Source organism: Indicator indicator, chromosome 21 (genome assembly GCF_027791375.1).
Source record: "Indicator indicator isolate 239-I01 chromosome 21, UM_Iind_1.1, whole genome shotgun sequence".
In the NCBI taxonomy this organism is placed as follows: domain Eukaryota; kingdom Metazoa; phylum Chordata; class Aves; order Piciformes; family Indicatoridae; genus Indicator; species Indicator indicator.
Window position 1 is genome coordinate 18,837,815 of NC_072030.1, and position 110,157 is coordinate 18,947,971.

A 110,157-nucleotide genomic window follows, 5' to 3' on the forward strand; every position below is an offset into this window, starting at 1 on the left:
GGAAGGAGAATCAGAAAGGCAAAGTGAGAAGGCTCAGGGCTGAGATAAAGGCAGCTGAACAGGTCAGGCAGGTGCTGTACATTGCAGGCAAAGCAAAGCAGGAGGCTCATTGTCCTCCTTCCCATCACAGGCAGCTGCTTGGCCCTCTGCAGAGAGCCAGGCTCCATCCCATGCAACAGTGACCTGGAAAGACAAACACCACCACCCCAAACCCTCCCCCTTCTTCCTCCAGCTTTATATGCTCAGGCATGATGTCACATGCTCTGGAATGCTGCTGTGGACCACTGGCCTCAGCTGTCCCAGATGTGTCTCTTCCCAGTTCGTGGTGAGCCCCCAGCCCCCTCACTGGTGGGGAGAGCAGCAGAAGCCCTTGACTCTGGGTAAACATCGCTCAGCAGTGACAAAACCATCCCAGTCACCCAGCTGTTCCCAGCACAAACCCCAGATCACCCCACACCAGCTGTGCTCTCTCCCAGCTCAAACCAGCACAGCACTGAAAAGCTTTGGAGGAGAGAAGGAGGGGATCTCCGTCCTGCTTCACCCCAGAAGCAGCCCTGCCTGGCTGGTGTCCCCACTGCCTGCTGGTCCCAGCTCTGTCCTACCTCTCTGGTGAGCTGTGAGGCTCTTTCCTGCAGCAAGGGGATTTGGGATGCAGCCACACTCCCTCATTCCCTGCTCCCTCTTCCCTCTGGACACCTCTCATCTTCTACTGCCCCAAGTGTTCCAGCTCATCCTACTCAAGCCCTTTGCACAGCTCCCCATCCAAACTTGCTCTCAGCTCTGCTTGCTTCTACTCCCTCCTGAGGGTCGGTGAGGATGGGGTGCTCCTGGCGTCACCCCAGTAAAGGTGAGGTGCTCCCTGCATCTTTGGAGCGAGCCTTACAAGCACTTTGAATCCCATATGGATGTCTCTTCCCCGTGAGTACCCAAGTTCACTGAGCCTGGTGCATCCCTGAGCACCATCCCTGTGGCACCCTGTGCACAATGTCCCTCTCCAGGCACTTCCCAAGGGCAGATGTCATTTTTCAACCAGCCAAGCTGGGGAGGGGAACCCCAAATGAAAACCAGCCAGGGGAAAAAAAAGTGAAAGAAGCCTTTATTTGAACCAGGTTTTCTCTGAACGTTTTCTCTGATCATCCTTTTCTCCTCAGGGTTACACTCAAAGGCACTTGGGGCTACCGGATCAGCGTGAAGCAGCAAGCAGAAAAGCACAGAGGTTCCTCTGCCACAGCCAGTGCTGGGGTGCTCATCTCCTGCCGGGGAGAGGTGTCTCCAGGGGGGACGTCGGAGAGGGCTCTGCGAGGACGTCAAGCAGCGAGGAAAGTGGGACAGGACCCCAGCAGGCTCTGGTGGGTGGCACGGAGGACATACCCCCTGCCCTGAGGCAGGAGGGGGCTCCCGGCAGGCGGAGGGGGGAAGGGCTAAGTGGGGCCATCGAAGAGGCGCTGCTCCTGGTTGACGAGATTGGCCACGACGATGGTGCCGCTGGCCAGCAGGGCGATGATGAGGATGACGAAGAAGATGTTGAGTAGCAGGGCAGTGATGTTCAGGTACTTAGAGGTGGTGCCGTAGCTGAGGGCTCCGCTGTAGTCTCTGAGGACTTTGCGGTCCCTGGACTGGGAGAGGCAGAGGGGAGAGTCGGTGGGGCTGGGGGGAGCCAGTGGAAGGGGATGTCCTGAGGGACTGCAGGTTGCAGCCAGGTAAGGAGAGGTGCTGGAGGGGCTATGCAATCCAGAGCTCCCCAAAACACCTGGGGGTGCCCTGGGGTGGCAAGCTGCCCCCACTGCCTTCTCCACAGCTTCCAGACAGGGTCAGCGCTCCCTGGGGCCAGGTGTCCAAGGTGTGGGGACTTTGTAGTGTTTGTTGGGACTTTGTGAGGTCCATGGTACTGGGGGCTATGGGGTCTGTGATGCTACTGGCTTGGGGGCTCTGTGGGGCTACAGGCTCTGTGGGGTCTGTGACGCTGCCGGCTTGGGGGGCGTCCAAGGGTCTCCGTGGGGTTGATGGCTCTATGGGGTCCACAGGTCTCTGTGGGCTCCATGGGACCTCTGTGGGGGTCATGAGGCACCCCAAGGTTGGACGCTCTGTGGGGTCCATGTGTCTCCCTGAGTTTGAGGGTTCTGTGGGCTCCATGGAGCACCCCAAGGTGGGGGCGCTGTAGGGCCCATGGAACTACCTGATGGCTCTATGGGGTCCATGGGTCTCCCTGGGGTGGGAGGCTCAGTGGGCCCCCCCAGACCAACCCCCACCCCACTGCCCGGGCTCCTCCCTCCCTCCTGCGATCTCCCGGCCCCCTCCCCTGTGCCCCCCTCCACCTTCACGGAGAAGATGAGGGCCATGAAGCCCAGGCAGCAGATGTTCCCGTAGAGCATCGTGCAGAGGGACCAGGCGAAGTGGTCGCGGGGCGGGGGCACCGGCGAGGGCTCCACCATCACCACCGTGCTCCGCGGCAGTCCCTCCATGTCCAGCCCTTCGGACAGTGGCTCGTAGGGTGGCAGCGGCGCTCCGGGCGCCCGGCTCCGCTCCATCATATTGGGTGTGCGGCGCAGGACGGGCAGGGGCTTCGCAGTGGGAGGCGGCCGCACACCGACAGTTTCGATTCTCCGACGGCGAGGATGGGGCGGGACGGGGACGGCCCCGGCAGCTCCCGCCTCCCCACCTTTCCCTTGTGCCCCTGCTCTTTGCCCTTTGCTTTCTCTGCCCCTTTCGTTCCCCTCTTTGAGCCTTCCCCGCTTCATTCCCTACCCCTCTCTTTCCTTGTCCTTTTCTTTATCTCATTCTTTCTTTTTCTTTCTTTTTCCTTCTTTCTCTGTATTCCCTCCTTTGCCCCTTCCCCACCGCTCTTCCTTCCTTGTTCCTCTCTTTCCTCGCTGTTTTCTTTAACCCTTCCTCACCCCTTCTTTGAGTCCTTTCACTTTATTCCCTTTCTTTCCCCTTCTCCCTTTCTTTCTTTACCTCGTTCTTTCCCTTTCTTTCTCTTGCCCCTTTCCTTGTCCCCATCTTCATTCCTTGTTTGTGTCTTTGCTCCCTTCTTTGCTTTCCTTTTCTTTGTTCCCTTCTTTGCTCCCTTTCCCCATCTCTCTTTACCTCATTATTTTCTTTAACCCCTTCTTTGCCACCCTCTTTGTCTGTGTGGTTCTTCACCCCCTTCTCTGTCCCCTTTTTTTTTTTTTTTTTTTGTCCTCTCCCCTTTTTCTTTGCTATTCTCTTGACTTCTCCCTTTTTTTGCCCCTTTCTTCATCCTCTTCTTTGCCTTTTCTTTGTTCTCTTTTGCTCCCCCTGTGTTCTCTAACCCCTTCCTTCCTCCTTCTGTCTTTGCCCCTTTCTTTCCTTGTTTACCTCTTTACCTCCTTTTTTTTCCTGCTTCCTCCTTTACCCCCTGATTTTTGCTCGCCTTCTTTCTCTGTCCCTTGTTTTGCCTTCCTTTATTTTTCCTCTCCTGGGGACATCCAGGGTCAACTGTATTTCAGGGTGACTGGGGAAGAAACCCTGAATGAGGCCTCTCTGCAAAACGGTACTGGGACTCCTCCTTCCCTCCCACTCCCAGCCCCAGTCCCCAGCTTCCTGCTGCCAGGATTTTCGGGTTGAAGGGGTTTATGGACACAACTTCCTGGTCTGTGGAGTTCCTGCTCCACCGAGGAGCAGGGTTTGGCCAGAGGAGCCTGGCTGGGACCAACCCTTGGCACGGCATAGGCCCTCACTCCCTTTTTTTGGAGAGATTCTTTCCAGAAACCTTGTGGAGGCTGGGGTGGGGCCTCCTGGCTTTCCAGGCAGGATGGCGTGCAAAAAGCTTGGGCTTGTGCCTGCCTCTGAATCCCTAAATCCCACTGCTGGGGGACTGGAGAGCGGCTTGGGCAGCTGCCAGCTCAACCCCTTGCCCTGGCAGCACTTTACAGAGTCTGAGCAGGCAAGGACAGAGCCTGCTTTTGTGGAGCAAACTGTCCCTCACAACTATGGGGTAAGGCTGGAAGGTTGGGGACATCTTTTGGGACCCACAGACAGCCCTGTGCTGGCTCCTTGCAGCTCCAAGGGCACCATCCCTTTCAGAGAGATGCCCATCCATGGCTGCCCCACCAACCAGCTCTCCCATGGACTGGTACTGTTAAATGCAGCACAATTGCTATTGCACTCTGGAACATAAGGAGGAAAGAAACTTCCCTGGCAGCTCTGTTCGTGCTTAGAGAAAACAAGCTCAAGGACAACCTGGCCCTGGAAATGTGGACTTGACTTCTGGGAAGTTTCAAGCTGTCCATGATGGATACCCCAGGACAATGCCAGCATCCTAAACCCTTCTGACACATCCTGGAGACCTGCTCAGCACCATTCGGTGTCACAGATCAGTGACTCCAGCAAGATGGACTCTGGGGACATCTGGATCAACACAAATACTGCAGAACTAGAGCTGCTTTGCAGGGGTTGACCATGACCAGTAACAGGTGGTGTGGTGCTGGTGACAAGTCATACAGAGTTACAGACTGGGTTTATTTGGAAGGGACCTTAAAGATCATCCAGTTCCAAACCCTGTGCCATAGGCAGGGACACCTCCCACCAGCCCAGGTTGCTCAAGGCCTCATCCAACCTGGCCTTGGACACCTTGAGGGAGGGGAACATCCATGACCTCCCTGGGCAACCTGTTCCAGTGTCTCCCCACCCTCACTGGGAAGAATTTCTTCTTAGTGTCTGATCTGGCCAAGCTGTGTTGTACCTGAGTGACTGAATGGTGCAAAACCCCTCCATGAAGGCACACTGGAGGTGCCCCAGCTGGGCTGGGACTCCTCACCCACACCAGTACTTGCTCCAGTACTTGCTCCTGCAGTTCTGTCCTTTGTGCTCCAGCCTCTCTCCTCCATCAGCATGGACCTGTCATGATTTTTTTTGTACATTCCCAAACCTCCCAGAGCTGCTGGTGGGGTGGAAGGAGGCTGAGGTTTGGTACTCTGGCAGGAGCCTCTGCAGTCAGCCCTGTCCTAGCCTGTCACCTCCTGCTTCCTTTGCTGAATTGGGGTGAAAATGGGGCAAAACCGATGGGATTTCCCCAGATCTTCAGCATCTGTGGGGCGAGCCTTTTCCAGAGACCCCTCCCCTCATCTTGACCTCCCCTCGGCTGGGGCAGCCCTTGGAAGCCTCCGGCCCACTGAAGAGTTCGAGTCCTAAGGAGGAGCTTCCCGCTGAACTGCATTTAATTTATGAGGAGCTAATTAACCTTCCACAGCTTGACGGTGCCAGGATGGGGAGGCGCCGAGCAGAGCACTGGTGCCCTCTAGTTCACCCGGCTGGGAATGTCGCTTTTTCCCTAATTGCCGATTTCTGCCGTGGTTTTGTGCCGGCCCCAGCCGCAGCTTGTGGAGCTGCCGGGGGACAACCGACGCCAGCAGCCTTGCAGTGAGCTGTGCCCGGTCTCAGCCGCTGAGCGTCGGCGGAGCGCAAGCCCCGAGGAGCAGCCCAAGGGCCTTGGTGTCCCTCGCTCTAATTAAGCCTTATTATTAATTGCGGTCGGGATTTGCACAGGGCGAGCTATAGCCCTTGGGCTTCCCAATGGCCCTGCCGGCAGAAGCGGCCTCAGCCCTGGCGTCCCTGCACCCGGCGAGGGGGGATCGAGGGCATATCGCCCACCCCACTGCAGCCTGGCGGCAACGAACCACCCCCGCCGGGGAGGAAGCAAGGGCCGGGGGGCGGCCCCGCAGCACGGAGAGCGCTTCCCCTCCCGCCCCGCCACCGCCGCCCTCCCGCCGCGCGGGTCTGGGAACGGGTTGGGAATGGGGCCGGGAACGGGACTAGGAACGGGTCTGGGAAAGGGGCTGGAATTGGTTAGGTGCGGGTCCGAGAACGTATTTGGAACGGTTCTGGGAACGGGTTTGAAACAGGTCCGGGAACGGGGCCGAGACGGGGTTTGGAACGGGACTGGAAACAGTAACAGCTTCGGAACGGGCCGGGAACTGGCCGGGATCGGGGAGGTACTGGAAACGGGAACGGGTTTGTATCGGGTTTGGAACTGGTCTGGAGCGGGTCCGAGCCTCCCCCGCCGCTCTCCGCTTGGTCTCGCCCGCGGCGCTCGCGGTGCCTGGAGACGCGCAGCCCCTCCCCAAGCCCCGCCCCTGAGAGGCAGCTATTGGCGGCGCGGCCGCGCGGCGCGTGCCGTGATTGGCGCGCGGTGCCGTCGCTCGGGCCGGGGCCGGGCGCGGCCGCGCTCATTCATTGCCTAGCCGCGGAACCGGCGCCGGGGCGGCGGCCATGCACCGGGCGGGCGGGGGGCTCCGCGCCGAGCCGCCGCCCCGCTGCCCTCGCAGCCGGCCCGTAGCGACCGGGCTGGGCAGGGCTGGACAAGCCCGGGCCGGGAGCCCGATGGGCCGGGGCTAGGCCGGTACGGGCGGCGGGGGCGATGCGGGCGGCAGGATGCCGCGGCTCCCGGTGAAGAAGCTCCGGAAGCAGCTGAAGCTGCTGCTGCTGCTGGTGCTGCTCACCTTCGCCGTCTGGTTCACCTACCTCCACATCAGCCTGGTGCGCCAGGGCCGCTCCCTGCGCCTCCCTTTCGCCTACGGCAGAGGTAACGGGGACACCCCCGCGAACCGGCGGCAGAACCGGGGGGCTCCTCCTGACCCCGATTATCTCTCGGTGGGAGGCTTTGCTGGGGTTTGGGGGTCCTTCTCCCCCTCAGTCTGTTGGGTGTTCCCTACCCCACCAAGATGCTTTCAGAGCATCCCCCCACCGTCAGCACCCCCAGGGGTGGGACCCCCTCTTTCCTGCTCCGCTGTCACCCAGCACGCTCCCGGTGGCGCCTCCTCCCCACCCGCTCAACGGCGTCCTGCAGCACCCTGGTGGGTTTGGGGAGAGCAGGACCCCACCATCGGCACCTTGGCACCGCACCCCAGCATTGTACCTTCAGGGACCGAGGTCCCCAGAAGGGGCCCCAAACTGGTCGGGGGTTTCTTGCTCCCCCCCGCCGCGAGCTGCTCCGTCCTCGTTTTTCCATCCGCTGCTCTGGCTGCGATGACAAAGAAGGCCATTTATAGCTGCTCGTCGCTGCCTGGAAGGGGCAAACCCAACCCTCCCAAGCCTTTCCCAGTGCTTCCTCAGCCTCTGCTTGGATAAAATCCATCCTCCCCCAGCCCGGGATGCTCCGGCGGGGCAGGTGCCAGCACCTTCAGCTTCACCCTTGCAGACCTCGTTGGGCTGCTCCAGGGCATAAAACTGCACGAAATATTGATGGATGAAACTTGAGCTGGAACCTTTCTGGTCGGGGCTGGACTCCCCTAGCGGTTTTTGTCAAAAAAAAAAACCAAAAACCAAACCACCAAACATCCAATCAGGCAGAGATGGGAGTCGGTGCTTATTTAGGCTTGGTGGGAGCGGTGGGGTGGCCGGCAAAGCCTGGCAGCTGGCAAAGGCAAAGTTTCCGACCCAGCAGCAGCATGAGCCTGCACATTTTGGGGCCTTACGGTGCAATCGGTCTGATGCTAATGAGGGAAGCAGGAAATGAGCTGCTGTGCATCCCCCGAAGGAGGGGAGACGGGAGGCGGGAGTCCGCTCGCTGCAGGATTACTTGCGATGCAAAAGCCACAAGTTGGAGAAGTCGGCCCACGAGCAGCTGCCCCGTGTCTCCGTGATGCCCCCGGTGCTGAGGAGGGCCCAGTTTCCTCTTTCGGGGGCGGGGGGATATGCTGTGGGATCAGCGGCCCTACGGCTGGCTGGGATATACCCGATTGGGGCCCTCCGCGTGTCGGGATGCAGCGGTGCGAGCTGGACAAGGCTTTCCCCGGGGCTTAATTCTGGGAGGATACCCAGAGCGATGCTCCTGTGCTGGTGCCTTCCCTGGTTACGCTGTTGGGTGCTGAACCCCGCGGGTGCCTCTTCTTGCCCTCTCTGACGTGCCCTGAATTGGGATTGTCTCCCGGGGTGCTCCGTGGTGCGAGTTTGCTGCAGCAGTGAGGGGGTGCCCGGCCCTGCTCTGGCTGTGGGCTGGGGGTGGTCGGTGTGTGGCTTTTGGGGAAAGAGGGTCCATGGGAGGTGGGGAAAGAAAGAGGGACATGTAGTGAGTGGGGACAGCGTGGGGGCATTGTGGCTTCAAAGGTGCTGGGTGAGACCATACTCCAGTGGTGTCTTCTTCTGGTCCAGTGATGAGGTTTGGATTCGTCCAGTGCCATGGGGACCATGGGCACCTTCTCTGGGTGGGGTGCAGTGAGGTGGGTGCTCCCCAGAGGAGGCTGCACCTGACCCAGGCTGGATCATGCTCTTTGCTCGCCAGGACCAGGCTCTGGGGAGGTGCTGCTCCCACGCGTGCCTAAAGCCTGTGGGAAAGATGGAGTTTAGGTCCTGCTGATTTTTTTTTTTTTTTTTCCCCTCCTGGAAGCATGGTGATGGAAAAGGGTTGGGTGGGAACTGGGAAAGGGATTCACATGTAGATGGATCCCAGGCCTGCTGCTGCAACCCAGCAAAGAGCTGGAGTGGGAGAGCCAGGGAGCTGCTTTAGCTGGCAAAAATGTTGAATGGAGTCAAAAAACAAAGGAGAAAAAAAAAGAAAGAAAGGAGAGGAAAAAGAGGAATAAAAATATCTATATTTGAGGAGAAAAAAGTCTCCAAGAAAAAGCTGGTGCCAGAGTTTAGGGGGAGAGGGAAGGCTTTGGGACTGAGCTGTGCTGGAGGGAGGGCTCCAGGGTAGCCCCCTCTGCCCAGGGAGGTTTTTCTTCTCACTTGGCTCACACTGAAGTCACCCTCACATGATGCTGAAGGAAGAGCTTACTTCCTCTGGCTGTGGTGGGGATGGAGGTTGCTCCTCTCTGTCCCCCAGCTCTTGCAAGGGACATGGCCCAGGCTGTGGTGGAGCACAGCCATCGGTGTGCAGATGGCTCCCAATACTCCTTGGGGCTTAGTAGGTGTCCCTGGGCTGGAGTGAACCTGGGGCTGTGTGGGGTCACCTGGCTTGTGTCTTCTTCCTCCTCCTCCTCCTGATCTGTGAGTCAATGGCATCTCCTGCCATCTGGGACTGTGTTGTGGGGAGCTTTGGTGTGTCCTGCTCCCAAGTCCCTTTGGAATGGGGGTACACTTGTCTCCAAAGGGGTAGAGGTGGGTGGGGGTGATGCAGGGCTCACAGCAGTGCTGCACAAGTCTGTGCACCAAGAGAGGTCTGAGGTTTGGAGATGACTCTGTGTTTTTTGGCCATCACGGGTGAGAATGTCTCTGCCTGAAGATCAGGATCCTGCTGTTGGCTGGCAGAGGATGTATAAAAAAGGTTAATTAACCCTTACCAAGTGAAGTGTCACCCAGCAGAGGGACCTTCTGCAGGCTGAAGGTGCAGGGCATGAGCCTTGAGGAACTTGGTGGGGAGGCCCAGGCCAAGTGGGGGTCTGCAGATGTCAAGGAGCATAGTAGATTATTTGGGGGGGGGGGGAAGGGAGGGTGAGAGAGAGTACCTGTATCCCCTTGGCCCAGCCAATGGTCACATGTGGAGCTGGAGCATCCAGGGACTTGGCTGCCCCCTGATAAAATGTACCTCCCCCTCCTTGTCCCTACAAGGAGATAATTACCCTTCTCTGCCTAATTGAACACACAGATTCCTCATCTGAAATAATGAAGCCTCCCAGCTGGAAACTGCTCAGAGGCAGTGGGGTGGAAATGCTGGTGCCAGGTGGGAAGAGAAAAAGGGGGGGAAAAAAGAAGAAAGGGGGAAAAATGACAGTGGAAATCTGAACTGGCTCTTGGCAAGGGCTGCTCCTCCTGCCTGGCAGCTGCCTTGCCAAGGGCATTGAGTCGTGGGGGTATGGCTGGCACTGAACGCAACTGCTCTGGGGGCAGGGACTTTGGAGGGTTTGTGACTGGGGAGAGCAGGACCCATGCTGGGAGAGGCCAAAGCCAGTTGATGGCTGAGGGGGGACCATCTGGGGAGGAAAGCCCAACCAGGCTCCTTACCTCCACGGGGACACAGTGAGTCTGGCTGCAGCCCTGAGAACTTCATCTTAGAAGGAGATCTGCTGGTGCCTGGCCCTGGGGCACCCCTCTGCTGTGCCCAGATGGTCCCCAAGGGCTCCAAGCAGGGGACAGTGATGGGTTTGGGTGCTCTTTGTTTGGCTCAGTCCCCTGCTGCGGGCAGAGCCTTGTCCTTGACTGTCCCTCCCTGGGGACCTGCCCTTGGGGGTCTCCCAGGTCGGGAGGGGGCTTGGGCTGAGGTGCAGGGACCCACAGGCACTCTTGGGACAGGATGGTTGTGACAGTGCTGTGGAGGGCTTCATTCCTTCTGTCAGGAATGCTGGGAGCAGGTAGGGAAGAGGATGATAAAGAACTCTGTGAAGAGCAAGGGCAGCAGGTTTGTGAGGAGGCTGGGTGCTGCTTTTCTTCCTCTTGGTATCACCACACTCCTATCTCTGGTGTGCCCTGGCACTGGGTGCCTGGACCAGGGGAAGCTGGTCCCATCCCTGCTGCTGCAAAGGGAGGTTTGGAGTAGGAACCCAGGCTCCTTCTGGGGGGCAGCCCCACAGTCCTTGTGGGTTGTGGCCCCCTTTGCCCTGGGCTCCTTGCCCTGATGCTCTCGGGTGCCCTGCTCCCCTCAATCGGTTCTTTGTCACCATGCTGGAGCTGCCAAGAGCCAGCTGGATGGAAAGGAGGAGGATGGATGGATGGACAGACAAGAGAGCCCTGTGCTTTGGTTGGGAGGAGCTGGGGGCATCTCAGGGCTTTTTGGAAGGTGATGGGGGGGGGGGAGTACAGGGGAAAAATTGGTGTGTGCCTAATTTGGGTTATTTGAAGGCAAAAATGGGGCTCTTCAAGTGCACAGCTGGCTTGGCAGCTGTCCCCAGCCTAGCCATGACCCTTGGTGTTTGGGACATCCCCAGAGGAGTCCCCTGAAGCTCGGGGGGGGTGGGGGGGGAAGGGGGGGACGGAATTGTGGGGCTGGAAAGCAAACGAATTACAGCAGGGTGATTTAATTTATCCTTAGCTCTGCCCTCCCACTGCTGGCCTGCCAGGGCTAAGGGAGGGCTGTGGTCCATCCCAGCGCTGGCACGGGGCAGGGTGCCCGGGCATGGTCCTGTCTCTGCTCTGGGCATCCATCCCCGGGGCACAGGGGGCTGCAGGGACAGTGTGGGGACCCCATGCCAGAGCCATGACCAGTAAGGCAGGAGGTGGGGGGGAGCTTGGCCCCACAGGCAGGGATAAGGACTTCACAGCCCTGGCTCCGGGTCCTGCTCTCTCTGCCCGAAATATTCGGGTGTGGGATGGGTGAGGATGCGGGCAGCTCGCTGGGGATTCGCCCTGCACACGCCGGCATTCCCAGCACAGCAGGGGTGCAGCTGCTCCCGGGGATGCTTTGTCCTGGGGGCTGCCTGGCCCCTTCCCAGGGAAGGAGGCTGTGGCTTTGTCTGTGGCTCCAGTGCCCTGCAGAGACCCCGGGGCGGGGGGTGGCCATCAGGATATGTCAGCGGGTGCTCAGCCGTGGGCTGTGCAGTGTTCCGGCGGCTTGGCTCCTTTTGAAAACAGGAGAAGGGACACAAAAGGCCCCCCGGGAGGTTCCCGGTCCCCTCCAGCGTGGCCGTTTGCTGTCAGCTTATTTCCTGTGCTGTTCTCCTCCCCTCGGGGCTCCGTTTGGAGCCTCCTGTAGCTGCGGAGCTGTTGATGTTCTGCCTCGAGGTGGGAGTCACTGGTTCCCTCCTCTGTGTAGGGAAAAGAGTGGATCCCTATGGAAGGGGCCTCTGGAAAGCCTCTCTGTCCAGGCACAGGGGTGGCAGGACCCTGGGCTCCATGGTATTTCCCTTCCAGCCTCACCGTGATGGAGCTGAGCAGCTTCAGAGCATCCTGTTGAGGGCATTGGAGGCCCCAGAGTCTGCTCCATGGGGGGCTTGGGGGAGGACACCTTTGTAGTGGGCTGGGAGGGGTTCAGGGAGCTGAGAACATCCCCAGCTGGGCACCAGCTACGTGCCTCTGCTCACAGCCCCCCTGTGCCCAGCATCAAAGAGGCAATTGAGGGAGCCTGGGGGTGAGGAGCAGGAGGGTCCTAGTCTGAGGGACTGGTCCTGGTGGCATGGTGCTGAGCAGCCATGTGCCACAGCCAGCTGGTTTGGTGCCCTCTGAACCTGTAGTGGCACCAGCCATGGTGTGTGGGGTGGCTGTGGCTGTGCCAGGAGGTGCTGTGGGGTCACCCAAAGGGACACATCCCAGCTGCTGACGTGGTGCTTGGCATCACCTGGCCCAGAGGGCTGGGGCTGGTCTGTTGGCTTCTGATTAGGAGCAGGCTCTGCTCCAGAGGCAAAGCTGCTGCACCTCTGCAGATGCTTGTCAAGGTTCAGGTTGGACAAGAGGAACAATTTCTTGAGGGCTGTCAAGACCTGGCCCAGGCTGCCCAGGCCAGTCCCCATCCCTGGAGGGGTTTCAAAGCTGTGGAGGTGCTGAGGGCCATGTTTTGGTGGTGCCCTGGCACGATGGTGCTGGACTTTTTGTGAATCCCAGCCCTGATCCTTTTGAGGGTGCTCCCAGGAACTTCCCCCAATCCGTGCCAAGCAAGCTGGGCTTGCAGAGCTGTGTCTGAGGTTATCCCTAGGTCTGGGGAGGTGGTGGGGGAGAGCAGGATGAGCTTGCAGCAAGTGACAGTGGAGGAGAGACTTGTGGGGAGCAATCAGGAGCTGCAGGAGGAAGCAGAAGTGAGAAGTGCTGGAGGGCTTGGAAGGGCTCCAGAAAGCTGGAGGAGAAATCCTGACTCCAAAAGCCTGCTGAAGAAAGGGGCTGTGTTCAGGGTGAGTGAGTTACATGCCCTCAGCCTGCTGGAGAGGAGGAGGAGGGAGGTGGGGAGGCAGCAGCCTGTGCCTGAAAGGCTCTCTGTGCTCCTCAGAGCAGGGGGCAGCCCGGGATGGGCTCCATGGCTGTGGTGGTAACAGGGAAAATTTGTGCCCTGCATGGGGTCAGGGCTTGGCCCTTCCATCCATGCTCTCATCCCCAGGGGCACTGCTGGCCCTGGCTGGTTGTCTGCAGGCTGCTGTGGCTAGGACCTGGGTGATGGTTTCTGCATCTGCTGGCTCCAAACACATCCCTTTGCACCCCTGGGGCAAGAGCTCTCAGTGCCTCCTGCCAGCACCCCAGGTCCCTGTCCTCTAGACCTCCTCCTCCTCCTCTCAGCCTTGCTGCCCACCCCTGCATGGCTCCTCTGGCCCCTGGGGAGGGAAGCAGGCAGGTGATTGGGATGGGCATTAACTGGTGCAGTGATGCTGTCCTCAGCCAGGGAGGTGCTGCAGGGCTGGGCATGGCTCCTGAGGCTGGAGGATGCTGAGGAGATGTGCAGGAGGAAGCCAAGAGGGGAACCAAACTTCTTCCTCCCAGCACTGCTTTCCCCTCTTCTCATCTGTCCTGATTCTCTCCTCCCTTGCAGGGATGAGGTTCAGACCAAAGGGGATGATGGTTTTGGGGGAGCAAAGTGATGCTGATTGGTGCAAGGCTCTGGCATTTCCCTCTCTGATCAAGGGCTGCTGATCTCGGGGCTGGTTGGCACCTGGGGGTTTGGCCAAAGGCTGCCCTTGGCTTTCCCACCCAATATGCAAACTGCAAGGGAAAAACCTGCAGGAAGGATCTGGAAGCCTTTCTCTGGGACTTTGCTGGTGCCTTCACCCCTCCTGGGATGTGGGTGCCCCTTGGAGTGAGCAGTGGCCTCCTTCCCAAGCAGAGAGAGGGTCTGCAGAAGGCACACAGGTTCTGAGCCTTGGGGGTACCCAGAGAGTGGGTATTTAATTGTGGTGCAGAGCAGGGGGCACAGGCCCTGCCCTGCTCCTTCATGTTGCTTGAGCTTGGGAGGGTCCCTGATGGGACTGCAGCCAGGTGTTGGGACAAGAGCAGAGGGCTCATGGCTCAGGGTCTTTGAGAGCCTTCAAAGGGAGGGCACATGTGGGTTGGTTGGTTTGGGTTTTTTTTCCCCACTTTGCTCCAAATTATGTAAAATCTCTCTCCAGTTTACCCATGCCTTGGTGCAGGGCCCAAAGCAGGTGTGGTGCCCAGAAGTGAGCAAAAAGGGGGTGGCCACATCCAGCCATGCCTGAGGATGAAGCCTGGCATGCTGCTGGCTGGGGTTTGTTCACAGGGACCAGGGCCTTGGCAGCAGAGGGTTGAGGGGGGGTCAGTGTGTGCTGGGGGCAGCCTGGCACTCCCAGCCTGCAGCCCACGTGTGTGCCTATGGCACTGTGGGATCCCTGGATCAGCACTACTTTGGCATGCTGAGGGGTGGCAGGAGCAGCCCTAGGAGGGCTGGGGGGGTCTCAAGGGTGAAGGAGTTGGGGGTGTTGGATCCAGTCCCACTCCTCCCTGCCATGTCCCCAGCAGGCTCCCTGGGGTGCTGTGAGGATGAAGAAGGATGAGGGGAGGAGGGAGGCAGGGAGCTGCCAGGAGAGGGCTGGAGCTGCCAGGGCTGAAGAATGACTGGGAGCAGAAGAGGCTTTAGAGCTTAATTTCCTGTCCCCGTGGTGGGGATGGGATTTGTGCTGCCATCTCCAAGGAGACGCTGGCTGCAGGGCCACTGGAATACCAATGGCATGGGGGATGTGTGGCAGGGGGCTCAGGGGGCACCTGAAGCCCCTCCTTGCCTGGGTTATGGGCTCTGAAGCCACCCCAGCAGCTCCCACTGAGGCTGTTTCTGGTATTTTTGGGGGGTAGTAGCTCCCAGGAGTTGCTGCTGGGGTCATGTGGAGGGACCAGTGGCATCTTGCTGTACCCTTGGCAGTGTGGTGGTGCCCTCCTTGCTGCCATGGCCTCAGCTTGGGGCCAGAGCTGTGCTGCTGCTCACCACATCTGGGGCTCCCCCTTATTGTGATATGGGGGTGGGGTTGTTTTTGGGAGGGCTTGTGATGTCTGTGGTGGTGGCTCTTGGACACCCTTCTCCCTGAGCATCGTGTGGAGATTCTCTCAGTGCTGCTGCTCTGTGCCTGTGCCAGGAGCCTCCCTCCATCCCACCAGGTTTTGGGGGGCCTGAAATGTCCAGAGGCAGCCCTGTGCCCCCCCCTCCCACCCACTCCCCAGAACCTGGTACCTTTTCCAGGCCTGCACTGTTATTTCAGAGCCATTTGGTTATTGTAGTACTGGGGAGCAAAGGCTGTTGGAATTCCCCCTCCCCTGATCCCCCCAGGTGTGAGCTGTGAGGGGGACCCCCAGGTGTCTCTGCCTGGGCTGACAGCAAGGTCTTCATCTTCACCCTCACCATGGTGCCTTTAGGCTGAGGCTTGGGGGTGCTCAGAGCCAGTGTGCTCAAGGCAGGGCAGTGAGATGCTCCAGGAGAGCTGGGGGGCAGGGGTGCCCCTGAGGATGGCTAGGGAGGGAGATCGCCCAGCAGCTTATCCCAGCTGCCCCTTACCTCAAGGGCCCCGGGGGTGTAATTAAAGCTGCTGCTGCTGAGCTGCCACCAGCTGCTTAGTGCAGCTGTGAGGAGGGGAGTCAGACCCCCCCCAGTCACTGCTCCCCCTTCTGCCAGCCCCCCCCCATGCCCCTCCTGCCCGGGAGCAGCAGTGGGGGCAGCACCTGCCCTTCCCTGGGCTGGCACAGGGCATATGCCCAGAGCAGGAGCCTTGCCGGGGTGGGCAGGATGTGGGCGGTGGCTCTGGGCTCAGCCCTTCTGCTCCCCTCGCAGATGGTGACAGGCTGGGGGAGGTGACAGACCCTGGCAGGCGGCCGGGGGCGGCCCAGACCTCGGCACAGCAGAGGAAGGCTGAGGACTCCAGTGAGAGCCATGAGGAGGAGCTGATGGTAAGGGAGAGCTGGAGGGGGGTCCTGTGGGGTGGTGGTTGGCCAAGTGCCCTGCCCAGCACACAGCCAGGTAGAGCAGGGTGCTCTGAGCCTTGTCCAGCCGAGCAGGTCCAAGGATTGTGCCAGGGGAGGGTCAGGTTGGATTTAGGAACAATTTCTTTGCTGCAAGAGTGGTCAGGGACTGGCAGAGGCTGCCCAGGGACGTGGTGGAGTTCCCATCCCTGGAGGTGTTCCAGAACCCTGTGGCCATGGCACTTGGGGACAGGGTCTGATGGGCGTGGTGGGGTTGGGTTTGCAGTTGGCCTCACTGATCTCAGAGGTCTTTTCCAACCCAAACAATTTTCTGATTCTGTGATTTTTTCCATTCCCAGTAGCCCATCAGAGCAGCACAACCTCTCAGCTGAACAGAAACCTCCCTGTTTGGGAGAAGTTTCTCTCCTCAGCAGAGGGAGGAGCCAGGTTTAGGTGGAGCATTTGGAATCTCTGCTCCCTGGGGCATCTTGCCAGTGTTGCTGTTCTCCTCCTGCTTGCTTTGCCATTAGCCTTGAAAGCTCTCACCTTTATCTGGCAGGGCTGAACACCCAAAAGGGAGGGGGTTAGCTCTAGGGAGACCTTCTGCAAGCACAGCTGGGCTGCCCTGGCCCCCCATGTCTCACCTCTCCCTTCTGCTCCCCTGGCAGAGCGATGGGCAGGACCTGGGCAGCTGGTTCCCCAGAGGCCACCGCTCCGACCGAGCCACCCTGCACCCCAAACTCAACCTGACCAAGCAGGCTCTGCCCTGGCACGAGCAGGTGGGTGGGCAGGGAGCAGCTGAGCAGCAAGGGGGGGGTGGTGGTGGAAGAGGTCCCAGGAGGAGGTCTGCCTAGCCCCTCCTTGGGCAGCCTGCAGCCCCTGTCCCTTCAGCCCCCACAGCCATCTCTCAGCCCTCCTCTTCCCTGCTCTCCATCGCCTGTCCTGGTGGCTCTGCCTGCTCCTGGGGTCGGTGTGGAGCCCATGAGGAAGAATTCTTGGGGTGCCTCAGCCCCATTGGGCTGTGTGGGTGTGCCAGGGGACATCTGGCTGCATGTCTTCTCCAGATGGGTCCTTGCTGTGCCCATCTCCTGGTGCTGGCTGAGGGCTGGGGGGGGTTGTGGAGCAGAAGGCTGAGGGGGGCAGCTGAGGGCTGGGGAGGCTTTTGATGCTGTGTGCAGAACACCCTTTGCCCGAATGCCCTTGGGACCACAGGAGCAGCAGCAGGACTGTTATCTCCTGGGTGTTGGTGTTGTGACCCTGGGGCTGGCTCAAGGATGGAGCTCAGCCCAGACTCAGTGTCACAGCAGAAGAGCTGAGGCTGGGCAGGTGACATCCCTGGTGTGTGACAGGGCTGTGACAGTGTCCTGGGGGGCTGTGAGGAGGACACTGCTAACCTCCCCATCCTGTCCTGCAGTACAAAGGGAAAGCAAACCTGCATGTCTTTGAAGACTGGTGTGGAGGGGCCGTGAGGCACCTGAGGAAGAACCTCCATTTTCCACTCTATCCCCACGTGAGTCCCAGCCCTGGTGGTGTGGGGGGTCAGGGGAGGGTCCTCTTGTCCTTCTCTGGCTGCTGCTGGATAGCCACCGGCTGGGGGCTTGGTCCTCCAGACCTTTGCTCGCAGGCTTCTTGGTTTGGTTCAAGGCAGGTAATTCCCAGCAGAGCAGGGATGGAGGGAGTGGTGGGTGGTGGTGGGACCTCCATAGGGATCTCCATGTCCCCTCTAGTGCCAGAGGCATGGGGTGCCAGGATAACAAGGAGAGATGGGCACTGAGGTGCAAGGCATGAGCCTGGGCATGAAGTGTGCTGCTTGCCTGCCCTGCAGAGCCGCACCACGGTGAGGAAGTTGGCTGTGTCACCCAAGTGGAAGAACTATGGCCTGAGGATTTTTGGCTACATCCACCCCTTCAAGGATGGTGAGTGATGAAGCTTAGCCTCTTCTCCCTCCTTGGGCCATATGAGGACAGAAAGCTCTTGAGATCCCTGGCAGGAGGATGCTTTGGTGGGAGGCAAAGCCCCAGTCCCATAGAGGACAGAGCCATGACGTGGGGTCCAAGGTGACCCCTCCCCTCCCACCGTCCCCCCCTCCCCTCCCACCGTCCCCCCCTCCCCTCCCACCGTCCCCCCCTCCCCTCCCACCGTCCCCCCCTCCCCTCCCTCTGTCCCCTCCCCTCCCTCTGTCCCCTCCCCTCCCTCTGTCCCCTCCCCTCCCTCTGTCCCCTCCCCTCCCTCTGTTCTCTCCCCTCCTGCCGTCCCTCCCCTCTCGTTTCTCCTCTCAGCCTGCCTCTGGAGCTGTGCTGTGCCTCTCTGGTGAGCTCCTGCTCATCTCTCCCCAGGGGATTTCCAGTTCTCTGTGGCTTCAGATGACAACTCGGAGTTCTGGCTCAGCTCTGATGAGAGTCCCTCCAACTGCAGGCTGGCTGCCTTTGTGGGCAAGGTGTGTGCCACCCTCCCTGACCTCCTGCCTGTCTCCACACCAGGGCTGCTCCAGCTCCTTCTGAGAGTCTCCTCCCTCGGGTGCCTCACTCCCTGCTCCCAGCCTGCTGATTCCATCCTGAGTGCCTCCTGGGGATCCCCAGGACTCTCCAGATGGTTCAAACCCCTGGGTGCTCTTCAGCCACCACAAATTGTCCCTCAGCTGCAGCAGCTCTTAAATGGAGCATGCAGGGTTCCTTCCCTGAGCAGCTCTCCTGCTGCTTTGTCCCCTAGGGAATGGTGGGATGTGCCAGCCTGGTCCCATCTTTGTCCCTGGCTGTGCCTGATCTGACTTCTGAAGGACCATCTTGGTCCTATCCTAGCTGTAGCTGCCAAAGAGCAGCTTCTGTCCCAGAACAGGAGATTTAAGACTTGCTCCTGGATTTTCTTGATGTTAACTCCTGGAGCTGCAAGCCTCATGGGCTGTCACCACCCCCATGCCTTCCTGGGATCTTGGTGTCATTGTCCAGTGACAAGGTCATTTGGCAGAAGTGCCACCAGCTGGGGACGGGCAGACCCTGGGCTAGAGCTCCTGGGATGTCACCCAGCCTGGAGAGCCTGGCAGAGCCCAGTGGGGGTGGAGGAGAGATTCCTACATGCTAGTGGGGCTTGGGCCTCAGAGCCACCTGGCCCATGGTGTTCCTGGGGGTTTCACCTGCTCCTTCCTCCTCACCCAGCTGGGCACCGAGTGGACAGCACCAGGAGAGTTCACCAAGTTCAGCTCTCAGGTCTCCAGACCTCTGCGGTGAGTGTGCCCTGCCCCAGCCCCAGCCCCTGCCCCTGTCCTGGGGGGGTGGGGAGGTGGAGCTGCTTGCTCCACACTGCCTGACCAGTGCCTCCTTCCTGAGAGGAGACCTTGGCTGTCCCTAAAGGCATGTGATGACTGGGCTGGACAGGGGCTCAGCCACCTGTGCCCCCAAGTCCATGTCTTGAAGGTGGCCTCAGCCACCTCTGCAGGTGATGGGATGGGGATGGAGCATCCCTGATCTCCTGAAGCTTCTCAGCCAGGTGCCCACATCCTGCTGCCTGTCTCCTTGCCCCAGGAAGGCTCAGCTCCACCTGAGCAGAGCAGGGAGGAGTCCCTGTGCTGGCTGCTGCGGCAGGGGAGCTGGCACCACCCTGACACTGGCTGCAGCTGGCTGGGCCATGGTTTGTGACTAGCTCCTTCCCCCTGCACAGCCTCCTGTCCTCCCGGCGCTACTACTTCGAGCTGCTGCACAAGCAAGACGACCGAGGCTCCGACCACGTGGAAGTTGGTGTGAGTAACGTCCCCCTGCTGTCCCCCTTGCTGTCCCCTCCTGTGCTGCTCTCCGTCCTGTCCAGAGCCAGCAGCAGGGCTCACCTGGCCATGCTGAGCTGCCTCCTCCTGGAGCAAAGCCCAGGGCTGGCAGTGGCTCTGCACACAGAGGGCAGAGCCGGTGGCACTGGAGCAGCTGGGGCTCAGCTCCACCTCTCCCTGGGCTGCTTTTCTCTGTGCCTGACCCCAGCCTCTATGCTGATGGCCCTTTGGGAGCTAAGGACCTGGCTGTGCCTCCCTGGTGCTCCTGTGCTGATGGAGTGTGCTCCTCTGCTCCATTCTCCTGTGGTGCTGGGAACCTCAGCTCCACATGGCCAGGCCCATCTCTTCCCCCTTCTCCTTCACCTGCTGCAGAAGGGCTGCTGGAGGGGGAAAGGTCCCCACTGTGGGCTCCTTCTCTGGGGAGCCCATTGCCATGGGCAAGGAGAGCCCAGGCCAGGTATGGTCAGAGGAGGCAGGTGCCAGGACACCCTCTGCCAGTGCAGCTCACCCTGCTGGCTTCACCCCAGCTTCAGTGGGAGGAGAGGTGGCCAGGGTGATGGGCTGGGTCCTTTTTTCTTGCCCCCCTCTAGACACACCATAAGTTTCAGATCTGGACTTGTCTGCCTTGGCTGCACAGCCCTGGCAAAGCCTGCAGTGGGTGTCAGGAGCTGGAGCTGGGAGGGGAGGGGCAGATCCTCACCAAAGGTGTCCTTTCTCCCAAGCCATTAATCACTGGAGTCAAACCTGTGCCAGCAAAGCGTGGGGCAGGCTGCTGCCACCCCTTCTTCCCCAGCACCCTCCTCCTCCAGCCCAGCCTTGCTCTCCCTTCCTCCTCCACCCTGATAAGATCTGTGTGGCTGCTGTGAACAACAAGCAGAGGGGCAGAGGGGTTTGCTGGAGGCAGGGAAGCCTTTCAGATCTTCAGAGAGAAAGGAGAGCAGAGAAGCAGGACCGCAGCATGCTCCTGTGAGCACCAAAGGTTGTCTGGACAAAGGCTCATCTGGACAAAGGCTCCAGATGCTTTTAAAGCTCAGGCTCAGTGGTGCAGCTCTAAAGACCCTCTCTAGTTGGTGCAAATGTAGCTGCTGATGTGCCTCCAGGCAGTGCTGAAGAAAGGAGAGGAGGTGGAGCAGGACTTGGTGCAGGTCATCTTTGGTTCAGGACCTGGTTCAGGCTGTGGTCTCCCCATCCATCCCCAAGGTCAGAGAGGGGCATGTGGAGAACCTGTCCCTACCCCAGCACCATCCCTCCCTGTGAGGCAGGATGGTGACTGCTGCCTCCCTTGCTGTCAGTGGTGCTGGGGCTGGATCAGGCCTGCCTGGCCTGGAACCATGGCATGGGCTGGGTTGGAAGGGACCTTAAAGATGATCCAGTTCTACCCCTCCTGCCATGGGCAGGGACACCTCCCTCTAGAACAGGTTGCTCCAAGCCCCATCCAGCCTGGCCAGGAATGGGCAAGGACCATGGGTGGCCAGGTGGCATCTGAGGGGCAAGCTTCATGAGCTTGTGTCCCACCTCCAGGAGCCTTCCCCTCTCCACTCACCTGGGGGACACCTGCTGATACCAGATCACTTGGGTGGGGGCAGAAGATGTGCCTGGGTCTGTGCTGGGGCAGGATCAGTCCTCTCCCTTGTTCCTGTCCTGCAGGGTTGAAGCTGGAATCAGTGCAGGAAAGCCTCTGGGAGCTGAGGACAGGAGAGGACCCATCCTGGGGTGCCCAGGGTTGGGCAGCTGCCTCCTGAGCCACCCTTCCTCTCATTCTCCATCTCCCTTTGTCTTTCCCAGTGGAGAGTTTTCCTGCCCAGCCTGAAGTTTGAGGTGATTGACTCCTCCTACATCTCCCTCTACACAGGTGAGGGCCACTGCATGTGAGGGCTCCAGGGGCTTTGTGCTGTTGCAGCCAGGGAAGGAGATGAGATCCTGGGAAAACAGATCCTGGGGGAAGGTCTCAGCCTCCTGACCCCGCTATGGTCCTCTGGTCACAGTGGGGACCCTAATCCTGTGCCATGGGGCACACCAGCATGTGCAATGCATCCTCCTTCCTTCCTTCCCTCTCTGGGCTTTTCCAGGGGTGCCCAAACTGCAGGGAGGTGTTTGGAGCCTTTCCCCATATTGAGCAGAGCCACCTGAGGTTCAGGAGTGGGTTTCAGGACCTGCCTGCTCCCAACAGCTCCCCTGCAAAGGGAGCACCCAAGTGTGCAGGCAGCTCTGACCATGGCCAAGGTGACCTCCCATGGGGGGTTCTGGGGGCTGGCTGGCAGCTGCAGGTGCCATGCCTCCCTCATCCCTCAGCAGCAGCAAATCCAGCTCATGTGGCAGGGTCCTGCACCTCTCTGGGCAGAAGGTTTTCCTTCCTGCGTCCTTGGCAGGTAAAGCCCTGGAGCGTTCCCACCCCTTGGAGCATGGAGCCGGGGCTGCCTGGCTGAGCCCAGCTGTACCCTGGTCCTCTCCATGGCCATTAACTGACATCAATAATCATTAGGCTGATTAGTCATGGGATCTTCAGCAGGGGAGAGGGCTGGAGGAGCTGGGTTTGCCCTGCTGCTCCCTTTGCTCCCCTGGTTGCTGGAGGAATCCACAACGCTCAGAGCTCTCTTAGTGGGAAGGATGGGAGGTGCCACCTTGGAGGATGCTCCTGGGACAATAGGAGCATGGAAGGGCCTGCTTAAGGCAACAGGAGCAGGAGGGGCATGCCTGAGGGCTTCAGCCTCTGTCCTCACCTTCAGATGAGTCCTCCTTGAAGATGAACCACGTGGAGCACATCCCACAGACCCTGGCCAGCCACAGTGGGAGCTACCTCTGGGAGACTCATCAAGATGAGCATGGGGCTGACATGCTGAAGGCTGACCCCAGGGACACCTTCTTCCTCAGTAAGTGGGGGTGGGACTGCAGCCTCACAGAGTCTCCATGAAGCTTTGGTGGGGGCAAAAGGCAGAGTCTGGCTGCTACAGGCACCCAGAGCATCTCCCCTGCCCCTTGCACATGTTTGGGTGGGTGGTGTCCCTGCTGAGCTCTGCCTGGGGGGCGAGCTGGGAGGGTTGGGGCTAGAGGGCATCAGAGGGGGTGAGTTGCAGGGGTGGGGGCACACAGCCTGAGGCTGAGCTGTGCCTGCTTCTCCTCAGCCCCTGCCATCGAGGCCTCCCGCCTGGAGAACGTGCTGGTGCCCTGTGCCTACAGACCGACCTACGTGGTCAAGGACTTCCCCATCGCCCGCTACCAGGGCCTGCAGTTTGTGAGTCTGCTGCTGGCACAGCCCTGGGGCAAGCTCCCACGTGGGGCAAGCTGCTGTGCAGGCACAGCAGAGCCCCCAGCCCCGGGCAGGGATGCTCCCACCTGGTGAATCCCGGGGGAAAATGCCCCTCATGAGGGTTCAGGCTGAGCTTCCTCATCTCCACCTGGGAGGGTTTGGGTTACAGGCCCTGCATGGTGTTTGAGATGCAGGGGAGGGTCACCTTGGTGTGGGGGGGCCATGCTGGTGGCCTCAGGTCTCCTGCTGCTAGCCCTGCTGGCCCTTCTTTGCCTGGGAGAAGCCCACCCTGCTTCTGGGTGATGGCAGTGTGCTCACCTCCCCAGGTCTACCTCTCGTTCGTGTACCCCAACGACTTCACTCGCCTCACTCACATGGAGATGGAGAACAAATGCTTCTACAGGGAGTCCCCCCTCTACCTGGAGAAGTGAGTGCTGGGGGTGGCACAGGCAGGGGCAGGAAGGGGCTGATGCCAGCAGGGAGCTGAGAGCTGGAGGAACAGTGCTGAGATGATGCCTCCTGAGCTGTGTCTCCAGGCCCTGTCCTCCATGGAAGGGCCACCTCCAGGCTGGCTCCTTCCCCAGCTCTCAGGCATGTAGCAGCCTGAGACCTGGCAGTGCTCCTGGGTTTTAGGGATCCCAGCTCCCTCCAGAGCCAGGCTGTGCCCAGATGCTGTGCCACAACTGAGGATGTTCCTCCCTGTGTGTGCCAGCAAGTGCCAGCCTGTCTCTGTGCCCCTCCCTTACCTCCAGCACCTCATCTTTCCTCTCCATCCCCAGGTTTGGTTTTTACAAGTACATGAAGATGGATGAGGAAGAGGAGGACCCTCACCAGAGAGCCTTTCTCTTCCTCAATGCAGACAGTGAGTCACCACTGGCAGCTCCTTGGGCATCTCAGCAGCTTGGTGCCTGGCTGAGCACTCAACACCTTCACCCTCCAGCCTGGCCACTTGGAGGGGAGGCTCACTGGGATGGCCCCAGTGATGCCAGGTCCTTGAGGGAGAGCAGGGCTGTGTGGAGCACTCCATGGTCACATCTCAGGCTTGGCTCTGCTGCAAAGCCCTGCTCAGGCTCCAGGTTGTGGAGTCTCCTTCTCTGGAGAGCTTCCAATCCCCCCTGGGCATTGTGCTCCTGGGAAAGCTGCTGTGGGTGCCCTGCTGGAGCAGGGGGTTGGACTGGAGGATCTGCAGAGGTCTCTTCCAACCCCACCACACTGGTATTCTGGGATATGGAGAGTGGGGTAGTAGGGTTGGGATTTGCCCTCCCTGCTTCCTGAAGCCATGTGCCCACATCTTCTGGGTTGGCCTGGCCAGAGGGCAGCAGGATAGGACCAGACGTGGGGTGGAGTCTGGGGATGCCCACGGCAGGGGTTGTTCTAAGCCTGCCTTGCCCTTGGTTTGCAGCCTGGCAAAGCCCTGTCAGGCTTGGCCTGCTCCTGGCTGCCAGCCCTGGTGCCCATCAGTCAGTGCCCACCTGCTCCACCTCCCTCACCCAGAGGCTGCTCAAGGGTTCATCTCTTGCTGGATACAATCTTTGCCTCCTCATCTTGGGCAGGTGCTGAGCAGCACCCTGGACACTCAGGGTATTTGTCTTTGCCTTTATTCCCCAGATTTCCTGGAGGATGATGATGAGGAGGAGGAAGGAGTGGACAGCCCTGAGCCCACAGCCCCACCTCCTGAAGCCAAGGAGAAGAGCCTGGGACCAGTCCCTGGAGGGAAGGGGCAAGAGGCAACTCCAGTCCCTGGGGACTATGGGGATGACCTGGACTATTACAGCTTCCACCGAAAGCAGAGCCAGGCCCAGCAGAAGGGGGGCACAGCTGGGCAGCTGGGAGGATGGGACACAGCCCACCAGGCCAGTACCAGCCCAGCAGCCATCCCTAAGCACCTCCGTGGGGAGGAGGATGCTGGCCCTGCACGGAAGGCGGTCCCTGAGCGGAGGCTCAGGTGGGTACCGCAGGATCCCAGTGAGGGTGAGGAGGATGAGTTGGGGCTTCTGGTGACCTCGAAGCAGGCAGAAACCCTGAGCCTCCAGCCCCAGCTCTCTGTTCCCATCTTTGGGGGCAAAGCCAAAGCACTGCCTCCCAGCAAGGCTGCACCACCCAGGGAGGACAAAAAGGCCCAGAAAGCCCAGGAGAAGGTCTACGTCACCAGGCTGCAGCCGGGCAAGCGCAAAGCCCCGGGCCGGGAGCCAGCTTTCCCTGGCATCTTCCTGTACCCAAAGCCTATGAAGAAAGTCCATCTGCGCTCCAGGAGCCCTCAGAAGCATCCCATCACCTCCAGCAAGCTCCATGCCATCTCTGCCCGCCACACCCCCTGGCTCTTGAGCAACATCTCCAAGGAGAGGGACCCTGCCAGGTGGAGGAATGCTGGCACGGGTGGCAGGAAGTGGGATCAGTTGCCCAAGCTGGGGATGAAGCAGCGGGCACTGCCCAACCTCCTTGCCCTTGGCACCGAGGAACTCTTCGGTAGGGAGGTCCATGAGGAGACAACCCCTGCCCCAGGCAGGACAGCAGCCACCACTGACTACAGCTCCTCCAAGGCCTCCCGCTCGGAGGGCACACAGGTGACCTCCTTCCTGAAGATGTCAGAAACGACAGTGTCCCAGGAGGATGAGGGAAAGGGCCAGGAGGAAGAGGAGGAGGAGGAGGAGGAAGAGGTGTCAGACTATAGCTATGAGGCTGGGGAGCTGCAGCAGAGCTGGCTGGAGGACTCCATCAACTGGCAGAGGACATTCAGCGTCAGCTCGGTGGACTTCGAGCTGCTGCGCTCCGACTGGAACGATCTGCGCTGCAATGTCTCCGGCAACCTGCAGCTGGGCGAGGGCGAGGTGGTGGACGTGGTGGCACAGTACATGGAGAAGCTCAATGAGAAGAATGGAGGGTAGGGAGGCACTGGGCTCTGGGGAGGAGGCTGGGGAATGTGCCTTGGTCCTGTTTGGCTCCTTGGGACCAGGTGAGCTGCATGGTGGGTTCAGGCCGACCCCTGGAGCAAGGGAGCTGCGAGGGAGCCAGGGTGGGGATGGTGGGGGAGGGTAGTGCTTTAAAATGCTTCTTCTTATGAAGAGGAGCAGCTGAGGGACCTGGGGTTGTTCAGCCTGGAGAAGAGGAGGCTGGGGGGAGACCTTCTGGCTCTCTGCAGCTCCCTGAAAGGAGGTTGGAGCCAGGTGGGGATTGGTCTCCTCTCCCAAGGAACGAGTGACAGGGCAAGAGGAAATGGGCTCAGGTTGGCCCAGGGGAGATTTAGGTTGGACATGGGGAGCAATTTCTTCCCCTTGAGGGTTGCCAAAACCTGGTTCAGGCTGCCCAGGGCAGTGGGGCAGTCCTCATCTCTGGAGGGATTTCAAACCCGTGGAGCTGTGGTGCTGAGGGCCATGGTTTGGTGGTGCCCTGGCAGTGCTGGGGTTAAGGTTTGGACTCGATCTTAAAAGATCTTCTCCAGCCAAACCAATTCTGTGATTTTTTTTTTTTTTTTTTTCTGATGCCGTCCTGCACAGCATCTACACTCTGCTGAGGATCATCAATGTGGAGAAGCGTCGGGACACGGCGCGGGGGAACCGCTACCTGCTGGAGCTGGAGCTGTCGGAGCGCGGGCAGCGCACGGTGCGGCTCTCCGAGTATGTCTACATCCTGCTGCACCAGGCCAGGCAGGACCACAGCACTGAGCCCAACCCTGAGGGCTTGGCCTTGGGCTCCACCGAGCCCCAGCCCAGTCCCTGGAGCCTCCTCTATGGAAAACCCATCCTGTGCCGGCCCTTGCGGCTCAGCTGGCGGCAGGACGTCATGGTGCACTTCGTGGTGCCCGGTAGGTGACAGCAGGATACTCCTCTGCAGGGCTCTGTGCTGCCTCTGCCCTCAGCATCCTCTGGTGGGTGAGGCCAGCTCCTTGGCTCCCTGACTGCATCCTCCAGGCTGCCACAGCAGGGAGGAGGCTCTGGCTTCTCAGGAGGGAGGCTGAGGCTCTTGGCTGGGGAGGGGGGATGCTCCTGGGACCCCCGTGGTGAGCCTGAGGGCTGGTTGTTTCTGTCTGGCAGTGAAGAACCAGGCCCGCTGGGTCCAGCAGTTCATCTCGGACATGGCTCACCTGTATGAGGCTACAAAGGATGCCAACTTCAATGTCATCCTGGTGGACTTTGACAGTGATGACATGGACGTTGAGAAGGCCCTGCAGGATGCCCATCTGCCTCGGTAACCCACCCCATGTGAACATGAGGTCCCACCTGCTCCCCCTGAAGCTGTTGAGAGGAGCCTGTAGGGCTCCTCAGGGTGGGACAGTCCAGCCTGGTGGTGATGGCACAACCTACTGCTCCTCCTGATCTCTGCCCTGCTGCCCCTCTCCCCCACCTCCTTTTTTGGGATTTGAACTTGTTTTGTTTTCTGGGGATGCAGAAACCTCTATGGGGTGGACCCTCAGCTTGAGTTGTAGGCAGCTGCCCCCCTTCCTGAGCAGGTCCCCTCTCCTTGCTGGTGCTGTGTCCCTTTCAGCCACCAGCTTTGACTCCCCTGCCCTCTTCCCTCAGCTACCAGTACCTGCGGCGCACAGGGAACTTCGAGCGCTCTGCCGGGCTGCAGGCCGGCGTGGACACGGTGGAGGTGAGCCCGGGGGGCAGGGACCAGCCCTCCTTGCTGCAGCTCCTCGCCCTGACCCTGCTGCCTGCACATGTCCCTCCCACAGGACGGGCACAGCATCGTCTTCCTCTGTGACCTGCATATCCACTTCCCCCCCAACATGCTGGACAGCATCCGGAAGCACTGCGTGGAGGGCAAGCTGGCGTTCGCGCCCATCGTCATGCGCCTGGGCTGCGGCAGCTCCCCCCAGGAGCCCAACGGTCAGCGGGGGGCACACGACCTCCAGCCCCCATGGGGAGGGTCCCTTGCCTGAGCTGGGCTGGGGCTGTGGGCTGGGCTTGGGGTGTGGCTGGGCGTGGGCTATGAGCTGGGTATGGGGTGTGGCGTGGCTGGGCTGGATTTGGGTATGGCTGGGCTGGGGCTGTGCAGGGAGGGTGGATTTGTCCACAGCAGGATGAGACTCAAGCCTAGGGATGGGTGCTTGAGGAGCACCCATGTGAGGTTGTGCCCTCCCTGGACATGCAGGGCTCCAGTGGGAGGTGTCCCTGCTGATGCCAGGGCACCTGGAACCAGAGGTTTTTTGGGGTTCCTTCCAGCTCAAACTGTTCTATGAGCACTGGTGTGATGCCCCCCAGAACTGTATGAATTCTGGGTGTGATGCCCCCAAAATTGTATGAATTCTGGGTGTGGTGTCCCCCAAAACTGTATGAACTCTGGGTGTGGTGTCCCCCAAAACTGTATGAACTCTGGGTGTGATGCCCCCCAAAACTGTATGAACTCTGGGTGTGGTGTCCCCCAGAACTGGGCTGTCACCCACACAGGAGGCAGCAGGGATGGGAGTGGATCTGTGTTGGGCAGAAGGGTTGGGACAGGGTGGTGCTGTGGTTCCCAGGTGGCAGAGGTGACAGCCTGGGGACTTGGGAGTCCATCCACACCCCTCTTTGCTCTCCCTTCTGCAGGCTACTGGGAGGTGAATGGCTTCGGTCTCTTTGGCATCTACAAGTCAGACTTTGACCGCGTGGGAGGGATGAACACAGAGGAGTTCAGAGATCGCTGGGGTGGGGAGGACTGGGAGCTGCTGGACAGGTGAGACTGGGGGTCCTGCACCCTCTGACCCCCCTGGGCCAGGGCTGGCCATGCCAATCCAGGCACAGCCCCTGGCTAGAGGCCAGGGTGGGGCAGTGGTGCAGGGACCATCTGTCCCCCGAGCAGCTGTCCCTCTGTCTGTCCCCCGAGCAGCTGTCCCTCTGTCTGTCCCCTGAGCAGCTGTCCCTCTGTCTGCCCCTGCAGGGTGCTGCAGAGTGGGCTGGAGGTAGAGCGCTTGCGTCTCAGGAACTTTTACCACTACTACCACTCCAAGCGGGGCATGTGGAACGCCCGCAGCAAGAAGCCCCCCAGGGACTAGTGCCCTGAGCCTGGCACAGAGCCACCGGCCCCGCTGTGCCTGCTGCAGGCAGGTCACCGCCGCTGCCTGGCTGTCCCCAGCCTCTGCCAACGTACCCTGGCACCTGCACGGAGGGACCATACAGGAACAGGGGTTATTGTGGGGAGGGGGGAGCGGGGAGGGCCACAGCAGGGGGGTGGTCGTTTTCTTAGGGGTCTAATTTCTTAGTCAGAACCGATTTTATTAACCCCTTAATGCCAGGGTAGGGCTATCCTGCTGCCAGGGGGTGCAGGGCCAAACAGTGTGTGTGCAGGGCCTGGAAAGTGGTACCTAAGGTGGCAGCCAGTGCTCACTCTGCAGCCCCTTTGCTAGGTCACCCCCTGCCAAAAGGCCCGGCCCTGCATCCCTGTGCCAGGCTGGAGAGCTGGGGGGGGTACAAGCCAGCCAGGGGCTACCCAAACCCTCCTGCTCCCCATCCCAGGACCAGAGAAGTCACCATGGAGTGCAAAAGGGGTTTGGTTCTGCCCTGCCCCACTGGGACAGGTGGGGTGGGGGTCCAAGCCCCTTGGACAGGCTGGCACTGCCTGTGCCCAGGGGGCTGTGGTGGGGTGGGAAAGGGCAGAGCCTGGAGCCAGTATGGGAGCAGGGGGAGAGCAAATGATGTTTCCAAGCTAATTTCTGTGAAATTATGAGGTAGGAAGCTGTTTTCAGGAAGTTTTGTCTGTCTGGGTTTGTTTGTTTTTTTATTCTTAAAAAATAAAATCATGTCTGGGCTGCCATCTGCTTCCCCTCAGCACCTGTCTGCCTTGGCAGGGGCATGCAGGGCACAGAGCTGGGCTGGCTTCTGCCCCTCACTACTCTTGGGTCCCCACCACCCTGGCATGGAGGAAATTGCTTTTGCTCCCTTGAAATCACTGCTGGCATCTGCAACACCCAGGACAGGTCAGCGTTCCCTTGGCTGGGCTCTCCTGGCACTGAGGAGGAGGACAGGTAGGGGACAAGGAGCTGCTCTGTTGGGTGGCAGTGGGTGGCAGCGGGTGGCAGCAGTAGTACAAGCAGCCCGTTGCCATTTTGGTGCAGGGAGGAGGAGGAGGCAGCAGCTATGGTTGTGGTGCCTGGATGCGTGCCCAGGCTTGCAGGCAGGCTGCTGAGCCTCCACCCCACACCTGGGCTCCACCTGGGCACCACACACACTGCATGGGGGCTCAGCCCCATGCCCTCCAGAGCTGGTGTGGGGAGCCAGGAGCTGCTCTGCTTACCCTGCACGCCTGTGCCCATCTGTTCGCAGGGCAGCCATGCCCACCCAGGCTCTTCCTGGCCTTCTGCCCTGGCATGGGGACGTGCCCAGCTGCACGATCCCAGGCTCTGGCAAACCTAAGGTGCTATGAGCTGCTTCTGCTCCTCTCCCTGTCCCTGCAGCTGCCCTGGGCTGTGCCCACTGTGTCCTGTCTGCCCTGCCCCCAGGACCTTTCACTCTGAGGGGTCCCATGAGAGCTGAGAGAGCCCTGGAGTTCCCCTGCAAAGCATTTTATCCCCAAGGCTCTGTCTGAGCATCTGATGGGGGCTGGGGTGAGGATGGGGTTGGGGGCTCAGCTTCCTGCTGGCCAGTAGAAAGCAGCCACCCTTTGGGGCCTGGGGGGCTTTGTACGCCAGTTTGGGTGCTTGTGGCCCCAGTCTCAGCTGGCAGTGGGTGCTGGCACGCGGCAGCTCCTCTCCTTGCCACGCTACCTGCCTTTTCCAGCACTCTGGAATTGCTTTGTTGTGGGTGAGGGCTCTGTCCGCTGTGCAGGGAGTTGACCCTGTGGGCTCAGAAGTCCTGGGCTGGGCTGGCCCCGTGGTCCCCTGGGGCCACCAACAGGATCCCCAAAACCACCTTTCCTTAGGCACAGCTTTTCCATCAGCTTCCCAGCCAGGAGAGTTCAAAGCCACTGAGCAGGCATGGGGCTGAGCCAAAGCTAGAACTGGTGCTGGAAAGTACCACCAGTGCCACCCCTACTGGGGACACTGGTTCAGCCCTGCTGGGTTGGGATCCTTTTAGGAGCCTGCCAATGATGCCTGCTTAGGGCAGGGCCAGTAACCAGGTGCCCAAGGATTTTGTTTCTGCAGCCATTGCTCAGCTGGGGTCACAGGGGCCATGTGGGGACCATGAGGAGCCTCTCCTGGGCCAGGTGCTGGAGCCCCTGGTGACAGTGATGTGCAGGCAGGTCCCCACTCCCAGGGGAGCAGCACCAGTCCCGGGTGAGGCATTGGCTGGGCAGCTCGCCCTGCCCTGAGGGGGCACTGCCAAGGTGTTGGGGCTTGTTCAGGGCGGTGGAAGCCAACAGCAGCCTGGAGCAGCCTCCTTGTGTGGCTGTCCCAGCTGCGGGGCTGAGCAAGGGCTTGGTGGAGGGTGAGGGGAGTGGGGGAGCCTGCCCAACACCTCTGGGCTGAGAAAGGGACAAAGGTGGCAGCAGTGGCTGTGTGCAGTCCTGGGCAGTCACCTGCCCTGCAGCAGGCTTTGCCAGGGGGTCCCCCCTCAGTGGTGCCAGATGCAGTGTGGAGCCTGTGCTGTGGTGCTGGGGAAAGCACTGGCCCCCGAACTGGTTTGGCTCGTTTCAAACCCTCCCTCTCAGCTTATCTGGCTTCAAAGGGCTCCTGCTGCATCCCACGCACACAAACATGCTCCCTGTGAACCCGCGGGGGCCGGGGCAGCCCCCTGTGCTCCAAAAACCATGCCCCACTAGCTCTGCCTCCCCTCCATCTTCTGCTTTGGGTGGCCCCCAAACCCTCCTTGTGCCACTCATGGGGGCACCACATCGGGGGACCTCGAGGGGAGGCAGCAGCAAGGATGTCTCAACCCATGGCCATGGCAGTGGTGACCAATGGTGATTTTTGGGGGGGGAGCATCACGAAGGCAGCCGAGATGTGGCTCCACTGTTCAGGCTGGGGCAGCCCAGGCTCCTCCCCACTGGCACCGTGGCCATGCCAAGGCTTTTTGAGGAGCCACCAGCAGCCCCAGAAGCAGGCTCTGGGCTGAGGCGAGCGGGTTTCGGGCGCACATGCAAAACGCCGGCGCAGAGCCTGGTTGGGTAAGCTCCCGGGGCGGGCCCACGCCCCGGCCCCGCCGCGCACGGCAGCGCCCACCCCGCGCCGGGGCACCCGCACGGCGCCCAGGGCTGCACCCGCCTGCCCGGGAGGATGCTGCAGGGCAACGGCTCCCCGGGGCCACCCAACAAGGTACGTGTCGGCCGGTCCCGTGCCCGCTTGCATGGTTATGCCCAGCGCGGGTCCCCGGGGAAAGCTGGTGGTGCCTATCCCGTCGCTAGTCTCCATGTGCCAAGTGGGAAGGGATGGCACGGATGCCAGATTTGGCAGCTGCCTGGTCCTGGCTAGCTTTGGCCAAGAGGCTCTTTTCTTCCTCTCTTCGTGGCTCGCTTGCCCTGGTGCGGCTCTTGGCACATGCTGGCTGTGGCCAGGCTGCGCGGTGCCGCCTCAGCCACTCCCTGATGCAAACGCCGATGGCAGCGGCAGCCGTGGTGCTTCCCTGGGGACCTGCTTCTGGGCATAGGTGCTCGGGGGGGTGGGAGAGGGCAACGTGCACCTGGGGTCTCCCTGGGGCCAGGGCTCTGTCACCGTAGGGTAGGGAAGGAAGGGGAATGTCTCCAGACTGGGGGTCAGTGACTGTTTACAAACCCCTAGGATGAGTTTGTTTAATCCTGTGTCATGGTGACTGTGCCCAGATCCCTTTGGGAATTCCCCAGGCTTGTTCCAAACGTGGATTGATTTATTGGTCGTGGGGATTTTTTGGTTAATTTGCCCCTTTTGAAGTGTCCCAGCACAGCCCCACTCCTACCCTATGGCTTCCCCTATTGAGGAGATACTTTATGAGGTCAGTGCTGCCTCAACTGCCCTCCTCAAACCTTCCTCAACCCCCCACCCCCGCCCACAACCCCCAGTTTCCATACTAATGCTGCAAGGCAGTGTCACACCAGGGGATGAAGGCTTAGAAGGGAGGCAGAGCCTGGGAGGTATGGCGCTGTAAGCAGTCTCTGGGGCATCCCCCGAAGTCCCTTTGTCCCTGGGCATGGAGGGGCTCCCGGGGTGTCCCCAAGCCCCTTGGCACGGGGCCAGAGGGCAAGCAGTGGCTTGCCCGGGGAGCGACCCGCCCTGCCTGCCTGCTTCTGGGGGAGCCCATGATTCACCTGGGCTCGGAGGGCTGGGAGCGCCCCACTCAGCTCTGCCAACCTCGGTGTGCCCGCCAACGCTCCCGGCTAGGTGGTGCCCGGGTGGGAGAAGGTGGGGGTCCTTAGCCTTACTCCCGGGTGTTGTACCCGGGAAGGGTCAGGTGTGCCCCCTAAGCAAAGGGGAGGCTCGCAGTAAAACCATGAAATCGCTGGACCTACCGCCAAGAGCCGGCGAGGTGGCACCGGGGGTTTGGCAGCCCACGGGGTTTTGGGGAGGCACCAAAGTAGGCACCGTCACCCCAAAGCGCTCGCCGGCGGCTCTCGCCGCCCCGCCCCGGCACTGCCCGCTGCTCCTGCTGACGGCGGCACATTCCTCGGGGACTGCCCTTGCAGCCGAGCGCAGAGGCCATCCCGACCCTGGCGCTGACGTCTGTCTGTCATCGCCGGATGGCGTCAGCCTCGGCCGACTCCCTGGGCAGCGAAGCTTGTGCCAGCTGGGTTGGGAGCGGTGACGCCAGGCGCTGACCCGTGGCCGCGTTGCCACGCTCGCCCGCCAGCACCCCAGAGCCAGCCCCGGGCGCTGCGCCCGTGCCCGCGGGCAAACGCCCCGTGCCCGCCTGCCCGGGCAGAGCCTCGGGCAGGAGCGAGCAGCTCAGTTAGCGAGGCAGGGACCGAGGAGAGTGGAGGGAAGCGGCAGCGTGGGGGTGGCAGGAGCCGCTCCCAAGCTCGGTGGGCGCACGGCGTCCCCATCCTGGCCGTGCCAGGGTCGGACTGGGCAGCTCCGGGTGGGGCTGAGCCTAATGAGTAGCTGCGCGGTGGCAGCGGCTGAGTCACCCTGGGCTCGTTCCTGCAGCGCTCAGCTCCCCCCCTTTGTTTTTTTTTTTTATGATTATTGTTGTGTTTTTCACTCCCTGGCTGATTTGAAGAGCAAAGCAGGGAGGGCCACTCGTTACTGCCAATCACCCCCACGTGCCAGATAGGGTTGCCAGCCATGGTGGTGGGCACCTGGGGGAGCTGGGGTCAGTGGTGGGGATACCCCAGTGGTCCAGGGTTGGCTCAGGGCTCTGAGGCTTCCTAGGGAGGCTGCCTGGGGCTTGCTGGTGGGGCCATGTGGTGGTGGGGGTCTGGGTCTGGATGAGGAGCTCACCCAAGGGTCTGGGGCTCTCCTGGAAATTTGCTGAGGGGTCTTCAGTTCATTGGAGGGACAATGTGAGTGCCTGTGACCTAGTGGAACAGTCACGTGGGTCTCTGTGGGTCAATAGACAGGCAGCTAGGGGTCCAAGGCTCTCCAGTGAGGCCAGGTGGGGGTCCAGAGCTCCCTTTGGAGGTTGTCTGGTGGTCTAAGGCTCATTGGAGGGACAATGTGGATGTCTGGGGGTCAGGGGGCAGGCTGCCCCTGACAGGCCATATAGGGGCCTGGGTCTTGCCACAGGAACAACATGGGGGGCTGGGGCTCACTGGTGGGGCCACGTGGGGGTCTGAGTCACTACAGAGTGACAGTGTCTGAGGGTGGAGCTCACTGGTGGAGCTGCCCAGGGGGGCTCAGTGGGAAGGCTGCCTGGTCTCTCACCAGACCACCCTGGATACCCCCAGGGGTGTCTGCCTGCCTCATACCCTTCATCCCCACGAGGTCACCCCTGGGTACCTCTACCCGTGGCTGTGGCGGTGTCAGAAGGAGCCCGGTGCGGCCCCCTCCTTGCCGCCGAGGCGTGGCAGCGGCAGGGCGGGACGGGATGGGAGCCTCCCCACGGCTCTGGGAAGCCGCTGCTGCCGCCGCGCTCACCTGCGCAGGGCGGCCTCGACCTCTGCACCGCCGCCGCCACCACCACCACGGCCGCCATGCAGGAGACTAACACCTTCTTGCTGTCGGCCCTGCAGCCCGAGGCCGGCGTTTGCTCGCTGGCCTTGCCCTCGGACCGGCAGCTGGACGGCAGGAGCCGGGAGGCGACGGAGGCCCAGCGCCTGCGCAGCGCCCGCGTCCAGGAGCAGGTCCGCATCCGCATGATGCTGAGGGGGCAAGCGGCCACCCGCCCCGACGGCCCCGATCACGTTGATGGCAGCAGAGGTGGGAGAACCCCCGTGTACCCCCCCCGGGCAAACGTGACCCAGCAGGTGGTGGGAGCTGCTTGGCTGGTGTTAGGCTTTGGCTCATGCCCTGGCTTGGGGCTAGGGTCTTGCCCCCACCCTGACTGAGCCCCCCAGGTATTCCACCGAACCCCAGCAGCGGGGATGGGAGCCGCACCACCCCAGTGTGGGCTCATTTACCTCAGCCAAAGCTGGTGCCTCAGTTTCCCCACCTGGCGTTGGATAGGATCTTCACTGAGGGGGTCCCACACCCTGCTTTGGACTGGGGGGGGTGTTTTCTTGCCCTGGTGGATTCCTACCCGTCCCCCCCAGCCTTTGAGCAGTGCCTCTGGCAGGACTCCAACCAAGCTCCTCCATTTAACGTCTGCAGCCTCCGCCCTGCTGCTTCACCCAGCCAGGGAACAGGGTTTTACCGACCCCCGATCCGAGGCACTGGGGGACCTCCGCGGTGGGGAGAGACCCCCACCAGCACCCCGAGGGCTGCCCCAAGCTTAGGTGTGAGTCGCACTCCTACTGCTGCTGGGGTCGGTGGTGGCCTTCCCGTCCCTGCCGGTGGCCCTGGGGCGTTGGTGAGGCAGGAGGGCAGTGTGGGGTGCAGTGGGGTGGCAGGGTCCCTGCCAGGCTCCTGTTCTCGAGGTGGTAGAGCTGGGACTGGCTGTGGGGGTGCTTGGGCTGCCAATCCGGCTGTGGTGGAGGGTACCGGCTGAGCCGCCAGGTCCCCGCCAAGGTGGCAATTACCCCCTCGCCGTCGGGGAACGATGAAAGGCAGGGAAGCCACCGCTCAGTACTGCCACCAACGCCTTTCCTGCTCTCTGTCGCCGGCAGGCAGGCGAAGGCAGTGTCCTTCCACTCCCTCATCCCCCTCAGTGCTGCCGGCATCGCTGTGGGGCCCAAAGGAGGTGCCCCCAGGATGGGTTGGGGAATCTGTAGTCCCCAAGCCCAGCTCTTTGCCCCCAGACCCTCACCTTGACCCTTCTGTCCCTGTCCCACAGGTGGTCAGTATGGCACGGCTCTGCGCTCCTCCTTCAGCTCCCGCTCCCAGAGCAACGGCTTGGAGCCCAAAGCCTCGGTACGTACCAGGGGGATTTGCCCCCACGCTGTGCCACTGCCCTTCACTGTTGCAGCTGGGGGTGTTGGTGGGGACCCAGCCACCGGGTGCAGCTTCGGTTGCACCGAGGGAGGCTCTGGGCTCTGTCCTTTCCTCTGCCCATGGTGGAGATGGAGGAACAGGCTCGGAGGCATCCTCGACCTCTCTGTTCCCCCCCCTGCAGCTCTACCAGCCGCTGGCTAAGAAGGATTTCGGGACGCTGAAGGGCAGTGGCTGGTCCTCGCGCTCGGCCGTGGACCTGACCCCGCACAAGCGGATGGCAACCGTCAGCAACGGGGGCCTGGCCAAGGGCCGGGGGTACAGCGCCGGCTATGCCGTGCCGCTGGTTGCCAACGCCTCGCCGCGGCCCAGCTCGTTCCACGAGCGCACGTTCCGCCCACGGCAGCCGCTGGACACTCTGTCCCTGCGCTCGCTGCGTCTGACCGACGGCCCCCTGCAGCCCCCCGCCCTCGCCGACGACCGCTACAGCGTCGTCTCCGAGCAGCTGGATCCCCTGGGGCACCGTTCCATCTACAAAAGCCAAGGCAACGGCGGCTTCAGCCGCTCCTACCCCTTCGAGAGGCAGCTGAGCGCCGGCTCCGCCACCAAGGCCCCCTCCGAGTGGCTGGAGGGCAGCGAGGGGACCCAGGGCCGCACGATCCGCGCCCCGGCCATGCGCACGCTGCAGCGCTTCCAGAGCAACAACCGCTCGCGGCTCAGCGCCGGCTCCTATGGCAGCATCCAGGCGGCCTCGCAGGCGACCGTGAGCAGTTCCTACATGGGCATGGGGGAGCACAGCTCCCGCGCCCCCTCTGTGCGCAGCCTGGCTGAGTCTGGCCACCACCTGCAGGACCAGCGTGCCATGGAGATGTACAACGGGCACAGCACACTGCTCAGCCACCAGTCGGGGGGGTGAGTGCCAGGGGGCTGGTCTGACACCCGCTTAGTCCCACCTTAGTCACTTGGCTTGTCGAGGGCACAATCCTCCTTCTGTAGCCTTCATCTCTTTCTGGTCCAGCACCACCTTAAACCTCGTTCCCATCTTAGTCACTTGGCTGACTGACGGCCATTCTCTCCTTCTTAGCCCAGTGTTACCTTGCTGCAAGCAGCACAGCAGGAGGAAGGAGCTGTAGGGTATAATTTGGCCCAGTAGTGATGGACCATGGTGTGGGCTGACCTCTGAGCTCTGCATGTGGTCTTAGCTGAATGTCCAGGAGAGGAGCTGGATCTGGAGTTCCCTGTGTCAAGAGTGGTGGGGAGGGAGATGTGTGGATGGGTCTCTTCTAAGAGACAGAACATGGCGTGGTGCAGGGGTGGAGGACCCCTGTGGGCTGCTCTGCCTGGGCTCTTCCTCAGCTGCCTGTGGCTTCCAGGTTTGACGACATCGACCTGCCCTTTGCAGTGAAATACCTGATAGCCAGCGACCCCAACCTGCAGGTCCTGGGTGCTGCCTACCTGCAGCACAAGTGCTACAGTGACAGCAACGCCAAGAAGCAGGTGAGCACCCAGGAGCCGCAGGAGTCTGCACTGCCTCTGCCAAGGCATAGAGCAGCCTCGGGAGGGTGGAGGAGATGGAGGGAGCCCCCAGATGAACGAACGGGCCAGACATCTCAACCCAGCTGGGCTGTCCCTTCCCAGGCCCGGAGCCTCCAGGCCATGCCCAAGCTGGTGAAGCTGTTCAACAGCCCCAACCAGGAGGTGCAGCGCCATGCCACGGGCGCCATGCGCAACCTCATCTACGACAACGCCGAGAACAAGGTGGCACTGGTGGAGGAGAATGGCATCTACGAGCTGATGCGGACGCTGCGGGAGCCTGACGATGAGCTGCGCAAGAACGTCACAGGTTGGGGGCGGGGCCGGGGGCGGGTAGGGGCCGGGGCCGTCCATCTCTGCGGGTGGCACACGGTGCCCCCGCGCTGTGAATAAACTTGGGCTGCCACTCCATAGGGATGGCCTCTTGGCGTCCTCATTGCCCACCCTGTCCTGTGGCTGCTCCTGTGGTTGCCCTGGTGAGGTGAGGCAGGGGAGCATGGTCTCCATCCCTTCCCGAGACTGAGGATCTTGTTCTGTGCAGGGATCCTGTGGAATCTCTCCTCCAGTGACAACCTGAAGGATCGCCTGGCACGGGACACCCTGGAGCAGCTCACAGACCTGGTCCTGGTGCCTCTCTCTGGGCTGGGTGGTTCAGGGGTGATCCAGCAGAACCCTTCGGAGGCAGAGATCTTCTACAACTCAACAGGCTTCCTCAGGTACCTGCTCCATGCCAGCTCCACACCTCCTGCTGTGGGTAAAGCTTTGGGTAGAGGAAGAGGCACCACTGGTGCTGCACACATGGAGCAAGGTCTGGGGGGCTCACTCCTGGGATCCCTGTCCCTTGCAGTATTTGTGCATCAAGGCAAAGCCTAGCAGCCCCATGGGAGAGGCCTTATCTGCCTCCCCATGGTGGTGCCCTGTGGCAGGAGGGAGGTGGCCATGGGGAAGCTCCTTCCTGCTGCAATGCTCTGGTTTTCCCTGGGCAGGAATCTCAGCTCTGCCAGCCAGCAGACACGGAAGAAGATGCGTGAGTGCCATGGGCTGGTGGACTCCATGATCCACTATGTGAACAGCTCCCTGGAAGTGGGCAAGTCAGAGGACAAGGTGAGCCCTGGGAGCTGGATGCTGAGAGGGTTTGGGTGCCCTCAGGAGCCCTGGTCCCTCCCTCCTGCTGGCCACCGTGGCACAGTGGCCTGTCCTGATGTGGTGATGGGAAACCAGTCTGGTTCCATCTGGGCTTACTGAGCACCAGTGATATTACTGGGGTTGCCCTCGCCACGGAGCCCCATGGGATTGTGCCCTAGGGTATGTGCCAGCTGGAGATGCCCTAGTAGATGGCACCAGGACTGACACCCTCACGTTTCCCCCCTCAGAGCGTGGAGAATGCAGTCTGTGTCCTGCGCAACCTCTCCTACCGCCTGTACGATGAGATGCCTCCATCCTTCCTCCAGCGCCTGGAGGGCCACCGGAGGAACCAGAGTGGCACAATGACAGGGGAGCTGGTGGGCTGCTTTAGCCCCCAGAGCAGGAAAGCACGAGAGGTCAGTGCCTGGGCAGCAGTGGCATCGTGATGGCTGTGTCACCTGGGGCGGAGCTGGCACCAGGAGGCAGCCGGTGGTGGAGGTGATGCTGGGGTGGAGGTGGTGCTGGGGTGGAGGTGGATGCTGGCCTCAGCTGCTGGGTGGGACATGAGTGAGCTCAGCAGAGGGTGAATCAGGTGAGTGGGGTGAATCAGGGTGCTGAGCTCCCACTTTGCCATGCCGAGGGGCAGGACACAGCCCAGAGTGACCTGACAGGTCCCTCCAGCCTCCCAGCAGCTGAGGCGTGCAGAGAAAAGGGGACAGCAGCAGCAGGGGACACTGCAGAGGGGACACCTCCAAGTCTAACCATGCTACCCCTGTGCCTACAGCACTACCTGAACACAGACATTGTCACCTTCACGGAGGTCTCCAAGGACCCCAAGGGCATGGAGTGGCTCTGGAACCCGCAGATTGTGGGCATCTACAACCGGCTGCTGCAGCGCTGCGAGCTCAACAAGCACACCACGGAGGCAGCCTCGGGAGCCCTGCAGAACATCACCGCTGGAGACCGCAGGGTGAGGCCACACGAGGGGAGCGTCCCCAGGGCCTTGCCCTCTCTTACCTGGTTGTCCCTAATGCCTTGGTCCACCACAGCTGTGCCCAGGGAGTCTTCTTCTCTGGAGACTTTAAAAACCCACCTGGATGTGTTCCTGTGCGACCTGTGCTGGATTCTATGGCCCTGCTCTGGCAGGGGGGTTGGACTTGATGATCTTTGAAGGTCCCTTCCAACCCCTAACATCCTATGATCCTGTGCAGCTCCCTGGGGGTTGGCACCACCCCTTCCTGGGTGGGGGCCGTGGTGGTAGCACTACTTACCAGCCGGGCATGGGTCACCCTGAGCTGGCTCTGTTGAGCAAGAGGAGGAGGGTGGGTGGGAGCAGGAGGAGCGGGCTGGAGGGTCTGCCTGGGCTGGCTGCCAGCGGGTGTTTGCCTGGCAGTGGGCAGGCGTGCTGAGCCGGCTGGCGCTGGAGCAGGAGCGCATCCTGAACCCCGTGCTGGACCGCGTCCGCACCGCCGACCACCACCAGCTGCGCTCCCTCACTGGCCTTATCCGCAACCTGTCCCGCCACGCCCGCAACAAGGACGAGATGTGTGAGTGCTGCCCCACGCCTGCCTTCCGCCCTCTGCCTTCTCCCCTGGCCTCCAGATCTCTCCAGCCACACCTCAGTACCTTCTTGCCTGCTGCACCCCTGCTCGGCGCTGAGCAAGCGGTGGCAGCTCCATGCCTTGTCCCCAGCAACCAAACGCCCTCCGTGCCCTCTGCTCTGTCCCCAGCCTCACCATCTCACCTGGCTTTGCCCTCAGCCCCCCAGTCCTCTCCCAGGGGCCAAGGACTCTCAGCAGGCTCCAAAGGTCACAAGGGTGTCCCTTGGGCTGCCCCACAAGGCCTTGGCAGGACCCTTTGTCCCCTCATTGTCCCCAGGAGGCTGCAGGGTTCATCCCCGGGTTGTTGGGTGTCACCAGTACTGACGTGAGCCCTTTACCCTCCAGCAACCAAGGTGGTCAGCCACTTGGTGGAGAAGCTGCCGGGGAGCGTGGGGGACAAGGCACCGCCTGCTGATGTCATTGTGAACATCATCGCAGTCCTCAACAACCTGGTGGTGGAGAGCCCCATGGCTGCCCGAGACATTGTCTACTTTGATGGCCTCAGGAAGCTCTTCTACATCAAGAAGAGAAGGGACAGGTGGGAGCTCTCTGCCTGCTTTGCTGTCCCAGCTCCGTTCTGGGGTCCAGCCCTGGTCTCTCCTTCCTTCCCTGGTCCAGCGAGGTGGAAGAGAGTCACAACCAGTCTACCCTCCCAAGGCTTGGTTTTGGGAGTTCCCAGAGCAGTTTAGAGGGGACTCATGGCCACCTTCCAGTGCTTTGCCACCTCCTTAGGATGCCCCATCAGAGGACTGCCCATTGCTGCAGCCACCTTCTTCCCATCTGGACACTTCTCGGCTCTCCTGCCACAAACATTTGCCACTGGGCACACTGTGGTGGGCTCCAGCCTTTAGCCATCAGCCTCCTCCCAACAGCACTAAGTTCTCAGCTCCTCTGGGCCCCTCTAGGGTGGTATCCTCGAGCTGGCTGATGGGCTCCGTCCCATGCGCAGCAGTACCCAGAACTCACTGCCTTGTGTCCCTGTCCCAGCTCGGACCACGAGAAGTCCTCCAGAGCAGCAGCCAGCCTGCTGGGCAACATGTGGCAGTACACCAAGCTCCACCGGGACTTCAAGATGGTATGTGCCACCCCCTGAGGCCTCCTGCAGCTGCTGGAATGCTGGGATGGATTCCAAGGCAGTCAAGGCCAGGGGCTTCACCTCAGAAAGCCATCTCCCTCCAATGCTGCCAGGGGTGGGACAGGGATGGGGATGTCCCCAGAGCATGGTCCTGGGGGTGACACCTGCAGTGATGGGGTAGGGGCAGTGTGGCCATTGGTGCCAGAGCAGAGGGGATTTGTGTGGCATTCCCAGTGCCCAGCAAGGTGTGGGCAGGGTGTCCTGGCAGGAGTGCCAGCGCTGGTGCCACCTCTCTGATGGGTTCCTGTCTCCTTGCAGAAGGGGTACCGGAAGGAGGACTTCCTTGGCCTGTGAGGACACCCCCAGGAGCCAGACTCTCCTCACTGGGATGTGCCCCAGGGAGGCTGCTCACTGCCAGACCTCTGCTCTGTAGCATAGTCCCCACTGTGCCCCTTTCTCCTCCCCCTCTGCTGGGACCCCCTCCCCTGGGCAGGGGACACTCAGCCCTAAGCCCAGCCCCACTGGGACCTGCTCCCAGAGAGCTGTGGGGCACTGGGGGCACTCCTGCAATGCAAGGCCGGTGGGGAGGGGGCTTCTGGGGGCAGCCAGATCAGCTCCCCACATCATGGCATGCTGGGGGCTGGTGTCACCATGCTGGTGTGGGGTGCACCATGGGTTACATGCTCTGCCCTGGCTGGGCACGGGGCTTTGCATATCTCAGGGGGGTTCTGGGAGCTCTGAGGTGGCTTCCCAAAGTTTTATGGGGCTGTAAAGAGCTGGGAAGCGGGAATGGGGTGCTGCGTGCCCCCTTTGCCCAGGGACAGGGTGAGGAGTGTGACTGGAGAGGTTCATGCTCTCACCCCAGGTAGCCAGGGGCTCCCTGAGCCACACTGTCTCCATTCTTACGCCCAGCAACAATGTCCCAGTGCAGGCAGGGCCACCACTGTCACTCCCAGCCCACTGCTCTGCTCAGCACCAGGCCTGCTGGTGCTGGGTAAGCAGGATTTGGGCAGGGCTGGGCAGCTGCTGTTTGCTGGGCAGCGTCTCCCTGCAGGGTGGGGAAGATGCCCTTGGTGCCCTTGCTGCTAGACGTGGCTGGGGCAGGCAGGGCAGCAGGTCCAAAGCTCTCCCTGTGGAGATAGCAGCTGGGCTGGGGCACGAGGTGGGATGCAGGGGAGCTGTGGGGGGCTTTGGTCTGCTGGTGGGTTTGGGGCTGGGGGGGGAGATGCTGTGCTTGAGGGGCATCATGCACCCCACTGGGGAAACAGGGTAGAGTAGGTAGAGGGGAGGGGGGGTGAGGGACACCAGGTGGCACTGCCAGGAGGGGCCACATCCAGAGCTGGTGTGGACCCCTTGGTGTGCCGGCGCCCGATGCAGTCTGGGCTGGGGTCTCACAGTGTTTGTCCCCCCAGCTCTCAGGGTACAACCTGCCTGCCCCTCTGTGTCTCTGAAATAAAGGCCTTGAATGGTGCCTGCCTGTCTCCCTGCTGGCACCCAGGAGGGCAGGAGAGGAGAGGGACACCCAGCTCACCCTGCAGTGCCACCCTGCTTGCTGTGCCTGGGCACTGCTCTGAGTCACCATGGTGGGGATGTTGGTAGGAGGGTGGGATGGATACTGCCTGGGGTGGGGGGAGACCACCACTTCCACCCCAGTCCCTGCAGATGGACACCACCAGCTTGGTGCAGCAGCATTTTATTGCCTTCCCTGGGAGAGAAGGTGCCACAGCTGCTCCCATTGGGCATTCCCCAACTCCTGAGCAAGTGGCACTGGGGCAGGTTGCTGCCTGGAGAGCATTGCCCAGGCCAGTGCCTGTCCATGGTGCAGGACAAATGTCCCTTGGGCCCACAGTGAAGGAGAAGGGCAGCACCCAAGGGTGCCCAGGCTCTACAGGCAGGTCCTGGCTTTCTACCATGGAGCCTCCTGCCAGAAGCCAGCTTCTGTCCTCCCCGTCAAGGGTTTGGCTTCGGTCCCACCGTGAGGCTCAGGCTCCTCTGACCACGACCTGGGTCTGTGTGGCCCTGCGGGGAGGAAATGCTGCCTTTGCCAGCCCATGGCTCTGCTCAGAGGTCATCCTCTGTCACCAGGCAGTAGAAGTCGGTGCGGGCACCGTAGTTGCGCGACCCCAGGTCCGAGACATCAAGCTCTGGTCTGCGGCCGTCCCTCAGCTGCTCCTCCTCTGTCCCGCCGGCAGCAGCCATCGTGGGAGCTCCAGGGCCGCCGATGCGGGGAGGGGGAGGACTTCTGAAGATACACCCTCGGAGGCCTGGAGGGAGCATGGAAATGGGTTTGAGAGAGTGAGGAAGGGGCTAAATGGAGCCTGTCTGCCGTGGCAGGGGGAAGCAAGGCCCAAAGGTGACCGCCAGTGCACCTCTGGTCCCCCCTAGGAGAGGCAGCAAGTGACAAGGACCTGTACCGAGGTCCCCGTCAGGTTGGAGGTCTCCACCACTGTCCAGGTAGCTGCTGTGCAGGATCAGCATGGGGTCCTTGTCCTCCTGCAGCTGGGTCTGCGGGTCCCCCACGGTCCCCTGGAAGGACACCTTGCAGGGCAGGGCCAGGCACAGCTCTTTCCAGAAGTCCGAGGAGGGAGTCTGCATGGGGCAAGGAGAAGATGAGCCAGGGTGGGACCACCATGGAGCCCAGCCCAGGACTGGTGCAGGCTTTGTGGGGCTCAGCTCCCTCCTGCCGGCTTTGGGAGCTGAGCCAAGGCATGGGCTGTGCCTCTGGCGCGGCAGCGTGCCTGTGCCAGCAGAAACCGGCCCGACCTGCTCTGCAGGGCTCCTGCTCCTCAGGGCTCCAGCTCCCAGCCTGGCCCCAACACAGCTGGAGCAGCCATGGGGCAAAGCTGCACCCTCGGAGCTGAGGCTTCATCCTGGCACCACAACCCAGGGAGAGCCTGGATTGGCATGGGGTTCCTGATGGCACACGTCTGGGGAGCGGGCACCCAGATCTAGGGCTGTGTTAGTCGGGGGTTTTAAGCTGCCTCTAAGAGGTGAGTGCCCCCAGCCTGCTTTGCAGGAGCTCTGAAGCACAGGGAGCAGTCCCAGAGCATCCCAGGGGGGGCTGACACAGAATGGGGCACTAGGGATGGAGGTGGCCAAGGTGCTGGACAGCTCTCACCATGGAGCCAGCTCTCCACACCAGCAAGGTCACCACGTTCCGGTGCTGCCTCAGCAGGCTGATGGCAGGGTGGCTGATCTCTCGGTACTGGCTCTCGAAGACGATGAAGATTGGTTTCTTAGAAAGCTCCAGCAGCCTCCAGAGCCCTTCCCTGCGAGACAGGCGTGCGGCAGGAGAGGAGAAACCTTGCCAGCACCTCGGGAGGACGCTGGAGCTGCTCCTACCTGAAGCTGCTGTTGCACCAGTCCTGCTCCAGGTACGCCACGGACAGGACCACGATCAGGCGCCGGCAGCGGCTGACGTTCATGATGAGGTCGGCTGAGGGCTCTGCGGGCACAGCGATTCAGAGCCCCCGGGTGCTGGTGCCACCCCTCTGCCCGACCCCCCGCGGCTCTGGTACCCACCTGAGTTGGGCAGGATGGTTTGCTCGTCCAGGAAGAGTTTGTAGCCGTAGCGGTTCTCCAGCTGCGGCTTCAAGATGAAGTTGACAAACTTCCTGTCGTCGGGGCTGGGGGCGTGCGAGACGTAGGCATCGTACAGCTTCCCGTCTGGGGACAGCCGTGGGGACAGGGTTGTGGTGCTGGGGAGGGCTCTGCCCAAGGGTCCGGGGGCTGTTTCCCCAAGCTGAGCAGTAGCTCTGTGCCCGTCCCCAGCAGCTCACCGTTAATCTCCAGCTCGCCGTAGCGGTTCCGGTACCAGAGGAGCGCATTCAGGCGGCACCGGACGTAGAGCCCAGCCAGAAGCATCAGCAGTGTCAGCACCAGGAGGGCTGCCAGCACCGCGGGCACGTGCCCTGCCACCTCTGCAAGGACAGGGAAGGGCACAGTGAGTGTGGCTGATGGCCCGGCAGGACTGTGTTTGGTGCACACCTTGTGCACTGCCCTGGCAGAGGTAGTGATGCCCCAACACCCACTTTGGTGATGCCCACAGGGCTGCTGCTCCTGCCCTAGCCAGTGGGCCCTCCTTGGGGGTGTCCCCTCTCTGTGCCCAGCACCTCCCTACCCGCTCGCCGCAGGGTGAAGGTGGCAGTGGCATTGCTGACCCAGCAGGCAAAGACCCCAAAGTCGGCGTCGTGAGTGAGGTTGAGCTGCAGGACGCTGCTGAGGAGCTGCTCAGAGCTGTTCTGTGCCAGCCTGGGGGAAGAGGGGGCCGCCGTGGGTGGGGGCATGAGGTGACCCACCCTGGCAGGCAGACAGACAGACAGACAGAGAGACATACCCCCACGGCTCCTTACCAGGTGGTGTCCTGCCTGCTCTCATTTCCCAGCCACTGCCCATCCTTGCTCCAGGCTGGGGCAGGCTGGCAGTGCTCGGCAGCTGCCCAGCCCACGGTGCAGTTCAGCTCAACCTGGCTCCCCAGTGCCAGGTCCAGTGTCTTGTTGGCAGCTGGGACAAGGATTTTGGGGTGCACGCTGCAATGATCTGTGAGCACAGTGGGAAGGGGGTTTCAGATGGGAAAGCTGATCCAGCTGCCAGCTGGGTGGGTGACTGTGGTGGCCGTGCCAGCTCCCCTGGAAAAACTGAGCTGTGCCCCGGGGGCTGGCAGGAGCGGTGCCCATGGCAGCTTTGCAGCAGGCTGAGCTGGTTCCTGGGGCTGGGACGGACCCTGGCCTGTCCTTAAAAGGCCCAGCTGGAGCAGGTACTTGCCCCCCTGCGAGCAAGGGGTCCTTCCTAGCTGGAAAGGGGTTGAAGTGTAGATTTTGGAGCCTACCTGCCATGGCGTGCCCAGGCGAGCGGTGGGGGAGCTGCTGGCAGCACTGCAGGGCAGCCCTGGCAGGAGGGCCCCCACAGAGCGGTGTCTTCCGGGGGACAAAGTCCAGCTGCAGCTGTGGCAGGGCAGGCTGACTGGAATGGGTCAGAAATGGCTCCGTGAGTGGGGGCTGCTCCAGGCTGGGCCAGAACAGGGAGAACTCCAGGAGCCTCCATTGCTTCCTGCAGAGACTGGGGTCCTGGGGTGGGCAGGTGCCAAGGCTGTGGCCTGCCCATGGCTCAGTGGGCAGCATGTCAGCTGCCCTCCCTGCACAGCACTGACTTGCTGCCTTTCGTGCCTGTGAACTGGCAGGGAGATGATTGATGACCAAGTGGTGGCTGCAGGACACAGCAGAGGCCAGCCAGGGGAAATGAGCTGTGGCTGTAGGTCAGCCATGGGATGTGCAGCCCCTCCCCAGTGCCCCTGGCCGTGGGTAAGGGGCTCAGTAGGGACCCCTTGGTGCTGCCACCACCCTGTCTTGCCTGCAGTGCTGCCTCCAGCCTGACCTGCCTGATGAAACTGCTAATGAACCAGGGGTGGTTTATTTATAGCAATGCATCTAGGTGCTGCCTTCTGCAGGGACATCTACCTGGGTGCTGGCTTCTGCAAGGCAGTGTGACTGTGAACACAGCCAGCAGAATGCTGGGACCAGGAGGGATAAAAATCTCTCCCAGGTGCCTCTTTCCCCAGAGCTGCTTTGCTCTCAGCTGCAGAGTGGTGTTGGGGAGGAGCAGGGCTGTGGAGGCTGGGCTGGTCCCTGGACAGGCCACATCCTTGCTGGTGTGACATAGGCAGGGGTCTGTGGGCAGCCCTGCCCTGAGCAGCCATGGGGGCACCTTGCTTGCCTTTGGCACAGCTGCCCTAGAGCCAGGTGTGAGTGAAGCCATGTCTCAGGGTACGTGGGGGACAGTTATAAGGTGTGCAGCTTGGGCAGCTGCAAGGTGGTTTATGCCTCGAGGATTAATTTGGCTTCTCCTTGACTTAGATGGACAAGCAGAGGCTAGAGAAGCCAGCACTGCTCAGATGGTCACCCACATGGACCCTCACCCTGATGGGCAGAAACCAGGAAGACTCAAGAAGCTTCAGCCTGGCCAGAGAGGTGAGGGAGGCCCTGGGCACCTCCACGGCCCCATGAAGCCCTTCTGCTCTGGGGCTCGAAATGACAATGGATGCCCAAAGCGTGGGTGGGTGCAGGGCTGCCGTCCGTGAGGGAGGAGGAGCTCAGGAGGCTGGGCAGCAGCATGCTCCTGGTTCCTGCACCTTGAGGTTGGGGACACTCTGGATTTGTGGTGCTCCAAGTGTGGCAGAGAACAGTGCAGGGTGAAAGCAAGGGTTGGGCTGCGCCATTCCCTGGAGTATGGCCATAAGGCAAGCAAGGCAGGCAGGGAGGCTGCAGGGCTGTGAGTGCTGAAGGAGAATGTGGAGCCAGGGGAGCAGCAGGGCTGGTGGGGAGAGGGAAAGCCCTGAAGAGCCTGGTCCAGACCCTGCTGAACCTGGCAGCGACATGGAAAGGGGAGGAAGGAGAGTGGCATTTACCTGCAAAGCTTCCTGGTGCCCTGGCTGCAGGCTCCCTGCCAGCCACGTCTCCTGTGTGCTGCTCCAGACGACTGCACCTCCCAGATCTCTGCTTGGGCTTTCTCTTTTTTTGGGGTCTTTTTAATAATGTATTTATTTTCCTCCCTCCCCAGCTCAGCCCCTGCCCTTCACCACCCCAATCGCCGAGCGCCAGGCTGGCAGGAGGGGTTGGCTGTCCCTCCCTCCTGCTGCTCCACCTCCATCTCCACCTGAATCTGTAGAAGAAAAAACCAAAAACAAAACCCCAACAACTCTGGCTTTTGGGAGGGGAAAAGAAAGAAAGGGAAGAAAAAAAAAAAGAGAAAAAAGGAGGGGGAAAGTAACCCAAGCAACCCACCCATCCTGCCAGGTGCGTGCAGGTTGCACAAGGAGGAAACCTGCCCCACTCTCCCTGGCTGGCAAAGCCCACAGAGGTGTCCAGACAAGATGGAACCTGAAGCCAGAGCCCTCCCCACCGGTATTACCGGCTCGCCGGGCCCCAGGGACACCCACAGGCACCCCTGGAGCATGTTTCGAGGACTTGGGGGGTGTCTGCTCAGCGCAGCGCTGCGGGGAGAGCACATCTGGGAGCATGATTTGCTGAGCACCAACAAACTCGGCACTGTCAGGCTTTGTTCAGGTGAGTCACTGACGGAGGGAGGTGGGGGGAGGCTGGGCGGCCATGCCCGCAGGCATCTTGGGGTCTGCTGGTGGTTTCTTTCCCCTCCATGATTTTAAAAGCCTCTTTGCAAGTTGAAGGTGGTGCCATGGGGTGGTTCCTCCAGCTGATGCTGGCTGCAGAGAGCTGGGTCCAGTTGTGCCCACTGGCTGGCAGATGGAGATCGCTGTCAGTAATTATCAAGGAGGTGCATTAGATCCCCGGCGAGCCCCAGGCGGAGGCTGCATTCCCAGCGGCGGCACCGCCTATGCTGCAGCCAGCCTGGGCTGGTGTAAGAGAACTGGCCTAACCCCAGCCTCTGAGCAGGGAGAACACTGGCCAGCACCACGGAAGACACTGGCCAGCACATGTTTTAGGGCCAAAAAATGCTGTCAAGAAGCGATTTTCCTCTTGCAAGGCCACGGCTCTAGCAGGCTCGGGGATGGTGTTGGGTCCTGGTACCGTCACCAGGCTCAACAGTGGTACCTTCCACGCCCTGCACTGAGGCTGGGGTGGGTAAACACCAGGCCGGGAAGGGTCCTTCAGCTTTCCATAGTCCCTGACTTTGAAAAAAGAAAAACGCTCAAACCTTCCCTTTGCAAATAAAGAGTAACCCCGACCCAGAGCAGCGGGGCTGAGCACAGCCGTGCGCGACTGGGACGGGCAGCGACCATGCCGCTCCCCACCCTCAACAGCCGGCACCGCTTCCCTTCTAACTCTTTATTTATTGCTCTTCGTTTAGCGACGCCGGTCGCCGTCCGGTCGCACAGCGCGGGGCTGGCCTCCCGCCCATTGTTCCCACGACAACTGCCCAGCCGGCAGTGCCGGGTACTGTAGTTCTGTCCCCGCACGGGGGAGGGCAGGGCGTGGGGCCAGGGAAGCAGCGCTGACAAATGCCCTGGGCTCGTGTGCAGCCGGTGCCCGCAGCACAGGGCCTGCTGGCTCCGGGTCGGGTGTCAAGGTCCGTGTGGATGTGGTCAGGGCAGTGGCTGCCTGGCTGCTGTCAGCAAGAGCAGGGCAAAGATCTTCCCTCTGGGCTGGGCTCTGGTGAGGCCACATCTCAAATCCTCCATTCAGTTTAGGTCCTACACTCTGAGAAGGATGCTGATGGGCTGGAGCATGTCCAGACAACGGCGATGAAGCTGGGGAAGGGTCTGGAGACCTGCACGGTGGGATGGCTGCAGCCTGTGCCTGACTTTTAAGTACAGAACTAGACCAGCCCTGCTGAAAGACTTTCTCCTGACCTACGCTGCTCATGTGTGCTTATCTGGGCTTTGACCCCTGAATTCTGCACACAAACCCCTCTTGAATGCAGGTGTGTGGGGGTGGCCCCAGCCAGCCTGGAGGGTGTAAGGAGGGGATGCCTCAGGCTGGCAGGGCTGGGGTTTAGGCTAGCAGGAGGTCACCCTTGTTAGGCCTGGCACTCGGGGGACTGTGTGCAGCTCACTATTTGTTACCCCAGTGCATTTAATGGGTTGCTTCCCACTATGTGGCCAAAGGGGGGGTGTCCCCCAGCCAGCACCCATGCTTGTCCTAGCTCTGGGCTACACACAGCTGATTCAGCCCCAGCCACGTTTGGTTGTCCATGACAGAAGGAAGAGAGGCTTGCAGGGGTGATCCCTTTGGGTGATGTGGAGGCAGGAGTGGCATGGGTGTGCCTGGGCAGCAGCTGCAGTACTGGCCCCTTGTATGGGGGAGTACCATACCCATCTGCATGGCTCTTGTATTTATTTACCCATTTTGCTCAGGAGCCGTGGGCCAGGCACAGCTCTTGGGATGCTCAGGGCAGAGTTAAAGCAAAACACAGGTAGCCTAATCCCAGCGTTTTTCCCAGTGTCCATGAAAAGAGCAGGTTGGAGCTGCAGCCGTGTGGTGGCCATGCCAAGGGCTGTGCTGTGGGGAAGGAGGAAAGGCTCAGAGGGAGGTCATGGAAGGCAGAGCAGAAAGGAGAGCAAAGTGCAAAAGAAGAACTGGAGAGGGAAGCTGGAGTGAGATGCCTGGCACTGTGCTGATGCCAACAGCATGTTGGGACAGGGGCTGGCTGGGAGCCGGGCTGTGTCCTGCAGACCAGCATGGTGCTCACACAGCAGTGGCTGGAGGCTGCACTGTGCTTCATCCCTAGTGCCAAAACTCTTCCCTGGTGTGCAGGGGAGGCACTATCCCTGGTGCTGCCACAGCTTCCTTCCTCCTTCTGGCTGTGCAAGCTGGAAAGGATCCTCCTGCTGTGAAGCCACCAATGTGTTGTCACTTTCCAGCTCAAGTCCAAGCTCAGTCACAGCTGGGACATTGTCTCCATAGGCACTGCCATGGTGGTTCCTCTCGCACCCATGGCACTGCCAGGCTGGGGACAGGGGCTCAAATCCGTGGTTCTCCATGCAGAGCAGTGGCTACACCTCAGTGGAGTACTCCATCATGCTGGGAAAGAAAGGAGAGGGGCCTGGTGGGAGGGAACTGCCTGGACTGGAGGTGTGGGAACATTGAGGGTGGGAACAGGGCCTCATGCCAGGAATAAACAGAGGAGGAAAAAAAAAAAAAAAGTGACACAGTTTGTGGAAAATCCCTGTCTGGGGGAATAAGAGCCTGAAAGCTGCATAGTGGCAGTGTGGTGCCTCCTGAGCTCCACTCACTGCTGCTCTCACCTGGGTTTTGGGGTGGCAGCTGGGACAGGATGATGGTGAAAAGGAGCAGGCTGAGCCCTCCTCCAAAGCTTAGGTCCATGAAGGACAGCAGCAGCAGGGGGGGGGGGCAGCCTGTGGCTTTCACCCACGCTGCTTCTGTTTCCAGCTGAAATGCTTTAGTTCTACTTTTAAGCAAAATTTAAATGGAAAAGTTGGGCAAAAGTGCTCCTGGTTTTAACCTGGAGCTTTTCTTTTTGTAAAGGAATAGCCAAGGCCAAGCAGAGCCAAAGCCAAGCTTTCCCTGGGGAGCACCAGTGGTGAATGGCCTCAGGTGGGTCTTGTTTCACTGGCTTGGAGTGGTTAAAAGCCACCTGGGCCAGGGGGTGTGGGAGTAGGTAGGAGGGAGATGGTTTCTTGGCTGTGGCTGATGTAGCTCATCTTGAATGGAACATTTTCTGCTGTAAGTCTGAGGTGGTGAAGGCTGGGGTAGAGCTGGGGCAGAAGCTACCTTGACAAAGCTGCTAGAGGAGCTGCCCTGGGGGTGGGAGGACAGGGTCCCACCTTTCCCACGCCTGTGGTGGTGTCAGCCTGACCGTGGGGCTCAGGAGCACAGGAATGCTGCAGCCAGGCAGGGCTCCTCCTGTGCTGTGCCGTCTCTAAGCACGGCAGCCCTTGGCATCTCCTAGGGCACCACCTACCTCAGTTCTTTCCGCAGGTTGCTGTGTTTCCTGTCCAGGAACTCGTTTTTGACCGACTGGGGGACGTCAGGGATGTACCAGGCAGCGATCAGCTTGACGCAGAGGGCCACATGCTGCGGGCAGCAAAGAGCATAGCAGAGGGCAGTTCCCCCTTGGGGAGTGTGGCCCCTTGCCCCCTGCTGCCACCCCACTCAGCCGCCCCCCCCCCCTCCCCCCCCGGGGGCTCACCTCGAAGAGGATGAGGAAGGCGAGGCGGGCGGCGAAGATGTGCCAGAACTGCACGGTGTAGCTGTAGTCGTCGGGGTTGCGGTAATCCCGGTACCTGCGGCACAGCCCCCGAGCGCCAGCTGCCCGCGGGCATCCCAGAGCAGCCCCAGCGGCTTCGCTGGCTGCCTGCCGGCGCTGCCTGGCCCCGCCGCAGCCGGGATGCCGGGGGAGGACCCCGGGGAGCCCTGCGGAGCGGCCCCGGGCTGCTTGTTACCTGCACTCCTTGCTCTGGGTGCTGTTGAAGCTGGGCAGCGCCTCGGCCCTCGTCTGGGGCTCGAAGTCCTGGATGCGGAATACGGAGAGGCTGTGGTTGATGTACCCAGTGGAGCAGCTGCAGGGGGAGAGGCCACATCTGGGCATACTGGGGGGCTGTGGTGTGTCCTGCTTGGAAGCTGCAGCCCTTGTGCCTGCTGGGGCACTCTGGCTGCTGCAGAAGTCATCTGCCTGCAGCTTTCCTTCTGTGGCTTCAGCGAATCGCAGACTGGGTCAGGTTGGAAGGGACCTCAAAGCTCATCCGGTTCCAACCCCTCCACCATGGGCAGGGACACCTCCCACCAGCCCAGGTTGTTCATCCAGCCTGGCCTTGATCACCTCCAGGCAGAAGGCAGCCACAGCCTCCCTGGGCACCCTGTTCCAGTGTCTCACCACCCTCACTGGCAAGAATTTCTTCCTCATCTCCAGTCTGTTTCCCCTCTTCCAGCTTTTCCCTGCTGTGTGGATTCTCAGATGATTGAGCACAGGCCCAACCATTCTGGGGAGACCAACACCCATCTGGGGTCCTGCCTCCCCTCCCTAGCTACACAGAGCCTGGGAGAAATGAAGGTCTCAGAGGCTTCTATCCAGCCTGACTGGCCTGGGCCAGTGTGCCAAGGCTTGGAAGAAAGAGGGGAGGGCAAGAGAGTTTGTGTGGACCCCCATGGTGTCCTGCAGCTCTCTGGTGTTCCTAGTGCTCTGCCCATTCAGGGCCAGCAGCTTTTACCCACCACAGGGATGAGGTGAGTGGAAGGCTGAAGATGCTACCATCTGGAATGCCCTCCCTTTTTCCCCTTGCTCCCTGCCCCACTGTGTGGGGGGCCTGAGGCAGGCAGGGGCAGCACTCACTCCACTCCAGAGCTGTTCTCTGCCATGCAGGGGCTGTAGGTGTATTTGTAGACCTGCAGGGGGATGAAGTCGGAGGTGATGGCGATCACCAGCCCGTTGCCGATGACAGCCAGGATGCCAATGGCCTCCAGCACCTGCAGCCAGACCCCTGCGGGAGAGGAGCAGCTGGTGAGGTTCCTGACAGCTCCCTGCTGCTGCTCCAGAGGTACAGGACTGCAAGCCTCAGCTGCTGGCCAGAAGAGGTGAAAGCAGGAGGCCTCCAAGCTGCTCTGCAGGCTCTGAAGTAGCTTCTCCTGCCGCATCCCACAGCTCTCCCTGTGCCCTGCTCTCTCCTTGAAGGGAGGTTCCAGGGCTCTGTGCTGAGGAGGCAGGCACCAGGCAGCAGTGCTGGGGGCAGCTGCTGGGCCCCATCTCACCGATGTCGTTGGCCTTCCTGGGCACCATGCGCCGGTACAGCCTCATCATCTTGATGGCATCCAGGTGGATCTCAAAGATGTTGTTGAGGAAGGCCAGGAGAGGGGCGAGGGGAAAAGCAGCGACGAAAATGGTGGTGAAACTGTACTGGATCACTGCAGGAGAGGGAAGTGCTGGGTGCTGGTGGGAAGTCATCACCCAGGGCACATCCCGTAGGGTCCTGACTTGCTGTCTGGGTTTGTCCTGCTCTGTGGCTTGTCTGAGGGACTGTGCAGGGGTGAAAGGGGGACACAGACTGGTCCTGGGGTCTCCACATCCCCACGGGGGACACCCACCTTTCACAGGGCTACTGGAGTGGGGGATCTGTGAATCCCCACAGGGCACTGGGTGAACCACCCTAGCAGGGAGACCAAGGCTGGGCTTATAGTCACCACCTTGGTGCTCCTGGGAGGGTACGAAGGTCCTAGGCAGGGCACCAGGTGTGCTCTCTCTTGTCTTGAGAATGATTGGCTGGGTGTGCCAGGGCTGGTTATAGAGCTGTGTCTTGCTTTATAGATGTGCTCCCCAGCAGCAGACCCTCTCTAGTCAAGGAGGTTCTGTTCCCAGGATCCCTCCTCCCCTGCCCTACCTACCCATCTCCAGGAACTCATCAAACAGGCTGAAGACATTGACCTCGTTGAGTCTATAGTTGTTCAGCCACTGCTTCTTGCAGGGGTCCTCAGCCTCCTCCTCCTCCTCCCCCAGCACTGTGCTCCTCCTCGTGGGGTGCTGCCGCTCCTTGCGCAGCCTGTGGGCGATGCAGCTGCAAGGGGAGGCAGCGTTTGTAGGGCTGCCTGCAGAGGACAGCAGGACTGAGCTGCTGCCAGCACCAGCCCTGGGGAGCTGAGGGAAGACAAGGACGGAATCCTGGCCCAAGGGCCGGGGTTGGGCGCTGCAGGAGCCAGGAAGCTGCCCTGGGTGCCCAGCAGTGAGCACTGCACGGTCTGGGGGGGCTCACGGGATGAGGTACTCCATGACGTTGCTGATGGTCTGCTTGAGCAGCATGATGATGGCCATCTGGATGAAGAGGTCAGTGATGCAGCCACTGGGGTGGCACTGAAAGGCACGAGCAGAGAGCGGTTGTGGCCTGGCCTTGGGGGCTCTCTGGTCGAGGCAGGTGTGATGGGAGGAAGCTAAGATGCCCAGAGCCTTGCCAGGCAGCGGGGAGAGGAGGAGCAGGAGTGGTGGTGTGGGGCCAGAGAGCTCCCTGGCAAGTCCCTCACCTCCTCCAGCCTCCACTTGCCAGCGATGCGCACGTAGTTGCCTGGGTGGCCGTTGATCCTGGGCAGGGAGGCAACAGTGAGAGGTGCTGAGCCCCAGGAAGGTTCAGGTGCAGGGTGGAGGGCACTGTCCTCCAGGCACCAGTAGACAAGCAAGGGGCTTCCCCCTCCCTGTGCTCACAGGAGAATTTGTGGCCCTCCTGATGGGATCCCTGTGCCTGGCAAGGAGGGAGAAGGGACTGGACTGTCCCTAGACTTTGGGGAGAGTTGGGGATGTGTGTCCCCAACCCAGGCTTCCCTCTGCTCTCCCCCAGGGTCCCCACCAACCACTCACCGTCCCAGGAAGAAGGCAATGTAGATGAGTGAGGAGAAGTGAGTGAAGAATTGGAAGGTGAAGATCTTCATGGTGAAATTTTTCTCACGCTGGGAGAATGTCCGGGGATTCTCTGGGCAAGGGGAAAAGGCACAGGGACTTGGGCACAGAGAGGTGAGACCTTGCCCTGTGCCTCCTTGGATGCCACAGCAGTGCTTAGAAGGTTGGAAAGGGGTCCCTGCTGTTCATGGAGCCCTCCCTGCCTTTTGCCTGAGCCTTCTGATGAGGCTGACCCCAGCTAAGCAGAGAGGTCCTACAGGGCTGTGAGCTGCTGCAGAAGCAGCTCTTAGCTGAGAGGAAAGCTGTGGTGGGAGCTCCCCTGCAGCTCTGGTGGCTTCCTGCTCACACCAAGCTTTAGCCCTGCAGGTGACCACCTCTCCAAAGCCTGCTGTGGGGCAGGCAGTATGCGTGCCACGGGTGGGCTTGGTTGTTAGAGGGCTGCCAGCCTCCTGTGGGCACCTGTGCCAGCCTCCTGTGGGCACCTGCATGGCCGAGCTGCTTGGGAGATGCTTGTTGGTGACGGAGGAGGGGAAGGGGCCAGGAGCCTGGCTGCAGGGTGCAGGCAGCCCAGGTGTGCCTTACCCAGGTCACAGAGGAAGAGAGCCACTCGCCTGTTGACCTGCAGGAGAGGTGTGAGATGAGAGGGGAGGGGTGGTGGTGGGAGAGCAAGGAGGAGACCCCTGCCAGCCCGTTACCCGCTGCACACCTTGGTCATGATGACGATGGTGAGGTAGTGCAGCACGGCCCCGGTGACCACGGCCACGGTGTTGGCCTGCTCCCGGAGCAGCTCCACCTCGCTCTGGCTGAAGAGGGCAGTGGCCACCACCCGGTAAACGACCAGTGCCTGGGCGATGCCAATCATCACCACGATCTGCAGAGGGGCACAGCAGGCTGAGAGGGGCTGTGTCCAGCTCCCCAGACCCTGCCTCCCTTCGCCAGAGCTCATCTGGATGTGGCCTCAGATGCAATCATCACTCTCCAGGTGGGAGGAGAAATGCTTAAGGTGTATGTCTGCACCTGAACTCCTTGTCTGGCCAGGAGGGAGAAGCAAGGACAGCCAGTGTTTGTCTCTTACTGCCTTTTACTGCAAGAGCCTTCAGCCTGGGTGCCCAGAGGGTGGTTGCCCTTCCCACCAGCACAGCGAGGTGAGGGCAGGGAGGCTTCTGCATCTCTGTGATGGGCACAGACCTGCCCCAACAGCCTGGTCTCTGCCTTTGCTCCAGCACCAGGACACCCTGAGGTGCTGACCTTGCAGAAGGGAGAAGGAAGGGCAGGAGAGGACCTCCTATGGTGTCCCTGGCACATACCATCACCAGCACTAGGATGAGGACGATGGTGCTGCAGAGGTAGGAGTGTTGGTACTGTAGGGGCTCGTGCTGCAAGTTGTTGATCAGCTCCAGGGCCAGCTCCTCCTGCAAAAGATGCATTCAGAAAGTCCCAGAAAGGGGAAGGAAGGGTCTAGCAGAGCTGTGCCTGGGCCATGGGAAGTCTAGGGGCTGTGTGTTAAAGGACACATGGGATGAGCAGCACCAGGGATGAACACCCAACCCACAACAGCTTGAGCAGTGCTGGTTGAGTTCAGGCCCCTGGGAAGAGAGCAGCAGCTGCTTAGCTCCCTGGAGAGCTCCATCTCCCCCAGGACTGCCAGGTGCTGGCTTTGCTGTGTGTCTCCGTTAGCTGTTCACATCTTCACCTCCTCCTCATCCCAGCCATACAGGTCCCAGTTGGTGACCACAGTGGCTCTGTTCCTCTTCCACAGCTCCAGGAACACAGTGGCTGTGTGGGGAAGGAGGGAACATTGTGACCCTTGGGAATGGCTCTGGAGATGAAGTCACCCTTCTGCCCCCCAGAGCAGGATGGATTCCCATGCCACCAGCCAACCTGGCAGCAAATTAGGACCCTGGGCACACAGCAGTGAGTGTTGGCCCCATGTGGAGAAAGAGGTGTGGGGGTGAGTTTTCAGGGGGGGTCAGCCCCTCCTGTGTCTTAGGGGACCTGTTACAAACTAGAGTAAGCCCCAGAGGTGTTCTGCTGTGGTGCCCATGTCTGCATGGCACCATCCAGCCACGTTAACCTGGGTGAATGACAAATCCACCTTTTGAGTGGCATCGGTGCCCTGCACCCTGGCATGGCTGCACTGCTGCAGACCACTCCCAGCCACCTTTTCTTTCACCTGGGCTGACCTTCCTGGCTTGTCCTTGTGTAAACCAGCCAGAGCCAACTGCTCAGACCATGGTTTCTGAGGTGGAACCCCTAGCCCACACCTCTGGTGGTGTTTGGGGCTGAAGGGGCTTCAGTAAAGCCAGGTGAGATGTGCAGGTGATGTGGTGTTGGGACCTCAGCAGCTCAGAGGCCACACAGCAGTCTGGCAGGTTGGGGAGGGTGCTGCTGGTCCCTCCTTCCTGCAGCTGCCATCACCTACAGCAGCTGCTCAAAGAGCCTGGCCAGAGAGGCTGTTGGGTGCTTTGCAGGAGTTTGTGGCGGGGGAAGGAGTCAAAGCTTCCAGGCAGGATGGGCAAGGTGTGTTTGGGGAGCTGGAGGTGATTGCTGGGCTGGTTTTGTTCCTTGCTAGTTTGGGAGGGGAGCTGGTGGCCCTGGAAGTGGAGGAGATAAGGACTCAAAAGCCTCTCAATGGAGAAGCTATGTTGTGTCCCCTTCTTCTCCACCTCCTCTCCCACCAAGCCACAGTGGGCTGATCCCGCCTGCAAGCTGTGCGTGCTTGGCCACAGGATGTTGGCACCTACCCCAGATTGCCATGAACATGGCAAACACGACTGTGGCCTCGTTGTCAATCATGTGAGTGACCTGCAGAAGATCAAGGAAGATGTGATGAGGGCAGTGGGGGGCAGGGGCTGTGGCACCTTGGGGGCTGGGGAGGGGCATCTGTGCTCAGTGCTTCTCTTGTCCCCCTGCCCCAGGCAGCAAAGGTGCTGCAAGAGGGCAAAGTGCAGGAAGGGGATGGGCACTGGGGCTTGGGAGTGGTGAACTCTTCCTTGGTGGTGATGGAGACCATAGCCTGGCTGTACCTCCCCCTTCTCACAGAGCTTTAGTGGAGGTGTCCTGCTGGGGTGGCTTCTGCTAGTGCTGTGGGCTGTGTCTGCCCATCCTTTGCCCTGAGGTTGTCTTGGGAAGGGGGCTGCCTACCTTGGCATAGGTGCAGGTGTCAGAGAGGTACCAGAAGGGACAGCTCTGGTCACAGAGTGGACACATAATGGTGGTGTTGGCTTCACAGATCTCCTTGCTGGAGAGAGAGGTGCAGATGGGAGCAAAGCAGGGCGAGGGGGGAGCTGACTGTCCAAAGCCACCTGCAGAGCAGTGGCTGGAGCTCAGGGTGTGCTTGGCACCCCAGCTGCCTTACCTCACCTGGCTGGAGCTGAAGATGGTGATGCCACTGATGAAGACCACGGAGCCTGCCAGCGCAGCGATGCCCAGCAGCCGCGTGTACCAGCCCAGCCAGGCGAAGTACAGTGCCACCTTCTCACCAAAGTAGCACCTAGGGGAGGGCAGAGCTGTGGCTCGTGGCCACTGGAGGGGGTGACATTGCTGGGGGTCACTAGGAAATGCTCTTCTACCCCACAGGGATGTCGGGGCCAGGAGGAGCAGTGCTCTTTGCATGCCTGGGGGTGCGGCGGGTTTGAGTCAGCACAGCTGGAGGGACCCCAAGGGTGCAGCACTTCGTGGGGACTGCAGCAGCTGAGCCTCCTCACACTGATTGCTTGGGAACACACCCAAGTGCATGGTGGACATCACCGAGGGGCTGAGAGCACAGCTCCAGCCCAGAGGTGGGCACAGGGCAGGGGGCAACAGGAGGATGTTGTGGGGTCTGGCTGGGTCTGTATGGGCTGGGGTAGGGCTGTCCTGGGGGTGGTCAGAGAAGCCCAGGAGCAAGCCGCTCATGTTCTCAGTGCACCTGGTGATGATGCAAACAGGGGGCTGAGATTTTTCTCTCTGTGGAAGAAGAGCTAAGGGAACACAGGAGCCTGGCAAAGGGCTCGAAGCTCTCTGGCTCTTAGGTGGGAGCTCTTGGTTAGGACTCTGCTGTGGCTCCTCTGCCCCTGTTACCTGATCTTCTCGATGGGCTGGTGCTGAAATAGGCTTCTCCAGCGAGCCCATTTCTCCTTCAGGAATTCCCTTACCTCTTCTTTCTGCAAGCAGAGTATTGGACACAGGATGACCAGGGCAAGATTATCCCCCAGCCCAGCCCTCAGGCTGCTGTCGGGAGCTTTGTTGTGCTCTTTGTGCAGAGAGGTCTTGATGCAGCTCCAGATCCCAAAGGCCTCCTCCCCAGCCTTGCTTCTTCACTTCTAACAGGCTGTGCTCAGCCTCACCTCGTGCAGGGGAAAGGAAGCCTCAAAGACCTTCTTCTTCATCAGGTCGTGCAGCTTCTCTGGGGGCAGAGAACAGGGAGTGTTAGTGAAGCTCTGTGTGCTCCCTGCCAGGCAGAGCCTGGAGCATTCGAGGGTGGCAGGAAAAATGCCTGGGAGAGGCTGAGCTCTGCAGGAGGGATCAGCACTAATTCTTGAGGTGCTGCAGGCTGTGCCTGGCTCTGGGAGCACAGAGCAGATCCTTAAGGACAGCAGAAAGACAACACCCTGTGCCTTGCCTGTGTTGGGGTGCCAAAGAGGGATGAGGTCTTTGGGGGCAGCTGAGGGCAGGGGCTTGGGGAGAGGGGAGCAGGAAGCTGTCACTGTTCCCGCCTTTGGGTACAGCAGCAGAGGTACTGCTCTGAGCTGCACCCTGGCTTCCCACACCTTCCAAACCCTCCCTGGGGGAGCTAAGGCAGCTGGGGCTGCCTGTGCCCAAGCCCTGCTGCAGAGCCAGGCTGGGCATGGCCCCTCCTGGCCCTGGTCCCTTACCGCGGTCTGGGGTCACTGTGTTCTGCAGGATGAAGCTCACGATGCGGATCCTGAGCGAGGAGAAACTGAGGTCAGACACTGCCTGGGGGGCACAGGCTCGTGGCGGGGGGGAGAGGGAGGAGGAGGGGAAGAAAGGGGCAGCTGGCTGCGGGCAGCCAGACGCTGGCAGCTTTGCATATGGTAGGTGGAGGTGGCCTGAGGAAGACGAGGAGCCTGGCACAGAGCTGAGCTGGGCATGGGTGCTGGTGTGGGCAACGGGGGCTGCAAGATGCTGGAGGTCAGCAGCCCCACTCAGCACCTACCTGGTGGTCACTGGTACATCCTGGTGGGCATCAGGGCTTTGCCACCTGCTGTCAGGGTTCCTCAGCAGCCATTGGTATTTCTGGAAGAGCTGCCTCGGGGCACGCACCCCATAAAAGAGCTTCTTGTCCTCAATTTTCTGGTGGGGGGAGACCAGAGGTGTGAGAACAGTGCTGGCAGGGCCAGAGGGGCAGGGAAGGGGCTGAGCTGCAGGGCCAGGGGCTGAGTGAGTCTTGGGGTGGGGTCTGCCCTGGCTGGACAAGTGGTTTGTGTTCCAGAACCAGCTCAGTGGTTGAGCTCTCTCCCATCTCCTGGGATGCAGCAGCCCACACCAGGGTGTCTACATGGCCAAGTGTCCACTGCCATTCCCTCCTACAGCCTCTCACCTTGATGGTGAAGCCCTTCTTGCTCAGCTCATCCAGGAACTTCTTCCTCTTGATCTCCTTCTGGCTGCCCATTTCGTGGATGTCGCTTACCAGGACAAAATCCCACTTCTCTTCATCCTGCTGAAGGGACAGACCAGGGAGCTGGTGAGGCTGGCAGGATGAGAGCTCTCCCTTCCAGCTCCAGCCTCACAGAGGCTTGGACCTTCCTCACGACTGCATAGAGGGAACAGGGAGTGAGCTGGGGACTGGGGTTGGGGAAACTGAGGCAGCCGCTGCCTTGACACTGCCCTCCCCCACTGTGAGCTGTGGGGGGGGGGGCTTACCGGGGGGGCAAAGGGGTCTGAGTCTTCGACAGGGAAGTCCCTCCAGGGAGTCAGTAGAATTTCATTCTGTGGAAGAGAAAACCAACAAAGGCTTCAGCAGGCTGCTGGGAGCTCGCTTGGGTGCCTCAGGCTGTGGTGGTGCTTCAGAACAGCAGGAAGGGCTGAGCCCAGGGGCGTTGCCAGGTAGCATCCAGCTCCACCTGCCCTGCTCCTCTCCCAGCAGCCACGATGGGATGCCAGGGGAGGGTGAGAGCAGGGCTGTCTGAACCCTCCTCCTGTGCACTCTTGTCCTCCAGTTTGGAGTCTTTAGGGGTCTGGGAGGGACTGCTGCTCTGTGAGTGTCTGCAGCCTCTCCTGAGCTCCTGCAGTGCCTATGCAATTTTTAGCACACTTGGGTCACAAGGGAGCCAGAGAAGAGGAAAAACTCCAAACCTTTCCCTCTGTCCTGGACTTTGCTCCTCTCCTTTCACCCGATGCCTGTGCTGGGCATGTGCCAGTGCTCAGCTCCCTCCCTGCTCCAGTGGCTTTCACAGCCTCCAGCCACGCTCTGCCCCACTCAGACAGGGCCCTGCCAGCAATTTGGAATGGGTGGGGAGGGTGGCTTCGAATCCTGGTGAAGGGAGAGCCTGGCAGGGCCAGCCAGAGGCTCTCAGCCCTGTGACTGCACCAGGGTGGGTGGCAAATGAGCTCCTGGAAAGCCTCCTGGGTCCCTCAGTCTGTGGCCAAGGGCTGGAGAGGGCAGGACAAGCTGCTGACCCTTGGCTTCTGCTGGCTCCAAAGAGAGGGTGTGCAGGGGCCAGTGCTGCTCCTCACCTTCACCCTTTAACACCCAGGATGCTCAGGCACCCAAGTGCTGCAGCTCTGGTGATATATGAAGCAAAAGATGAGGGCATGGCAGCAGCTTTCCTCTGCCCAGTGTCGTTCCCCAGCATCTGCAGAAGGAGCACCCTTGGGTCTGGTGGGCACCCAGGACTGGAGCACATCAGCCTCAGAGTACTTTGTTCCCATCTTCTCTGCCTGCTTTCCTGCTGTGACCTCAGCCTGGCTCCGTGGCCATAGTTCCCTCCCAGGAAAGAGGGCATCAGCCCAACCAGCCAGGCAGTGGACTGGGAAGGGAATGCCAGGCCTCAGATCCCAGTGAACACCAGGAGGATGTGGCAGGTATGGATGGGAGTGTGGCAGAGACACTCTGCAGGCCATGCTGTGCTGAGGCAGGGATGAAACTTGTCTTAAACCCAGAATTTTGATGTGTTTTTTTTTGTTTTGGTTTGTTTTTTTTTCTCCAGTTCTCTGCTGTGCCCATGGTGCTGCTGCTGCCAAGGGCATGGGGATGCCATGCAGCAGCAGGAGGGAACTGGAGAATCATCCTCAGTGTTGCCACTAAAGATGCTGTGACCTGGAACAGTGGCCAGCCAGACAAGTTCCTCCAGCTGCAGAGGAGGGTGCAGAGCAGTGGTGGTGCAACCATGGCCTGATGTAAGATCTGGATCCCAAGCTTCCAGTGAGGAGTGAGGCCGTGGGAGCAGGAGAGACTGGGATGAGGAAAGGGCTGAAGTGTTCTGCCAAACCCCCTCCCACGTGGAGCTGGGGCCTCACCCAAAGCAGAAGAGCTGTGAGGAGCCTGACTAAGAGCAAGCCAATGTGAGGAGGCTTGAGGAGAGGATCTGCTCCCCCAGAGGTGCTGGCACAGTAAGCTCTACCCCAGAGCTTCTCCCCCTGAAAGGTGCCCAGTCTAGGCTGAGGTGCAGAGGGAGGTTGTGGTGCTGTCCTCTGCTGTGCCAGAGCTCTAGGCAGCTCTGGGTGGGAGGGTTGGGTTTTGCCTGGGGTGGGTAAGTGCCCACTGGTGCAGCAGCTCCTCCTGTCCCCAGCCAAGAGCCCCTCTTGGGCACAGGGGAGGGAGCAGGAGCCATGGCAGGGCTCTGCCCCAGCGCTGATGCCCTGATGCTGGCACAGATGTGCCCTGGCACCATGTCTCTGCAGGCTGTGTTGGCTCATTCCTGCCTGTGTGCACTAGGCTCATCCTGCAGAGGCTACCAACCCTTCCAGCTCTAGCAGTGACCCCTGCAGCCCTGCTGTGGAGATGAGGGGGTTCAGGGTGTTCCTAGATGCCCCTTGGCCCAGCTGTTCTGCTCAGAATAAGACAGAAGGACCTGTTGGCATCACAGTTTCTGTTTCCATGTGCAGGCTGCTCCTCTGCTGGGCACTCCAAGCATCCTGACCAGCACATCCTTGCCCTGGAGAAGAGGCTGATGGTGTTCCACAGCAGGCTCACAAATGGGATGTGCCTAGCCCTGGAGCTTGGTCCTGAGCCAAGCTGGGCAAATGGAGTGTTGGAGGCCTTTCCCCAGATCCCTGGTGGTGCTACCAGCCCCTGCCTTGTACCCCTTGGGGAGAGCTTCTGCAGAGCATCCTTCCTCCACCAGCTCTCCCAGCTGTGGCATCACTGCTCTCAGACCTGCCCCTGCAGGGTGTAAGGCAGCCCAGGCCAGAGCAGTTCCTCCTGCTGAGCTCAGAACCTCCTGCAGAGCTTTTGGGTCTCAGACTTATGGTGCCAAGATCTCCTTTCTGCCCTGGAGAGGAAGACTAGGGGCACAGGTAAGAAATGGTGGTCAGTGCCTGGACTGCCTCCCCTCCTGTATCCCTGAGGAATGCCTTGGTACCAGTAGCCACAACTGAGGATGTGCTGCCTGGGCTGTGTTAGAACAAATAACCCCAAACAGTCCCAGCCTGGTTCATCCTCAGCCCCTTAATCCTTTAGTGATAGCAGCAACTCCTGATGCACTCACCCCAGAAGTGAGGAGCTCCAGACCCTGTGCCAGACCCTGCCTCTGCTGCTTTGTCCCCTGCCTCGAGTTTCCCAACACTGATCTAAGTCTCAGAGGGGGACTAATTGCTCTCTGATTTTTCCAGCTGAGCCCTGAGGACTGGTGTGGCTCTGGGCAGGGAGGATGTGCTGGACACTGGCTTCTCCCATAACAACTTGAGTTACCTCCTGGTGTCTGCTCTGCAGTGCAGCCCTTGCCCTGCTCAGGCCTGGGAAACTGGCAGGAGCCTGTGAGCTATCCTCAGACTGGCACAGGAATTCCCAGTGCCCACCCCTGGAGCTCTGTGTTAGGGGGGCAGCAGGGCTGGGGTGAGAGGAGCAGCGGGGCAGCAGGGCTGAGGTGAGAGGAGCAGCGGGGCTGCAGGGCTGAGGTGAGAGGAGCAGCGGGGCTGCAGGGCTGAGGTGAGAGGAGCAGCGGGGCTGCAGGGCTGAGGTGAGAGGAGCAGCGGGGCAGCAGGGCTGAGGTGAGAGGAGCAGCGGGGCAGCAGGGCTGAGGTGAGAGGAGCAGCGGGGCTGCAGGGCTGAGGTGAGAGGAGCAGCGGGGCTGCAGGGCTGAGGTGAGAGGAGCAGCGGGGCAGCAGGGCTGGGGTGAGAGGAGCAGCGGGGCAGCAGGGCTGGGGTGAGAGGAGCAGCGGGGCAGCAGGGCTGGGGTGAGAGGAGCAGCGGGGCAGCAGGGCTGAGGTGAGAGGAGCAGCGGGGCAGCAGGGCTGAGGTGAGAGGAGCAGCGGGGCAGCAGGGCTGAGGTGAGAGGAGCAGCGGGGCAGCAGGGCTGAGGTGAGAGGAGCAGCGGGGCAGCAGGGCTGAGGTGAGAGGAGCAGCGGGGCAGCAGGGCTGAGGTGAGAGGAGCAGCGGGGCAGCAGGGCTGAGGTGAGAGGAGCAGCGGGGCAGCAGGGCTGAGGTGAGAGGAGCAGCGGGGCAGCAGGGCTGAGGTGAGAGGAGCAGCGGGGCAGCAGGGCTGAGGTGAGAGGAGCAGCGGGGCAGCAGGGCTGAGGTGAGAGGAGCAGCGGGGCAGCAGGGCTGAGGTGAGAGGAGCAGCGGGGCAGCAGGGCTGAGGTGAGAGGAGCAGCGGGGCAGCAGGGCTGAGGTGAGAGGAGCAGCGGGGCAGCAGGGCTGAGGTGAGAGGAGCAGCGGGGCAGCAGGGCTGAGGTGAGAGGAGCAGCGGGGCTGCAGCCTTAGCTGGTTTCACAGCTGTTAAGCATTCTGCAAGGCAAAGGTGCAGGGTCCCATCCTGCTGTGGGGCCAGATGTGCCATGTTTATGAGGGCAGCTGCAGAAGGCAGTGACTTTGGGCAGCCCCACAAGTACATTTTGAGTCCTGGGTGGGGCAGAGACAGTGTCTGGCTCTGGCAGCAGGGCAGGCAAAGCCAACTCACTCAATCCCTGGACTCTACTCCCTGCAGCATGGAGCACAGGGCCTGGGCTGCTCTTCCCCTCCTCGTGGCTGAAGCAGGGCTGGAGGTGTGATGTGTGAAGGTGGAGAAGCAACCAGCAAAAGCAGAAGCAGGAATTGAAATATGGAAAATGCTGCTTGAGGCCTCTCCTGCTGCTGCCCTGAGTGAGGCCCTGGACCCTCCAGAGAGGTGGAGCAGGCAGCCCTGGGCTGGGGGTGCAGCCAGAAGTGTGAGTAACCCAAGCCTGGACAGGGTCCTGCACCTGCCTTTTCCTTTCTCATCGTGGCTTGGGGAGGGCTTGCCTGGTTCCCATCTCCCACACCAGGATGATCCAATTGCTCTTCTCCCAGGGTTGTTTCTACCAAATGCTGCTTTCCGGCACTTCCACCTTTCCTTAGGCTTTCCTGAGAAACCGTGATAGAGAAATTCTTTGCTCTGAGGGTGGTGAGGCACTGGAGCAGGTTGCCTAGAGGAGCTGTGGATGTCTCATCCCTGGAAGTGTTTAAGACCAGGCAGGATGAGACTTTGAGCAGCCTGGGCTAGGGGGAGGTGTCCCTGCCCGTGGCAGCTGTGGCACTGAGGGATCTTTCAGGTCCTTTCCAACCAAAGCCATTCTGCCACCCTTGGAACTCTGTCAGTGGAACAGCACAAGCTGATGGCAGGACCTCACCAGCTGCCCCAGCCTGGGAGACTCTGCCTGGCTTTTGGAATCACAGAATTTCTCTCAGGCTGGAGAAAGAACTTGGCACAGCTCCCTCTGCTCTTGCTTTATTTCAGGTGCTGCTGGAGCCTCTGGGGCTGCCACCTCTGCTGTGACTCTCCCTGGGTTTATATAAGCTGAAGATCTGATCCCAGCCCAAACCATCCTTCTCTCACCTGTGCTCCAGCACCTCTGACCCCTAGCACCAACACCTGGGGCCAGAGGTGACCCTGCAACTCGATGGGGTGGTGTGTGGGGCTTGGCTCTCCTCACTCCCCAGCCATGGGAACCACCTGGCCAGCAGCACACACCTCTTGCTCACACCTTCATGGGAGGAAGGAGGCTGCTTGCTGGAGAGAGGAACAGGAGGTTCCTGGTGCTTTGTGAGTGCTCTAAAGGCTGAAGCACAGGGAGAGGGAGGCTGGGGCTTAGGAGTCCCAGGCTGCAGGTGGCTCAGAGGTGCCAGAAAGCAATCCCTTGGCAAGAGCTGAGCAGTTTCTGTTTCCTACCTGCATGGTGGAGTGGAGAACCTCTTCCCTTCTCTCTCCCTTGGCCCCTCCAGGCAGGTCTCTGAGGAGCTGTCAGGCAGCTGGTGAGGCTGAGGCCACAGGCAGAACAAACCCAGGGGCTCACGGGGCTTCCTTCCCTGGCTCCTTTGCCCCGAGTCTCATGGGAGCCAGGAGTGCCCTGACTTCCGTGTGGCACTCACCTGCCCTGGGAGGGACCTGCCCCTGCCTGGCAGCAGGCAGATAGCGAGGAGGAGGAGAGAGATGCCCTTCACCCTCACACAAAGGAGTGGCAAGCCCAGCACTGCCTAGCAGAGCAGGCAGGTAAGCTGCTGCCATCCTCCTGCACTCAGGTGAGAGGTAGGGGATGGGGGCAGCACAGGGCAGAGGGGATGGGCTGAGGCTGGGCTGGGCTGAGGCTGTGCAGGGCCAGGACAAGGGAAGCCAAGCCAGGAGCCTGCACCACAGTTTGACACTGGAGCACAGACCTCATCCTCCCTGCCTTGCCTGGTGGCCTCCTTTGCTCTGCACCACTTTGATTTCCCCAGGTAGCTTTCAGAAACCCTTCTGTGAACCTCAGAGGAAATCTGCCCTCCTGGAGGGCCAGAGCAGGGGCCAATAAATCCTTTCTTTGTGCCTCCCTGGCTGGGGAGAAGAGCACTGGAAGTCACCTGCTTTGCTTCCCTAGGTGCTGTTGCATGAAAGGCATCAGTTTGGTGTCAAGGATGCCTGGAAGAGCTGTAAGTATTCTACAGCTCTTAGGAACCAGTGTCCCCCTTCTCCTGGCTGGAGGCCCTGAGCATGCCTCCTCCCCACAGAGCTCTCCTGCCTCCCTTGCTCCTTCAGAGCCTGTGGCTCCCCAGCAGGGCACAACTGCTTCAGCCTCTGCCTTCCCCAAGGCATCTGTGCTGGGCTGTGGCCCACTGGAAGTTGAAACCAACTCCCTGGCTGCTTCCTGAGGCAGGGATAACTCTCCTGTACAAACAGGGTGAGTAGAAAGGTTGGCAGGAGCCAGCCAGGTCTGACAGGTCTCTGTGGGTCTGTTCCCTGGGGGGGGTGGTCCCAAGGAGGCAGGAGCTGCCCTTCTCTCCCAAGCCCTGCTCTGCTGTGTGACTCCTGAAGGAGGGGAGTGCTGGGGGTAGTGTGGCTGTGTTGGAGCAGGAAGGGCACTCAGTATGTCCAGAGTGGTGTTCCCAGTCCAGCCAACACCACTTTGTGGCTTTGCCAAGTGCCTTGAAGAGCTGGAATCAGATTTGTGAGGGCTAAGACAAGGAAAGAGAAGTAGAAGAGAAGTTGGATTACTGCTGAGTGTGAACTGGAGGGCAGGGGAAGGAGCAGGCAGGAGCTGGCCTGGGGGGGAGCACTGCATCACCAGCAGCACTCCAAGGGTGTGGGGGAGCAAGGTGTGTGCTCACCTGGAGAGGGTGGAGCTGTGCCAGAGGGGATCTCTGGTGCCTCCCACCCCTCCTGACACAGGAGTGAAGAGCTTTGCAGTGAGTGCTGTGGGTGAAGCAGAGACTGAGTTCGTGCGGGCAGGACAGCCACAGGGCTCCTCCTGGTTCTTCCTCCTGCAGGCTTTGCTCAGGAGGACTGGGAGGACTTTGCCCTCCAGACAGCCCAGCTGGGGTTCTAGCAGCAGTCCCCAAACTCCTGGGCTTTGGGAGCTGGGGGGAGGGTGAGCCCATGCCTGTAGGTTGTGTTTTCTAAGGTACCTGCCCCCAGAGCTCTAATGGCACTCAGAGGAGGCAGTGAGCTTTTTCTTTTGGTTAGGAGGAGCTTGGCCTGGACAAGATTGAGCTCCTCAGTAGCTGACCTCTTGCAGCCCTTTCCTTCCCGGGCAACCCTCCTGTGCCACTCTCTCAGCACTTTGTGCTCTTGGAGGTACTGATGCTGAGGTTGGCAGCATGGAAACCTGAAACCAGGGAGGGAGGTGATGGTGAGGAACCTTCCAGCCTGTTGGTGAACAATCATCTGCCTCAGAGGTGAAGTGTGGTGGTGACTCATGCTCGTGCTGAGGTACTGCAGCCACACAACCCTTTGGTAAGCAGCCAGAGACTCACTGAAGACTTTATCACTCTCCACTGTTCATTGCTGCTGGGGGTGACCACAGGTCCCCATACTTATCCCTCATGGCATCTCCTCAGCCCAAGAGACTCCAACCTCTTTGGGCAGGGTTTTTAGCCATGCTGAGGGAGTTGGCTGGGAGCTCTCAGCAGCTCTCCTTGCCCTGCTGCTCCTGCTGGCTGTGGGGAAGGGAAATTCCACCCAGGAAGAGGCAATAAAACCACTGATGGCTCTTAGGTAGGAAACTACTTCAGCCTGGCAGAGGATGCCTGTCTGCAGCCAGCAGTGAGCCCTTCTGACAGGAGCTCCTCTGCTGAGCCTGCAAAGGCTGTGAGCATCTCTCATGGAGGAGGCTGCTGAAATATTTATTTGCTCTGCTCAGTTCCTAGGGTCTTGGATTTTATTTGTTTATTCAGGAGAGTAGTTTAAAAGAGTGTTGCCTTCCTGTGTATCTGCCTAGAGGATGTGAGAGAAGAGAGATCCTTCAAAAGAGGCTGGTTAGGTGTTTTTTTCAGCTGTGTTTCCCTGGGCCACCTTTAGCATAGGTCACAGAAGGGTTTGGGTTGGGAAAGCTTTTACAGATCTCCTGGTTCCAGCCCCCTGCCATGGACAGGGACAACTCCTACAGCAGCAGGGGCCTCAAAGCCCTGCCCAAATTCATGAACACCCAGTTCAGGTCGTTCAGAAACTGCTCTGAGCAGGAGTTCTTCATGCTGCTCAGGTGTGTTGTTGCTCCACAGAGACAGGAGCTGGCTGCTCAGCTTGGCTTGAGAGCCCAGCACCAGAGGTGCCCCTGGCCGCTACCTAGCGGTGGGAGAAATGCAAACAGAGAAGAGTTTAGGACTTTTTCTTTCTGTCTTCATTTTGAAGCCATCACTCAAAAGCAGACAGAAGTATCTGGGGGAAAGCACTAAACTTCTGCATCTGCAGAACTATGGGTTTGGTTTGTTTTTTTCCTAGGGCAAGATTGTTCCTCCCCCTCCTCAGGGACCCTGGTTCAGCACTTCTGGCTCCGATGTGGCAAGCAGTTGAAGCTGGCTTTGCTCATCGGGGGAGCAAAGAGGCAGCAGCGTGGCTTGGCCGGCACAGCACCGCTCCTCTCATGTGCCAATGGTGCCAAGGCTCGGAGCTGGTGGCTCAGGGTGAGTCCTGCGGAGCCAGATCTCCCAAGCCCGCAGGCGCTGCTCATGACCCGGCTGCTGGCTGCCATCGTGCGGCCACCTCCTTTCCTGGCAGTCCCTGGATGTTCCCTCGCCTTTCTTGCGTGGTTCCGTTCCTCTGATCCATCAGGGCTTTCCCTTTTCTCCCCGCAGCATCCCCTGGCGCTTTCTGCCTGGGCAGGAGTCTCCAGCACCGTGCCAGGTGTCGGTCTCCCTGTGGCGCAGCCCAAGTGTGTCACCTTGGAATTCCTGCTGGTTGATTTCAAGGAATAATTTGGAAAGCCCTGCTGCAGGTAAGAGGCCCATGAGAGAGGTGAGGATTCAGCAGGCCTGAGGAGCACACAGCAGCCTGCACTGGCACTTGGCTCACCAGAAATAACCAAGGTGCACCAGAAGGAGGGAGCAGGCACCTCCATGCCTGGCCATCCCCCTGGGTGGAAGCAAAAAAAATCCCTCTCCAGCGACCCAGCCTCACACTGTGGCAAGCACAGGAGCAATCAGCAGTTTGATGTCTCGTGGCACAAGGGAGCAGGAGCTGAGGCAGCCCCAGCACCTGGGATGGGACTGAGTGGAAAGCAGAGAGTGGGGACTGGAAAGCCACACAAGGGCAAAGAGTACTTGGCCCTGGGTGGCTCAGGGGAGTGGATAGAGAATGAAGGAATTAATTCACAACCTTTGGTTGCTTTGGCTAAAAGCTGTTGAATTTCAGCATCAATTATTGCTGCAGGACTGCTGCAGGACTGCTACAGCTTGCCCAGGGCAGGTTTATGTCCTTGCAGCAGAAGGCTGTCCTGTCACAGCTGAAAGGCCTCTTGGCTTCACTCTGTGTTTATTTTCCCTTCCTTCCTCTTTTCTTGGCTAGAAGACAACTTTTATTCTCTCATTTTGTCCCCCTCAGATAAACCAAATGCCTGCATCCTCCAAGAATCTCCTGGCCTCCCATCCTCAAGGTTCATTCACCCAAGATGCTATGAGAGCTCTTGACAGCACTGGAGATGGTTCCTTCTGGACTGATTTAAGATACCTTCATTTTCCTCCCCCATAGCTGTAAATAACTACAGAGCACTGCTGAATAAATCTCATCCAGTCTCCCCTCCAAGCCTTTATTCCAACATTCTAGCAGCTGCTGTGTTCTGGGGGCTAAAGACCTAAGAGCCTTCACACCACATCTCTGAATCAGCAGCAAATAACAACTGATCTTGATGGCAAAAGATCAAAGTTCATTAGGAAGCTTTGCTTGGGACATGGTGGAGGCATCACAGAAACTTCAGAACCTTGAACAGAAGCAACAAAACTGCACTGTGTCTTTTTGCTGTTGGGGGCTTGGACATAACCAAGACATGGAATGGTTGAGGCTGGAAGAGATTTTTGAGAGCATCAAAGTCCAACCACTCACCCTGAGCTCACAATCTCACTGCTGCTCAGTCTGTGCCTTCAGGAGCAAACAGGAGCCAAGAGTGTATCCTAAGGTAACGCTGGGCACTCAGAATGCTCAAATACACACCCCAAAGGGGGAAGAAAAAAAAAAAACAAACAAACTTGCTTGAGGAACCTCCCTCACATGTTTGGGCCATTAGGCAGAGTACACAGGAGTGGTGTAGGCTGGGTGGGGACCAACTGGGTGAGTGGCTCATGCTAGTAGCAAGAGTGCCCTGTAGGGGTGGGTGTGCTGGGAGCTGTCAGATGCCTGGTACCCAGCTGTGTGGAACAGAAATGAAGACAAAGGGCTCTAGGTGGGGGTTGGCTTGTTGTGCAGGGGGGGAGGAGCCCTCACTGAGGACAGCAACCAGAGATCAGCAAGAAATCTGCATAAATGTGAGGCCAGCAGGGTGGGCATTGGAGCAAGGCCTTCCCAGGGCAACAACTCTAAAGGAGTCCTGGCCTAAGGGGAGCAGCAGCCTTGGCAGAGCTCTGGAGGGGTGCAGACCTAAGTCTAGGCAGTAAGTGAAAGGCTGGTGGTAACAGAAATCCTGGAGAGCTCTGGAAACATCCCTGGAGACATCAGGAATAAGACAGCAAAGTCAAGATGGAGCCTAGCTCATGGTGGAAGAGTTTGCACCTTCTCTTGGGTATGGACTTGAATGGAGCTGGGCTACAGCTGTCAGCACTTCACCCAGTGGAGAAATTGAATTGGAAGTGATAGCTGTCCCCAAAAGCCCTGTGATGTGATGTCAGCAGGAAGAGTGCCATGAGAGTCACTGTGACATCATAAGAGACCACTCTGATGCCATCAGCTAGCCATGGTAATGCCATCAGAGTCACTCTATTTGAAGGTGTGGGGCAGCTCTTGTGCATGGAGACAGCTGTCTGCAGGTGGAGGACACAGGACCCCTTCCCCTAGGCTCTGTGACAAGGTCACAGAGAGGCTCTGACAGCCAGGGACAGTGGCAGGGCCCCAAGGATGCTCATGCCCTGCTGCACCCTCGGCCTTGGGGGAGAAGGCAGGAGCTGCTTTCCTGCCTTCCTGGTTCTGCTGGGCCTGTGGCAGAGGCCAGTACCATCCTGCCCAGATGCCTGCAGTCCCTGGTGCCACTTGCCTGCTCCAGGAAGAGTCTCTGGCAGCAGTGGCAGCCCAGGCTCACAGCAGACACCTCTGTAGTGCCAACCTGATCATCACCTTTCTTGCTCCTTGCAGGTCACGTCTGAGAGTTGTAGCTCTGCTGTTGGCATCAGACAAGGATAGGGCAGAACAGGGCACCCCTGCCCCTTCTGCTCACAGCAGCCCAGCGCCTGAGGCTGAGCCCCTGGCTGCCACTGAAGACCCAGGCAGCCACTGCCCAACGTGCCAGGCTGCCCGCAGCAGCCAGGGCTGCCTGAGCTCCTGCGCCCACTGCTTCTGCCCTCCCTGCATCGAGGAGTGGTCCCGCAGCAGGGCCTCCTGCCCCCGCTGCCAGCAGCCGCTTCACCACCCGTTCCCACGGCAGGGAACACAGTGCCAGGAGCAGCACCACGGGCACGGCCTCCCGGCCCCCCGCAGCGAGGGGCGAGCTGGGAGCCGGGCAGCGAGAAGGAGCTGTGGGCATCCCTCAGGTCGGAGCCGCAGCCGCTCTGGCGGTGATGGCCAGGCCAGAGGTGCAGAGCAGGGGGGCATGAGGAGAGCGGTAAGGTGGCAGGATGAGGCTCAGCACAGCTGGGGGCACAGCTCCTCAGGAAGACAGCGGCAGGGAAGGGCTTGGGATGCTGCTTACGACCGGCGCCACGCTCCAAGGGCTGAGCAGTATGACCTGGCATCGCCAAGGAGCAGGCAGCGGCATTGGCACCCGCACTGGGGCTCCTCTCGCCAACAGCATGCAGCAAGGAGCCGCTCCCGCAGGAACAGGGGCAGAGCTGGGTGGCAGCACTCTCGGCGCCGCCACAGCAGGCAGCGGTGGCAGAGCAGGTCCCAGAACAATGTCCCTGCCTGGGACAGACCTCGGATCAGGCGTGCAGCCCAGGACACTGCTGCAGGACACGGGCGGCAGAGGAGCAGGAGGGACCACCGTGAGGAGCAAGCAGCATGGCACGAAGGGCACAGTTCCCATAGCCACAGGAGGCGACCCTGGAGCAGCGCCCGCAGCCGTGCCCGGTGACTTACCCTGCCCAGCAGGGACAGGCAGGGCAAGGAGCAGCCAGAAGGCAGAGGAAGGTCTCACAGCAACAGGAGCCAGAACCCCTGAGGGAGATCAGTGTGTTCCAGGACTTGAATTCCTCTCCAAATAAACAAGTTGATATCATCATGAGCAAAAGCTTCCTTGACATCACTTTGTGCCTTTGTGTCTGTCCTCTGTGGGACCTGAGGAGCCAGGCAAGGAGCTGAGGGGCTCCCCCATCCCTACCTTGTCTCTTCACCTCTTGGGTGCCTCAGCTGGCACCAATTCATTTCTTCTGTACTTTTCCAGGCCAAGACCTCTGCCTCCAGCCGTTGCAGTCAGCCCCTGACCGTCCACCTTCATGTGCCATTAAGCTGGGCAAGCAGAGCAGCTCACCCTGTCCCCAGCTGTCTCTTCCTCTGGGACATTTCTTTTGCCCACAGCCATGATGGCTGCAAGAAGATTGCTGACCCTGGATCCCTCTTTTGCAGTGCCAGAAACAGTTGGCAAATGCCACAGAAGTCACCAAATGGTGAAAAGCCTGAGTGGGGCCACAGGGGAGAGGGCTGAGCTCCAGACTCTGCCTTCCACGATGAGCCAGGATCCTGCTTGTCCACACCATGCTCTGTGAGAGCCACTCTTTGCTTGGTCAAGTTTCTTCCTCAGAAACTTGCTTCAGTAGACCTGGAATCCACCCAGATTTTGCCCTTATCCTCCTGCTCCCAAAGCCTCTCCTGGGGCCTGGGCCCAGGGGACTAGGGAAGATGCTGGCCACTCTTCTGTCTGGTGGCTGCTTGTTCCAGAGCTCTATTTCCACTGTTGGAATAGCCAATAATCAAAGCTCTAAACAATTTCTGATGAAATAAAACAAACAAACAAACAAACAAACACACACCAACAACCCCCAACCCCCCCACAACAAACAAAAAAATCCCCAAACCAAACACCAAAACCAACCAAACAAAAAACCCCACCCAAGTTCTTGAAAAAGTACAAATGGACTGAAATTGTCCCATGTCAGAGAGCTTTTGGCCAGCACTGCTCTGAAAGAGGTCAACTGTCCAACAGCTGCCCCAGTCTGTGACTTTAGGAGGTCTTAACAAAAACTGGCACCTCTGCCAGGCTAGCAGAGTAGTTCCTGAGGATGGTGCCCCCATCAAAGACACGGGCAGAGCTGGTGTCCATCCACTGGAGCCCTTCTCCAGGCAGGTAAATATCTCTCCATGTTTGCCCTTTTTCTGTTATTGGGGCAACCACGACCTGCAGTGGAAACAATGAAAGCAGATTTAGGTCTTGGAGGATGAGCTGCAGGACCCTTACCTCTGCCAAGCAAGCCACAAGGCTGAAGCAGCCAGAGAGGATGAGATCTGGCTCCTGGCTGCATGCAGCAGGAGCCAAGGCTGCTAAGTGCAAGGCTTCCTGAACTGTGGTGAGGAAGACCACAGCAGTGACCTCTGGTTGGCTGGGACTGGGATCAGCCCTGCCTGCAGGAGCCCCTTGTGTCCATCCAGCTCCTGTCTTGGAAGAGCTGAACAGAGAACCCCCTCAGGTCTCTCTGTTTCCTGCAGAGCAAAGCTGCTGCTCCCAGACTGAGCAAGACAAGGGTGGATGAGGGGGCACAGGCTGGCCTGGAAACCTCAGGTGCTGCAGGTAGGTTCTGTCTCCCACAAAGCAGCTTCTCATGAGTTCTTGCAAGACTGCACTGGGAAGTGGGGGCACAGAGCCAGGGCAAGAAACACCCCTGTGCCACACAGCAGGTTTGTGGCAGAATTAGGATTTCCTGCCAGGGACACCTCTTTGCCCCCATTTACCCTCCAAGGGCATTCAGGCCCCATGGTTCTTACCTCGTCCCCGATGAGAAACTCATCCTCAATGGTGAAAGCTGCTGGGTCTGTGGGGCTGAGCCACCAGGCTGGCCTGAAGATGGGGTGCCCCAGGTGCAGCCACTCCTGGCTGTACTTCAGGAGGAGGGGCACCACGAAGTCCTGGTGCCTCCGGATGCACTGCCTGGTCAGGTTAACCACCTGCAGTGTGGGGAAAAGCAAGAAAGCCACCACCAGTCCTTCAGCCACCAAACAGCAAAGCAAGCAGAGCACAACCCCACAGCTACAGCTGTGCCTTAGGGAGCAGAGGCTACCACACTGCACTGTGCTGACCCAGCTGGGGCAGCTGGCAGGGGGCAAACAGGCTCAGTCCAGACTGAGTCTCAGGTAGAAGCACAGAATCATTCAGATTGTAAAAGCCCTCCAGGGGAACTGAGTCCAATCATTAACCTCATACTGCTAGGGCACCACCAAACCATGGCCCTCAGCACCACAGCTTTGAAACCCCTCCAGGAATGAGGGCTCCACCACTGCTGTGGGCAGCCTGGGTCAGGTCTTGACAGTTCTCAAGGGGAAGAAACTTTTCCTTGTGTCCAACCTTGTCCTGTGGGGCAGCTTGAGGCCATTGCCCCTTGTCCTGTCCTTCATTTCCTGGGAGAAGAGACCAACTCCCACTTGGTCCAGCCTCCTTTCAGGGGGTTGTAGAAACCCAGAAAATCTCCTCTCAGCCTCCTTTTTCTCCAGGCTGAACACACACAGCTGCCTCAGATGTGGAAGCTGAGGACAGTGGCAGGGAGGTGATCACTGCCACGGTGTTGGTGTCTTTAACCAAAGCATTGAACTTTTTCTGCTGGCACAGAGTCAACGACCTCTGCCCTGAGGGTGACAGTCTCAGGAAAACTCCTCCAAAGAGATCTGGAAGGTGACTATGCAAAGGCTCCAGCAACCAAAGGGAAGTAGGAGCCCAGGAATGATTGCTGGTGGTGCTGTGGACACCAGCCCCGTGGTGCAAAGCCACCAAAGCATGCAGCCAAACCAGTGCTGAGAACATGAAGGGACCTGGCTGCTGGGGCAGGGAGCAGGAGAGCAAGAACAGGACCATCAGTTTTAACCTCAGCCTCCCCCATCAGGGACCCACATGGGTTCTGGGGGTGTTTGTCACAGAAGGGACTTGGTGTCCTGCTCTGGGGGGCTCAGGGACACATACCCAGGGGTCACAGCAGAGCCAGGGAGGTGTGCTGAAGGCCATCACAGGGAGGAAGGTCACAATCTGCAGCCACCGCACGTACAGCTCCGGGTCCCCTGGGCTGTCGCTGGCCAGGCTCCCTCCTGCCGGGGACAAGGAGCTGAGTGAGGCATCTCCTGGTGGGATGAGTCCCAGGGACCTGCTCTCCATGCAGGCAGAACAGGTCACCCCTTGCACAAGAAGCCAAACTCTCCCCACCCATGGTTTCCTTCCCTGAGCACCATCAGACATCCATCTCTGGCCAATTTAGGACCAGACAAGCTGGAGCTGCCTCAGGGGTTTCTGAGGGTTAGCAGAACACTGGAGGGGACTTGCCTCCTGCAAAGCAAAGTGCTGGGACTGTGCTGGGCCTCCTGCCACCTGGATGCACAGAGACAAAGCATCACAGGGATGCCTCCTGCAGCTCAGACCCCTCCAAACCCATAGTGAAAAGTGGTGCAGAAGCAGAGTATTGCTAACTAATTAATCAGGAGTTAATTAATCTAGTGGAAATGGGCTCCAGTTCCCCTCTGAGACACCAGTGAGGGGCTTGGGAAGTGCTGAAGAGGATGGGATGGGGCAGGGACAGGCTTGCTGGGGTGCTCCAGCTCCATTGCTCTGAAAGCCTAGCACAGCTTCTCCTGGGAACAGCTCAAATGCCCAGGGCTGGGGGCCCACTCAAGCACCCCACAAAGCCCCTTTCCTCCTGAGGCTTTGCCCACCCTGGGTGGCCTCTGTGCACTATTGTGGGTCTCTAGCTGTGGGGACACAAACTGCTGGCTCAGATGCCAACCAGCAGCTGCACACAGGGGTCCAGCTCTCCTGCAGTAAAGCCAAGCTCAGCATCTCTGCAGGGAGGGACCTGGCACAGACTGAGCACCTAAGGAAAGCTACCTAAAAACAGAGCTCAAACTGAAACATGGATCCAGTCCCTTTCCAGCACTGACTTTGCAGCTCCACTCTTGGGCTCTGACAGTCCCTGCACAGCCTCTGTGTGTTTGGGACACAAATAACCTCCAGGAAGGGGAAGCTGAGCTGCCTGGCCCTGAGGAGAGGATTTTTTTTTCTTGTCTCTAATATTCTCTTTTCAGGATTTCTGAAGCCCTTGTCCTTAAGGGCAGAAATTCAAATTAGAGTAGGGCTGTTGCTTCAGGACCATCTGTTTTCCAGCCAGGACCCTGGGTGTGCAGCTGGCCAGGAGCTCCCTCTGAGTCCTGCTGGGTAGGTTTCAGCTGCAGCAAAGCTGTGGGAGCTGTGGGCTGGAGCTCTGCAAGGAGCATCCCCAGAGACCTGCCTGCTTCTGGGGCTGCCTGCTCAACTCAGCAGCAGAGGGTTTGTCAGTCAGTCAGTCCCTAACCTGAAGGAACCTTCAGGTCACAGAATGACAGAGTGCTGGAGTTTGGAAGGGACCTCCAGTGATCATTGGGTCCAACCCCATACCAGAGCAGGGTCACCCAGGGCAGGACACACAGGAGCACAGCCAGATGGGCCCTGAAAGTCTACAGAGAAGACGACTCCACAACCTCTCAAGGCAGCCTGCTGCAGGGCTCCAGCACCCTCACAGCAAAGAAGTTTCTCCTCCTGTTGAGGTGGAACCTCTGAGTTCCAGTCTGCCCATTGCCCCTTGCCCTGTCACAGGACACCACTGAAGCGAGCCTGCCCCCTTCTTGGCACCCACCCTTCAGACAGGCATTAATCACATCCTCTCTCAGGCTTCTCCAGACTAAAAGGCACAAAGTCTGTCATTCTTGCCTCATGAGATAAGGACTCTCAGAAGGGTCTTGGGATCAAAGTGCCTCAAGCCTTCACCCAGCACACCCAAGGCAGGTGGTGCAGAGGTCACTCCCATGCTGCTCTCACCTGGACAGCTCCTGCCAAAGCCTCAGCAGAAAGGGGAAGGGCAGAGAGGAGCTGGTTACCTACTGCCTCGGGGATGAAGAAGTTGTAGCCCAGGAGGCTGTAGTGCAGCACGGAGGGGATGAGCCCCTTCAGCCCAGCATGGCTCCAGTCCGCACGCAGAGGACTCATCCGGACCCAGAGTGGGAGGTGGCTGGATCTGGGGGAGCCAAGCACAAAACCACTTCAGGTGTCGCACAATCCCCCAGACTCCCATGCCTGGCTGCCCTGGCAGTCACTGTGGCCAGATGTGAGTTTCTCCAATCATGCGGCACCTCTGTTGGAGGGAAACCAGTGCTCCTCACTGCCATTCCCACCCACTGTGCCCACCCTGCTGAGTTTGGCATCCCCACTCTTGCTTCTCCACAAATCCTCTCTTCAAAGGGCTCTCTCTCCTGGCCTGATCTCATGGGGTCCACCTTGAGGGCAGCACAGCCACACTCTGGCCTGCAGCGTTTTCTTGCTACTTCTCCTACAGCAACACCAACCCAGGCAGGAAAATGCTCACAAAAACCATGCCACCAGCTAGGGCATCCCAACAGCACATTCAGCCCTCAGTTCTCTTCATTCTCCAAACCCAAACAGTCTTCCTGGTGGCCTAAAAAGGTAAAATTTGGACCTTTATGATCAGCTTCATCTTGGAAAATGGTCTGGAGTTCACCTAGCCGAGGGGAGGGGTTTGCTCTGAGTCTACTTGCTCCTCCCCAGCCTCTCAGACATTTGCTGGCTCCTGAAAGGCTCTCCCTAGGACACTTTGTCCTCTTAGGAGGCACTGAGGCTGATTTGATGGTTTATGAAACACTTCTGGTATGGAAGCTGGCCACCAGGAAAGGTAAGGTCATGTATGGATCAAAAAACATTTGGGAAAAGGGATTTCCAGAACTCTGGTTCTGCAGATGACTGAGGAAGGGCCCCAGGCCACCTCAGGGGGTGGTACTTGGCTTTTTGGTTGGAAAGGAGCTGGTTTGAAGTTGCCTTCTCCTGCAGTTCACCACCCACACCTCATCTGCAGCAGGAGATACAAAGCAGGCAGCCCCCTGATGGCCATAGACAACAAGATGCCTTCTCACTGCATCTGCCACCCCTGCTTCTAAGCATTTTTATGCTCTAAGACATGAAAAAAAACAGGATTAAAATTCTCCTAAAGGAGAGATGAGAGGCACCACGCTCCGCATAATGCCCTACCCACCTCCACACTGCATCCCTGGGTGCCCAGCAGTGCCTCAGCACCCCAAAGGCATCTCCCAACCATCACCTCAGCCACCCCCCAAGCACCTCAGGCAGCAAAGCAGCTCCTGCTCAGTGCCCACCTGGCACCAGCGCTGATGACTGTGGCATTTCCCAGGGTTGCCAGTGCTGCTGCCAGGGCTGTGGTGTAGCTGTCCCCTGCCAGCTCAGGGGGGGGTTGGAGGTCTTGCTCCAGGAAGGCATTGCCCTCTGCGCCCTCGAAGGCCACGAAGGCAGCTCCCAGCGCCTGCCGCAAGCGCCGGGCACGAGCCAGGTACCAGCCCAGGGCTGCCTCGCTGGTGATGTTGAGGCGGGCACAGAGCTGCCCCTTCCAGGTGGTCAGCAGAGGGACCTGTGGCACAGGATGGGCATTGCTGTCAGACACAAGGGTGGTGAGACCCTGTGCCAGGTTGCCCAGGGAGGAGGGGGATGCCTCATTCCCTGGAACCATCCCAGGTCAGGTTGGTTTGGGGCTCGGAGCAGCCTGCTGTAGTTGCAGATGTCTCTGCTGGCTGCAGGGAGGTTGAGCCTAGCTGCCCCTTAAAGGTCCCTTCCAACCCAATTCGTTCCATGAAACATCAGCCCCTGGGTCTGGAGGCTGCCAGCCTTGCCCTCATCCTGTCCACCCACAATCTGCACCATTCTGGAGCAAGGTGTAAAGGTGAAAGCCTCTCTCAGCCTGCCCTGAAACTCCCTGAGTAGGTGGAAATCCATGTCTCACTCAAGTGGCTGCCAAAAAAAGGAACCTGGGGACATTTCCTGACCTTCTAAAATACCTTTTGGACTTGGAATTCTGACAACTACTTCCTCATGAAATGGGAGAACAGCAGCTGCCCTGGGCATTGCTCTGCACCCAGGGAAGGGTTAGGCTGTGCTCTTCCGCAGGTCTTCACAGAATCATAGAACAGTAGGGGTTGGAAAGGACCCTGAAGATCATCTGGTCTGACCTTGTCCTGCCACAGGACACCACTCAGAAGAAACTGGCCCCTTCCCCTTGATCTCCACTCAGCTTTCTCCAGGCTGAACAGCCACAGGTCTCTCCACCTTTCCTGATCAGAGAAAGCTTCCAGTCCCTTCATCCTCCTCGCGAGCCTCCTCCAGACACTCCCCAGCAGATCCCTGTCCCTCTGGAACAGGGGAGCCCAGAACTGTGCACGATACTCCAAGCTATGGCCTCACCAGGGCAGAGCAGAGGAGGAGGAGGAGGAGAACCTTCCTTGACCTACCAGCCTCACTCTTCTGACTGCATCCCAGGCTGTAGCTTTGATTTCAGGCTGAGCAGCAGGTGCAGGGTTGGAGGGGGTCACTTACCGAGCAGCCCCCGCCGCGGAGCTGCAGGCTCAGCCAGGAGCTCTCCACGGTGCCGTCCCGCAGCGAGCGCAAAAAGAGCGGAGAGGAGATGCTGGTGTAGGGCGAGAGCGTGAGGGAGACCTGCAGAGGGTCCACCAGAGCAGGGTCCCAGGCACGGGCAGGGTCCTGCCTCTTCCCCCGTTCCGAGGGCAGGTCCTCCTGCGGGGAGGGGACAAAGGGGGGCTGCAGGAGTGACGCCCAGCACCAGCTGCCTGATGGCACTGTGTGTGTGGGGAGAACCTCTAAAGAGAGCATCCCCCTTCAGAGAGAGGAGGCTCACAGCCCCCACCCCGCAGAGCTGTGTGTTTGTATTGCACAGGAGGGATTTGGAATCACGGGGTCGAGAGTGAAAGATCATCAGTTCCAACCCTAAATCCAGCACTGCCAGGGCACCACCAAACCCTGGCCCTCAGCACCACAGCTTGGAAACTCCTCCAGGCATGGAGACTGCACCACTGCCAGGGTGGCCAGGCCTTAACAACCTTTAAGAGGAAGAAATTGTTCCTTATGTCCAACCTAACCCCACCCTGGTTATCATCTGTCATCTTATCACTTGTTCCCTGGGAGAGGAGACCAACCCCCACCTCATTGCAGGGAGCTGTAGAGAGCAATGAGGTCTCCCCTCAGCCTCCTCTTCTCCAGCTCAACACCCCCAGACCCCTCACAGCTGCTCCTCACCAGACCCTTCCCCAGCTTTGTTGCCCTTCTCTGGACCTACTCCAGCACCTCAACATCCTTCTTGGAGTGAGGGGCCCAAAGCTGACCCCAGGATTCGAGATGCAGCCTCAGCAGTGCCCAGTCCAGGGGGATGATCCCTGCCTTAGTCCTGGGCAATGCAGTGCCAAGAGCAGGGCTGGCAGCAGCTCCCCTTTTGCCTTCCAAGCCCAAAGGCTAACAGGATGGGGCGGGGCGTACCGCAGCAGCCAGGACAGCAGTGCAGTGCTCCCCCAGGGCCAGGACCCCGTCCTGCAGGCAATGCCTCTTCAGCCTCCTGGCCAGGGAGCGCAGGCCCCGTCTGAGCCTGGCAGCCGAGCTGGCAGAGCCCTGGTACCGCCAGAGCGGAGACCTGCATGGTAGAGACAGCTGGGGGCAGCACCATGTGCTGGCACAAGGTGCTTGGGGCAGCGACTGGCACAAGGGCTAGCAGAACAACTCTGCAGCCAGTAGGGGAGCAGCCTTTTACCTCAGGAGGGCCATATCCGGCAGTGCCCTCTCCTGCCCTGCCAGCTGGCTGCCCACATGGCGCTGGGCAGTGGCCACGTCCGGGCTGAGGCAGAGGCGGTAGTGCAGGGGCACCGCGGCTCTGCCCTCTGGCGTCTCCAGGCAGAAGTGGCTGTCACTCTCCAGGGACAGGAGGAGAGGCACCTCAGGGGCCACTGTCACTGTCACTCCTGTGGGGAGAGGAGAGGAGTTGTGGAGCACAGAATAGTTTTGGTTATCATGGAATGGGCTGGCTTGGAAAAGGCCTCCAAGAGCATTGAGTCCAACCCAGCACCTCCCTGGCCACCAAACCCTGGCCCCAAGTGCCATGGCCACACCTTTCTGGAGCACCTCCATGGATGGGGACTCCACCACCTCCCTGGGTAACCTGTGCCAGTCCCTGACCACTCTTGCAGGAACAAAATTGTTGCTAATCTCCAACCTAAACGTTCCCTGTCACAATTTCAGGCCATTGCCTCTCATTTTATCAGCTGGTACTGGGGAGAAGAGACCTTTAAGAGGCTAGAGAGAAAAGACCTCTCAGATGAGGCATCTTGGGATCTATCCCTTGTGTCCTGCTGCCACGAGTAGGGGATTTGAATCCGGAGACTCCTCCCCTGCTCTGAGCTGAGTTGCTTCGTGGATGAAGAGAGAGAGGGAGAGACAGAGAGAGGAATTGAAGGAGCAGAGGCTGGACAGGAAGGCTGTGGTTACCTGTGGAGCCTAGGAAGTATCTCTCCAGGACAGGTCCGTAGCCAGTGGGGTTTTTGCCGAGGTCACCACTAACGAAGGGCTGCGCAGGGCTGTGGGCACCATTGAGTGGCCAACGCTGAGCACTGACACTTGCGCCACCATACCAGGAGATGTTGGCCATGGAGAAGCAATCCTGTGGCCAAGAGAGCATCACCAGGTGGGAGGAAAGACCTCGGGGTGAGGAGGAAGGGGTGAGTGGTTGTATTTGGAGAGGGAAATCCCCTGCACTTCACTGCAGTCAGGGCAGCCTTGGCACAGGTTGGGAAAATCCCAGCCCCAGGAGCTGGAGGTGTGCCACTCACTCTTTGCTTCCCACCTCTCACCCAGCAGAGGGCTTTCAGGTTCCCTCCATGAGAATAAGAGCTGGGCTTCCAGGTACAAAGAACAAAGAATGCTGAAATTCCACTCAGCTGCTGGAGGTCCCAGCCTGCAGATTAGTGACCTTGGCAGTGGGTGTCAGAGCAGAAAGAGTGAACAAATTTCATTGCAGTGAGACACAGGAGTGCAAATTGCCTCCCAGAGCAAATTAATTCTGAGCTTGCTAATTACAGCCAAAGACAATTTTTCTCCCTTTTCTCTGACACATCAGCATTCAGCACGCAGCAGGTGGGGGAATGCAAAAATCCCACCACAGGACTGAAAACTCAATCCACTAGAAGTGAGGATTTCCTTCAAAATAAAGCCCCCAAGAGCTGCCAGCCTGAGACAGGGCAGGCGACCTGACAGAAGCTCACAGGCTGGGTTGGGTTGGAAGAGACCTTAAAGATCATCCAGTTCCAGCCCCCTGCCGTGGGCAGGGACACCTCCCACCAGCTCAGGTTGCTCAGCCTGGCTTTGAACATGTCCAGGGAGGTAGACATGAAATTACTGTGAAGGAGCCTGGTGACCCTGAGGGACCACCTCAGGACACCATACATCTTGGAGAACTGCCTGATGACACTTTGCACCCAGCCACAACTACCAACAACTAAGGGGTGAGCAGGTCCCAGGGTAGGGGAGGAAGTGACCTCTGGAGACCACCGAGTCCAACCTCCTGCCAAAGCAGGACTGTAGAATCCAGCACAGGTCACACAGGAACACATCCAGATGGGACTGGAAGGTCTCTGCTGGGGGGGTGAGGGGGTGGGGTGTCAAGCCAGGACCAGAGCCACGGCTGAGGTGGGAGGTGTGGAGCTGAGGGCCATGGTTTAGCCCCAGACTCAGTAGAGTTCAGGAATGGAGAGGCCTTGATGATCTTAAAGGTCTCTTCCATCATAAGCAATTCCCAGAGTCTATGAATTCAAAGCAGCAGCTTCAGAATGCAGCAGTGCAGCTTCCACAAACCAGATGGGCAGAAGTTGATCAGTTAGGGATTTAAAAATCTCTCCTAGCTCCTGTCTGTGGTGCCTCAGGTGGCTTCCCAGCCTGCATTCCCAGCTGTCCCCAGCCGTGTGCACACAGGGACATCTCCAGCTTGTCACAAGGGCTCCTCTCAACAGCACCACAGCGTCCTGGGGCTCCTTGTGGCTTTGGAGCTCTCCCCCAAGACCAAGCCCCCTCTTCTCCCTGAGAGCTGATAAGGAGAAGCACTTCCCTCAGCAGGAATGACTCACTGTGGGTGTTTGGAGCATGTCTCATGGGGCTGAGGGGGCAGCAGGGCCATGAGCCATGTCCAGAAGCTGCCAGTCCTGGGGGACATCCCCATCCCGGACCCACCTCCTTTCAGGAGCCAGCAGGTTTTGCTTCAAAGCCTCCAAAGCTTTCCTCTTTCTGCAAAGCAGGGGTTCAGCAGGACTCAGCCCCCCGTGCAACCTTACACGTGGGGACAGCCTGGGGATTCAGGGCTGGGCTGGGCAGAGAGGGATCCGGGGACCTCCCGATCCAACCCATGGAATTCTCTTCCCTCCGCCCCGATCCCTCAGGAGCTCCGGTCTGGTTTCTGCTGCGAGGGCAGCGGGAGGTGAAGCCTCAGCGAGAGGTGGGGAGAGGAGAAGTAAATTATTAAAGTGGAAACGCTGGAGGCTCCAAATCGCTCTTCCAGGTGTCAGCTGAACCAGCTACACCCGCGGGGAGGGAGAGAAAGGCTGCTCTGAACTCTTCAGTTTCACTGCATCATAGTCACACCGAGTTTGGGGTCAGATTTTTTTTTGGGGGGTTGGAGTTTATGTGTTTTGATCGAAAGTGGGGAAAAGCCTCCCCCTCTGCGGCTCATCCTCTCAGCTGCCCCAGACTGATGGCAGCAGAGACAAAAGCAGCCCCAGCTGCAGCGGCGACGTTCAGGCAGCACCTTGCAGCAGCTCCAAACGACACCAGCAGGAGATTCATGGCTAAAGGGGCAGGATTCCCCCCGCCCTGCAAGCCCCCAGCCCATGGTCTGCTGGGCTTCTTCCTCCCACTCCCTAAGGCTGGTCTGCAGAGCCTGCTTTCATCACTTACCCGAGCGAGAAAACTGGGGAGGGTACAAGAAGCCCCCCTCTTAAATATTTGCAGCAGATGAATCCCATCCCTAGAGAGCTGCTGCATTGTGTCTGTGGTTGGAGGAGACCTTCCAGCTCCTCGCCTTGCTTGCCAGCATTGTGATCCCAACCGGTTATTTATTCTGTCTCTGTGTAAACACAGCTCTCCCACCCCGGGGTTACCAGTGTGGCACTGGCAGGAAGCAGCCATCCCCCCCCGGGCGGTTTGGGGGCTGAGCATCAGCGCATGAGGCTTCCAGAGGGCCTTTTCCTACCCGGACCCTGGAGCTACCAGAGGCTTTGGAGGCTGGGGGGCCCCCAGCCACGGTGTGACCTCATGACCGTGCTTAGAAATCACACTTCCAAGCGAGACCCAAGCCGAAGCAGTGAGGTTCACCCCAGTTCAGAGAAGGGCTGGGGAAGTGGGGGGGTGGTGGTGGTGTCCCCGTTACCTTCAGCACCACGTCGGGGCGCAGCGGGGTCCAGCGGACGCCATAGCACTCGGTGCCAGGGGCTGGCGCGGGCTCGAGGGATAGACGGAGCTCGGCGTCCTCCTCCCAGGCGTAGCAGAAGGTGCCACCATCGTGCCAGCAGTGGTCCCGTGGTGGGGGTGGCTCGGCAGCTGGCACACCACCCACGACGATCACCGCCACCGTCCTGCCCGCCGGCAGCGCCCGCAGGAGCAGGGCACCGCGGCGGCGCTCCCACAGCACCCCCCCGGCGCGGCCGCGCAGCACCCACTCCTCCGGGGACTGTTCCACCGCCTGCCAGGAGATGATGCCAATGGTCATGGCGAAGAAGACGGCGACGCCGAAGCAGCCGAGGGCACCTTTCCAGGGCTCCGTCATCTCCCGGAGGCCCAGGGTCCAATTGGCCTCGGGGAGCTGCCCGGTGTGGCGGCTCAGAGGCATGGTGCCAGGGATGCTCCTGCTCCTCTTCCTCTCTTCCTGCAGTGGCAAAGAAAGAAAACTCCCAGAAACTCCCAAACCTCTCCTCTTGAATTGCTCCAGAAGAACAGTGAGAAGAAAAAAAGAAAAAAAGAAAAGAAAAGTTTTAACCCAAGCACGAAGCCCCTCTCTGTCTCCTGGAAGCAGTCAAAGGTGAGAGAAAGTTCTTGTGCAGCCTCCCTCTGCGCACTGCTGTGGGCAAATCCTGCTGCCAGGCTCTCACTGGCTGCCACAGTGGCTCCACCACAAACGCCAGCGCTGGGTGCCAGCTCAGCCCCTTGGCACAGTGGGTGAAACCTGCTCAGCAACAGGACCCAGGGCTCTGGAGCAGAACCCACAGAGCCAACAGCCACGGGAGGGGATGTGGGGAGCAGCTGAGGGGAGCCCCCAAGGGCTTTGGGGTTGTGTTTGGTAGAGCAGCAGGAAACAGCTGGGGGTGCAGGACAGGGGAATGCCACAGCAGGATGCCATCCCCTTCCCTTCTGCCTGTGAAAGGATGTGGTTAATGCAGGGACCAGGGAGAAGAAGGACCTGTGGGCATAGTCCAATGAGGAAGGCTGAGCCCTCTCTTGAGGGAATGACCACCCAGTGCCCCAGCTGGGCAAGAGGCCACCAGCAGTGACAGCCTCATGGGGTGGCTCTGGCTTGTCCTCATGTCCTTGGTTGCCCAGATACTGCCACCTCCATCCCACCACGCTGCCTTTTCGGGCTGACTGCACATCAGGACCAGATGCCAGCTCTCCCCAGCACCCACCCACCACACCCCCTGCCACCCACTCCCACAGACACATCCCCTTACCTGAGGGCTGGGTAAAGGATTCTCCAGCAATGCCCAGAGGTGGCTGTCACTGGCTGGGCACTGGAGCTCCAGTGCCTCTCCAGCTGTTGGGTTGGCAGCAGCTTTTCCTCCTCTGTCCCTGAGGTCGTTTTCCCTCCTGGCCACCTCAGACCTCTGCAGCCAAGGCAACCTGATCCAGCCTGACCCAGGAGTGTTATCCAAGACGAGCCAGAGTGCTCCCTCCCACCCCTCTCCCCTGCAGCCTGCACCTACCTCCGGGCAGTTACTTCAGAAACAGAGGCAGGAAAGGAAAGAAAAATCGTTTCAAAAATCGTTTCTTTCTAGGGAATGATTGAAAAGGGACTTCTGGCAAAGTTCTTGAGCCTGAGTCCTTGCTAGAAGCTGCAAATCCCCACGGAGGGAGCTCTGCAGTGCTGAGCCTCTCCCCCCAGCTGTTTTGGCTGTTCTGGTGGTTGTTACTTTGAGTATGCTTTGGAGGGTTTCACCTTGCTTCAGACTCACTCTAACCATGCTGCTTGGGTCCCCCTTAGGTGACCCCCAGGGCTGCAGGGCCAATGGGAACTGCTGGCACCTGAATACTGAGCACCCTTGCAGAGGTGAGCAGCTGCATGGGACCAGTGCATAACACTCAAAATTTGGGATTTCCATCCCTTTTCCATGCCCTACACACTCATCCCAGCAGTCCTCCCCCTGCCCATGGGTGAGCAGAGATTTTACAGCAATCTCGCAGCCTCTTGGCTGCCAAAATAGGGAGGGGGGGAAGAAAAGAAAAGAGATTTCCTGTATCCAGAGAAAGCCTCTGAAAACCCCAATCCCTGAACCCAAGACAAAACCACTACTCACCCCAGGAGATGCTGCTCTTCAGGAGGGCTTTGGGATGGCTGAATCCACTAGGAGAATCCTTGCCTGAGACCAGATTAGTCCCTGGAGAGGCATTTCCTACAGGATTAATTTTTCACTTCAGCTCAGGTGATGTCCAGTATGAGATGGAAGCAAAACTGGGCTGATTGTGTTAGGGTGAGCAGCTCCCAGCTGCTAGAGGGGAGAAAAGGTCACATCCAGGTTAAGGAAAAAGAAAAAGAAGAACCCAAAGCTTGGAGCTGAGGTGCAGGGTGATGGTGTCCATCCAAAAAGGGACAAGGGAGTCACCAGGGAAATGCTGGAGGGGTCACAGCAGTCTGGGTGGTGGGGGGAGGGCTGGGTGTGAAGTGCTAAAGGAAGAGGTTACAGCTCCCATGGGGTGCCCCCACCCCAAAAAAAAAAAAGCTATCAAGGTTATGGATCCCAAACTGGTTGGGAAAAAAAAACATTAAAAGGCATTAAAAGGGTAAAACCCACTAAAAATAAGGAAGGAGGAATGATTCTTCCAGCAGGGGAGATGGCAGCCAGGTTGTAGGACTTGTGCCTGTTCCATGGCCTGGAAAAGGCAACAAGGAGAAGTCAATGAAGCCTTGTGGTGATCCAGAGCTCCTGGTGATCCTAGAGGCAGGAGGGCAGAATTCCTGGGCTGGAATTTGCCTTCTTTTTGAGGCTTTATAGATCTTTTTTAATTAGCTACAGACCATGCAGAAATGGGGAAGGGAGATCAGAAAAATCATCTTTGGGATGAGGTTGTGGTTCCTGGGCCACCAGGAGAGTTTAATCCCCCAGTGCAGGGCAGAGTGGGATGGGTGGGATGCAGTGGGAGCCCTAAAACTCCTGCAAAGCTGCGTCAGGGTCAGCAATTCCTCACTGCTCCCCCCAGAGCAGGTTGGGGGGAGGGGGGAGCTCCCTGCCAGGGCTTGGCTGGCAGCAGCTCAAGGCAAAGCTCTGTCACACGGCACAGGATTAAATCACATCCATGGGGTGGGAGAGGGGCCATGAATTGCTCCGAGATGGGATTAGAGGAACCCAGGAGGAGGGAGGGGAAGGGGGGGGCTCACTTGGGTGAGATCCCAGGGAAACTGGTGGGATATTTTTAAGCCTTTCTTAAAATGCAGCTCAAATCTCCTCCCCATACGCCGAGGAAAAGTCAGGCAGGGGTTTGAGCAACTCAGCATTTTGCCAAATCCCAGCAGGGGGCTATGGCTGGAGCTCCTCCCCAGCTCCTTTTACCTGGGGTGGAGCAGTGGTGCCGCCGGGGGTCGCAGCAGGAGCTGGCTCCTGCCAGCAGCCTGGTGCTGAGCTTGGCCTCTGCTGCTCTTCCTCAGCTGGCCAAGGACAACCTCCTCTCCTCGACCTGCCCAAGAGCACAAACAGTTGGGGTTGCTTCTCCTGATTCCCAGCCAGCTGAGCTGGCCCCTTCCCACAGAAAGATTTGCACCCTTCTGAGTCTCCTCCTCTGCCAAATGGGACATCTGCTCCCCCCTCCTGACCTCACAGGTCTGGAAGGACCTCAGGCTCTTCGTTTGACATCTGCTGAGGCTTTCCAAACCCCGTGGGCATGGGGGGACACATCTGCCACCTTTGATTTCCAAACCCTCCAGGACTTTTCCTGGGGTGGGTTGTTGCAGCTCCCTGGGGCTGCTGCCACCCAGAGAAGGCATGGGGTGAGCAGCTGGGAATACTTCTAACCCAGCAGCATCAATAAGCAGAGCTCAAAAGTCAAAGCTTTTGGGGGGAAACATCCAGAAATCAGGGACGAAGGCTGATTCCCACTGGAACTGGGGTTTTGCTTCTCAGCAGACCCTGAAGGTCACACACAGAATCCTGCTGTCACTTTTCATGCCATCTCGGAAAGCAGAGCTCAAGCAGGAGCTGTAGGGATCTGCCAGAGGTGGGAAGCAGAGGGCTGGCTGCATGTGGAGAGGACCTGCCCTCACCAGCAATATTTTGCTACAGCCTCAAAGCACCAGAGAGGGCAGCCAGTGACTCCCAGCAGCATGCCAAGTCCACACTGGGGAGGCTGGTTTGGGGTTTTCAATGTTATTATTTGAATTAAAATAAATAAATTAAAGAGAGAGAGACATGTGGGTTGGCCAAGAGCAAAAGGAAACTGGTGGGAGCAGCAAGAGGGCCTCCAGGACTTGGTGCCTCTCCTCAAGGTTCCCTGGGGGAAGTAGCCTCATCCCCCAGACTCTGGCCAAGTTCCTGCTCTAGGGATGGAGCAGCAGGACATGCACCAAGCATGGGGACACACAGACAGCACCAGGAAGTCACTGCTGGGGACAGGTCTCTCACCCCACACCCTGTCTGCATCTGGTCTCAGTGTGGTCCCACATCAAGCAGCAGCTTTTGGGGCAGGGGCACAGTGCAGGCCCTCCCACCCCTCCCCAGACCCAGCCAATGTGTGTGGCAGGGGCTCAATACAGTTGGGAAGCCACAGGCTCCAGCTGCCAACGGGATGGAAACAGCCCCCAAGCACCTCTTCTTCTTCCCCCAGCCCAGGCAAAGCCCATCATTTAGGGGACACCCAGGCTGGGGAGAGCCCAGTGCACAGACACCAAGCCCGTGAGCCCAGATGCCACAAAACTCACCCAAACCACTGGCCTGGGAGAGAGGAGCCTGCCCTGATGGGGGAAACCACCTTCGGTGTGCTCTTGTTCTCCTGCAGCCCCAGAGCCAGCACCCCCTGGCCTGGACACCTCGAAGACAGGAACCTCCCAGCACCCATCCAGCTTCAGCTTTTCTGCTCTGAGCTTAACGCAGAGCAGGTGAGCAAAGCAGAGAGGAGGAGAGGCTGTGCTTGCTTGGGCTGTTGAAAGGCAGCACCTGCTTGGAAGGTGTCACAAACAGCTCTGCTGTCCCCTTCACCCCCAGGGAAGGGGTGGGGTGAGGCCAGGCCCAGCCCACATTTTGATCCTCCGGGTAAAAAAAGCCCATCGTTTTTAATTAAAAACAAACCAAAACAAACCCCAAATGACAACAACAAAACAACCAAAAGCAAATTTGTTTGGACACGAGGAACAATTTCTTCCCAGAAAGGGATCTCAGGCACTGGAATAGGCTGCCCAGAGACCCAGGGAGGTGGTGGAGTCTCCATCCCTGGAGGGGTTTAAAAGCTGCCTGGATTTGGTGTGAGGGATGTGGTTTAGTGGCAGTGGCTCAGCGTTATGAGCTCCAGCTGAGTGTTTGGACTTGATGAGCTCAAAGGCCTCTTCCAACCTCAACCCTTCCATGATTCTATGATTCAAGGGACATGCTTGAAGCTGCCCAGAACCTCTGTGGCACAGGGACAAGCTGGAGCAGGGTTCAGCAACCCAAACAGTTTTTAACCCCTCTCAAGCTGGACTTTTGGTGCAGCCCTGAGGTTGGCGTAGGTGAAGGAGGCTGGAGGCTCTACCTTTGTAGCCACCAGGCTCTTCTGTCCCCATTCTGCTGGCTTTGTGGTCAGGCTGCTCCTCAGCTGTCCCAGTCCCCAGCCCCAGCTCAGCACCTCCCCAAAGCAGCTCTTTCCCAGTCTTGAGCAGCAAACACCTCTGCAGCTCCTGCTGCCAGCTCAGAGTCCAAGCCTGGGCTCACTGAAGAGTCACAAACCCCCCAAATGGCCCCAAACACCCCTCTGAGCGCTGGCTCCCCTCAGCAGCTCCCCAAAGCCCCCCAGCCCCAGGTATGCTCTGGTCATGCAGAGCTGGAACTGAACCAGCATCTCCCGTGCACTTCCACTGGATTTCCATCAGGACACTGGGAAGGAGCAGCCCCAAATCGCTCTCCTTGCCCCTCGGGGAGGTTCCCTTACACTCCTTGGGAGGGATGTGGGTATGTGACCAAAGGTGGCATTGAACAAAACCCCTGGAGAGAAAGGCCTTGGCTGGACACAGGCAGCCCAGGAACCATCTCTGAGAGCTGTGGGAGGCACAGGGCTGTCTGTGGAAGTTTGCAGGGAGGGGTGCTGGGACGAGCAGCTCCCGAGGCTCTGATGCTCCGGAGGAAGCCTCAGGGCACGCATCTCTGCCTGGCATTTCCCAGCGCCCAGCTGGAGGGAGACAGGAAGGCAGGTGGGGGTGGGGGTACTGGTGGAAGGTACAGGAGACGTCCGACCCTGATTTAAGAGGTGTGCTCCCCCCATGCACCCCTGGGCTACCACCTCCCTGGAAGGGAAAGAGCAGGATTGCACAATCCCAGCCCCAGGCTCGCAGGCACAAGAGCGTCTCAGGCAGAAGCCAACTCGGGTTTTATTGTCACAGGAGAGAGCAGCAGACAGGACAAGGAGGTGTCCCTGCCCGTGGCAGGGGTTGGAGCTGTAAGGTCGCTTCCAGCCCAGGTCAGCCTGTGGTCACTGCGGGGGGACACAGCTGCGTGACACCAGCACAGCCACCTCCAACTCTGCACCAGGAGTGGGAGAAACCAAGCCGCGGGGAGAAGATGCCCCCAGCTGCCAGCCCTGCTCCTGCCCTGTCTCTGTGCAGCTCTCTGGCCATGGGCACCTTCCCTTCGGGGACAGGGCAGCGGAGGGGCTCCTGCAAGGAGCATCATTTGCACCTCCTCCGTCAGCTCGGCGGCAGCCACGCTCCGGTCCAGCACCCAGCAGAGAGCAGCAGTGACACGGGGAGCAGCTGCCCCGGGAGCCCTGCTTCCCTGGCACGGAGAAGCCAGAGCTCAGCCTGAGCTCCCAGCCTGTACCAGAGCAGACCCTGCCGGAGCGAGGGGTGGATGGGAAATGAGGGGCAGGAGCCCTGCTAGAGCACGGAGCATGCATCTGCTGCCTGTGCTGCTGTCCCGGGGCTGCTCCGGGGGCACTGGAGGAGGGCATGCCAAGGACCCAAAACGCTCAGAAATGAGGTTTTAGCAAAGCTGTGCCCCAGCCCTGCTCTGATTTCAGACCTGCCCTTGGTGCCAGGGCAGCAGCACAGGGAAAGTGCTGGGGCAGAGCTGGGGGCCTGTGAGGTCTGCCCCTCCACAAGGGCTTCACTTCACAAACCTGGGCACAACCAGGACAGAGATGCAGCCCTGGACACTGGTGGCTGCGGATGGGCAGACAGGCTTGGCCACCATCAGGCCACAATGTGAATGGGTCTGGGGGCATCGAGGGGTGGACATGGGCAGTGACCACCCCTCAGAGCAGCCAGCCAGGCTGGGGGGGTTGGGACAAGCCAGGGCATTTTACCCCCCCAGCAACACTGATGGTCTTGTGCCCCAGGACAGGGGTGGCTGATGAGAGCCCAGGAGCCAGTGTGAACCTTGGCGTCACCCCAGCGTGGTGGGGGCACAACCAGAACCAGCAGATGCTCTTGGGAGGGTGCGAAAACCCAGATCAGTGTGGCTGTGCTGGGTCTGAGCCCTGCTGGAACACTTCTGAGCCTCTGAATGTTGACCCAACACCAGGGAAGTCCATGGACCACCTGTGCTACAGAGTGTGCAGGAGGAGGAAGAGGGAGTGAAGAGATGAAGAACATCTTCGCTGCTGGCACAAAGCCCCAGACCCGTGGGCTTTGAAAGGCTCTTGGCACCCCAATCCCACCCTCCCCACCTCAGAGCCTTCCTCTCCTGGAGCCAGCAGAGCCCCAGGAGCTGCCCCTCCTGGCACCAGGCACTCTCACTCGGGGATGTAGTCCCTGAAGGAATTAAAGCTGAGGCTGCGTCCTGCTGAGTTCAAGGTGGAGCTGGCTTGCATCTTAGGGATCTTCTCCATCAGCTTGGACACTGTCCTCCTCTTGAAGGAGCCTGGGGAGAAGTGCCCCTGCCTCATGAGCTCCTGGTAGAGGCTGCTGAACACTGCCACGGTCTCCTCATAGCTGTCCCGGGTGGAGATCTCATAGAATGGAAGCTTCAAGGCTTTGGAGAGGTTCTCACCATCCTCTGTGGACACCATCCTGTCAAACTGCAAGTCCTTCTTGTTGGCCACGATGACAACAGGAGGCTGCTCACCCCCACTGCTCCTCTTGGGGCTGGAGTGGATGTGGTTGATGAGGAAGCAGAGCCTCATCACCTCGTCAAAGCTGCACCTGTCTGTCACCGAGTAGACCACGGCGAAGCCATCTCCCCACTTGATCTTCTCCTCTATCTGCAGGGAGTCCTCCTCCTGCCAGAGCAGACAAGCTCTGAACCCCCAGCATCCCCTAGGTACCAACTCTGCTGGTGGCCACCTAGGAAACCTCGCAGGGGGGCCCAGCACCATCTCCCTGAAGGTGTTTGGCCCTGGGCATGCACACAGCAAAGACACAGAGGTATCCCAGGGCAGGAACTGGAAGGGTTGGGATGGGATGGGACAGCTGATGGATGGAGACAGCGACCAGCCCAGCCTGCTCTGGGCAAGGGAAGAGTTGGTGCTGCTGGAGGGGCTACACAAGGGCAGGGCTGCTGCTGGATGGGAAGCCAGCACCAGGCTCTCCATCAGCTGCAGTCCCAGTGCTTGGTGGCTCCTTTGACCCAGCACCCTCCTGTGTCCTGGAGCCATCTCCCTGTCCTCAGGATGCTCCTGATGTGTGGATCAGAGTTGTGCTGCAGGTATTAGCTGAAGCCACACTGTAAAGGGTGTCAGAGAGACCCAAAGAGGAACGCATCTTGAGGGCTAATGACAAGAGGCTGAAGCTGGTGGCAGAGCAGGGATCACCCTCATGCCACCTCCCCTGTGGCATTCCCCAGGCTCAGGCAGCCATGGACCTCATGTGCTCACCTGGCCAGCTGTGTCCAGGATCTCAAAGTGCACCATCTCCCCATCCATGATGGCCACATGTCTGTAGATCATCTCTGGGTGGGGACAGACAGAAGAGTGTGAGAGAAGCTCCTGCATAGGGAATGATAACCCAGGAGCCCTTGGTGGAAGCTGAGCTGGAGAAGTTGGGTTGCACCTGCTACCACCTGCAGCCCACATGGCCTCCAGTTCAAGCCCACATCTCCAACTGGTGCTCAGCTCATCTCCCCTCACCCTGAGCCCACAGCATGGAGCCCAACATCTCTAATCTCCCAGCCAGCACCCAGCCACCTTTGCCTGGGTGGAAATGAAAGGGTAATGGTCACAAAGTGTTGGAGCAAAAAGGGGTCATGGAGCGAAGCTTCTGCAGAGGGAGAGGGGCTCAGCAGCAGGGCATGAAAAGCCCTTTGCCCAGACCACAGTGCAACACTGGGACTTCCCAAACTTCCCAGAGAGGGCACAGCAGGAGCTGGGCAGAAGGATGAACAGTGGCCAGACAGTTCTGGGACACTTCCGCAGGGACCCAAATGCAAAACCCAACCCCAGGAGGACAGGGAAGCACCAACCACTGCTCCAGTGGCTTCCAAACCTCCTGCCTCTTAAAAGCTACCACCCAGGGAGCTGCTGGAAGCTGTCTAAGCACTGTGTGCTTCCTTCTGCCATGCAGATGCCTTGTGCTGTAGATTTTGCCTTCAGATAACCACAGAGAATGAAAATGGGATGGTGGCCCCAGGGCTGCTGGCTCTGGCTGCTGGCTCTGGCTGCTACCACTTTCGTTGAGGAGGAAGAGGAGGGAATATGGTCAGTTTTGAGAGGGGCTGGCTCTGCCAGGGGCAGCACTGGGAACACCAGAGCCTCTGAACTGAGCTGATGGCAGCAGTGATGGCAACAAGACAAAGGACATCACCTACCTAGGGTTGGGTCGTAGTCTCCAATGAATCTCCTGGTGATGAATCTCACAGTCAGTGCTGTGAAAAAAACCCACAAGAAGCCCAGTTACAGCTGTCCAACCAAGCTGCAGACACATGGGCTGGGCAGGACATGCTCCAGCCTCAGGAGAAACAGCCTATGAGGGCACCAGGAGAGGACATCCCAGCAGTGAGGCTGTGAACCCATCCCGAGGGGATCAGCTTATTGCAAGGCTGGGGAAAAGGGCTTCAGAGGCACCCAGACAGGCTGGGTCTCTGCTGCACACTGGCCCTGTGAGGAGCAGAGACCACAATAAAGCAGCAAAGTGCCAGATCTTGCTGGCAAAAGGTGAGTGTGAAGCAGACTGGGGAGGGATTGTGGCTGCTGAGGTGGATGCATGGCACTAAGACTGTTACAAGACCTCTTTTCTCCCCCACAGCCCCATCCAGGCTGTCCTCTGCCTTGCTTTACCCAGTGCACAACACAGGACAAGCACCTCAGGGTGGGCAGGAGCTGACAGCTCCACCCCAGCATTGCTACACAGCCTGAAACCTCTCCAGAGCCTGCAGACATTGACCATTTCCAACAACCTCACTGCTCTCTGGGAAAAGCCTGGATGGTTTTGCAGCTGTCCCAGGCTGCCCAGAGAGATGGGAAATGCCTCATCCCTGGAACCATTCCAGGTTTGGGACTCTGAGCAACCTGCCCCAGTTGCAGACGTCTCTGCTGACTGCAGGTGGTTGGACTGGATGAGCTTTCACCCTGGCCCTGTGATTCTGTGCAGGTTCTTTGCAAAGCTCTGCATCAAGGACTGAAATTCCAGTTCCATGAGCAACACACCAGGCACCTCTGCCCAAAGCTGCCTGCTCACAATCTTCAAAGCACTCAGCACATCAATGGAACACAGCCCAGGAGCAATATCAGCACCAACAGTCCCCTGGGATTTGGGCAACCCGAGTTCCTGCCTGGCCAGGGCACAGCAACCTCTCCTGCACTGCTCCTGGCAGAAACATCCTTCCAGGTTGTGCAGGACACAGGAGCTTCAGAAGCAGCAGCAAGAAGTGGTTGGGCCCCACAAGAGATGGCCTAGGGCATGATTTCCCCACACAGCAGCAAAGCCCAGGCAGAGCCCAGAGGTGCTGGTGAAAGGCAGCTCCTGGTACGTGGAACTCCTCCTCCTGCAAGGCCTGAGCTGATGAATTGCATTTTCTGGCATTGATCCTGCAAAGATTTATGCAGGTGCTGAAGTTCTGTGTGGGGTGAGTGATCCCCTTGGTGGCCTCCAGCCAAGCAGCTCAATGTGGGGCCAGCCAGTGCCAGGCCAGGTTCTGCCTCTGTCTCACCAGTGCTGAGGGTGAAGCTGCCCAGATGGGCCCATGGAGCTCAGCTGTTTGACCCGACCCAGGCTCACCACGTGCAGAAGGGAAGGTTGTTGGCACCAGAGCTGCTGAAATCCATCAAAAGGCCAAAGCTGGAGGAGCAGAGGGCATGGCAGCCTGGGAGGTCCTCCTTACACCAGCCATGCGGTGCAGAAAGGCAGCCCTGGAGAGGCAGCCAGCAGCAGATGAGCAGAGGTCCCAGGCACCAGCCCCCCTGGGGGGACACAGCACCTTCTGGCTGTGCCTGGGAAGTCACACCCCCAGCTCAGGGCTGCTGGGGACAAGCAGAGACCACTGACCCTGGTTCCTCCTTGCAAGGATCCTGCTCCCCAGCAGCTCTGCAGTGTGTGAAGGGACGAAGCAACCTCCTGCCACAAAACCACCCCTGCCCCTTCCACCTGCTGGCATAGCCCTGCCCCTTCCACCTGCTAGCACAGCAGCAGCCCAGAGGTGGAATCATTTGGCCCAATTTTTCCTCCTTCGAAGACAGGAACAGCAGCAGCTTGGGCAATTAACCCTCCCCCCCTGTCCACTCACCACATCTCCCTGCACCAGAGCAGAAGATGTGAAGCCCAAATTACCCTAATGTGGGGCTGGGTGGAGGTCTGCTGCTGCTGGAGGCTTGCCCAAGAGCTCCATTAAACATGGCAAGGGCCTTCTTCTCACTGAGGAAATATGCTGCCTCTCATCATCCCTGTCCATCTAGGCAGGCTGGAGGAGACAGACCTTGGCTCCAGAGCAAGAGCTTGTCTGAGCTGGGCAGGTGCTCTGGCGACTGCAAAGACAGTCAGAGACTCCTCATTCATCCATAAGGCAAAGGGGACAGGAAAAGCTCTGCTGTTCCCTGGGGTCTCTAGAGCAGCCTTCCCAGCCCTGGGGGCAGCAGCCAGGGCTGAGGCTCAGCTGACAAATGGCCAGGAATTGGAAATGGGGAAAAGCAAAAGCTTCTGAGTGATGAGGCATCTGGAGGTGCTGAAAACTCTGCTGGTCAGATGAGGGCAGGGGGCAGCCAGAGCAGTGTCACTGCTGTGACTGAGCATCCAGCTTTGCCAAGTGTCCCCAGAGTGACCAAAGGGCCACAAAAGTGCTTCTCTCCTTGTCCTGGGAAGTGCTGGATTTTATCACAGGCTTCTGCTCCAGAGCTGGCACATGGGGAAGCCTCCCCTGGCACCACAACAGTCCCCGGGGTCATGGCAGGGCTCATGTGGCACCCCTATGGCACACGGAGGTGACAAGAGCAGGTGGGATGTTACCAAGCCACTGGTGAGGTGCACCCAAGGTGTCTTCACTTTGGGAGGAGCACTTTGAGGTGAGCAGCATCCCAAGGGCACATGCAGGACCATGGTGCCAGGGAGCTGACCTCCCTGAAGCCAAGCCAAACCTCCTTCTTCCTTCACTTTTCACACCTGCAGCCTCAGGCAGCCCATTACAAAGCCCTGGGAGAACTGCCCTGAGGAACCTGTGACATTGGGCCTGCCAGGGAGCTACTGGAGGGGTGAGGAAGGGCAGGTGGTGCTTGGCTGCCAGTGATTTAGCAGCAGCGGAGAACTTGCCTCCAGGAACAGTTCAGAGGCTTTCAGCAGCAGACATCCTTGGCCTGGCCCAAAGGCTGCTTTCCCTACTCTCTATCTTCACCCTGCAGGGAACTCTCTCCAGGCTGGCAGAGGATGGACCACACCAGCATCTCCAGATGCAGGTCTCCAGCCTTGCAGAGCTCAGGAGCTTTCCTCTTGCCCTCAGAACTGCTGCAGATCCACTGATCCCAGCAAACTCCTCCTCAGGCTCTGGCTGGGTGACTCCTTTTCAGTGCTTCAGAAATGCATCATTGATGCCTGGCTGTGATGTTCTGGGGCAGTAGAAGCTGAAGGCAGCCCAGGAGCACAGCTAATGGAGGTGATGCTCAAGCCCTTGAAGGTGTTAATGATGTTAATGGGTAGGGACAAGCTGTACAGGGACAGGAGTGAGAGGCTGAGAGCTGGTGTGGAAAGGCAACAGAGACAAATTGATGGAAAGTAAGTTGAAATAGGTTAAAAAAAAAACAAAACTAAACAGCAGAGGCAAGGCAGGAGTGCAGAGCTCAGGAGGGACAGGATGGAGACTGTGCAGCAGGAGGAAGGAAACAGCAGGGGTGTGAAGGGACAATAAACCTCACCAAAAGCAGGACATGGTATGAAAGTCCCCCAAAGCCAGCAGGTGCTGATGCCAGCTCCTGCACTCAGCTTGCTTTCCCCAAGCAAATCTGGGCCCATCAGCAAATGTCCCCCAGGTCTCCCCCCTGCACACCTCCACAGCACCAGTCAGGACCTGTGTGTCCTTTGGAAGATGCCAAGACACCAATTTCCCCCCTGGAGCACACCACCCAGGCCCTTTAGCATCATCCAAGTTGGAAAAGACCTTTAAGGTCCCCCAGTCCAACCACCCTCTAGCTGCTAAGCACTGCCTTTCAGCACCACATCTCCTGTGGCTTCCCCCCCAGGCTGGGCTTCCTGCTCCTTCAGCCCCAGCATCTCTGCCCCTGCCCTGCTCCTCTCTGGGGATTCACCATCCTCCTGCCCTCCAAGCCACCTCTGGGTTTCAAACCCTGCCTGCCTGAGAAGGGATTTGAAGGGCCTAGGATGGAATTCAGCCCAGCTGCTCTGGGAGATAACCAAGGACCCTACAGGGGACAAGGGTTGGGGTCTTCACAGAAGCACCCAAATGATCAGGGGGGAATGAGAGGAGTTGGGCTCCATTTCTAGAAGGCACCTGACTCTGTCATATGTTAGGCAGCTGCCCAAAGCCCAGCACATGGTGGTGTGAGGAGAGGAGCCAATTACATTGATTACAAATTGGCCAGAGCACAGGAACAGGAGGGAGGCTGCCAGTCGAACCCAGCCTTATAAGGAGGCTTCTCTCCCCCCTCCTGAACACAAGGGACCTCAGAAAGGGCCCTCCTTGGAGAGCCCCAGAGCTGGGACGGTTAACTTTGTATCCCATTTGGTCTGGAGCAATGAGGAGGGGATGGTTTGAGTCACCTGCCAGAGTGGGCATGGGATGGGTACCTGTGAGGCCACATTGAGCCCTGCATGCCCTCGTGCTGCTCTGTGCTGTGGCATGGCCTGGCCTGGCCAGAGTGGCAGCAAGCAGCACTTTGGGGGGGTTGTGAGCAGAGCCTGCCTCTGGAGGGGCGCAAAGCTTGCACTGGGCAGAAGCAGCAGATGAGATGAGCTCAACGTGGGCAGCAAATCCAAACGTCTCAAATCCCCATGGGTTCAGCCACAGGGCTGCACCCCAACCCATCTCTGCTTGGAGGATCTGGCACCTGGGGTCAACAGATCTGAAGAGGCACTGGCACAGGCTGCCCAGGGAGGTGGTAGAGTCACCACCCCTGGAGGTGCTCAAGAAATGTGAGGCCATGGCACCTGGGGTGATGGTGGTGCTGGGTTGAGGGTTGGACTCATGGTCTGAGAGGTCTTTTCCAACCCAAACAATTCAATGCTTTTGCTTCCAAACCAACCCAAAACTTCAAACTCTCTTGCTGAGCATTAAGGGGGTTTTTCCCTCCTTTGTTACTGTCTGGATTTTAGTTGCCCCTTTTGGTTGCTCACACCCTCAGCTCCTCAGCTCTCCCAACCTGGCTTCTGCTTCCTGAGGTGGCTGCTGCCACCAGCTCACCACTGATGCTCTACCATGAAGTTCTCTCACATCCCACCAGGACCAGGAGCTTGCAGGCTCAGGGATGGGTTTGGATGAAACCTGCCTTCACCCTTCCCTCCCCAGAGCAGGGATTCCCCTCTGTGGCAGCTCTTCCTTGGCAGCCTCACCTCCCCCTGCCTCGGGGAGCAGCTGCTTTCCACAGTCCTTGGGAGCTTGGGCAATGCTGCTGCTGCTTTTGATGCCCCTTCCTCGTGTGGCACAGGAGGGTGCCTCAGGCCAGCTGCTCATGGTCCAATACCCAGGGTGTGAACCACTCTATTGGGCCGGGGAAGCTCCCAGAGCTGTCCTCATCCCTGGCTCTGTCTGGCACAGGGCCCTGCTGGCAGCTTGGGCACAGCACCCAGTGGAGACGAGAAGCTGTCCCTTGGCAGGACAGGATGTGCAGAGACACAGATGGGGACAGCTCTGTGTCAGGGCAGCTGCCAGCCCATGGGGCATCACCTGCCTGCTGTTCCCAGGGCTGTTCCTAGCTCCTGGCACACTCTGGTCCTCTGCATGAGCCAGGTATTGATCACCTCCCTTTGCCCTGATTTCATGGCCTCTGTTACTGTCACAGCTGAAGAGGATGACAAAAAAAACTTTGCTGAAGGGCACGAAGGCTGCAGGCACTCACAAGATGAGCCGGCACAAGGCAGACACTGCAGACTGGCCCCACGCAGTGCCCAACCCTGCCTCAGTGCCCACCAAGGAGGCACCAAGGCTGAGCCAGGCTGGAGAAACCCTTAAACACCCTTGGCATGATCCCAGCATATGGAGGAGGCACAACAGCCTTACAGGAGGGACCCAGAGCTCCCAGGCACCCACCCCACACCAGGTGGGATTAACACCCGCAGGGGGCAGGTGGGCACTTGGGCTGGGGTGGGGAACAAGGCAGAGCTTCACATGCTTTGTACAACCACGGCTGGCAGCTCCATCTGCCTGCAGCGACTTGGAGACCAAGCACCACACATGGACCCCCCCTGGAGCTCTGGGTACATCGGGAGCTGAGCCCTGTTCCGGGCTCCCACTGCCTGGCGCTGGGCTGCTGCTCAAGGTCTGGGAGTCAGCCCCCCGTAATTAAATCAGGAAGCCGCTCGTTTGTCATTAGCGCCGGCAGGGCGGGCGGGAGGCTGGGCGCTGACTCTATATGGACACAACCTCCGCGGCCCCTCCGCTGGCCACCAGCCAGCCCGGGGTGCCACTGCTGCAGAGCATTTAACGATTCTGGCTTCATGGGGCAACATGCCAGCAGGGCACTGCCCTGTCCCGAGGGACACGGCAGCCCCAGCTGTGTCCCTGCTGAGCTCAGGCTGTCCTGCTGCAATAAATCCCACGGGGATCCACAGCTTGCCTCACCAGTGACCAGCACCTCCAGACCCTGCTCCAGCTGTGTCAGGTGCTGAGCAGAAATGGGGCAGAAACAGAACAGAAGTGGGACAGCAATGGGGCAAAAACAGGGCAGATATGGGCCAGAGGCCACCTGTGCCCCCAGGTGCTCACAGCCCGGGATGAAGGAGTGGGAAGGGGTGGGAGGATGATCCCCAGCAGGAGAGGGGTGAAGGATATGGCCTGGGTGCTCCCAGCTCAGCATCCCAAATCCCCATCTGGCAGCCACAGGTGCACAGCACGGAGCAAAGTGCAGGCAAAGGTTCTCTTCCTAAAGGAAACCGGAGCCCAGCGCCGCCATGGGGCTCTGCCAACCTGCTCCCTCTGCCAGCCACGAGCAGCAAACTCACAGCACCTGGCAAAGCACAAACCTGAGATCGGCCGTTGGCTCTCAAGGCTTCCATGCTCAGGACATCCCAGCCTGACTCCTGCCCCGGGATGGAAAATCCACCTCAGGCTCAGCCCTGCGTGTGAGTGCCCGCACTGAAACTGGAGGGCAGGGAACTGGGCACCCTTCGGCATACCGGACTGGGGGCTCCCACCCGGGCGATGCTGCAGCCACACTAAGAAACTCCTGCTCAGCCGGGCGGCAGCCCCGGGGCGTTCGACCCTTGGTCCAGGGGGCATGCCGGGGGAATGCAGGGGGGATTTGGGGAGGGCTGCAGGGAGGATGCTGTGGTGATGTTGCAGAGTTGCTGGTGTGGTGCAGGAGGAATCTTGAGGGTATGCAGGGAGGATGTCACGAAGGGTGCCAGGGGGGTGTTTGGGGGATGCAGAAGGAATACAGCAGGGGATGCAGGAAGGATTTGGGGAGGGTGCAGGAGGGATATGGGGGGATGTCGAGGGGATGTTTTGTGGGTGTCGACAGTGCTGCAGGGGAAAATTGTTCTGAGGAAGCAGGAGGGGTGCCGGCAACTCCGTCCTACCTGTCTTGCCCACGGCGCTCTGCCCCAGCACGACGAGGCGCAAGGTCCGGCCCGGGCTGAGGCTCACGGAGCGGCGCAGGGGCCGCGGGAAGCTCATACCGGGGCCGGGGTTCCGTCGGACTCCACCGCTCTCTCCGTTCCGCCGGGCACTGCCCGCCGGCTCCGCCCCAAGGGCCGGGCCGGGCTCAGCCCCGGGCTCGGGGCAGGCGTTCCTCAGCTGCTGATGCCCACCTCCTCTTCCTCCTCCCTCTTCCTCTCTTCTGTCCTCCTCCTTCCCGTCGGGGCGGCCCCTGCCCGGGCTCCGTGCCTGTTTCCCCGCTCTCAGCGGCTCCGGGGGTTCTTACCGGGCTTGCTGGCTCTTGCCCAGCGCTGGTAGCTGCTGGCCCGCGGAGCTGCTGAGCAAAAAGGCAAGGTGAGAAAAGGCTGGCGGGCAGAGCAGAACCTGTCCAGACGGGGGGACACGGGCAGGGAGCTCCCCTCCAAATCTCCCCGAGATCCCTTCTGTGTTAGAGACAAACCGATAAGGACAGGACAAGGGGGCTTGGCCCCGGCCTTGCCCCAAGCCCCTTTTTAGGTGCAGGCTGGTCCACACCGAACGCAGCTCGGCAGCCACAGCCCAAATCCAAACTCTGAGGTTTCTTGCTCCTGCTGTTGGTTCCTGGGCTCCAGATGTAGTGGAGCGGCGGACGTGTCCTCACCAGCTGCAGGGACATGACTGTTCCCAGGGGCTGGTGCTCAGGCAGGCTCAGGCAGACACAGGCAGGGCTCTCACACCAGCTTGTCATGGCCAGAGGAAGCTTGGGCTGAGCTCTGCTGCCCAAAGAGAACTCTCTGAGGATCCCCCAGACTTCATCCAGTGCCCCTCTCAGCCAGAGCTTTGCTCCAGCAGCATTAACAGCTTCGTCCCTCCTGCTGGCAGCAGCAGCACTTCTGATAAGCCTTCTGCCTTCCAAGGTGGGACTGGTACCCACTTAGGCACTGGCAGTGTGCTGGTGCCTGCTGCAGACATTTGCCTTTGACACCTGATACGGTCTATAATTATCGGGTGGCTTTCCTGTGACCTCAGGCACTGCCCACGGCCACTTGCTTGGGTGTGCTGTGCTCTGCTGCAAGCAACGTCACCTGAGAGGGTCAGGCAGGGAGGTCCCTCTGCCAGAGAAGGGGCTGAAGCCTTCAGAAAAGAGGCTGAAGCCCTAGTGCAGGTCTTTGGCTGCTCCTCACCCTTGCTCAGATCTCTTCTGCTGGACTTTGCAGTGCTGGTGTCAGCCATGTGTCTGTGCTGCAGGGAGGGATGAACTGAGCCCTGGAGCTTGCTGAAGGTAGGGGAGATGTGGCAGGTCTCTCCCCATCGCTCCATGCACTCACATCACACATCCCTGTGCACTGCACTGCTGCTCTGAGCAGTTGCAAGCCCCCTGTGTGGGTGCCAAGGTGAAGGCTCTTTGACACTGGTGGGGATCCAGTTATGGCATGGTAGCAAGCCAGGATTCAGCCCATACCTTGTTCATGGTCAGGGTAAGAGCTGGGCAATGTGGTGCCCAGCTGGGTCTGGTGAGGTATGAACCCAGCTCCTTGAGGGCAGAAGGCTTATCAGAAGTGCTGCTGCTGCCAGCAGGAGGGACGAAGCTGTTAATGCTGCTGGAGCAAAGCTCTGGCTGAAGCCTGGGGGACCCCCAGAGAGTTCTCTTTGGGCAGCAGAGCTCAGCCCAAGCTTCCTCTGGCCATGACAAGCTGGTGTGAGAGCCCTGCCTGTGTCTGCCTGAGCACCAGCCCCTGGGACAGTCACGTCCCTGCAGCACCTCCCCAGAGCTGGTGAGGGACACGTCCACCGCTCCACTACATCTGGAGCCCAGAAACCAACAGCAGGAGCAAGAAGCCTCAGATTTCAGGACAAAAGCCTATCCCCAGCTGGAGAACAGGGAGGGTGTTGTGAAAAAGAAGCCTCTGTGATGTTCCTTTCCTATTTTTAGCCATTTCCTAAGGAAATTAGTTGTCTGCAATCAAGTCCTCTGTCCTGCCTGTCCCTCCTCAGCACTGCTGCTGAATGCACTGCCCAAGTTCAATCAAATCCAACAGTGAGGGAGAAGGTGAAGAGAAAAATCTTTTCCAGCAAGTTTTGTGCCCAAAAAATGGTCAAATGTCATGGAAAAATCAGCCCTTGTGCTTCAGAAGGCAGGAGTGGGCCAGCAGGCTCCTGGCTGGAGGAATCCAGAATCTCCACAGCTCCCAGGGGCTGTTTGGGTTCCTCCTGTCCTCACAGCCCACGGCTGTTTCTAGCTGCACACGCTCAGAACATCAACCCCCCCAAACCCCCCAACTTCCCCCCTGCAGCTCTGCTGCAAGGCTTCCAGCAGTGACACAGCAACTGATGCTGCCTTGTCTTCTCCTTCTGTCCTCAAGGAAGGTCTACATGGCCCTGCTGTGATGTCCAGCTAGTGATGAGATCCCAGGAGGCGCTCTTCCAGCAGGCCTTTCAGGCTGGTCCTAGCAGTCAGCAAGTGCCTGTCCTTTGCCCACCCAAAGAGCTCTGCATTCTCCAAAGCCATCTCTCACAACCTGTCTGGATCAGACCACTGTGACCTCCCAGCCCTTCAGAGGTGACAGAAAATCTGATCCTTGGCTTCTGTAGGAAAAGGCAGGCCTGGGCCCTAGGGCTTGAGGGGGTCCCCTCCCTGACAGCACATCCAGAGGCTGCCTGAAGAAACTGCTACTCACCTCACCTGAGGATCTTCTGGGCATGGTGGGAATCCAGAGGTGCTTGCCTGCACACTCAGCACTGCTGCCCACACAATGCCAGCTCTGCTGGGCACCTTTCAGCTGGGCAACAATGGCAGCACAACTTCATCATCTGCAATCACTGAGTCAGCCACCTCCAGCCTGGCAAAGCAGCTGTGGTGCAGCCAGGAGAGGGTAGGTGCAGCAGATATTGCTTCCTGTTGAAATATTTGTGGTCAGACCACTCGATGCTTGCTGGGAGTCTGCACCAGGCAAGCGGCCCAAGGCACCCGTGGAACATGTCCCTGCAGACAAAAATCCAGCAGAAATAAGAAGCTGCCCTAAAGCAGAGGAAGAATAAAATCACCTCAGGCTGCAGCCTTGCATCACAGGACCCCATAGTGTGGGCCACACAAAATTCCTGCTGGGTCCTCATCTGTTCTGAGAGGTCCCCAGAATTTGCTGCTTCTGAAAGGAAGGGAAGTGGTGGTTTTGTTTTCACTTAGGAAAGGAAGGGAAAACAACAGTTGGTCCTTTCCTCTCTGTTAGATGACCTAAAGGTGCTGGATGCCAGAAGCTCTGTGCAGGAACCAACCTGATCTCAAGCCAGCTTTGGAGCCTGCATCCCATTCTCAGGGGGCACCAGGGCAACTCAAACCTTTGGTCTCACAGCATTCAGCTCATCCCCTCAGCACCCTCTCAAAGGGCTCAACCCCCCCAGTTTCCAGCTCCTGGAGCACATTGTGTAGCTGTGGTGCTTGGGGATGTGGCTCAGCATGGACTTGGTTGTGCAGGGTTAGTGGTTGGCCATGGAAGATTGGACTTGAATGATCCTGAAGGTATTTTCCAACCTAAATAATTCCATGATGAATTGTGGCTCCTTAATGACTGTACAAACTGTTCCCAGCAGACACAGCTGGTGGGGGGAGCTCCCTGCACCGCTCCAGAGTTAGTGCTGGATGAGCTGCAGCCACCCCCAGCCGAGGGACAGGTTTTGGGCTGCTGCAGCAAAGCCAGCATGCAGTTAAAGTCTCCTCTCAGCCTCCAGGATCTTCTTCCTCAGAGGTTTTGCAGGCTCCATCTAGTCCTGCCCAAATCAAACCCTGACTTTGCTTCAGCAAGCAGAGGTGCAGCAGGAGCAGGGACACAGCTCCCTGCCCCTTCTCTTCTGGTCTGTAAATAGGGAGAGAGAACACAGATGACAGGCACTGTGCCCTGGTGTTGCCCATGCCTGGGCACACTGGCCACTGCTGGGCTCCTCTGAGGGCTGGTGTCAGGAGCACAGCATTGCAGGGGTTGGAAGGGACCTCTGGGGATCATCCAGTCCAACCCCTCTGCTAACGTAGGGTCACCCACAGCAGGTTGTGAAGGATCACAATATCCAGGTGGGTTTGGAATCTCTCCAGAGATGGAGACTCCACCACCTCTCTGGGCAGCCTGCTCCAGGGCTCCACCACCCTTAAATCAAAGAAGTTCTTCCTCATGTTCAGATGAACTTCTGATGTTCCAGTTTGTGGTCCTTGCCCCTTGTGCTGTCACTGGGCACCACTGAACAAAGCCTGGTCCCATCCTGACACCCACCCTTGGAGTGTTGATCAGCATTGATGAGATCCCCCTCAGGCTGCTCTTTTCCAGCCTAAGCAGCCTGAACTCTCTCAGCCTTTCCTCCTCAGAGAGATGTTCCAGGCCCCTCAGCACCTGTGTTAGCACTTTGTTCTAACCTCTCCAGTAGATCTTTGTCCTTCTTGAACTGGGGAGCCCAGAACTGGGCAGACCATTCCCTTTGTCCTCTTAATGACATGGCCATTTGTTAGGTCAGATGAGGCCAGGGAACCTCTGGTGCAGGAGAAGCCAAACACAGGCTGCTTGCTGGAGGAACATTCTGTCTGTGGCTGGTTTCTGACCACCAGAGCTCCCTGTGCTGCGCAGCCAAAGCGTGGCCAGGTGGTGCTGAGGCAATAAATCTGGCTCCAGGGGAGAGCTCAGAGATGCCTTCACAGAGCTGACAGGAAAAACCCTCCCCAAGGCCATGCTAACAGCACTGCCCTCCCACCCCAGAGCCCAGACAACACATCCTAAGACCTTCTCAAGCTGCTTTGCCACTTCAAGAGGCTCAGCAGCTCATGACATGGAGGAGCACACGAGTGTGAAGCAGACCCAAAGATCATAACTGAGTTGTAAATCCCTTTGCTGACTTTGGGGACCCAAAGAGAGAGTTTGGGGCACTTGATTCCCTGCAGAAGCTGGCTGTGGGCATGGACCTGCTGGCTGCCAGGAAGGAGGGATGAGGGTGCTTGGCACATCCATCCTGCTTCATCAGGCAAGGGATCCTCCCAACGAGGAGCCATCTGCTGCCAGAGATGCCTTTGCTTGGGAAGCTCATGTGAGAAGGCAGGAGGACTTGCCAAGGGATGAAGAGGACCCCAGCATGCAGGTAATTTAAAACTTGTCCAGACAGAGCTCTGGAGCTCTGCTGCAGAACACTGTCCTGCAGGGGGGCAGCTCCTCCTCAGTCACCAGGACTGTCTGGTTGCAGACACCAAACCCAAGCACCTCCAAGCTGCAGGCTTTGCAGCCGAGCAGCCACGACCATCAGAGGGGCTTAGAAGAACAGCACTGAATGATTGAAACCCCACTCCAGCCCAAATCCTGACAGCATCTCTCTGAGGAGAAGGGAAAAAAAAAAAAAACAAACCAGAAGCCACAATGATCTAAAGTGTCTCAGTCCATCGCTCTCAGACGGGTGAAGGCTGAGGTGAGGGTTGGGCCACAGCTTGCTGATCCCTGTGCTGCAGCAGGGCTCAGCTAAACTGCCCCTGGCTCGGCTGGAGAGGAACTGGGGAGGGAGTGAGAGGTGTCCTCGGGATCTGCAGGGCTGGGATCTGGGGAGCAGCAGGGCTGGGATCCCATCTGCTGTGCCCAGGTGTTTCTGCTCAAAACAGGACATGAGAGCAGAACTGGCAGAGCAGGAGCTGGCAGTGGCACTTCCCAGCAATTCCTTGCCAGCAAAGCCCTCTGCAGCCCGGGGAGAAGGCCAGGAAAGCTCAGCATGGGGATGTCCGCAGCACACAGCTCCTGTGTCCCCCAGAACACAGCCCCCAGCGGGGCGTCTCCGGCCGGAATTCTCCGAGAGCAGGAGAGGGAAATCAGAGCAGACGGCGGCCCTGGCAGCGCACAGAAGGCAGGCGCTGGAGTTCAGGGCTGGTTCAGAGCAGAGCTGCCCTCTGCCAACCTCTCTGCTCTGCCCTGGTGAGGCCACAGCTGGACCCTGGGCTCCCCAGTTCAAGAGGGTCAGGGAACTGGTGGGGAGAGCCCAGTGGAGGCTGCGAGGATGCTGTGTGAGGACAAAAGGCTGAGAGCCCTGGGGCTGATTAGCCTGGAGGGCAGCCTGAGGGAGGATCTGATTAATGTTTACAAATATCTGAAGGGTTGGGTGAAAAGTAGGGGCCAGGCTCTTTTCAAAGGTATCCTGTGACAAAATGAGGGACAATGGACACATACTGGAACCCAGAAGTTCCTCAACATGAAGAGAAACTTCTTTGGCGTGAGCGTGCTGGAGCCCTGGAGCAGGCTGCCCAGGGAAGCTGTGGAGTCTCCTCTGGAGATCTTCCAGACACATCCTGCTGTGTTCCTGTGTGACCTGCCCTGGGTGACCCTGCTCTGGCAGGGGGGTTGGACTCAATCATCTCTGGAGGTCCCTTCCAAGCCTTACCACTCTGTGATGATCTCCAGAGTCACACAGCACTGGGGAGAGGGAGAGAGGAAGGGACACAAACACCAAAGTCCTGCTTTAGAGGAGCTGGACAGTGGGAGCCCAGGCCTGGTTCTCATCTTACCCACGTGGCTGGCTGAGCTCTGGAGCCTGGGCAAAGCATCTCCCACATTCCAGCCCAATCAGATGTTCTGTGCTAGCAAAGACATTCCCACGAGGAAGCACTGCTTAGAGGAGTAAAACACCAAGAAGCCTACTTGGAGCCATTTCTGCTCTTCAGCTCTCTCAGTGTGGCAAACCACAGCCAGCAGCAAGAACAAGCAGCCACCCCCCAACATATGAAGCCAAATGGATGCTTGGAGCAGAACGTGAAATTTCTGCTCCCACTTGGAATGGCAAAAACCTTTGCTTTAAATTCCCCTGAGGGTGGCAAAAGGAATGCCCTTTGCCCTGGCCTGAAGGCAGCACTTTGCTAAAACCTGGGTACTAGGACTCCCAAACCAAAGACCTGATCTTGGCTCTATTTTCCCCTCCTGCATTTTTCTGCCCCCAGACAGCACAACCCCACCCTCACTTCACACAGCATCTCACCTGGCCTGGAGTTACCTTCCCACAGGCTGTTTGCCATTTGCTTTGCCTCTTGAACCAGCACTGGGCTCCTCCTCCCATCTCTGAGCCTCGAAGCCTCTCTAGTTATTTTCCAGCATTTCTTCACAGGCAGGCAGGACAGAGCCCCCCCCCCCCCCAGCTCTCCATGCCAAGACACACAGGCTGCTTCCCAGCCCCAGCACTCAGATGCCATCAGAGGCTCCCAGTGAAGCCTTCAGCTGGCAACAGTGCAGCTTCTAGGGGTCTCTGAACAGCCTGTAACTGGGAGGCAACCACATGCAGCCCCCCACAGCCTGCAGCCTGCTGCCACTGCTGGGATCTGTGCTGCCAGCACGGACCTGCAGCCACCTTTGGGAGAGGAGGGAATGGGTGGGAGATGGTTTTTGGAGGAGAGGTCCCCCCCCAAACTGCCTTCCACTTG

General features: G+C 59.4%; 7 protein-coding genes across 7 annotated transcripts; 2 read left to right on the top strand and 5 right to left on the bottom strand.

Moving 5' to 3' along the window:
• Nucleotides 1-1,100: 1,100 nt before the first annotated feature.
• Nucleotides 1,101-2,560, bottom strand: LOC128973914 (dispanin subfamily A member 2b-like). The gene is made up of 2 exons (XM_054390410.1): nucleotides 2,316-2,560; nucleotides 1,101-1,616 (listed from the first exon to the last, which is right to left on the bottom strand). Exons 1-2 carry the CDS (start codon nucleotides 2,529-2,531, stop codon nucleotides 1,422-1,424), a joined length of 411 nt encoding a protein of 136 aa, XP_054246385.1. The 5' UTR covers nucleotides 2,532-2,560; the 3' UTR covers nucleotides 1,101-1,421.
• Nucleotides 2,561-6,393: 3,833 nt separating this feature from the next.
• B4GALNT4 (beta-1,4-N-acetyl-galactosaminyltransferase 4) lies at nucleotides 6,394-28,683 on the top strand. The gene is made up of 20 exons (XM_054390343.1): nucleotides 6,394-6,544; nucleotides 15,584-15,699; nucleotides 16,380-16,490; nucleotides 17,126-17,221; nucleotides 17,537-17,627; nucleotides 18,048-18,148; nucleotides 18,864-18,931; nucleotides 19,366-19,444; nucleotides 21,251-21,317; nucleotides 22,192-22,335; nucleotides 22,588-22,697; nucleotides 23,039-23,139; nucleotides 23,492-23,574; nucleotides 24,321-25,593; nucleotides 26,207-26,514; nucleotides 26,744-26,897; nucleotides 27,230-27,302; nucleotides 27,385-27,538; nucleotides 28,238-28,364; nucleotides 28,569-28,683. Exons 1-20 carry the CDS (start codon nucleotides 6,394-6,396, stop codon nucleotides 28,681-28,683), a joined length of 3,522 nt encoding a protein of 1,173 aa, XP_054246318.1.
• Nucleotides 28,684-31,839: 3,156 nt separating this feature from the next.
• PKP3 (plakophilin 3) lies at nucleotides 31,840-41,685 on the top strand. Its single transcript, XM_054390344.1, has 14 exons — nucleotides 31,840-31,878; nucleotides 34,704-34,890; nucleotides 35,903-35,979; nucleotides 36,182-36,909; nucleotides 37,371-37,494; nucleotides 37,636-37,840; nucleotides 38,072-38,246; nucleotides 38,517-38,634; nucleotides 38,904-39,071; nucleotides 39,440-39,625; nucleotides 40,049-40,202; nucleotides 40,602-40,794; nucleotides 41,244-41,331; nucleotides 41,650-41,685. Exons 1-14 carry the CDS (start codon nucleotides 31,840-31,842, stop codon nucleotides 41,683-41,685), a joined length of 2,478 nt encoding a protein of 825 aa, XP_054246319.1.
• A 1,707-nt stretch (nucleotides 41,686-43,392) lies between these two features.
• On the bottom strand, nucleotides 43,393-45,874 carry SIGIRR (single Ig and TIR domain containing; the record flags this gene model as incomplete). Its single annotated transcript, XM_054390454.1, has 8 exons — nucleotides 43,393-43,595; nucleotides 43,746-43,920; nucleotides 44,450-44,600; nucleotides 44,674-44,776; nucleotides 44,854-44,997; nucleotides 45,111-45,251; nucleotides 45,452-45,582; nucleotides 45,684-45,874. Coding segments are annotated over 8 exons (1,239 nt in total), but the record flags the coding sequence as incomplete, so codon positions are not given.
• Nucleotides 45,875-50,797: 4,923 nt separating this feature from the next.
• ANO9 (anoctamin 9) lies at nucleotides 50,798-69,699 on the bottom strand. Its single transcript, XM_054390455.1, has 24 exons — nucleotides 69,494-69,699; nucleotides 61,006-61,096; nucleotides 60,683-60,799; nucleotides 60,299-60,435; nucleotides 59,997-60,046; nucleotides 59,469-59,527; nucleotides 59,203-59,285; nucleotides 58,499-58,633; nucleotides 58,285-58,381; nucleotides 57,885-57,945; nucleotides 56,834-56,916; nucleotides 56,448-56,552; nucleotides 55,847-56,011; nucleotides 55,723-55,759; nucleotides 55,102-55,213; nucleotides 54,771-54,828; nucleotides 54,506-54,603; nucleotides 54,141-54,310; nucleotides 53,511-53,663; nucleotides 53,095-53,242; nucleotides 52,208-52,324; nucleotides 51,955-52,048; nucleotides 51,727-51,839; nucleotides 50,798-50,825 (listed from the first exon to the last, which is right to left on the bottom strand). Exons 1-24 carry the CDS (start codon nucleotides 69,697-69,699, stop codon nucleotides 50,798-50,800), a joined length of 2,517 nt encoding a protein of 838 aa, XP_054246430.1.
• A 4,605-nt stretch (nucleotides 69,700-74,304) lies between these two features.
• On the bottom strand, nucleotides 74,305-86,038 carry LOC128974154 (SITS-binding protein-like). The gene is made up of 10 exons (XM_054390692.1): nucleotides 85,580-86,038; nucleotides 82,654-82,825; nucleotides 81,923-82,130; nucleotides 81,655-81,805; nucleotides 80,701-80,898; nucleotides 79,473-79,741; nucleotides 78,186-78,322; nucleotides 76,249-76,370; nucleotides 75,063-75,242; nucleotides 74,305-74,478 (listed from the first exon to the last, which is right to left on the bottom strand). Exons 1-10 carry the CDS (start codon nucleotides 86,036-86,038, stop codon nucleotides 74,305-74,307), a joined length of 2,070 nt encoding a protein of 689 aa, XP_054246667.1.
• Nucleotides 86,039-93,327: 7,289 nt separating this feature from the next.
• On the bottom strand, nucleotides 93,328-102,797 carry LOC128974084 (ras-related and estrogen-regulated growth inhibitor-like). The gene is made up of 4 exons (XM_054390597.1): nucleotides 102,701-102,797; nucleotides 95,337-95,393; nucleotides 94,408-94,481; nucleotides 93,328-93,813 (listed from the first exon to the last, which is right to left on the bottom strand). The coding sequence occupies exons 1-4, from the start codon at nucleotides 102,795-102,797 to the stop codon at nucleotides 93,328-93,330; spliced, it is 714 nt and encodes a 237-aa protein (XP_054246572.1).
• Nucleotides 102,798-110,157: the final 7,360 nt, after the last annotated feature.

What these genes read in the sequence shown, in the direction of transcription:
- LOC128973914 (XM_054390410.1), bottom strand. Translation starts at nt 2,531, where the DNA reads ATGATGGAGCGGAGCCGGGCGCCCGGAGCGCCGCTGCCACCCTACGAG. An exon ending in CCCTCATCTTCTCCGTGAAG is followed by an intron (nt 1,617 to 2,315) that starts GTGGAGGGGGGC and finishes TGCCTCTCCCAG; the next exon opens with TCCAGGGACCGCAAAGTCCT.
- B4GALNT4 (XM_054390343.1), top strand. Translation starts at nt 6,394, where the DNA reads ATGCCGCGGCTCCCGGTGAAGAAGCTCCGGAAGCAGCTGAAGCTGCTG. An exon ending in CCCTTTCGCCTACGGCAGAG is followed by an intron (nt 6,545 to 15,583) that starts GTAACGGGGACA and finishes CTCCCCTCGCAG; the next exon opens with ATGGTGACAGGCTGGGGGAG. An exon ending in CATCCACCCCTTCAAGGATG is followed by an intron (nt 17,628 to 18,047) that starts GTGAGTGATGAA and finishes ATCTCTCCCCAG; the next exon opens with GGGATTTCCAGTTCTCTGTG.
- PKP3 (XM_054390344.1), top strand. Translation starts at nt 31,840, where the DNA reads ATGCTGCAGGGCAACGGCTCCCCGGGGCCACCCAACAAG. An exon ending in TCACCGCTGGAGACCGCAGG is followed by an intron (nt 39,626 to 40,048) that starts GTGAGGCCACAC and finishes TTTGCCTGGCAG; the next exon opens with TGGGCAGGCGTGCTGAGCCG. An exon ending in TCCACCGGGACTTCAAGATG is followed by an intron (nt 41,332 to 41,649) that starts GTATGTGCCACC and finishes GTCTCCTTGCAG; the next exon opens with AAGGGGTACCGGAAGGAGGA.
- ANO9 (XM_054390455.1), bottom strand. Translation starts at nt 69,699, where the DNA reads ATGGCAGCCAGCAGCCGGGTCATGAGCAGCGCCTGCGGGCTTGGGAGA. An exon ending in TTGCCACATCGGAGCCAGAA is followed by an intron (nt 61,097 to 69,493) that starts GTGCTGAACCAG and finishes AGCCTGCTGAAG; the next exon opens with CCTTTGTTGGTTTTCTCTTC. An exon ending in GATGTACCAGTGACCACCAG is followed by an intron (nt 60,047 to 60,298) that starts GTAGGTGCTGAG and finishes CTCCTCGCTCAG; the next exon opens with GATCCGCATCGTGAGCTTCA.
- LOC128974154 (XM_054390692.1), bottom strand. Translation starts at nt 86,038, where the DNA reads ATGCCTCTGAGCCGCCACACCGGGCAGCTCCCCGAGGCCAATTGGACC. An exon ending in CTGCTGTCCTGGCTGCTGCG is followed by an intron (nt 80,899 to 81,654) that starts GTACGCCCCGCC and finishes CCCTCCCCGCAG; the next exon opens with GAGGACCTGCCCTCGGAACG. An exon ending in CTTCATCCCCGAGGCAGTAG is followed by an intron (nt 76,371 to 78,185) that starts GTAACCAGCTCC and finishes TGTCCCCGGCAG; the next exon opens with GAGGGAGCCTGGCCAGCGAC.
- LOC128974084 (XM_054390597.1), bottom strand. Translation starts at nt 102,797, where the DNA reads ATGAGCTTCCCGCGGCCCCTGCGCCGCTCCGTGAGCCTCAGCCCGGGC. An exon ending in GAGCGCCGTGGGCAAGACAG is followed by an intron (nt 95,394 to 102,700) that starts GTAGGACGGAGT and finishes TTTTTTTCACAG; the next exon opens with CACTGACTGTGAGATTCATC. An exon ending in TCCTGGACACAGCTGGCCAG is followed by an intron (nt 93,814 to 94,407) that starts GTGAGCACATGA and finishes CTGCTCTGGCAG; the next exon opens with GAGGAGGACTCCCTGCAGAT.